At 40.0% G+C, this 143,781-nt stretch overlaps 10 protein-coding genes and 1 long non-coding RNA gene across 20 annotated transcripts in view; 5 read left to right on the top strand and 6 right to left on the bottom strand.

Annotated features, from left to right (window-relative positions):
* rasa3 (RAS p21 protein activator 3) overlaps window positions 1–1,045 on the bottom strand; it is a 43,783-nt gene extending 42,738 nt beyond the window's left edge. Inside the window, exon 1 of the mRNA XM_034219396.1 lies at window positions 778–1,045. Within this exon, the coding sequence (XP_034075287.1) occupies window positions 778–832 (55 nt within the window). The 5' untranslated portion in view covers window positions 833–1,045. The remainder of the gene's footprint in view (window positions 1–777) is intronic.
* Window positions 1,046–6,135: 5,090 nt separating this feature from the next.
* On the top strand, window positions 6,136–22,074 carry tpp2 (tripeptidyl peptidase 2). Of its 3 annotated transcripts, XR_004569306.1 has the most exons (30): window positions 6,136–6,393; window positions 7,764–7,892; window positions 8,034–8,129; window positions 8,363–8,467; window positions 8,600–8,724; window positions 8,849–9,012; window positions 9,193–9,347; window positions 9,434–9,510; window positions 9,595–9,722; window positions 9,964–10,212; window positions 10,323–10,438; window positions 10,551–10,722; window positions 10,837–10,994; window positions 11,079–11,155; window positions 12,111–12,217; window positions 12,386–12,540; window positions 12,718–12,834; window positions 12,945–13,045; window positions 13,136–13,232; window positions 13,324–13,461; window positions 13,561–13,805; window positions 14,079–14,157; window positions 16,059–16,097; window positions 16,499–16,650; window positions 16,745–16,841; window positions 16,969–17,099; window positions 17,816–18,122; window positions 18,424–18,543; window positions 18,677–19,554; window positions 19,611–22,074. XR_004569306.1 is itself a non-coding variant. In XM_034219376.1 (29 exons), exons 1-29 carry the CDS (start codon window positions 6,229–6,231, stop codon window positions 18,764–18,766), a joined length of 3,891 nt encoding a protein of 1,296 aa, XP_034075267.1. In that variant the 5' UTR covers window positions 6,136–6,228; the 3' UTR covers window positions 18,767–22,074. The 3 variants fall into 3 exon arrangements, 2 of the variants coding, with proteins under 2 accessions (XP_034075267.1, XP_034075280.1); XM_034219376.1 differs by having other exon boundaries at window positions 18,677–22,074; XM_034219389.1 differs by lacking the exons at window positions 16,059–16,097; window positions 19,611–22,074 and having other exon boundaries at window positions 18,677–18,958.
* Window positions 22,075–25,699: 3,625 nt separating this feature from the next.
* On the bottom strand, window positions 25,700–27,245 carry LOC117548030 (protein-lysine methyltransferase METTL21C). The gene is made up of 4 exons (XM_034218964.1): window positions 27,123–27,245; window positions 26,884–27,029; window positions 26,582–26,699; window positions 25,700–26,234 (listed from the first exon to the last, which is right to left on the bottom strand). Exons 1-4 carry the CDS (start codon window positions 27,235–27,237, stop codon window positions 25,849–25,851), a joined length of 765 nt encoding a protein of 254 aa, XP_034074855.1. The 5' UTR covers window positions 27,238–27,245; the 3' UTR covers window positions 25,700–25,848.
* Window positions 27,246–32,291: 5,046 nt separating this feature from the next.
* Window positions 32,292–35,503, bottom strand: mettl21e (methyltransferase like 21e). Its single transcript, XM_034219356.1, has 5 exons — window positions 35,257–35,503; window positions 33,816–33,973; window positions 33,604–33,721; window positions 33,400–33,497; window positions 32,292–33,093 (listed from the first exon to the last, which is right to left on the bottom strand). The coding sequence occupies exons 1-5, from the start codon at window positions 35,309–35,311 to the stop codon at window positions 32,782–32,784; spliced, it is 741 nt and encodes a 246-aa protein (XP_034075247.1). The 5' UTR covers window positions 35,312–35,503; the 3' UTR covers window positions 32,292–32,781.
* LOC117548221 lies at window positions 32,995–34,320 on the top strand. The gene is made up of 2 exons (XR_004569304.1): window positions 32,995–33,128; window positions 33,611–34,320. It is a non-coding gene; the product is annotated as an uncharacterized LOC117548221 (long non-coding RNA).
* Window positions 35,504–35,801: 298 nt separating the features above from the next.
* On the bottom strand, window positions 35,802–45,288 carry ercc5 (excision repair cross-complementation group 5). 2 transcript variants are annotated; one of them, XM_034219310.1, is made up of 15 exons: window positions 44,999–45,288; window positions 44,132–44,307; window positions 43,891–44,006; window positions 43,119–43,227; window positions 42,447–42,509; window positions 42,011–42,154; window positions 41,716–41,926; window positions 39,971–40,948; window positions 39,604–39,884; window positions 39,213–39,332; window positions 38,484–38,697; window positions 37,839–37,983; window positions 37,191–37,391; window positions 36,836–36,920; window positions 35,802–36,550 (listed from the first exon to the last, which is right to left on the bottom strand). In XM_034219310.1, exons 1-15 carry the CDS (start codon window positions 45,084–45,086, stop codon window positions 36,002–36,004), a joined length of 3,480 nt encoding a protein of 1,159 aa, XP_034075201.1. In that variant the 5' UTR covers window positions 45,087–45,288; the 3' UTR covers window positions 35,802–36,001. The 2 variants fall into 2 exon arrangements, with proteins under 2 accessions (XP_034075201.1, XP_034075192.1); XM_034219301.1 differs by having other exon boundaries at window positions 42,447–42,519; window positions 43,126–43,227.
* Window positions 45,289–45,652: 364 nt separating this feature from the next.
* blzf1 (basic leucine zipper nuclear factor 1) lies at window positions 45,653–49,900 on the top strand. Of its 2 annotated transcripts, XM_034219334.1 has the most exons (7): window positions 45,653–45,785; window positions 46,123–46,206; window positions 46,699–47,153; window positions 47,270–47,469; window positions 47,632–47,760; window positions 48,360–48,585; window positions 48,670–49,900. In XM_034219334.1, the coding sequence occupies exons 2-7, from the start codon at window positions 46,188–46,190 to the stop codon at window positions 48,850–48,852; spliced, it is 1,212 nt and encodes a 403-aa protein (XP_034075225.1). In that variant the 5' UTR covers window positions 45,653–45,785; window positions 46,123–46,187; the 3' UTR covers window positions 48,853–49,900. The 2 variants fall into 2 exon arrangements, with proteins under 2 accessions (XP_034075225.1, XP_034075233.1); XM_034219342.1 differs by lacking the exon at window positions 45,653–45,785 and having other exon boundaries at window positions 45,802–46,206.
* trmt10c (tRNA methyltransferase 10C, mitochondrial RNase P subunit) lies at window positions 49,894–51,918 on the bottom strand. Its single transcript, XM_034219326.1, has one exon. The coding sequence runs from the start codon at window positions 51,696–51,698 to the stop codon at window positions 50,193–50,195; it is 1,506 nt and encodes a 501-aa protein (XP_034075217.1). The 5' UTR covers window positions 51,699–51,918; the 3' UTR covers window positions 49,894–50,192.
* A 227-nt stretch (window positions 51,919–52,145) lies between these two features.
* Window positions 52,146–53,654, top strand: txnl4b (thioredoxin-like 4B). Its single transcript, XM_034219286.1, has 3 exons — window positions 52,146–52,331; window positions 52,420–52,571; window positions 53,236–53,654. The coding sequence occupies exons 1-3, from the start codon at window positions 52,200–52,202 to the stop codon at window positions 53,399–53,401; spliced, it is 450 nt and encodes a 149-aa protein (XP_034075177.1). The 5' UTR covers window positions 52,146–52,199; the 3' UTR covers window positions 53,402–53,654.
* Window positions 53,655–60,140: 6,486 nt separating this feature from the next.
* LOC117548179 (LIM and senescent cell antigen-like-containing domain protein 1) lies at window positions 60,141–66,307 on the top strand. 3 transcript variants are annotated; one of them, XM_034219262.1, is made up of 10 exons: window positions 60,141–60,332; window positions 61,453–61,609; window positions 61,723–61,789; window positions 62,424–62,544; window positions 62,748–62,897; window positions 63,010–63,160; window positions 63,985–64,077; window positions 64,165–64,213; window positions 64,315–64,390; window positions 65,459–66,307. In XM_034219262.1, exons 1-10 carry the CDS (start codon window positions 60,304–60,306, stop codon window positions 65,571–65,573), a joined length of 1,008 nt encoding a protein of 335 aa, XP_034075153.1. In that variant the 5' UTR covers window positions 60,141–60,303; the 3' UTR covers window positions 65,574–66,307. The 3 variants fall into 3 exon arrangements, with proteins under 3 accessions (XP_034075153.1, XP_034075162.1, XP_034075142.1); XM_034219271.1 differs by lacking the exon at window positions 65,459–66,307 and adding an exon at window positions 64,565–65,428; XM_034219251.1 differs by lacking the exon at window positions 60,141–60,332 and adding an exon at window positions 60,343–61,335.
* Window positions 66,308–66,764: 457 nt separating this feature from the next.
* Window positions 66,765–76,815, bottom strand: nkpd1 (NTPase, KAP family P-loop domain containing 1). 4 transcript variants are annotated; one of them, XM_034218413.1, is made up of 7 exons: window positions 76,530–76,815; window positions 76,330–76,453; window positions 74,715–74,784; window positions 74,018–74,134; window positions 72,091–72,419; window positions 70,283–71,749; window positions 66,765–70,002 (listed from the first exon to the last, which is right to left on the bottom strand). In XM_034218413.1, exons 3-7 carry the CDS (start codon window positions 74,731–74,733, stop codon window positions 69,715–69,717), a joined length of 2,220 nt encoding a protein of 739 aa, XP_034074304.1. In that variant the 5' UTR covers window positions 74,734–74,784; window positions 76,330–76,453; window positions 76,530–76,815; the 3' UTR covers window positions 66,765–69,714. The 4 variants fall into 4 exon arrangements, with proteins under 4 accessions (XP_034074304.1, XP_034074313.1, XP_034074296.1 ...); XM_034218422.1 differs by having other exon boundaries at window positions 76,330–76,422; XM_034218405.1 differs by having other exon boundaries at window positions 76,330–76,815.
* Between the last annotated feature and the right edge of the window lie 66,966 nt (window positions 76,816–143,781).

Raw genomic sequence — 143,781 nt, 5'->3', positions numbered from 1 at the left:
AAAGAAGCTGTGTAACCATAACCTCAAGTCAAGAGTGTATCTTAAAAGTAAGCTTAAGGGGGGCTTCTCTCTTCTGTTTGAAGAATAATATTGTTATTATAATAAAATAATAATAAGGTATTAGAATTGTTATAAATGTGTCTTGTAATCCATTTGATACATACATTACTTTTTTACTGACATGACCATTTTTTTGTCTTTCTGCACACCGCCTCATAGCTCCATTCACAAGATATGCAGGCACCACATGTCTCCCACAAACCAGCTCACTGGAGACCAGCTATATCTAAAAATAGAAATCTGGGCTAACAATCAATAGCTAGACAGTTAAGCATAAAGCTGCATGTTTGGAGGTTGAGGCCAGGAAGAAAAACGAGTTTGCAATAACATGAATGGGGGGCTGAAACTAAGGTATAATAAAGGTTTATTTGATTTGAAGTGTCCCCAAAACGCATCTGGGTATGTGCAGCTGTGGAGCCTTTATGTCGCACAGCATTATTATCAGCCAGCAGTCCAAGTCTCTATGTTTGCCAACACACGATTCTCCTGCCAGCTGCCAAATTTCCACAAGCTCTTATCACCCGTTTTGTTTTCCTTTTTTCATGTTTACAGTTTGCGGTTAACAGCGTGAGAGGAACGCGTGTGATTTGAATTACAATGGCAGCAGGAACAGGACAGATCTGTCCAGCCTCCAGCCCTCACTGTCTGCCCGGCCCGTTAGCATTGAGCCATCCATTGAGACGCTCAGACTGGGGGTAGGGATTTCTCTTTTCTTACCTATTTTTATTTTAACGCTCTGGAAAACCCGGAGACCTTCCTCTTCTACCGCCATGCTGTCCCCGAGGCTCTTTCCCTTTTGACGGTTAGATAAAGACAGTCCTCCACGGTGGTCGGTAATGGCTCCAGCGCGCAAATAATCCAGGGGTTTTGCACATCTATGCTCGCGGGGCAGCGATCACACGCCGGTCCCAATCGCTGCTTCTGCAGGCTGCTGCTGGTGAACAAGCGGGCAGACTCAGCTCAGATCCTCAGCAGCAGCAGCAGCAACGCTAGTGGGGGTGTGGCTCCACAACAACACCGCCCACACATGGGTATGGAGCTGGTATGGAGGGTAATCCGTGCTGAATCTGTGCCTCTGCAAGAAAGGAAGTGTCAATGGGGAAACTGGAGACAGTCCAAGTCCCGCCCACTCTGCAAACATGATTTGTAAAAGATACAAAAACACATATTGTGGAAATGAACAAAAAAGGTTGCAGATGCATCTTGCCATGGTGGAAATCGAACATTGCTCATTTGCACATTCCACCACTAAATAAGCGAAGTTTCTCTTTAAACAATATCCAGATATAAACCAGAATCCCATGTGTTTAGGTAAGAAAGAAAAATCACAAGCAACATTCTCAGTTGCAGTGCAAAGTAAACAAACAACAAATTACATATCAGTAAAAAATATAAACTGGTCCAGGTACAAATCCAAGGTTTGATATTGCACACCAGTTATCAGAAATATTCCCATAATACAAATATACTCTGACTGGATTACTCATGGTGGTAATATCCCAGGAATCGATTAAATACAATCCTGTCTCACAACCTATTGCAGCTAGTTTCTTGAAACAGGATGCCTTGTCTAGCTCCAAAGTGCCACAGTGTGGTTTACCCTTAAGTTAAAAGTGCATCTCCTCACTTAATAACCAGAGCAATGTGTTTGCAAGCAATCTTCACATTTTGCTACTTTGGCATCATCTACCATACACATCACATAGGTGACACAGACAACAACCAACAGACATGTCTTTATGTTGCTTACAACATCATGAGAATGGCTAGACTCTGAATTGACAAGAACTAGCTCATAATGTTGAATTATATCAAATACATAATTGTAGCTCCTGGCAGAGCTAGATGACCATACTCGTAGCATTTTATTTATACCTCTCTTCTCTGAGAACTGGCAAAGCACCATCAGTGGCTGTTCAGTGTCTCTCCCCCTCCATGGGCCCCACATACAGCAGCATTGGGCCTAACTTTACTGGATATCGCCAGATTGTTTCTACATCAAATAGACTGCAGATTCAAAAAGCAACAAAACAGCTTTAGACTGGTATTTCTGTGGAGTAAATATTCTATTACTGTTCCAATGATCTGAGCTTTAAATGACTAAAGATTGGCCTCACTTCCATTTCAAGAAGTGAGGCCATTTTAGGATATTGTGTGAAACCTTAAATGAATCAAACTAAATGTTTCATTCAGTAAAATGTTAATTTAGGTTGGGTCAGGGTAATTTTATTATATAGGCTAACATGGCCTTAAGTGACGTGTGAGATGCAAAAAGCAAAAAGAAAGTCCCTCACTGCTAAATGACAGCTTGCGTTTAAGATTTAAGTGAACGCGCAGATTATCTGAATTTCAGGGTCAATCCCTTCTTGAACAGTCAAATGTCACCAGGATAAGAAGATTGGGGCTGTCTCTTTTCACAGATATAATTAAAATATCTTAACCATGACTGCAAAACTGTTATCAAACTATACTTGTGTCAGACAAAAGTGAGCAAATGCAAACAAGATATGTATAGGGACAATGGAGAAATGTTCTTAATTAAAGGTACTGGCAGTCGCCAAACAAGACAGCGATAACCTGTAAATAATGAATGCGTCCTTGTTTTCCTGTTGACGCAGATCTTGAGCCAAATTGAACAGATGGATGAACAGACAAGGTGCTGGCTTGCTGTGTGGGAGGGATGTCTTGAAAGTTTAACATCCATTCAGGTGAAATACACATGGTCATCATCAGCCCACACTTGAGCCTATTGGGCCACGCCTCTGGGATCACCATGACCACATTCCTCAGAATAGCCTGACTCTGGTCGGGAGGACTCTGCAAACCCAGCTGGCCGAGCCCAACCCAGCAGAGATGGACAGTCTTACTAACAATATCGAAGGTTAGCTGCAGTGTTTTTGCTGCAAGCTGAAGTGTTGGGATTAGCTGTGACTCCCTTAGAACAGCTCTAAATCTAATTAGGCTATATGTCTCATTGCTATACCGTCAGCAAGGGGAGAACTGACATACATGAACAATCCTGGTATGCACTAAAGCAAACTGAATACAGTAGTAGGAAGTGCATCCAGTGGTGAGATGTAACTAACTGCTAAATGCAGTACTATGTAAAATGTTGAGGTACTCGTTCAGTGGTTCAATCGAGTTTTTCCTAATCTTTTTATGGCTTTTGACTACTTTTCCGCTTTTTTCACGTTTCAGATGTCCATGATATGTAGTTACACCAAAAATACATTTCCAGTCTAAACTTTTCACATGGTTTGATCCAATGTCTAAAGTTATGCAATACTTCACAAACAAAATAATAAATGGAGAAATGTTCAAAATTGAGTACAGATTTGTTAAGCAGAACTATGTTTTGTTCTCTTTATCTCATAGTGATGCTGGACCCTTAATTTAGGAGCCACTGGACTGAACTGAACTGTAAATACTTAAAATTAGTTCCACCTCGACCAGCTTTTAAGTTATTTTAATAAGCATGTTTTATTTGTCAGTGTATTTTGATTACATGTTACATGAAAGTAGCATCTGAGTCTTTACCACCACTGACTAAATGGGCATTTCTTGCCTGTGCGTTTTTTGTGCCTTTGACTATCTCCACTGAAACTGTGTGGCTAGATAATAACCATGGTATTAGCTAGCTGTATAACCTCTCATGACAGTGGAAAACTGCAATAATGTAGGTCCTTTATGTTGGCCACATCCTGTCAGCTGCATGTTTGTGCAGCTTTAGGGGAGATGGGAGGGCGATTTGGGATTTTACTTGACATAAAGTTGTTATCCCAGCAGGTTATATACATTTGCATGTACAGATGTAACACCAGTCAAATTGCTGTAATATAAGACTACAATGCAAGAGTCAAGGGTTGCCACTATCATAACATACCAACCAAAGTAGTATCCTATCAGCAAGTAAAAATAGGGGAAGGATAATAATACAGTTTTTGTAGCTGCATGCACAGCATCACATAGGGAAATAATGCTGTAAAGACGTTTATGACGTACAATTATTTCAGTTTAGCTAAAGTGGCTACGCCCTGTGGTAAACCACAAGCCTGTGTGTGTAACTGTATGTGTGTGCAAGTGTTAATGTTATAAGAAAAAGGCCCTCAAACCTTAGAGGTCTAACTAATCTTAAGCACAAAAATGTTACTGACATATAAAAATATGTGTCCAAGTATAAGCTTGGCATCAAACAGTGTATGTACAAGTGCCTGCATACAGTATGTGTGTGTGACAATGCAGATCCAATAACAGAAAGAGGAAGATGAGGCAGATGCTGACTCTAAGCAGATTAGTGAAAGGATGCTCACTGTTGTTTCATTATGCATAAGCTAGTCACAAAAGCAGCGTCTGAGGGCGTTGGCACACTTAAAATAACTGCACACTGACAACAACCATGGCACGCACGCACGCACACACACACACACTACCTACTTTGTGTTTGGATATATATGAGAGGGATAGAGGGTTTCAAGTTGAACAGATGGCAATTGACATGTTCAAAGTTAATCCTGGTTTTCTGGGAACAAAACAAAAGAAAATCTCCATGAATAGTATATGAATAACACCTTAAGAATGCCTGTGATTTGTGGAAAGGACATCAAACCACTTTAAACAACATAAGCAGAACCTCCATGTTGGTCAAACTTGTTATTTCTGAGTTGGTTATTCCTTCCTTCATTCTCAACACTACATCTGTAGAAAATAAACAGATGAAAAGCAGAAATCATGCTGTAGGCTTGTAGTGGGGTTACAGAAAAACTAATGAGCAACACATTCAAATATAAATCCTTTCAGCTAAAGCAGGGGTCTTAACATTTATCTAAACGCAACATTTTGTTTATCTACCATAGTTTCTGATTAAAAATTGAGAACAAAAAGATAAAAACATACAACATTTTATGATGGATTTAGTTCAAATGTATAGTCTGAAGTGACCTGTAGTTTAGACAATGTAAGAAAAGTAGGATGCAAACGCATGTGCTGAAGCCGACCTGAGAAAGAAGGTGAACTGGGAAATTGAGTCCAAGGTTGAGCCCCAGACAAGACATGTACACTGATGTTTATGTGATAATCTAAAAAATGTAAACGTTTCAGACACTATGAAAACATCCTTGTTTATGTTTTCTTCTTTATTACCTAGATAGCTTGGATTTTTTATGAGCAGAGGAGTTTAAGAACCGTCTCTTTTAAACCACTTAAATGCAGACAACATTTACTCAACAGAATAAAGAGTGAGACATATTTTATCCTAAATCACAATTTCTGCTTGTGATTAGTGCAAGCAGCTTCCCTTCAATTGATGGATGTTTGCATGAAGAGTTGTTTTGATAAATGTGTATGGACCTAAATCTTTAGACATGTATGTACAATAGGTTGTCTCAAAATATTGTAAACAAATCTATGTATTTGCAAGTAGTTAATGTAGCAGCAGTATTGTCAAACGCAGCAATGAATAACATCAGTTTGTCAGCCATTGAGAGCAAAGAGAACAAAGTGTGACTGATCAGTGTTATAGCACCACCTAGTGTTAGTGTTATAGCACCACCTAGTGTGTTCCTATGGTTAACAGGATGGAGGTGATTATCATAAAAAGACTGGCTTGTAGTTTTATTGAAGTGTTGATGTTGCCCATAAACTGGTGAAGCAAGGTATATATTTTCCCATAAATAAAGACAAACGTTGTTTAAGCCTTAAAACTTCCCAACTCCAAGGCTAATTCAGAACTAAGGACATGTTTCCATGGTAACTAGTGACACATTCTGACCAGGGGCATAAAATAACACAAAAAAGGAAGAAAAAGGAACGCATGACTCATGATATCAATCAGAAAATATTGTCCCTCGCTACATCAAAACAATGTTTTTGTAATCAAATTAAAACAAATGGACTTGCCTCGACCTCGGGGCCTCCTTGGACCCAGACAATCTCAGGGTCCAGGCTTTAACTTTGAGATAAGGCAGCCTTGACCAAACAGGAATGATCAGCATCATAATTATGATAATATTCAAGTGTAGTTCAATGTTTCAATGTATGGTGGCTTGGTGATTAAAGGTAGAAGATGTGGCTGGCACTGCCCCTTTAAACATCTCTCCTTCCAGTCTCGCTCTCCGGGCGGCTCTCTCTTCCCCATTTCGCTGCTTTGTTTTCATCGTCGCTCCTCTGATCATGGCTGCCCATTCTGCAGAAGAACCGTTCCCCTTCCACGGACTGCTTCCCAAAAAAGAAACTGGAGCCACGTCTTATCTCACCAGGTTCCCCGAGTACGATGGCCGAGGAGTGCTCATCGCTATCCTGGACACCGGCGTGGATCCCGGAGCCCCCGGCATGCAGGTACATCTAACCGGCAGCTGTCTCACGTTAGCTGTTAGCTAGCTGGTGGTAGCTAGCAAAGCTAAAGGCCCACATATTTCACATTATATACACACACAATAACTATGAAAACAAACTTCATGTGTGTTATGACAACCAAATCAACACAAAACTATTGATTGCGTATGGTTCCCCTAGCTGTTAAAGTGTGTTTCGGTGCTAAACAAACATACTAACGTTATAATATGCTACTTGACATACCTGCTAGCATATTAGCCTGGCAGCTAACAGCTGAATATGTCCGCCTCAGTTTTCATTCAACCTCCACACTGATTATTCATAATGTATCCTGTCACCTGGTTAACTACCGTTTGGCTGTTATGATTCGTATCTAAATTAATGTTTATATGTCATTATTAGTTGCAAAAATATAGTATGTTCGTTTAGTTGTCTGTTAGTGAGTCCTAACTACATGTTTACTGCCATGTCACACTGGAACCTAAAGTTAGCTTAGCAGCTAGCTACACCGTTTGGAACCAGTTAATGAGTCCTTGACAGTTTCCATACAGTTTGGTCTGTTAGAAACCAGCATGTTAGGCACATCATGACACTTAATAAAGGTTAACCGGAAGTTCGGCTGGAAAAATCTTACCGCTAATTTATTACACCTAAAATAATAAAACACTGGTGCACACCAATCCTGTTGGCAGCACAGAGGCAATTCACACACATTGTTTCGGAATGTCATAAATTACACTCATTTTGGGAGACTATGTTGAAATGAATGAATTCAGGGTAATGCAAAGTAATGTACATTGGAAATACACTTCATAATGTCACTGATAATTATATAACCGATATCCCAAGAAGGCAATGTCAATAAAGACAAAAAAAACCTACTGTGGAGCAATAGTTAGATATTATAAGATACATTTATAATATGGAAAACTGAATTGAAGAAATTAATGATTTATGGCCTTACTGAAATATACATTTCAAGATACTGGATATGAAAATGCCTGTATTTGAAGATGGGCACTATGGCTGTTTATTTTGTTTTCATTTTGTAGTGTTTATTTGTGTTTTATTTTCCATCTTAATAAAGTGTATACACTAACTTTGTATTACATTCTATACATTACATTTCATCTAGTTTGCCCTTTTATCCAAAACCACTTGCAATAAGTGCAATCTACCAATTACACCAATCTTTTTATTTTTAAACACGTCACCTTGCTTCACTGATACTTTAAATGCCAGAATCTGAACTTGACCCCTTCTTAAACACATACGTATAAAGGGGTATGGGCAAAGCATTTTAAGTTTCTTCACTATAAGAAATGGTTTGAGCATTACTCAGTCAAGTTAAAAATCATCACTGCTTCTTTTAGGTCACAACTGAAGGGAAGCCAAAGATTGTCGACATCATCGATACAACAGGCAGCGGTGACGTGAATATGACCACGTTGGCAGAACCTAAAGATGGGACAATCACTGGCCTCTCTGGTACAACACTTAAGGTTAGTACAAAGAGTAATAAAATGTTACATAGGAAATAGTCCCTTTTTTAAATGTAACTTTATTTGCCTATATCATAACAACTACATTTTTTGTATTATTCTTGTGTATAGTCTCACACTGTGTCTTTCTATGTCTTCTAGATCCCACCTTCCTGGGTCAATCCATCAGGGAAGTATCGCATTGGAGTTAAAAATGGCTATGAGTTCTTCCCTAAGGCTCTAAAAGAAAGAATACAGGTAGGAACACATGACAATAGTGTTCTACCATGTCTGTCATAGTATTTTGCAACATTGTGGCTGGGCACATATCATCTCTCCTTTGCAGTGGTACTACTATATATATTTTTACTTAGGGTAGTAAAACAAAGTGCATGTTTTCAGAATCCTGTAGATGAAATTAATGGAAATGTATTTGCTTGCCATCCTCTGTGGTTGTTTTATTGCACTTATGTTGTACTTCCGTCTACTAGAAAGAGCGAAAGGAGAAGTTGTGGGACCCACCACACCGAGCAGCACTAGCTGAGGTCTCACGCAAAACCGAAGAGTTTGACCTCGCTCACCCAACACCCTCACAGGTCAGACCTGCACCATTTTGAGTTATTTGTGAATTAGTCTGTGTCAATGCAGTTTCTAGTCACAGTAATTTGGTGTTTCCTAATCTTATTTCTATACTGTCTCTTTCCAATGTATCCTTGGTTCCTCACTAGATGGAGAAGTTGCAGAAAGAAGAGCTGCAGAGTCAGTCAGAGCTGCTGGCTTCACTAGAAAAGAAGTACAGTGACCCTGGTCCTGTATATGACTGTGTGCTTTGGCATGATGGATTCACATGGAGGTAAACCCTATCAACATTTTTCCTTTGCATACATTTATTTTGACCATTCCTCTTCACTTCATACTATTCCTTACCAATAGCATATTTTTCCTTCACATTGTCTGTTCCTATTTGTTCTCTTTAGGGCTGTGGTTGACACTTCAGAGAGTGGAGACCTGCCCCAGTGCACAGTGCTGAGCCCCTACAAAGAGTCGCAAGAGTATGCCACGTTGGGAAATGCTGAGATGCTTAACTACTCTGTTAATATTTATGATGAGGGAAACACACTCTGCATCGTCACCAGTGGAGGTGAGATATATCCCAAAGCACGTAGTCCATCTCTTAAAGGATGCCTTCATATCATTCAGTCACAAAAGGATTCTCAGTGTAACAGTCACTCATAGCAGTTTCACCACTTGAGGCTGCATAATCAATTTAATTTTACTCGGTGTATTCTCTAGTCTAACTTGCTTATTTTCTTTTTTAAAGGGGCTCATGGGACACATGTGGCAAGCATCGCAGCAGGTTACTTCCCAGAGGATCCTGAGCGCAACGGCGTGTCCCCCGGAGCCCAAATCCTGGCTATTAAGATTGGAGACACCCGCCTCAGCACAATGGAAACAGGCACTGGACTCATCCGTGCGGTATAATGCCCAGACAAATATAAACAAACTACCCTTTTTTCCTCTTCTTTCAGCCTTTAATTTTCTCTCTCTCTTCTCACTCAAAGATGATTGAAGTCATCAACTACAAGTGTGACCTGGTTAACTACAGCTACGGGGAAGCCACCCACTGGCCTAATACAGGGTATGTATTGCAGCAGGGGTTGTGATTGTGTGGGTTTGTTTTGTGTGGAACACTTTCACTGATTTGTGTCAATTTCTCTCCCAGGAGGATTTGTGAGGTGATCACAGAGGCTGTGCAGAAGCACAATGTGATATTTGTTTCAAGTGCAGGAAACAACGGTCCGTGCCTTTCCACGGTCGGCTGCCCAGGAGGAACCACCAGCAGTGTCATAGGTATGCAGTCAAACATAGTTTAGCCTGTTTAACTGTGTTCAAAATGGCTTTTTATTATTTACAGTAGAAAAGACACATAAACACACTGGCTACAGCTAAAAGAATTAGCAGTTTGTTTTATCATGGAATTTCCAAAATCCCTTATGGTAAAATAATAATAGAAAAAAGAACATTGCGTAGCCAAATTATTTATGTATTAATGTTATTTACATGTTAATTCCTGCCCCCTTCCTCTCTGTAGGAGTTGGAGCATATGTGACTCCAGACATGATGGTGGCCGAGTATTCCCTGAGAGAGAAGCTGCCTCCTAACCAGTACACCTGGTCATCAAGGGGCCCCAGCACAGACGGGGCCCTGGGGGTCAGCATCAGTGCGCCAGGCGGGGCCATTGCATCTGTACCCAACTGGACACTTCGTGGTACACAGCTGATGAACGGCACTTCCATGTCGTCCCCTAATGCCTGTGGCGGCATCGCACTCATCCTCTCAGGTGCCTCCAGGATCATGGACTCATAATAGACGTGGGACTATATTGCATGTATGGAAGATCCACCAAAATGTAAACCTGATGCTAATGTGTGTGGTTTTTTGTGATTAAAGGATTAAAGCAGAATGGTATCCCTCCCTCTGTTCCTGCGGTGAGGAGGGCGCTGGAGCACACAGCTTTGAAGATCGATGACATCGAGGTGTTTGCACAAGGCCATGGAATAATCCAGGTAACTCTTTTGTGGCTTGTAACAGTCTTAGCTTCATCATCATCATCATCATCATAAGTATTCTGCTGTTTCCTAACATGTTTCTGTGTGCCTTCCTGTAATCTGCTCTCAGGTGGATAAGGCTTTAGACTACCTCACTCAACACGCCTCTTTACCCTCAAGCCAACTAGGCTTCTCAGTAAGTGTGGGATCACAGAGAGGCATCTACCTCAGGGACCCAGCCCATGTTCTCGCACCTTCAGATCACGGAGTAGGAATTGAACCAATCTTCCCAGAAAACACAGGTTTCTGTATATTTGGTTTCACACGCATTACATTTAAAGCTTCTTTTGTTGTTCTTTTTAATTTAAGTGTTTTTATCTTCTAAACAATCTGTATTCTTCTAACGTCCACCACAGGGAACCCTGAGCGAATCTCCTTGCAGCTACACTTAGCGCTGACATGTGCCGCCCCGTGGGTCCAGTGCCCCACCCATCTAGAGCTGATGAACCAGTGTCGCCATGTGAACGTCCGCGTCGATCCTGTGGGGCTGAGAGAGGGAGTGCACTACACAGAGGTAGGGAGAAGAAAGAGGGAAGAATCTTTTATTTGTACTGTTTCTGTGTGTATTAATGTGAAACTGATCGCTTTCTGTGTTTAGGTGTGTGGGTATGATACATCAGCACCTAGCTGTGGACCTCTTTTCAGAGTCCCAATCACAGTTATAATCCCTGCCAAGTGAGTTCTTTCACCATATTTGTGACCCGCTCTATCGAAATCAGTCGGAAGTCGCAACGGCTCATTTCAAAATAAACGTGGATTTGCGTAAAAAACTATTTTTTCGGGATTTGGGTGTTTGGTTTGATTTTAAACAAACAAAGTCTTGGCTTTCAGAATATGAAACTTTTATTTCCAAACTCACACGATAAATACATGCTTTAAGCTTGTAAAGGGAAGATGACAGGCAATCTGCTCTTCCGCAGCGCCGCCCCCCCTCCCTCCGGCTGACATTATGAATGTAAGCGTAGAGTAATCATAAATAACACGGCAGGGTCCGTTACAGTTTGTTTTCATTTGATTTCAATTAAACAAAGTCTTGGCTTTCAGAATATTAAACTTGTTTCGGCAAATTCAGATGATAAATACAACTTTGAAGCTTCGGCATAATTACAAGTGGAGAACGGAGTAACTTAACGTCACTCACAGCAGGCATAACAACAGCCGGTGTTTCTCGTGAGGGTTTTCCCCGGGAAACAAACACAATACACACAAACGCAAAATTACACAAACACACACACACACACACACACACACACACACACACACACACTCGCGAGCTTCCCCCAGACCAATAATCCAAACGAAAATATCTTCCCTCCGTAGTATTTTGATCCTTTGCTCCGCTAATAATCAATCAGATCGATGGATTCCAGAGAAGAGGAAACTTTAAAGGCCTTTTTCTCAAAATGATGACTCTGTGACAGTCATTATATAATGTGACATATTTCGCTTAATATTTGGAGTACAAAAACAATCCTGATATCATTAGAAAGCTAGGCATATCCTCTTTCCAGCAGTGTATACAACTCAAAATGTGTCTTCGGGTCAATGCGACTGATTTCGATAGAGCAGGTCACATTTATTCTCTTAGAGGTGTATTTGTGTCTGACAACTTTCTCCCTTGACCTCACAGAGTGACAGATACTCGTAATCCAGAGGTGTGTTTCACAGACGTGCACTTCAGACCGGGTCAGATCAGACGCCACTTCATCACTGTTCCTCAGGGAGCCTCCTGGGCAGGTCGGTACACCTTGTGCCTTACATTTAATTCAATAACCTTTTATCTTTTAAAATATTAGTACAAGTGACTTGAAATCACTTTCCATTCATCCTTTTGTCATCCTCCACATTCTCTCTTGTCACTGTTCTGCTGTTTCTCACCTCTCAATCCCCATCTCCCTCCTGCAGAGATCACACTGACCTCTCATTCGGGAGACGTGTCCTCAAAGTTTGTCCTCCATGCGGTGCACCTGGTCAAACAGAAGGCGTACCGAGCTAATGAATTCTACAAGTTCTCCTCACTGTTGGAAAGGGGCTCACTAATTGAAGCTTTCCCTGTGCTGGTACGTATATTAAGTTACAAATGTACTTTCATATATCTGGGGTTTTACACAGTCATTTTGTGTGTGTGTGTATTGCAGCTAAAAGAAAAGTGCTTTGAATGTAGTGACTTATTATTTGGTAAATGCATACAAAAATCGCAAAACTACTTATTAATTATTTCTGCATCTCCTCTCCAGTCTGGCAGGATAGTAGAGTTTTGTATTGCACGCTGGTGGGCGAGCCTGGGAGACGTCACCGTGGACTACAGCATCTCGTTCCATGGACTCCACACTTCCCCTTCACCCCTGCACATAGTAAGTAGAGAGAGAGAGATAAACAGAACAGAAATACACATCAGCATTGCTCACAAATAACCCTCGCATTGTCAGTTCTCTGTTTGTAACTCTGATTTGTCTCTTCCCAGAATGCCTCAGAGGGAGTGACGAGTTTTGATGTGTCGTCACCTCTGAGGTACGAGGAGGTGTCCCCCACTATCACCCTTAAGTCCTGGGTTCAGCCTCTCAGGTAATGTCAGACTCACTCGTGTAGATGTTGTTGTTCCACATCAGTGCAGTTGTTTCATCCTTCTTCTTCTTCTTCTTGTTGTTGTTATAGGCCCTTAAATTCAAAGATAAAAGCCCTGGGATTGAGGGACGTTCTGCCAAACAACAGACAACTCTATGAGATTGTCCTCACCTATAGCTTTCACCAGGTACTGCCAACACCATCTGCACTTTCTATGAAAGGAAATGTTGATTTTGTTTTTTATGTGTGTGAATAATCTTCTTTTGCTCTGGTCTCAGCCGAAGAGTGGAGAGGTCACCCCCAGCTGTCCCATGCTGTGTGAGCTGCTGTATGAGTCTGAGTTTGACAGTCAGCTCTGGATGCTACACGACCAGAACAAGAGACTACTGGGCTCTGGGGATGCCTACCCACACCAGGTACCATAGACCCATTAAGAGCTAACATTACATGTGTTTTCGTATGTTGCACACAATGAGCTAACACATCTCCCCCCCCTGTCTCTTTAACTTCTCCAGTATTCTCTGAAGCTGGAAAAGGGGGACTACACCGTGCGTCTGCAGGTCCGCCACGAGCAGTCCAGTGAGCTGGAGCGCCTTAAGGACCTTCCGTTTGTGGTGTCCCACCGTCTGTCCACCACTCTCAGTCTGGATGTCTACGAGTCGCACCGCGCTGCCCTCATGGCCAAGAAGAAGGCAAACTCTCTCACCCTCTGCCCGGGCGCCACTCAGCCCTTCTACATCACAGCTCTGCCAGACGACAAGTGAGTCAATTTGACCAGGGACTTGTATTAACATATCCACAGTCATTCTGAGGAACAAGCAGCTTTGACCACAGTAGATCCTTTCAGACTGTACAGCAGATGGAGCAGAGATTAAGATGTTCCTCTGTTAACAGAATACAATTTAATCTATAATCTAAACACAATGAATACATATTTCAGTATTTTCTGTAATATTGTGATCAAATGTATTTAATGTTCCCGACTTTTTTTTTCTTTCTCCCCTTTGTTGCTTCTCTCCTTTTTCTTTTCCAGGGTCCCAAAGGGGACGAGTCCAGGATGCTATCTGTCAGGTTCTCTGGTTGTTCCCAAGAGCGAGTATGGCAAGAAAGCAGTGAGTTGTCTTTTTGTTGTTACACTCTGTCCTCCAGAGCAGTCATCATCCTCCCTCCAGGGATCTAAAGTCACGGTAGCTTTCAGTCTGCACTAGATACTTCACAAACTAACACAGTACATATCTGGGTCAATCCTTTAGCATGAAAATCTCAAATACACTAATTTAACGTGTAATGCCCCAAGTACTGGTCCTGAGGATCGAAAGGAAGATCATTGCTCCAATACGTGTTGCTTTACAATGTGTGTAGGTTTTGTATGGTTTCTGTCATCACCTTTAGACCTGGTCGGAGTCTGGTGCTGCTTGAATTAGTTGATAACCTCTTGGTTGATGCATACCATTTTATTTTTGCCTTTGTCTGCGCTTCTGCTGTGAGCACCTGTCAGATCGCCACTTGCTGGTTCTGGCTGTTCATTGGCTCATTTGGATTGCAGATGAATAATAACATTCAAAGCTGCTAACCTGATCAAATGACTCCGATGCTTATAGACCTTGTTTTTATCATTTGTAAATGATATAAATATTAGTGAGGAATGATACAAACAAACAGAAGGTCTGTCTAAAATGATCAGTAGTTTCTAATGGAAGTACACATATCATACCAGACATTTTTAGTGAAATATTTGTTTGAAGGGAAAAATGGAAAATGTTCTCTGATGTCTGCAGTACAATGGCAAATGTGTTTTCTTCTTGAGCGAATTCTCACTAACTGTACGGGCTGCAGGTGCTCCTCTTTACTGAGCTAAAGTGTTGATGTCGCACATCTCTGAACAGCTTTGATGGTCTTGACTCAGTGGCTCCTATACGCAAAGATCTTCTTGTCAAGCACCTGTTAACAAATTGTGATCAATGTTTCTATATATTGTTTTAATTTGCGTTTTTATTGTTTGAGTGTCTTGCACACATGAATTTTACTTGATGTAAAATATTCACCGTGAACCCACATCACATTTTACTTTAGTTTTCAGTCCTGAGTGAAGATGCAGTGCTTATTGAGCAGATGTGAGAAAAACAAGTTGATCAGATTTGTAGATAGAAATCAGAGTGTCAAGTACACCGCTGTTTACTTCTGTAGCATTTAGAAGAGTATGACAGGCATAGGCAGAGTTTGACATTTGCGCTTGGGGGGGCAAACCTTTCTTACTGACGTCAGTACAGTCCCAACTATTGCGTGGGGTCACGGATACAGTAGCAATAAAGCCAGCGTTCACCGCACTGAGTATGACTTTTCCATATACGAACACAACTCGTCCCGTCATGCACGCCTCATGCCCGCCGTACACACACACTCATATGGAAGGGGCGGTCTCTCCCCCCAACAACAGTGCATTACATCTGTAAAACGTATCATAACTGTGCACATCTTATACTTATTTGATAACTACTATATCCCTTGGTTACTTGAACACGCTACAATATTATTAACCAGTGTCCTACTTAGTGCAGAAGTAGACGCCTTAAACGTCCCAGAAATGGGACGTTTTAAAGATCGCCGCATAACCATTGCTGCTAATTATTGTAATACAATAGCTGAATCACTTGTATGCAAAAAAAAGCGAGGGAACTTGTGTCCTTAACCTCATACGTCACACACACACGTCACAACATGCGACTGCTCAAAAATGAAATTATTTCAAACAAAACATGATATTATTCAGATTTGTATTGTAACAATCATTATATTACATCTATTAAAATATTGGAACAGTTTTAGACGTAGTAATGCTGTAACATATTTCAGCCACTAGGAGGGGGCAATGCCCCCCCGCAAAATCCGCCTATGATGACAGGTGGGTGGATTAGACTCCTGAGGATGAAAGATAAAACATGAAGAAAGAGAGAATCCTTTTTGGTTTGTTTGTGTTGTTCTTGTCCTTACTGTGTGTTATTCTGACCACCAGGGGCAGGCCTCTGCAAAACGACAAGGGAAGTTTAAAAAGGTACTGGATGAGCTAGAAACACTGTACAACGTCCACTGTTCTCCTACAACAGATGGAGCTGATTGCTTAAAGGGGATTTCTTCCATCTTCATTAATTATACCAAATCATGTCATCATTGCTGTAGTGAAATATGCACAAGCTAGCCTTAGTGGGTAGTTAACGTTTTCTGGTGGTCGGTAGAGCTTAATATTATATATTTTTTAAATATGAACATCAATTGATCATGACACTTTTTAAGCTTGTATAACTGGGAATGAAACATACTTTGCTTAGCTGATTTAAAAAGGAGATGGAGTCTCAGAACATTGGCAGGAAGAGTTTACAGTAGTAGAGGAGGTCATTCATTATATTCAATCAGGTATTTTTTCTGACGGAACCATTTGTTTGTGTCTTCGTACAGGATGTCGTTCCGATCGTGTACCACTTAATTCCTGCTCCCAACAAAACAAAGAACGGAGGGAAGGAGAAGGACAAGGAAGCAGACAAAGAGAAGGACGTGAAGGAGGAGTTTGCAGAAGCAATGAGAGACTTGAAGATTCAGTGGATGACAAAGTGTGTAGTTACTCTTCTGCCTTGTTCACATATTGCTCGCTTTTCTTTTAAATTCTCAGTTAACCATCTGTCATCCTCCCGCTCCTCTGTTCAGGTTGGACACCAGCGCCATCTATGATGAATTGAGGGAAAACTACCTAGATTACCTCCCCCTGCACGTGCAAAGACTGCACCAGCTGGACTCTGAAAAGGTGAGGGCAGGAATATAAGATGAAATGGACGAAGCTTTAACCAGATTAAACCTCCGGAGCATTTCATTCTTTTCTCTTAACACAGCAACTTCCTCTGCTCACATGTTCTCCTTGTGTTCTGGTTCAGGAGCGCGCCAAACGTCTGAAGGAGGTTGTGTCTGCTGCCGACATCGTCATCTCCCACATCGACCAGACGGCCCTGGCTGTTTACCTCACCTTGAAGACTGACCCTCGGCCTGATGCCGCCACAATCAAGACGTATGTCACACAAAATAAAAATATATAATATAAACTAGGGATGGAAATGAATATTGGAAATGATTCAGGTATTCGATTATGAGTCATGAATAGTTTTTGCTCTGTAGTCTACGTTAGTTCGGTTAACCAGATTACCGTTTTTTTCTGGGGTCGAATATTCGAAAAATAAATGTGCCTTGAAATTCCCATCCCTAGTACAAACTTCTTTAGAGACTTTTACCAAGGCACACTCAATTGATATAATTGATGCAGCCGAGTAAGAGAATAAGAGAGTTAACCACACAAAAAGAAAATGACCATACCCCATTGAACATAACTCTGAATGCATTGAACATGACTCACTTGCATCTTACCTGGTATACAACAACAACAACAACAACAACAACAACTCAAAGACACAGTAGCAGGAAATGTAGCCAAAGTGGTAAGCAGTTTGTATTTGATTTACAATAACTGCACATTACAAAGTGGCACTGTGGAGCTTTTGAAAGGGCGGCAAAAGTTGAAATCACAAGCCCTTTACACATTTCTCAGTTGTTGTGTACAGCCAGCGTATGGATGTTTAAGTTGGCAAAACATAAGGAAGATCTTGCTAAGTTGTTTTTGGGGCAAGGTTGCCCACCTTTGCTATTACTCACTGTAGAAAGGTGATCATCCCAGCAAAGTTCGCTGAACTGCTGAACCTACTCCTGACCTTTCTCTACCCTCTGTTTCAGGGACATGGAGAAGCAGAAGTCCTCTTTGCTGGACGCTCTGTGCAGGAAGGGCTGCGCTCAGGCCGACCAGCTCCTGCTGCCCCCCCCGCCACAGGAGGGGGCGGCTGCGGTCTCCACGGGAACACCACCACCACCACCAGCAGCAGCACCAGCAGCAGCAGCAGCAGTAGAAGAAGAAGAAGAAGAAGAAGTGGGGATAGTGGAACAGGTGGCCAGCAGCTCTGATGACACCGAGTACTGCGTGGTGAAAGCGTTGACAGAAACGTTTTGGGAGGTGCAGAAGTGGGCGGAGCTAACTGACTCCAAGGTGAGCCAAATGTTCTTGGAAAATTAAGAAGAGGCCAAAGTCTTTCGAAAGAGGGTTCTTAAGTTGATTAACCGTTCGAAGTATAAACATTTGATGCAATTATGATAAAAAGAATATTAGCAGATCCATTATTTTTGTATCATTCCCTTACCTGTGATTTGTTTATTCTAATAGCGTTATGTAATTAGTTATAAGGTAAACACGTTCTACCTAAGTAATGTGCCTTCCCTCTGTTTCTCTCCTGTTGATGTGATTTCAATCTTATACCATTTTTTTGTCTTCCATCTTTGCCACTCTTCAGGTGTTGATGTTTTCATACAAACACGCTCTTGTGAACAAGATGTACGGCCGAGCTTTAAAATATGCCTCAAAGATGGTGGAGGAGAAGCCCAGCAAAGACAACATGAAGAACTGCATCCAGGTACGAGAGGGCCGCTAATGAGATACTCAATATGTTTGGCTGCACTGTCTCCAAAGATAATAAAAAAAACTGGTGATTTATTGTAATCGGTTAGCTTTGTTCCTCTGTACTGACTTCCCTCTTTGTTTTCCAGCTGATGCGACACCTCCGATGGAGCCACTGCGCCACCTTCAGTGAGAACTGGCTCCCTGTCATGTACCCCGCAGAATACACAGCTTTCTAGGCACAGACGCACATGCATGCACCAGCAGCACAGTCCATTACATGGTAACTTGAATATCATGCCCCTCAGGATCTATGCATCTGGGTTTTCAAATATAGATGTAGAGGGACACCAAAATGAAGGATAACAGAGTGTGAACGGTCAGAGGCGCTCGACACCTTATAAGGCGAGAGGGGATCACGCTCGTCCTGTCTTTAAATGTCTTGTCATCACAGACAAAACAAATCATTCAGTTTATATTTTTTAAATGTTTTAAACCATTGCCAAGGCTTGATGATACTGTAGCTCGGTGCTTTCTTAGTTGGCTGTTGTCCTTTTTTATTTTGGTGTCAGATACACATTTAGAGGCTTTCACATCCCGCTCGTCGTCAGCTCACCGCACTCCATATCACATAGGTAACCTCATTCACTGCATATCACATAGGTAACCTCATTCACTGCATATCACATAGGTAACCTCATTCACTGCATATCACATAGGTAACCTCATTCACTGCATATCACATAGGTAACCTCATTCACTCCATATCACATAGGTAACCTCATTCACTGCATATCACATAGGTAACCTCATTCACTGCATATCACATAGGTAACCTCATTCACTCCATATCACATAGGTAACCTCATTCACTGCATATCACATAGGTAACCTCATTCACTGCATATCACATAGGTAACCTCATTCACTCCATATCACATAGGTAACCTCATTCACTGCATATCACATAGGTAACCTCATTCACTGCATATCACATAGGTAACCTCATTCACTGCATATCACATAGGTCACCTCATTCACTCCATATCACATAGGTAACCTCATTCACTGCATATCACATAGGTCATCTCGTCCTCTCATCTAAATATTGAAAAAGGCCAGTGCGGACTCCAGGGACGCACTCAAAGTGTTTTACAGAAGAAAATAAAGAAATGACTATCTCCTCACTTTCAAAATGGACAGCAGAAAAACTGGCCGTTATGATACTTAGAAGACAGGAGGACTTGCTGCTGCACGATGTTCGGACATACGAGGTCACACAGTCTGACCTATCCCTGAAATAAAAGGGAGTCAGAACTTGAACACTTCTTCTTTTGTTTTTTGACTGTTTCAGCCAGGCCTGGTTGATGAAGTTGTCTCGTCTGTCTCTTTAGGCTCTCACTTGAGTACACAACACAATATTAAGGGTGCCTTTCTACATGTACCTTACAGTTTTTTTCAGTTGAGATAAAAACAGTGCAAGGCTGCAGAACCAGTAGCGTCTGCAAACAATAATTTTACCCATCATCCTTTGTTGTCAAATGTGTTTTTAAACTCATCTATCTGCAGTATGCCGTGCCCGTCAGTGACTTGTCAGCCAATAGGAAGCCACAAACACTTTCAGGGCATCATATGTGTGTGCCCCCTCACTCCATACTGCAGGTACCTGAGCAGCACATTTGAAAAACTTTATTTACAGACCTCACTCACATCACAAATGCAGTTTAGAGAGAGCGGAAGGATGTCCACATTCAATGTAAAATGTTTACGCAGTATTAGATGTTTTTCTGCAGCATTCACAATGTTGCACTTGTACACAGTGTCATAAAATAATGTACATACACACATAACGTAAGCAAATATAAAAATGCAATAGGTATATACAACAAATATTATTCTAATTGATGTATTTTGCATATATGCATGTCTTCTAGGGTGTAAGAAGGAACAATGGTTTGTTTGGATGCAGATTTTAGTTTGTTTCAATTAGAAAGGTTTTTAAACATGATTCTGACGATAATCCACTGTTTGTCTTCATGAGTGTGTGTTTGTGAATGACTTTGTGTTACTTGTGAGCATATCTTTGTGTACATGACATGTTCTCCCTACAGAACTGATGGTAGCCAATAGGAGGAGGTTAAGCATGGATTTATGTTTTCTTTGTTCTCTGATACCTTATTTACTTAAAAGGACTGTGCCAGTGGTTTTGTATGTTTTATTAGCTTTTTAAAAAATACTTGGCTAGCCATTTAACACAGGACTTTTTGTTATGTTTAATGGGTTTTCTCAACCAACTGTTTCTTTTATTTAGGAGACTTTTCAAACTCTCATAGTGAACACCAAGTCTGCATTAAAGGCCCTTAAACAGCATTTCTCCATCTATTTACCTTGAACAGTGGGGTTTTACATAAAGATAAAACATTTCTGGCAAATTCAGAAATAGTTTGACATAAGAGCTTTCTGTTAGTTCTACCTGGCTGGGTTTCGGTTCTACAGGCCATGTCACAGAGACGTATATAATGGCAGAAAAAAAAGTATCTGCCAAGTACAAAAGTGCTCCTCATACGCTTGGCTTAAATGAATCTTAGGTGAGGCGAAACTCATCGACGATCAGGTTACTAATGAGGACACACTGCTGTTAGTTTTCACAGTGTATTTGCTAAAGAGGACCATGCTAAAGATGCAATCAACTTGAAATCTTATACATTTGTGACCTTCTTTGCGTGTGGATCTGTACAAACAAAAAGTGATTTTCTGTCAGTCTGTAGTGTTACCAGTTTAACCAAAGAATGACTGCCCCGTGTTAAGTTGGTTTAAATACACACAAAGGCAAAACAATGATACAATAGGAGGAAATGGACTTGCCCCAAACCACCCAGTCTGAGAACCACTCGTCTTCTACATGTAACAACTCTAAATAACATCTGATGACCTCACGCGAAAGATGCATAGTGTAAACGCAGACATTTGAAAGCCAAGGCCTTTCATTAAACAATCTCTTCTGAGATGATGTTAACTGTACTAACTATAAACACACAGCAGGCGGCACAGCCCATGTTGCCCCGGGTTAAGGACACCTTGTGTTTCTGTTTTTAGCCGGGGCTCGCAGACACTTTCTGCAGCAGCGTCAGCACCTCTGAGTGCGCAGGGCTGACAGTCAGTTGGGGTTAACAGAATGTGTGCCGATGTTACCTTCAGGACTCTCCTGTCTACAGTACGTTGCCAATAACAGTCTCTCTCAAACATGGCCTTCACTTTCACCGCAGGACTGAACCGTCCATTACTCTTTATCTGTTGCTGTCACTCTGCTGGTGTCAGGAAAGACTTCTTCTGGATGTTGAGTGTTTGTAATTGTAGTTATAAAATGTAGTAAATGCCAATATTCTACAGAATGTTATGAAATAAGGTTGTATGATCTTAGTATAATTTTATACTCCTTCTTCCTTGACTACATGGGAAACACACGAGCTACTGTCACACTATTTTATTGTCACATGGAAAAAAGTCACAACACAACACTGAATAAAAAGGATTCGTGCTCTCGTCATCACTTGCATGTCAGTTGAGCATAAACGATTTTCAGCAGTGTTTCTGTTGTGTTTTTAGGTGAGCGATTTTACTTTTCATTGCATTCTAAATAAGAAACAGCCAGGTGGACCTTTTCTTCAAAGGAACAATTCAATTTTTTTTAATGTATTTATATGTTTAAAATATTAACAATTCACATGCAAACAATTACAGGACATTTCATAACTGATACATGAAGCAAACTCTTTTTTTTAGATTTAACTGATGAATTGTTTTGACTTTAAAATATCCCACAACCCAACCCGACACATTCAAATGTGTTTGTTTCAAAGCAATCTAAAATGTTAAATATTAAGGATACCGTCACATCAAAAATAGAGTAGTCAATATATTGGAACAACTCACAAACTGGAAAATTACAGAAATCAAGCATTTTTTCTTGGAAATACGTTTTTTTTTCTCCTCACAGACACATGATGGAATTGATTTGAATAAACTTTACTCAGACCTTATGTTTATCAGTTTTGACTTTATCAGGTTAAACATGGTGTTCTTAAGGTTGTATGGTATTAGACCGGGATGACGTGCAGTAAAAAGTGCAAGTGTCCAGGTGTTGCAACTAAACACAGATTATGAGCTAATTGGCCAAAGTGTAAACATGTAAAAACCTCATTTGATCATTAAAACGTATCCAGGTCAATTATAACTCAACAGAACTAATTTAGTTTAATATGAAATGAAGAGATTAAATGTGTAAACCCTGACCTCGCCTTCTGCTACTACTGATCAAAACCGACACTCTTATTTAATGATATTTAATATAAAATAGTAATCATCATTATTCAAAAGATTACAGGAAACACTAAAAGGAAACAAGTGATGCGGGTTGAACATTTAAAGCTGCGCTGTCCAAACAATTTAAGTTGTTTTACTTACTATATTAGCTCAACTATGCTGTGATTCTCGCCCTTCACTTCCCAAAGAATAATGCTAATAATGAAACATTCAAACAGAGGCCTGTAGGCAGTACTCAAGTTGTAAAAAAAAATCAGGGGGGATGGTGGATTTTATCATATGGGGACATCATTTGTGCTGATAACCCGCAGAGGGTGGGAGACCAACCAGCATAAAGATAATTATTATACTCCTAAAACAACATGCATGTTATGGATGTTCAGATACTCCTTTCATTGCTCTTGACCAAGGCACCTCAGAATTAGAGTCGGTCCCCGGGCTGCCATGGCACCACTAACATTTAGGGTCAAATGCAGAGGACAATTAGTGCAAAATCTTTTTTTCACTTTAATTTAAAGGGGGGGAGGGGATACACAAATGTGGTTATAATGGAAGTCTATGGTACAAATCTTGTAGGTTAACAGTCCCTCATTTATTATTCAGATGGACCAACTGATTATACTAATAATAAAGTCAAAATAGTTTTTAGAATATTGAATTATAGTGTATTTTTTCAAAAAAGCAGTTACTGGTATACGATCAAAACTGGTATCTAAAGGGTTACATTTGTATCGTTATTCATTAAATCATTATGTCAATTCTTCATGAAAAATTTGAGGAAAAAAATTAGAAAAATATTGATCCGTCATCATTTTATTGCAGTTCAAATACAAATATTTTATGTTAACATTCCCATTGTTACTTTTTTTAACAGGGCATTAAGTGCAAATTGAAATTGTTTACAAAATATGAAAATATATTAAAAGATTATACAGATAATACAAAATAGGACCAATGTTGTCAATGGCTGCCTACTCCACTCTCCCCCATTTCATATACGTTTCCAAAGATTTTCATAATCATGTTTTTTGGTCTCAATTTTTCTGGCTCTTGCTTTCGGATTGTTAGCTAAGCAATGGCTTTGAAGCCAAGTCTTGACAGACCTCTGGTCTGAACTTGTTCAGTGGAGGGCCAACACACTTGATGAAAAGCAAGGCTGACATGCTTTTTACCTCTAGGGAGCTTCTAGTTGTGGTTAAAATGTTCATCTGACTAAACCCACGTTCACACTCAGCTGTGGAGATGACCAGAGTGTTCACTGCTTGAAGGAGGGGTTTCAGCTCTTCTGGTGCTGGTGGTATCATTTCATCAACCGTTTTGAGTCTTACCTATGGAGGACGGAACATGACTTAAGTATAAATAAATAAATGTATGAAGAAATACAGGAATAAATAAATAAATACGTAAATAAATAAATAAATACAGGAATAAATAAATACAGGAATAAATAAATGACGAAATAAATACAGAAATAAATAAATGTTGAAATGAATACACAAATAAATAAATAAAAGAATAAATGCATAAATAAATGCATAAATAAATATGGAAATAAATACATCAATGTATAAATAAATAAATAAAAGTCGAAAATAAAACAGAACACACGTTATTATATATCTTTCATTTATTTCTACATTTACGCAACATACATTTATTTATTTATGTATTTATGTGTCCGTATGCTAATGAGGTGGGCGGTCCTAACCTCAGTCTGAAGCAGGATTGGTTACAGGAGTGTGTGATCATTTCTGGCAGAGGGCTCTACTACTAACGCCTGGATAACCGCGCTGATTCGAATGCAGGAGCTTTACTGTTTAGCCCTTATCTTTATACATCCATGGTTTATCCACAGTTGTAAGGTTTATTTATGGATATTGATTTAAGAGCCATTGGAGATCATTTACGATCATTAGCGGACCATTTAGAGAACGGAGAACCAAAAGACTATGTCCAGTTTCGTGTGGAACGATGTATAGAGGACTTGGCTCAGCTCGACATGATGTGACTTGCCACAAATCTATTGCTTCTGCCTGGCTCCAACAATTGGCGAATCCTGCTTCAGACTGAGGTTAGGACCGCCCACCTCATTAGCATACGGACACATAAATACATAAATAAATAAATGTATGTCGCGTAAATGTAGAAATAAATGAAAGATATATAATAATAACGTGTGTTCTGTTTATTTTCGACATTATTTATTTATACATTGATGTATTTATTTCCATATTTATTTATGCATTTATTCTTTTATTTATTTATTTGTGTATTCATTTCAACATTTATTTATTTCTGTATTTATTTCGTCATTTATTTATTCCTGTATTTATTTATTTATTTACGTATTTATTTATTTATTCCTGTATTTATGTACGTAATTTATTTATTCCTGTATTTCTTCATACATTTATTTATTTATACTTAAGTCATGTTCCGTCCTCCATACTTACCAGCTAGCTAACACGAGAGAAAAACGTATAGCTAAACTCCAAACTAAGTTGTTATTGCTGCTTATGTCCATAGATTCCACCTTTGGTGAGTAAAGTAATGAGTAAAGATTACTGACTCTTGACTTACCTGAAATGTTATTTTTAGTAGCCTACTTTTAAATATGAAGTCCTTCAGATCGCGTTGTCCTCCTGGTTGCTTGGCCATGGTGATGACCGTTACCTGCGCTTCTGGCATCGATCAAACAGGCGCATCACGGCGCTCTGGCGCCCTCTAGGGCACTCACATAGCATAGCGTCAGTGACTTGGTAAAAATGTCATTGCATGTGTGCGTGTTCCCTCGCCCACAGTATTTTACTCAAAATGCGCAAAATTAATGTTGAAATAGCAGTAATACCAGTGCCACGTTCATTGATAAAATTACATAAGGGATGGAAAGGGGGAATGGCAGTTTTAGAAGGGGGATGATTTTGACCGTTTTTATTTCAGGGGGGATGCCATCCCCCCTCAACTCGAGTACTGCCTGTAGGGGTCATTGTGAAATCTCTCAATCTCTGCACGTAGCCATGAAGATCTTCATCTCTCCGTCTTCAACCAGCATACTCGTGTTGAAAGCTTTCTTAAAGTTCTCAGTGAAAGCCAGATCAGTCACAAACCTCACCTTGTTGGCCCAGATCAAAGTAGTTCCTGGCCTGCAGAAATGCTTCATGGTAACCAGGAGCTCGTCCAGGAAGTCGTGATGGTAGACCACATCAGCTGCCAGCACGTAGTCGTAGTGATGGACAGACGGAGGGTAGGAGCGCTGCAGGTCGTGGCCCCAGGACAGAGCTGCTACCTGCGGCGTGTGGCTGCAGCGGCCCCTGGTGTTCCTCATCACGTTGGCCAGTAGGTAACCTAACACCTCAGGTAGGTCTGTAGCTGTGACTGCGGCTCCTGATGATCCAGAAACAATAATCTGTCATCAACATGGCTACAGAAACATATTACACACTGAGAATAACTGGATTTTCAACCTCTATTTGTATTTCCTTTTATCTCATTTTCTATATGTATTGTACACATTTTATCTAATTATTTTTATTTTAACAATTTTTCTTTGTCTTTGTTTTAGTAATTCCCTCTGAAGTAGCAATATGAATCAAGGATTTTTAACTTAGTTTCCACAAGAGTCACTTTAACCTTTACTTACTTTTAAAGCACTTGTATAATATGTATTAAAACTTCCAATGCCTCCAGACATTTTCTTTATTAAAGTTTAACCTTGAATTTGAACCTCTCACCAAGGAATGCAGCAACAATGGACAGGAGGCCAGTTCCTGCTCCGATCTCCAGGACTGTCTTGTCCACTAAATTAAACTGTTGGCGATGGGTGTCCAAGTAGTGACAGAGAGTCAGAGCCTGAGGGAAACATGACTTACAATTCAACATCTTTGAGTTTATTTTGTTGATGAACAACCTCCGAATAAAAGCAATAGCTTCTCAATAAATAGCATCCCCATAATCCAAAAGTGTATTAGGAACTGTAAGGGTGTAGTGTCTTTCAAATGCTGGTGAATGCAAGTTTTTAAAAAATGTTACTCACCCCCGGCCAAACGGTGCCTGCGTAGGAGTCCAAAGCCCCTTCGATGCTGATCTTCTGCCCAGCGAAATCGTACACTTCTTTATCTATTCTGACGCAGAAGCACGGAGCCCAGGCTGGTTTATATTGCTCCTTGATGTCTGATTCCTCTGGAGGATACAACAATCAGACACTTAGGACCTCTGTGGTCTCTCTGTACGAGTTTGGAAATTAATGCTTTTTATTGCTCATATTCATCTTACCTTTTTGCTCCTCTTTATCTTGGGCACCCCCATCTTCCTGCTGCACTTCTTCCTCCTCCTCTTCCTCCTCCTCCTCCTCTTCCTCCTCCTCCTCTCTTCTCTCTCCGATTATCATATGATAATTTGCCGAAGAAATTAATGATGGCAAAGTATTCATGATCCTGCTCTTGGAAAAGGACAGATTATCCTCAAATTATCCTCAAAATATTTATTTCTGATACTAAATCCTAATATTTAAATTGACAACAAAATATAACAGATTACAGGATAAACAAGATAAATACAGATTAATACATTATATTTGTAATTTTCACTTTTAGTTCAGCATGTCTCCCCTTCATTCTTGTATTGTAATTTAATTGATGTGTTTATACCATTATTTATTAACTAACACTAGTTGATGAAACAAATCATGTAAACACTAATTTTTTTTAAAGATAATCTTCTGTCAGACTACATGAGAGAAACGTTTCAAAACATACTTTGCAAAGTCTTGTTATAAAACTAGATAACAAAATATCATACAACAATACCATCAAATGCAGAGTATGTTGAAAATATACCGTACTCCTCTTCTTACAGGGATTTTGTAAACATAGTCAAAACCTCCCTCTCAAACCCACTACCTGTGACCTTTGACCTTACCTGCTGCTGCTGCTCTTTTTCCCAGTGAAGAATCTCAGGAGAAATCAGATTGCATCCGGAGACCTCTGACTTTGAGGTTATAGACTGAGCATCCTGTTGCCACACCCATCACCACCACAAGGGCATGGGGTATTTTTAGACCCTTGCAGGAGAACTCAACACAAGTAAGAGTGCATTTAGATACAAACACACACACACACACACACACACACACACACACACACACACACACACACACACACACACACACACACCACACACACACGCACGCACACACGCGCACACACACACAGACTCACAAACAACAAAGATGAGTCCGTGGGGGAGCCAAATAGAGAAGAGCTAGTGACGATGCAGAGTAGCCATTTATCTTCGCCTCCAGTGACACTTATGGACTTCTCTGCTTTTGCTTTCTGGAAATCACGATGGACTGTAACCTCATCCTGGATATCACTTATAATGATATAAAATGAAGGAGTGAATTATTGGCTCCTACTAAATGTTTTTTCAGCTGATAATTGTCTCATGTCATGGTAATCCCCCTGGTAGTCTACAAATAGTAACGTAGAGAGAACTAGACAGATACATGATTTGTGTTTGACTTGAGAGAATCATGGCAGAAAGCCCTTGAATTGTGAGTTGAAACACAAACATTTTGAACCCAAAAGCCTCATTTGAAAAGACCTCATGCAAAGTATTACTCAAAGATGACAACATAGTCTAGAATGTGTCCATGCTGCTCTTTTTTCCTGCAACGTCCTCAATTGCTCTACCAGAAATGGGAGGTAACAGGATCAGGCTGGTATTCAAACCACATGCATTACCCCCCCCTGCCCCTCTAAGCTAAGAAGGGGGCTCCTGTAATATAAACTAAATTAGCCATCTCTCGGTTACATATTCACAGCCTTTGGCCTTAAAGTATTCCTTCTCAGATATCGTTAAACTAATTCCACTCAGATCCCAAAACTTGAAGTGCATCCAGGAGCTCTGGGTGGTTGGATAGTGTTGATGGGGAGTGTACAGTGGTTAGGTCATTGCTCAAATGTGTGTTGATGTGTTGCAGCCTTATTTGGAATAAATATAAGAGTTTTTAAGCCTGATGAAGGGCAGCATCTTTGTTCTGTCCCTGAGTGAAGGGTTGTCCCTTATCTAAAGGGATCTTATCTTATACCTCTTTAAGGCCGCACACAGTCATCAGCTGTTGAGTATTTGTTTGTCTTCTCAGTGATATTGCATTGTGCATCACTGCGCAGCTTACATAGCCTCTCGTGTTCTTCACAAAGCTTTTGTTCATGCAAGCAGTCACACATCCATCACAGGGGGAAAAACACAAGAATGGCTGGACAGAAAATGTTTGAGGACTTGGAATGATGCATTCGATATCAGATTAAATAGGTCATGTTAATAACAGATTACTCTAACATTCACATTCAAAGTGTGTGTGTGACTCACCTTACTTAAGCAGTCAAATATGGATGTGATTCTCAATTTGACCTCTTTAAATCATTTGTATTGTGATATCAATCAACAACTTTATTAATCCCGCAAGGGGCAATTGGTTATGCAGCTTATGTCATGTACACAGGCAGGAACATACAAGAAGAAAACACACAGATACACCCAGGAGCACAGATGTGGATCATTCCAATTTACACTATAAATAGTTCATAGCGTCACAATAATAAATAAATAATCAAGTTAAAAGCCTTTCAATCATTTTAAAGTTTGAGTGCAGAAGGGATGAATGATTTAGAAAAGCGATTGGTCCTTTGAGCAGGTAGAGCATATCTACGCCCTGATGGCAACAGACAAAATTCATGTGAAAGAACATGACCTGGAGAGTTCAGAATGCTCTCTGCTTTCCGCAGAATCTGTTGGTTACAGAAGGAATTTAAGTCTCTCTGTTTCACGCCGATGATCTTGGAGCAGGTTTTAACAATGCTGTTCAGGCTGTTCCTGTCTTTCAGTGTAAAGCTATGGAACCAGCAGATAAAAGAAAAACAAATAAGGCTCTCAATGAATGCTTGGTAAAAACGACAAAGAATGAAAGGCCTGACAGAGAAAGAGTTCAGTTTGCGAAGAAGGTGCATTCTCTGTTGACCCCGCTTCACAATACACTCAGTATTCACATCAAATTTGAGGTGGTCATCGAAAATGGTGCTTGAGTATTTGTATGATGTAACAATTTCTACCTTGTTATTGTGTATGATGCACTCCTTAGGCACATCCTTGTGACGTCTAACATCAATGATCAATTCCTGGGTTTTAGAGACATTTAAATCCAGAAAACTGTCATCACACCAGGAAATAAAATCAGTAAGAGCACACTCGTGGCCTGATTCTGAGCCGCTAAGGAGGGACAAGAGGGTGGTATCGTCAGAGAATGTAACCAGGTGTTGTCTTGCATGCTCCTGCATTTATCAGTGTACATTATAAAAAGTAGGGGCGAAAGAACGCATCCTTGAGGCGAGCCCGTGGAAGTGATGACAGAGTCAGAGAGGCGTCCATTGACAGACACCTTCTGCTCTCTATTAGTTAGAAAGTTTAAAATCCATATACTACCCAAATAACTCCATATAGGTTTAAACATAAATGTTGCAAACAATTTTGAAATGGTAAGATTTGGTAAGGGCATTCGGTAAATGTTAAATGTTTTTTTGTTCAAGTGTTGGTTTTAACTATGTTACTGTCCCAACTATAAAATGGGATTACGCTTCCAGAAAGTGCCTTTAAAATATTTTGAGTTTAGATGGCATATCATATTTTTAAATTAATATGTCAATACTAGTTACAAACAGTTTCCTATTTAAACAGTAAATCATCACAGAGCAAAATAAGCACTTATAAATGTGAGGTTGAGTCCACCGTTTAGCTCTGTTTTCTTCCCCACCAAATCCTTTGGGAAATATTTGTCTCTTTAGCCATTAAATGCTCCACTATGTTCACCAACCAGTCGCCTACAGTGTTGACAGCTTTGTGCTGATAACTTTGAACCTAAGCTTTGCCCTTCAGTATTTAGGTTCCCAGAGTACAACATTATAGGCTACCCTTCAATACTTTGATTGAAATATATTTTTCACCTTCTCGTTGAAACGAGCTCTTCAAACAGTGATTAAAACATGCTGAACATGTTAAGTTAAACAGCAACACACCTCCTAACTAAAATGCATAGGGGCATCAGAAATCTACGGGAAAAACAAGAACCATGTTGACCCCTAGTGCTGTGAGGTGACTGAACCAAAACATCATCAACCAAGACCTGAAATGTGAGAGCGTAGCTGCTGATGGCTGACAACCAGCTTTAAAAACGGAATATGATCCTGCACAGGGGAGCTCAGCCATGTGACAAAAACAAAAAAGCATTTTGACCTGATTAGTGGGACCAACCCCAAACATTAAATGTATATCCAAACAAAGTTGCCAAATTATTAAGAAAATGTGAAACATTTTTAAATATCCCTTAGTGTTCAGAGGACACTTAATAATCAGATCAGCAACACATACAACTGTGGCAGATTTAATTTAATGGTAATGTTGGAGTATGAGGTGATATGTAATATTATGGCATTGTATTTACATGTTTTAGTAAATAAATACACCAGTAAATCAAATAGCAAAATCTGAAAAACATGGATCATAACTTAATGTTGCAATATTCTGGCATATCAAACTATCCTGAAGATGAGAAGTAGAAGATAATTCTAGACAATTGGACTAGATTCATGAAAACAGTTCACATAAAGAATAAAGAATTAAAACATTGTCATATCCACACACACACACACACACACACACACACACACACACACACACACACACACACACGCACACACACGCACACACACACACACACACACACACAAACAACAAAGATGAGTCTGTGGGGGAGCCAAATAGAGAAGAGCTAGTGACGATGCCGAGTAGCCATTTATCTTCGCCTCCAGTGACACTTATGGACTTCTCTGCTTTTGCTTTCTGGAAATCACGATGGACTGTAACCTCATCCTGGATATCACTTATAACGATATAAAATGAAGGAGTGAATTATTGGCTCCTACTAAATGTTTTTTCAGCTTCACACACACACACACACACACACACACACACACACACACACACACACACACACACACACACACACACACACACACACACACACACACACACACACACACACACACACACACACACACACACACACACACACCACACACACACACACACACACACACACACACACACACACACACACACACACACACACACACACACACACACCACTTCAGGGGACATTACATTGACTTACATGCATTTCCTGGAGACTTATCCTAACCTTAACCATAACCAACACATGCCTAACCCTAACCCTTAACCTTACCCTTACCCTAACCAAGTCTTCACCCTAAAATGAATGATTCCCCCTCATGGGGACCTCCATTTTGTCCCCATATGGGAGGCGAGTCCCCACACGTGATTGTGTAAACAGATGTAGGTCCCCACAAGTATAGTAATGCTAGGACACACACACACACACACACACACACACACACACACACACACACACACACACACACACACACACACACACACACACACACACACACACACACACACACACACAGACTCACAAACAACAAAGATGAGTCCGTGGGGGAGCCAAATAGAGAAGAGCTAGTGACGATGCCGAGTAGCCATTTATCTTCGCCTCCAGTGACACTTATGGACTTCTCTGCTTTTGCTTTCTGGAAATCACGATAGACTGTAACCTCATCCTGGATATCACTTATAACGATATAAAATGAAGGAGTGAATTATTGGCTCCTACTAAATGTTTTTTCAGCTTCACACACACACACACACACACACACACACACACACACACACACACACACACACACACACACACACACACACACACACACACACACACACACACACACACACACACACACACACACACACACACACACACACACACACACACACACACACACACACACACACACACAGTCCATCAGGAAGTGGTCGCTCTCTCGTCCCTCCTCCAGGCTCTGTACAGTTTGATGCTCAGGCTGGGGAGGTTGTACAGCTCCTCCAGATTGAAGCGTTGCCGAAAGCGGTCGACGAAGCGATTCTCTTTGTCCAGACGAAATCTCATGGCCCACAGGATCTGTGTGTTTTCCTGGCACAGGTAATCAAAGGTATCCATCAGCTCCTCCAGGTAAGGGTGGGAATACACCACGTCGGCTGCCAGGATGTAATCGAAACAATGTGTGGCACGTGGGAAACGCTGCTCCACCTCCTGACCCCAGAAGAGCTCTGTGACCTGGAAACAGAGCAGAAACAGGGTTGATTTATATGGTACTTAACAGGTTTATTAAATCCCTTTCTATACTGAAAAAGTGCACTCTTAGGCTGCTTTTCATATTATTCATTTCGGGTTAGCTACACAATTTCAAGGAATGATGAAGTAAATGTTATCGTTGGTCCATTAGCCAAACAGAAAAATCAACAAGTCACAAAAAAACACATATTTCTGATGGCTCTTTTGAGAACTAAACATTGGCTGGATATTCAAAATATATTGAATATGTCATAAACCGACAATATGATGTCTGAACAGGTAACCTACCAGAGGAATGTACTTGCATCGGCCCTTAGTGTTGCGCATGACATTGTACTGGAGGTTTCCCAAAACATCGGGCAGGTCCGTGGAAGTCACCTTAGCACCTGAACAGACAGAGCAGCTGAGCGTTGAAATAAATAAATACAAAAAGCAGAAGTGGTAAACATTTAAAAAAAAAAACTAAATCAATGGAGTGTTTTGTTTCCGTACCCAACAGGCTGGACACGATGGAGACGAGCCCGGTTCCTGCACCGAGTTCAATCACATTTTTATCCATCATGTTGTGTTCATCACGATTGGTCTCCAAGAAATGGCACAACACCATCGCCTGTTGTTGGGAACACATGTTCTTAGTTCACTGGCAGGGCTCAAAGTAAATGACAGCTACAGCAGCTGAATATTTGGGATACATTCGGGCGTACCGAGGGCCAGAGAACTGCTCCATAGAGGTCTGTGGACTCTTTGATACGGATCTCCAGATCAGAGAAGATGTATCCCTCCCAGGGTTCAGGGCCCAGGATGGAGGGGTGGAAACTCCGAGACATTATGGCTTTGGCTAGCTCTGCATCCACAGCAGCATCTGATCAGGCACCCACGGGAGAGAGGTAAGAAACATGTTTACACAGAGTTCACAACTTGTGACCCTGTGAGTGGAAGCAGAATCTAAAAACAGACATTTTGACGTCATAGAGATACACATGTGTAATAAATCACACTGGCATCATTTGTAATTAAATGGTGGTGAGTTATTAGTTCCACCTGTGCTTTTCCTGCTGCAAGAAGTCTACATGAAAGATTGAAGTGTTTGCAGTTTATTCCCATCTATTGAGCACCACTCTTCGTTGCCACCTCTGTTTCCCTGTCTGGTATGTAACATTTTTCAGATTTCTTGCCAGGTATTAAAGTGGTACTGATCCAACACCTCAACTTATTTGTTACTCAGTTTTTTGTTTGACTATTTCTCACCTGTGAAACTGCATTGGTACTTCTGATATAAGGAGTTCAATTGAATTCCTCGTGGATTAAAACCTTGTGACACCAAAGACCAACTGACCAAAAATCAGTCGATGATGGCTGAACTTTCTTTATGTGAATACAGTTAGGTACTGCAATAGTTTCGAGTAAAAGTGTTCAAAGTGAGGGCTGTGGATCACCCAGATGAACAGTGTCAGTGTATCAGGAAAGACATTTGAATTTTTTAATAGACATTTTTTAGGGGATAACACAAAGCCTCCTCCAGAGTGTGAGTGTAGTAGGTGTTTCACTTATCTTGTCCTCGACCTGCAACACTTAAAAGTGGCACTGAAATACTCCAGACTTAAATCGAGCAGATGAGTAATCGTGTTGTTTCACTCATATCACATTACAGATTTGATTCTCTGCTCTATAAATGAATCACATTAAGTCCTATAATGCTCTCTTATCCTGTTGTTTGATAATGCCAGTGTGTCAGACTCATGCTATGTGCGTCAGTGATAACAGTTACTCCGAGCGCACAACTTCAGTTATGTCATACTTTAGCCAAAAGGTCGGGGGAGCACAGAGGAACAATTCAAAGGTCGGAAATGCCCTGGAGCTGTTTATCGCCCACTATATAAATATAACTTTTGTGTTGTTACCAGCAGAGATGCAGATGGTTATATGTAATAGGCTACATATTTCAACACAATCACAGGTCTCACAAGCTCTAAAATTAGATTGATTTTCAGATGATTTAAATTTAACTTGGCATGCAAGTAAAAATAACTTGCCCTGAGATTATGAACTTGTTCCACAAAAAGTAAAACCTGTGCCAAACTGCCAGCAGTAACCAAATGCACTGACAAATGTTCAGATTTATGTTGTGTTACTCCAAAGTCTCACCTTCTTCTTTGGTCTTTGAGTCCTCCTTCCTGGCATTGGACTGTTGAGTGTCCATGCTTAAAGTAGTCCAAGCAGGAGGGAAGGAATGCCCCACACAGAAATTCTTTAACAGCAACTATTGTTTTTGTCTGTAGTCTTGGATTACGTCCTTAGGGTTTGGGTAAATATAGATCCAGATAAGTTACACAGAAATACAGTGTTTCCAAACTACTTGTCTCCACCCGGCATTTCTAGCCCTCTGTGGGCATGCTTAGACCTTCTCTGATGCAGCATGACTGACAGAGACAGCTGCTCTGTCCAGCTAATGGACTGGAGTAAGGGATAAAAGGGGTGGGGGTCATGTTTAAATAAAGACCACAAAAAAACCCAATTTAACAAAAAGTTCAAATATACTTGGTGCACTTATTGAAAAACTTAAGAGTGCCTGAAGGAAATGTAAGCGATGTCAAGACTTGCACCTGTCTCAATCATAAATTGGCACGACAAATGGCTGAATTCTGAGCCAAACTGACATCTACTGTGGAAATACTTCAACTACAGACACCTTTAACTCAAAGATTTAATGCCAGATATTCAAATTACAACAGTTAGCCTATTTTCAGTCACATCAACAGTTTACAAAATACATATTCTTAATACAGAGAAAGCTCAATTCATTACTGTTCATGATTCATTATTTACCTTTATAAATATCACATTTTTTAATGAATGACATATTCCCCATTGCCTTTTTGAAGTTTCCCCCTCACGATTTATTCCCCCTTCTCTTTCCTCTCGTGCTTCCTCTCCCCCTCGTGCTTTTTGCTCCACGGCCTCGTCGGCCGCCATCAAACACAGATCGGGCTGTAACCATAGCAACTTCACCGCCACCATCATCGCTGTCCTCCCCAGAGCTGCTGTTGCTGCTGGCTCTCTGAGGTAAAGTGTTAGTAGGCTGGGGGACGACCTTCACTGGCAGAGACTCCTGTCTGCTGCTCCTCACATCCTTCAGAGATGGAGGAGAAGGAGGAGATTCAACAACCTCCTCCGACCCCAGAAACCCTCCTCCGGACATGGACCTCCCCACTTCTCTCTCTCCTCCTCCTACTTTCTTCGGACTCTTGCTTGGTGCCTTCCCTTTCTTAGATTTTGATGGGGATGGGGATGGCAGGTCCTCCTCACTGTCCTCTCCCTCGTCTCCCCCCTCCCTCTCCTTCCTCTTCATGCAGGTGACAGCTCTGCGGAGCCGCTGGCTGCGGATCGCCTGCTTCTCCTGTTGCTCCAAGCGGAAGAACGAGTCGATCCGCAGCTGAGTCTAAACCAGAACAGTGATAAAGTGTTAATGATGTAGGAACGATTAAGATGTTTCTGCTTTGCATAAGTGTGCATTGTACTACTTCCTCATTTGCAACTGGATGTTGAAACAATTTTTCTATAACTTTTAGTTGAAGGCTATGAGTAGGATTTGTCGATGGTGGTTTTAAACACAACATTCAAAGCTGTCTCTCTCCTTCACGGCTCAACAAGGGTAACGGTGCTCCCCGAACTCGAACATGTTGATGTTTCTTAAATCTATTTTAGCAAAAGTACTCCTGGTTACCTGCTGGGTGTCCAGCTGCTTTATCACAGGCTGAAGAGTGTCCTCTGTCCTCCGACTGCTCCAGCCAAAACGATTCAGACAGAATGTAAAAGACTGGTTAGGGAAACTGCATAAATATAATAAATAAGGACACCCACACACACACACACACACACACACACACACACACACACACACACACACACACACACACACACACACACACACACACACACACACACACCACACACACACACACACACACACACACACACACACACACACACACACCACACACACGCGCACACACACACACACACACACACACACACACACCACACACACACACACAGACAGACACAGAGAGAAAGGATATTCTTTGATCATGTCGAGTTGTGGCCGCCCCCAGCTGAAGAAGCTGTCGGCCTGGTCCACAGCAGGCTGCAGGTAGGCCTGAGCCACCGCAGGGTTAGGAAACCCAGGATGGAGTTTCAAGGTTCTCAATTTCTTCTTCACCTTTGTGTCCCGAGGATCAGAAGACAGACGTTTGTTCTGCTGGGCCGCTGACCACCATTCCCTTCAGAAAACAAACAATAACCAGGTGATTCAATCTTTAAACCTACAACATTTTGTTCAAAAACTTGATATTGTTTTAATCATAACACATGTTTTCTGTCATACCATCAGTTAATGGAAATGTTTGAGCCACAGAGCTAATTAAGGAAATAATCAAGATAATATTGTATTTGAAAGATTTTGACCAGGATAGTTACTGTCTAACAAATTCCATATTTACACAGGTAAATATAAAACTACTGGAGCCTCAAACATGTCATAAAGAGATGAATAAATAAGCCTTGACAATACATGTATTTACAGTCACAGTAGATTGAGCTTGGAGGGATTAAGAGTAAAAGAAAAAGATGTCAGGATGATCAAGATGAAGAAATAAAAACAAAGATGAATAAGCAGACTGCACACGCATACCATAAAATACATCAAGATCAAAACCTCTTTAACTGACCTTAACTGTGTGAGTGGCTCCAAGCCCGGCCCTGTGAACTCGTTCAGTAGCTCCATGCCCGTCACATACCCGACCCCCGGCAGACCCTCTGTGTAGTCGCTGCCCAGCAGGTAGGCCAGGTTTATCAGTTTAGTCCTGTCCAGACCTGAGAGGGAGACAGAGAGGGAGACAGAAACCACATTATCATTTGCAACTTAAAATTAAAGAGTTCAAGTCATTGGAACAATGTAAACAGTGTCGAAATCTGTCCACAAATATATAAAAGGTTTTCTGAATGTATTTAGCATCAGTAATCAAATAAAAAAAGGGAATATTGCTCTCATATGATCTTATAGAATATACATTGAAACTAAGTCCGGCTTGTACTGTGAGCCGTAGGGTCGCCGGTTCAATTCCCCGAACAGACCTAAATAGGAGTGAGGACTAACCCGGGCGCTGTACACTGCTCCTACTACTAGGATGGGGTCAAATGTCACTGTGTGCGCTGTGTGAGAATTAAAGAAGGTTTCATCCTCCGATTCTATCCATCTATCTAAGACCAGTTTAACAGTTAACAAAAAAAAGAGGACAAAAGGAAATCTTTTCTTAAACTTGTTAAAACATTGAAGTGCAAACTATTAAAAACATGTGATTGAAAGCACTGACCCAGTTGATTCTGCAGGTCACTGTATTGGAAGTGTTCAACATATTTGTCCTGGTTGAAGAAGTTCCTGTAGACGTGTCTCCCTCCAAACAGCCACACGTCGGAGTCGTCTGTGATGGTCCCGTTAGTGTGGTCAGCGCGGTCCAGTGCCGCACACTGAGCCTCGGCCTCCATCGGAGCCACCAGGTACGGCACGCCAAACAGCCGCAGCAGCTCCTGGAACCAGAGAGGGAAGCATATTATTCACAAAAAGTATTTATCAAGACACAATGTCCAAAACTGTTGTTGGTCCATACTGAAACTTCTGACAACACTGAAACCTTTTGCCAGGATGTAAATGATCTTTTGCACTGCACTCTGACCTACAACCTTTTTATAATGTGTGAGTATCTGTAGTTATCTAAGAAGTACATTGGCTCTTAGCAGCATTATCCAAACAGCCAGTGAGTTTAATAAAGAACTGGCCATTTATGGTTTTAAATTACATGGGGATTTAAAAAAAGAGAATATGCTGACAGTGTGTGACATCTGAGAGTGTGAGTGAGTTGACAGACACACTAACACATACACTTGCATCAAAGATTGGGAAGTAATACTCTGCACAGATACATGTATCCCACTGTTGGCCTTACGACTTCTGTAGGCGTCTTCTCTCTATTGTCATATCTCAGGTGTGAGGGTGGAGTGCTTGTGTGGTTAAAATGTGTCTGTAAGTGCTGTCTTTGGTTCACCTGGCTCTCTAGCTGCATCTGCCCGGTGACTGTGTTGGCCATCCTCTCTTGTTGCTGTTTCAGCTCCCTCAGGCTGCTCTGCTCCACCTGCAGAGAGCTCTCCAGAGCCTGCAGATCTTCCTGCAGCACACACACACACACACACACACACACACACACACACACACACACACACACACACACACACACACACACACACACACACACACACACACACACACACACACACACACACACACACACACACACACACACACACACACACACACACACACGCACGCACGCACGCACGCACGCACGCACGCGTTATGTAGAGGGGGGATTAATTATGCATTAACTTTAAAATAGGTATTAACATTGAGGTCAAATTCTCGCAGGCAGGAATGCTTACCACATCAAAGTGTTCCCATTCATTGACCGCTAGAGTTGAGCTGGATTCTGTCTCTGTGCCCTCCTCTAACTCTTCCTCTTCACTCTGTCTTTTCTTCTCTTCTTCTTTCTCTATTTGTAAAGCAGCAGCTGGAACCTCTGTCAAACCTTTCTTGGACTCTTCTTCCTGCTTGGTCCCGGCCTTATTGACCTCATCCGGAGGTCCTTTGACTCCAGTAATCACAAGTGAATCATCTGTTTCCTCCTCTTCAAATTCTTCATCTGACACCTCGATGAAGCTTTCTGGGAAAACATGAAAAGAGCACTTTTTGTTAATATTTGCCCAATAACACAAAAATGTGGGATCTTAACCCTGACTGTTACTGCACCTTCTGAGTCGCTCTCCTCGCTGCGCTGCAACTTCACATCATCTCCATTCCTCTCCTCTAGAGCTTCAATCACCTTATTGCTCTCCTGCTTTAACAGCACAGCATGTCCCGCCTCCCTCTCTGCACTGAGAGCTTTCACACGCAGTGCAGCAGAGGGATTGTTCGATAATGTGATTTGACTGGAAGCAGCAGCACCCTCAGGCTTTGACATCAACCCGTGCTCTGATTCTCTTCCCTCCAGTTCTTCTTGTCCTCTACTGCCAATCTTCATATCCTCTGCTAACTTTCCTTTCTGCGTCTCCCCTTCCGAACTCAGCCCTGTTTTGTGACGTTGTTGCAGTGGTGCAAAGTGAACAGCCTTATTTCTTTCCCCATTTACAGCCTCGGTCTCATCTTCAGAACTACTATCAAGCCAAACGTCTTTCACATGTACACTTTGGCCTGTTGGGTTTCCCTTCAAATCTGATTCTCCTTTTGGCAAAGTGTCTGGTTCTTCCTCTGAGCTGCTGATGACCACGTGAGGCGCAGGAGGAGGAACGTTAAACTGCAGTTTGGTGGCCGTGCTGTTGATGAAAGTCCCGTGTCGAGCAAAGCCACCTTCCTCCTCAGCGAGAGCTTGTTGGATTGCGAGCAGGGTCCGAGGGGACACACCCCCTTCCTTCCTATCCTGGTCCACCTTGTCCTCGTCTGAGCTGTCATCCATTGCACCTTGGATCGCCTTGAGTGTACGAGGTGAGGGGGGGGATGTGTTTCCAAAAGAAGGTTTGGAGACAGAGGGTTTGGAGACAAAGGGTTTGGACACAGAGGGTTTGGAGTCTTCTGAGGTGTGACCCCACCCCTCTGGCCCCTCCTCTGCTGCAGGACGCCACAGGGGCTCCGGTCTGTCCACCGCTCGTCTCTTAGAGCCCGTCAGGACGCTGCCGGCCCAGGCTGCAGCTGCAGGGCGGCTCTCAGGGGCGGGTTCTATCTTTTTGGAGCCTGTGTGAGCAAAATGTAAGTGTTTTAAACAAGTCTGCATTTTATGGATCACAAGGACCGATCCAGGAAAACGTTCCTGCTCACTGCCATAACTCTATATAACAAATCACCTCTGGCTGGCAGATACCTCACTGCTCCATAGCTTCTCTTTGGATAACTGGACTCACTGTACATTTTACATGTATTTATAATGTAATATTTCATTCATGTAAATGTAAATAATATCCTGCTTTATATTGTGTCTAAAGCCCTTCAATAGTGTTTTATTGTCAGAGTTTATAGATTTTTTATCTTCACGGCCTACTGCATATTTTCTACTTTTTAATGCTGCTTTAATTCAATTTTGAGATGTTTAAATTCCAGTATTGTTCATTTCTACTCTTTAATTTCTACTTATGTCTTGTTGTTTTTTATGCTGCTGCAACGCAAACATTTCCTAAATTGGGATCAATAAAGTACCTCTTACCTCTTATGATAGTCTCTTTCAACAAAGAGAAAACCCACAATTGTTACAAAATGCACTTTACAACACCACTAAATTCGTTTTTTGCAGAGATTTAAATTATGTTTAAGATTAGTAATTAATAACCCTGAACAATTAGTCTGCTTAACTTTATCCTAAAGTGACAATAATACCAATGTGGGCAGTGACTGTTTGAGAAATGAACTGTTTTTGATGCGTTCAAGCAATCTGACAACTGATAGTTGATCAATTTTCTGTAAAATACTGAGAAACTGAGTAAACACACCCTCATAAATGTCCTCACCTTTAATAAGTATGTAGTGGGAATTGTCCTCTGAAACCAGGCGGCGTGACTCCACGCTGTGACTCTGCTGGTCCCCGTCCTGTTGGAAGAGCTGTGGAGCGCTGCCGGCGCTCAGCTGGCACATCTCGCTCTCCACGCCCCGCAGACGCTGGTTCAGATGGTTCCTCTGCAGCAGGCCGGCCAGCTGGTACTGTGAGAAGTCTAATGAGCGCTAAGAGAAAGTGAAGAGGAGTCAGCGTTATTGAACAGGCTATGGGAGAGTGTGTGTGTGTTAGTGAATACGAGTGAACAGTACCTCTGGGGGTTTCTGGTACATGGTCCGACGCCTTTTGGAAAACTCTTTCATTTCTTTGAGTATCTCATGTTTCATTTCAAGCGGCATGCTGGCAAACTCTTCTGAGTTGATGTCCACTGAGTTAGGGTTTTCATATAATTCTCCCTGAAACACAGTAAGCTGATGTCAATTATGATACTGGGCAATAATACAAAGAAAGGCTGAAGGATGAAGCCAACCAACACAAGAACATCTGAATAATGTGATGTTTTTATTTTCCTTGGCAAAACTACTTTTTTGCAACACAGCCACAACCACAAAGCATTGATAACATATCATTAAAACTAAAATACCATCCATATTCGCGAAACAGTAGTAGCATTTTTAAAGTATAAAAAGTGTTGTGGTGGTGGTGGTGATATGGACCGTGATACATTTATGCATGTCATACATTTACCTGATACATATGATATCCCTCATCTGTCTCATCTGTCTCCTCCAACTCTTTCTCCTCCTCCTCCTCCTCTGAACTGCAAGAACAAAAGACATTAACATTATTAAAGGTGGGGTAGGTAATTTTGGAGAAACCAGCTTGAGTGTGCTAGAATTTGAAAATACACAAAAAAAAATCTGCCACTTCCTTACAGAGCCCCTCCTCCAACACACACAAACACGCACATGACCAATGAGGGCACGAGATAAGTTTGTGCACAGATGGAAGGCTGACAGGCAGGTAGGCCATCCAGTTATTTTAACTGGGCCGGCTAAAATTATTGGTCGTGCTTTTTACAGTACCACGGCTTCCACAGATGACGTTTTTTTATGGATTTTTTGTCAAAGCACTTAAGATATTCATTGTTATCGGGATGTTAAGAGCATTCCATGGAATATAACAAAAAGTGTATCTCGAGCCGGTTTCTCAAACTTACCTACCCCACCTTTAAGAAATGTATCAGTTTTATATGGGAAATGACTGTACTATCCAAAGTGCGTCTCATGGCTCTCCTATCTAACACACATGAACAACTGCAAACAATGGATGAAAGACTGAGGAGTGTACTGTAGATATTCTGATTGGATTCTTCACAACTGTATCCAAAAGACCTAGTGAATAGTAACCTTCCGAGGCCTCTGACCTGCTTTTGTCTTTCTCCTCTGCAGCTGGCAGGGCTGGCAGAACGTACATGTCGTCCACTTCATCTCTCCTCACAGTGGAAAGGCTGGGTAGAGGATCCTTACTGTGAAAGAAAAAAAAGAAGGGTACTTTAAACAAAACCAGTTGAGGTTACAATGACTCTACAAAGAGACTGTGTTCCAACACATACTCCATACGTCTCACATTTCCAGACTTCCCTGCTGATATTTTTGACCACAATTTACCTGGTTACTATGGGAGGATGCAACGGATGCTGTGACAAGTCTACATTGCTTTGTGTCTTGCATATGGTTTACAAGTGTTGCCTGGGGGGGGGGGCTGTTTAGCTCTCTCTTCCTGTAAAGAGTCATTAGCCAACCAGGCTTTATATTGTGGAAAACATATTTGTGTTCCCACACCAGTCCAGACAAATACACAGACAGATTGACTGCCTGCTCCACATGCCATTAAAAACAGTCTGCTTGTATGATCAATGACATTTTAAAAACTCTGAAGTGTATATTTCTGAAAATAGAATAGGGGCAACAGTCTGGAAACATATATTTTATCTGTACCTTTTTCAATAATTATCCAGATGTGAAAACGACAGTAAAACTAGTTCAATACATTTCCATACTGGGTAGCAACCTTGAAGAGTAGACAATTTATCTTGTCGTTTTTTTTAATGAAGGATTTATTAAGACAGCAGCTAAGTAGAGAACGAGAGAAAACCATCCCTCCACTTGTACAACCACCTCTCCCTTACCTGGCGTCTCCAAGTGCAGCTTTGATAGCTTGTCTCTTCAGGAACGTCTTGAGGAGTTTATCATTCGTCTGTTTGGACTCTCGGGTCAGCTCCTCTTTCCTCTGCCTCCTCAAAGCCTGCAGGAAAGCCACAGCTATGTTAAATGACAAAATATGTTCGGGAATCTCATCCATTTGGGAGAATAATTTTAAATAATGAACAAAGCCTGCTTATGTGGTTCTTCAGAGAGCACTGTACGTACCAGAGTCTGTTTCTTCAGCAGCGGTGCGTCCCCATCAAACACAAAGACGGGCCTGATGCGGAAGAAGAGCAGCTTACAGACGCGGTGGAAGAGAGTGAGGAGGTGGGCGTTCTGCACACTGTTACCTTCACGGTCCCTCACCCCTTTCACTGCCTGGTTCAGCCATATACTGATGTCTATGAGGAAGTCTGATTAAGGTAAATGCTACATGATGCACTCGACCACAATCGTAGACAGCAATTCAAATAAGTAAGAACTCGGTTGGTCCAACTCGCTCTGAACTGTACCAGCAGAGCTTATATGCAAAACCTTGAATGCTGGACATTTGATAAAGTCAGGACGGTTACTCTCCATCTCTCGCTAATTGTCTAAAATGTTATGGTTTGTAACATCAATTTTCATAGTATAGTAATAGACATAATTTTAAATGCAACAAGAGGTCGTTTTTCAGCTGCTGTTAAATAAATGCAGGGCTAAGTACTGTTATGGTAAGAGGAAATAAATATGGAATGGTTTACCATCACACCTTACAAATGTTGTATAACACAAGTATACATTTTTACAAATGAGTAAAACATTTGTATCAATCCTTCGATAGGCTTTTTCAGTTGTGCAATTATTTTTAAGCTGTATCAAATGTTTTATTGATTATTTAAATATTGTTTTGTTTTTTTATTTGGATTTTTAATTACTTAAAAGTATAATGTGTGTATCTAATGTGGACCCTAGGAAGGGTAGTTCCAAACGGATCCACATGAACAAGATCATAATATACCAACAGCCTTCGTCAGACAGGAATATAAGGGAAAGTTATCAAAACAATGAGAGACAAATATAAATATATTTATGTCAGCCAGGACAGGATACCAACAGCAAGGATCTTTCCCTCCAGAGTCTCAGGGTTGACGGGCTTCCCTGTGCTCTCCAGCAGCTTCCACAGTCCATGCACTCCCATGATAACTGGAGTTCAAATACTGTGAATATCAAGAAACACACGGCATCAGTTTAACTGTGTCTGACTAATTTAAGCATATTCGTATCGACTCCAAAACCAATAAAAAAAGAGACGTGCACTACAGGGGCACTTTTCAACATTGTGTTGTAACACTATTTTTTGTCCGTGGAGCAATCATGGACTCCACATTAAGGTTCCGCGTTATACGTGTCGGTTTACAATCCGCTTTTACATTCAGGGCAGCATACATTTTCTGATCTGATATCAGTTTCACACAAAGTTGGTTCAATAAGACTTCCGATACAACAACATACAAACTGACTGCAGATCAGTCTTGCGTGATGGGTACGGGACGAACTACATGGGTATTCATTTCCTGAGTGTAACTTGTCAGGGTTTTTTGTCAAATTCTGCTGTTTCAATAACTTGTCCATGTTGAACATATTGTGAAAATGCAGGTTACAATAATAACTTGGGGTACTCATCTGTGAACAGTTTTGAACAGGTAACCCGTTGAGGCTTTAGTTTGCAAAAAAGGAGGGGTGTCTTGGCAGGAAGTGTGGCCTGGAATACATATTCTAGGGCAAATTTACCCTTCTCACTATTCAGCGGCCAACTGTGTCCGGTGACGGCAAAAATAAACAGCTTTCGGGGTGCCTACGGTAAATTAATCGAGGACGGTGGACCCATTGTAACTCGGTATGCTATCTATAAATGCTCCCTTATCATCAAATCTTATACCAAATGGAGCTAGTGGAAAGTGTCTGTCTGGGTAGCAAACCGGCAGCTTATCAAAAAGCGGCTACGTTACTGTTTGTTTAACTTCCCGTTAACTGCTTCGTTAGCAAGCACGTTAGCTTACCAGCCAGACAAGCTGCTGTTATCTAACGTTATCTAACGTTATCAGTGTCTCAGCTTTAAATGATACATCCATGTGTTGACTCTGACCTTTTAGATAGCGAACTTCTTTGATAGCTTTCACAAACACGGAAGGCTACAAAAACCAAATTACATACTCCTTTGTCTATTGTCACAGGACGAGGAGTCACCTGGTTTCATCTGAACTACCTACTTTTGTTCCTGATTAAAACCGCCACCACCATGACTGCTGCTGTGAGAGGTATGTTTGTTTTTTTGTTCAAGTTTTGCATATCATACCTGTGTTGTCGGTTTCAACATACGGAGATTTCGGTTCAGAATTGTATTACACTGAACAACTGGGACACACCTCTTGTTTGTATGAGTCTTGTCGTTTTTCTTCTAATGTATATGAATATTGCTATGAAAATGGGGCAGTTTCTTGTCATGTGACCCAATATATGCAGCATTGTTTAACTAAACTGCACAAGAGGGATACACATTTTTGAATAGGACTTTAGTGCTTTTTCACATTTTAGTGGGTAAAAAAAAAAAGTTTCAGCACTCCAACATGCTGCTGGTGAGGGTAGTGGAGGCTATTCCTTAGCGTCTTTTGACACCTAAATGTTACATTGTGCAATACAAATTGTGTTTTATTAGATTCTTCACACCTGCTTTTAAAGTGGTTTGCTTCTGATGTTATCTTAGTACACAGTAAAGGTTAAGGTGTAAACTCTTTTCTCCTTTATTGCAGGCTCTGCCAGAGGGCCTATTCGAAGCGCTGGCGATGGCATGGAAACGGAAAAAGCGCTAACCACTATCCTCGAGGTTATCACAGATACACTACCACCTGGTCCATCTGCTGTTCCCCTCCTGAAGGCATCTAACCCTAAGCACAGCCCAAAAGCTACCCGTCCTGCTCCCCCTGAGCCTCTCGGAGTGCTCCACCTGGGCAAAGTGAGTCGAGAGGCCTGCACAGAGGTGGAGGCTGTGAGGATCATCGTCCCGCGTGCAGCTATTAGCCGGTGCATCCGAACAAAACCTGCCGAGGGCAAAGGGGAGGCGTGGCAACAGGCTGAAGAGCAGGGCTCTCCCCTGCGGCCTCTTGTGGATGACTGGAGAAAACAGATGGAGAAGCTGCAGAACTCTGAACGACGGCTACTGCAGGACAAGGAAGGCCTCTCCAATCAGCTCCGAGTGCAGACAGAAGTGAGACCCCTCAGGAAGCAGATACTGTTTGGTTTTTCCTTCAGGTGAAAATAAAGGCCTTTTTTCCATTTAGTTGTAAGATGAATTTGGTTAACCTCTTTCATTCCGTGTGCTAGGTGAACCGTGAGCTGAAGAAACTGCTGGTTGCATCGGTCGGTGATGACCTACAGTACCACTTTGAGCGTCTGTCGCGGGAGAAGAACCAGCTGATCCTGGAGAACGAGGCTCTGGGGCGATGTCATGCACACACCGCAGAGCAGCTGGAGCGAATGAGCATCCAGTGTGACGTTTGGAGGAGCAAGTTCCTGGCTAGCAGGTATGAATAACAGACCAAATAATTGTGACACATTTAAATGGTTGGAAAAAACAACATTTCATCCTTTGTCATCATTTTTTTTTAACAAATACGATTAAAAAAAAGATTGTTCTTCACAGCACTACCGTTATCATGGTGAATAAACACTTGTTGTCACTTCAGAGTCATGGCCGATGAGCTGACGAATGCCAGAGCCACTCTGCAGAGACAGAACAGAGAAGCACAAGGAGCCATTCAGGACCTGCTGATGGAGAGAGAAGACTTCTCCAGAAACATGGTGCTCACTCACAGGTAACATACAGTATACCTTTAACCACAAAATGAAGTACATATTTGATAATAATAGTTTGCAATACAGATGGAGATTAGATAAAGACTAATGCTTGAACTCTTTTCAATTCGACGTTGCTCTATTGTGACCTTTAATCCACCCAACAGATAAAGATTAAATAAAGTTCTAGCTCCACTTAAGGATTTTACTTAAAGATTGTAAGCACTTTTAGTTTTAGGTGTCCACTCTTTGGTGCATTTGTGCAAGAGTTGGCTCTACTAGCTGTATATAGACACGCATCGTTTTTGCTTTTTGGACATGGGTATAGTTCTTTTTGATTAGCCATGTACTCCAAAGTAACTTTTAACAAAGCAAGGATCCTGCATGTACAATTGATCTCACTGCATAAGAATGGATGAGCCATAGCATAAAACATTTATAGATAGCCGTTAAACATTACAATAATCTTTTACAGATAAGGTTCAAAGTGCACAGCTTAGCCACTGATGGTTTGTACATCAACCTAGGCTGCCGATCAGGCACAACTGAAAACAGATTGAAAGACCCTTTAAGTCTTTGTGCACCTCCTGAAATATTTGTGTTGCTTTCCTGTGGTCAGATCTCTGGAGCAGCTCCTCGTGTCTCTGCAGTGGGGACGTCAGCAGACATACTACCCCAGTGCACAGCCCCTCAGCACAGGAGAGCTGTCAGCAGCCAATCACAAGCTAGCAGACGCCATCAACTCCCACCTGCTAGGCAACACCACCACCACAACAACCACCAGCAGCAGCAGTGCAGCCGCTGAGCAGCTCTGCAGCACTCCGGCTGAGAAGATGGCCGAGAAGGTACAAATTCCACATCCTTCTACAAAAATTACAATGATCTAACATTTGTCCAGTGCTCAAAACATTTTCTGTTTTGTATTTTAGGTGCTGAAGAGTTTAGATCCAATTTCCTGTACAGAAAACAATGCTGACCCCCCGCTTTGTGACACTTCCTCTGGCTTTCTGAGCAATAAGAAGAGCATCGGCAGGTTTCACCCCTACACTCGCTATGAGAATATTACCTTTAACTGCTGCGAGCGTTGCACTGGAGACATTCTGGTGCTGTAGAGGACAACGAGACATTCTGGTGCTGTAGAGGACAACGAGACATTCTGGTGCTGTAGAGGACAACGAGACATTCTGGTGCTGTAGAGGACAACGAGACATTCTGGTGCTGTAGAGGACAACGAGACATTCTGGTGCTGTAGAGGACATCGGGATACGGCAACACATCCCAATGGGACAACGTTAATTTCAAATGACAGATCTTAACAGGACTGTAATCTGGAGGACATGTATTGAGTGACTTTATTCAGCACCAGAGGTTACCTTTCTCTCTATCAGTATCAGTCCTTCTACCCATATCAGCTTTGTTTGTAAACAACCTGCTGTTTTGTTGCTCTCCTCAACTTGAATGTTTTTCCAGGGATCATGATGTGAAAGTGAGGATGAATGCATTTCAGAGCCAAGCATCCTGGTTTAAACTATTGAGTTGTATTTATTGCTGGGATGTGAGGTCAAGAGGAGTCAGTGTTACATGGTGAACAGACGCTGTTAGGGTGTCTGCTTATCCACACTTGAACATTATACTACTATGTTTTAAATTGTATTTATCCATTATTGTATATAGTCAATGTGCAATAGAGCAAACAAGACATCCTGTTGTGGAAACACCCTTGGGCAAGCTAACAAACCGTAAATGAGCTAATTGAAGTCAAACATTTGTACCTTTTTCAAATGAAAAAAGAATAGGTGCTGATGCCTCTTACACTGCAGGGGGCGGCCCTAATTTTGCATTATGACACGCTATTATATGTTTTGTATAATGCATGTTGCAAAGGCCTTTGAATATATATAAAATCCTTTGGAAATTGATTGACGGTACTACAATAGACGTATTGCACATACACGCGAGTCCACTTATTTGCAGAGTTTAAAAGAGAAAAATAAAATCTTAAGAAATTCCAACAACTTTTTAAATGATTGTTAGTGTTTTCATGAATCATGGCATTAAGTGATTCATTTTGTAATGCATCATTTAAAAACTGACGTTTGCTGTTGCTTTGGAATACACTATGAAATGAATGATAGTAATAAACTGCACATGCCTTTTTGACATACTATGGTTTATTTCATTTGTATTGAACAGTTTGCATTGATAGTGTATACTTTACAGTGAAAACAATACCAGAAAACATTTATACATCTTTTTCATTTTCCATCAGATCAAAATAAAGACCAAAGATGTTTGCACCTCTTTAAATGTCTTGTTTACATCAGAAATCAGTAAAACATGCATTCTGTAAGAACAAATGACTACATATTACAACTCTTTAATCACCAATTGTCTATGCTTTACATTTCCTCAGACAGCGCATGTATCTATCATTATTATCCCAAGTTTGAATTCACTCATCATTCCACCACACCTTTCCTTTGCCATCATTTCTTCTTCCCTCAATGTTGCTTTCAAATGATGTTCGTACACTTGTTGCAGATGGTTGGGAGATCTTCTCTCTGTCACTACCACTGAATCCAGACTCTTTATGGGTCTTGTAAAGACTTTGGCCCTCATTGTGAAATGTCCTCTCACCAGACCTAAACGGCTTTTCACCATCCTCTCTTGGTCTATAATTTCCCTTTACTCTGTTTTGGGGAATCTCTTGCTGTGTCCGTTCATGATGGAAGCCATCAAACTTCCTCTTAGGTACGAACTTCAACGCCTCCTCCCATTTCCCCGTCTCCTTAATTGAGAGCATGATGCGCATCATCTGGTCCAGAGTTAGATTTTTGGCTCCTATCTGCCAGTGAAGGTACTGATCCAGTGGTAGACGAGCTGTGGCCAGATTCAGACGCTTGGCATTGGCCAAAGACAAGCCTGGCTGGCTGGACCGGTCCACCAGAGCTCCAATGATGTAGACCTTTGAGTGGTCAAATGTGCGGAGAATATTGGGGGAGTCTGCAGTAAGGTATACGAGTTGTTCACGGGGAAACAGATCAATGTAATGTTTGTCAGAACTGTTGATGAGCATGCGATCCCAGACATCTGCACCATATTGTTTGAGCAGCTCCTTTTGATAGGTCCCGTCTGCCTGTAGGTTGCACAAGTGGAGGTTGTAGGGTTCAGTGTCACGCCGGTTCCAAGATTCAACCTCCATCAGCTGATGCACTGTGTTCTCCAACTCCCGCCTGGCCATCGCGGACGCATAGCTCATGTCAAACACCAGTGGCTGACCGAACCTCATGGCCTGGACGCTCCTCCAGGCCGTGTGCTTGTCTATGGTGCGGTCCCATAACTTGAGGAACAATTGGTTTCCAAGCTCAACATCTTCTTTTGGCAATAGTTCCTCCCTTGTGACTTCCCTCTCTGCCTTCTTCTTCTCTTGCTTCTCCTTACGAAACTTTTTGTGGCCCTCTTTGATGGACAGGTGCCTGAGGTACTTCCTCCTGGAGGACTTGGTGGTAAGTTCTGCAAGGGCCCGGACCTCTTCATCCGTCATCTCTTCAGGTACAAGCTTGCCTGCCTGGCGCCACATAGCAACGAGATCCCGAGATTCCTCCAGTGAATTATCCTTTGAATCTACACCTGGTTCTGTCAGATCGTCATTATCATCACATGCTTCCTCTTTATCACTGACTTGTTTTTCTTCTGATGCTTGGGCTCTCATTACAGATTTCCATTTATCCAGATCTAGTGTCTTTGTGTCCTCGGGAATATCTTCTTTTGTCTGGAGGGCGTCTTTCCTCCCCGGGATCCCAGTATTGAAGGGGCGAGCAGGGATGTGTAGCCGGGGATGAGAGGTGCTGCTGACTGGGAGGAAACGTGTGACTTGCCTCTTTGTCACACACGCTGCCGCAAAATGACTTGCTTTACAGAGTTCATAAAAACCCCGGTTAGCAAAGAGCCGCAACATCGCGCTCTGTCAAAAGTACCGAAACCAAGAAATACAGACGCTGTGTCTTCACGGAACAAAAACGTGTTTGAAAAGCGGAACCCTGTGATTTCCACTTTCATACAAATGAAAGCCAAATCTGCATCTTGACTCTTTAATATTCCCAAACGTATGTCGCAGCGTTAGTGGTTCTCAAACATCAAGAGAAGGTCACGTTGTATAGACGGTGTCACACTCTACTGTGTCGTAGTGAAACGCCACCACATGACATGAACGCACGACTTAGCTCGTCTTATCTTTAACGTTGACATAGCTGGGCCAAAACAAGATCTTCCAATTAATACGATTTTTACTTTATTTTAATTATTTAGGAAAGGTTGATATAAATGATAATACAATAACAAATATCTAACGTAATTTCTATGCTATTTCTAGTCGGATTTATTTCCGAGTCGTACAGTAACAATGACGTAATTTCCTCTTTTCGGCAGAGCAGGGATAGCTAGCCTTTAAGCCTTGAAAATGAGTTTGTTTTTGCCTAAATTAACTTGCAAAAAAGACATTGATGAAGTTATTAAAGGGGTAGCAGAAAAAGTCGTAGTACTGAGGTTCGGCAGAGATGAGGACTCGATTTGCCTCCATATTGACGAGATTGTAAACAAGATAACTTTATTTTTAAACGGGTGCTATGTGTTGGTGTCATGATTGTTTTTTCTAATTTGTCAATTTCTTACCATCCTAGCTGTCAAAAACTGCCCATGACCTGAGTAACATGGCGTCCGTCTACATCGTGGATGTGGATAAAGTGCCTATCTACACAAGATACTTTGACATCAGTTACATCCCCTCCACTGTTTTCTTTTTCAACGGACAGCACATGAAAGTGGATTATGGGTAAGTGAAAGAAGGGAACTATTAGGTTATAATTATCTGAAGACGTACGATTCTTCTTCTCAGAAAGATTCAAGATGGGGCTATAATTCAGGATTTTCATCAACTAATATGCTTAATGTTTCATAATGAGGGATTGTGTAAAAGTTATACTTTGAGTTTAGCATTCGTGCTCTCAGTTAAACACTGAAACATTAGATGCAGAATAAATACAAAAAATATATAAATATATCTATAGCCTGCATGATTGATTGCCAACAAATTGTATTTACCTTTTACACATGCTCAAATGCATGTATAGTCATTGACACATTTACAAATACAACCATAGAAAAAACATACTGCATACATTTAGGAAAATTCCATAACATCAACAAATATAATCGCCCAACAAATGCACAGAGCCTTATCTTAACTTAATATGTACCGTCATGTTTTAGTTTTGTAAATAAAAGTGCTTTACAGGTCCCGGGAGGCAAAAGTCCATAGCTCAAACTATGAAACTAAATACAAGTAGCGAATATTTACTTTGAGAAGCCAGATTTTGCATATATATATATATATATATATATATATATATATATATATATATATATATACCTTAGCTACAACAGATGCCATTCATTGTAAATGAAAAGAGTACGTTTGACTTTATGTTCTCTTTCAGCTCCCCAGATCACACCAAGTTTATTGGCAGCTTCAAGACCAAACACGATTTCATGGATCTGATAGAGGTCATTTACAGAGGAGCCATGCGTGGGAAGATGATTGTCCAGAGTCCCATAGATCCTCAAAATATTCCCAAATTTGATCTCCTTTACCATGGGATTTAAAATCAACACCTCCACCTCGTGGCCTTATCCTCAAACAGATTTCACTGAGTGGCTTTGACCACGTCTGACTGATGTACTGAATGGCTTTTCTGAATGGAAGTTCGATGATAAAGCGTCTGATGTTCATTTTCATATAGAATTGGATTTCCAAAATACACTGCTGTTTACTCCTTGTCCTTTTGCTGTGTTTAAATGTTCCTTGTTGAGTTTTTGACTACTGTTTACAATATAAAACTAAATATATATTTTCTTATCGGTCCCAGTTTCCTTGTCTCTCATGCACGCATCGGGGCACACATTCTAGCCAATGGTTTCACAATATTATCCTGATCTACAGGTAACATTGACACTCAAGTGAAGGCACATTGGGAAAATAAATAAAGAGACAGCAGGCTTAATACGGATCTAAAATGAATGTTTTACACAATTTTCTAAATGTTTTCTGAGGAAGGAAATGCATTATAGATGTCTGTTAGCCCTCATGAATCATATTATCTTGATGTTTCCCATGTAAAACAGCAGAAATTATGCAATTATTTTTTCCAATGAATGTGCTCAGTTTTTAGAATAAACGTCTTCATTATTTAATCTTGCACCCTTAATTTAGAAAATATCTACTTTTTCTTTCAAGAGGATATTGCACTATATATTTGATTGAGTTTAAAGGGATCTTTCTAAGTCTAAATACTGGAAACATTTGAGTGATAAAGGTGAAAGTGATCAGCTGCTTATATTTATCAAGCAGTTTAAAACAAAAATCATTCCTATTCAGGTGCTACACAGTACAAGGATAGTATACAATCCTTAAGTAATATACAGTATTTGGTGTTCAAATCAACTATATATATATATATATATATATAAATATAATTATCTTTAAATTATGTGTGACTTAATATCATGTTAGATTTTGAATATCGTAACTGGTTTTCTCCTGGTTAAAATCACTGTCTTTTTTAAATGTACTATATTGTTCTAGCTGTTCTATTACTTGCCTTTCCACCTTGGTTATTATATTTACATTACTGATGACTCCTCATTGTGTACATATTTTGTGAATGCGTTAATGACCAACCCTACATATTGATATTCAAGCATTTGGGCAAAAGGTGCCCAGCCCTAGTTGCAACAAAAGCAAATGTCAAAAAAGGGAGAGTATCAAACAGAAACATCAGTACTATACAAGAATGCTGCGATCCTTGTGAAAACAGCCACATATACGTTTGTACTCCCTGTTGTTTCAAGTTGAACAATTCCCATTTCACCATATACTACTTTCAGTAACACTTCCCTTCAATGTAGGCATTAACTCCAGAAGATGGCAGTAGTACAACTTTAAGGATATAACATAAGCGGTCAATAAAAAAATAAAATACAAATGGACAGGCAATTTACTGAAGCAGAGTTGTGGAGCGGTTTGGCTTTCAGCCATCATTGGTGAGGAATCCGAAATCTGAATTATTTTGGGGAATGTTCATGTTGATGAATTGTGTGTCACACAAGAATATTATATGATTAATAAGTGCTTAATATGAATAGGTACTGCAACGTAGTCCCCTTTAAAAAGGGGGTTTTTCATCCTACAACCCTTTGGGGCAAACAAGTGAATACTTAGTCTTGATAATATAAAGAATCTGTAAAATCTGTTAATTTGTAATAAAGAAATCCTTCAAAAACAATAATTATTGATAGCAGCTTCACAAATGTGATTGACTCTTTTTCACATCATTGTGCATTTAATTAATTTCATTATTTTGAATATGTTATGTGTTAAGAAATTGATTCATACATAATTCATATGAATTATTAACGGGTAATGATAGTAATTGAAGTGCTACAACCATGAATAATTTCAAATATATATATTCAATATAAGTCACAATTCATCAGCCTACAAGACATGGACTGCAAGCTTGTGAATAATAGGATCAATTGGAGAACATTTATAACATTTAAATAGCACTGCCTTTCAAGAGTTTCTTGAGTGAAATGCCCATTCATCTGGATTTTGTTAATACATAATAATAATGATACATTTATTTAGTATAGCACCTTTCACAGAAATCAAATTCACAAAGTGCTTCACAAGAAAGAACAAAAGTTCAAATGAAGACCACAGAAACATGAATACAATAACAACATGAGGCAGAAATTAAGCTTCACATCAAAACAAAACACAGACCACGAAGAGTCCCGAAAGGAACAAACAAAACACACGTTAACATCTCCTCTGTTTACTCAGGATGAAGGCAGACACTGGGGGTCTCTGCCTCAGGAGGTCCTGCTCCACATCTCCCCCACTGCCTCTGCTGGACGGTGCTTACGCTTCTAAAGTAATTATAACTTTGGGTTTTGTATAGTTTTAATCATTGCCAAAACAGCTACAGGTAATGTTTTTTTTATGACAACAATCAAATGAAAACGCTGCAATGTGAACCCGGTGACGAACATACAGAAAATGTTACATGATTTTGCAGCTTCCCTCAATAGCAATATGCAAATCATTGTTTTGCCTTTTAGCCCACAATTGTAATGTTTGCATTCAATCTTACAAGTCCCACTGCTTTCATAAAGTTGTTTTCGACACAAAAGCTGTAATTCCCTGTTGAACACTTTATGCTCAGCACAAGCAGCAGACAGACACAGCTTGTTTCCACAGCTTGACTCTAAAAAGGAATCAGGCATAAACGCACAAACAACAACTACTTTATTCCTCACACTTATGCTGTGGTGAAGGCCACTTCCCTCAGGCTACATTAATGTAAAAGTCCTATTGTGGTAAATATTGCTTAATATGAATAAAGTATGGCTATGTTAATCATGGTAAATACTTACATTATTCAGTTGAGGTTAGAATTGCTGCTGATGTTAGCTGTTTGAAAATTGAGAAACATTTATATTGGTATAAAGATATTCTGATAATATGAACAGTGCTTGTCCTTTGTTAAGTCAGTTTTGAATTTGTCAGTTGGATCCCTTAAATTAGATTTATTTTCATATTTTTATTATTTATTCTTGGTGTTAGTAATGGTGTGCTGGGGCTTGACATCTTTTATTCTTCTGGCGCTGTGGTGCTGCTTTGAGTTAAAGTTGAACAGCCAGCTCCTATACCTGAAGGCCACAGACGCAGACTTCATCCAACAGAGAATAAAAAAGCATGGCAACCACCTGCAGTATGTCAGCTTCAAGGTATGAACTAATGATGAGGAGGAGATGGGGGGTAAAGTGATACCCCCCAGTGATGCACATTTCCCCTCTGTGGGACTAATAAAGGTATTCTGATTCTGGTAAAAAAGAAAGTGCAGTTAAGTGAATTCTTCTGAATGTTCAGTTTGAGTTAAAGACATCTCCACAGCCAGGCCCAGCATCATGTGTCTGCCCAAGGTAAGCCTCAGCCAAATTATTATTTAATTTACCATCTTTATTTGCAGGCAAGCTTAGCCACTTTCTTATCTTAACAGTGACCTGCTGACACAATTTATACATTACATTTTGTAAGTTATAATTTTAGTTTGACCAACATTTGCCTTATTATTGTGGCCAAGTGCTCACATGAGCTTCTCTGACCTTACACATCATGTACGAGGACATCGTGTAGCAAAGCACTGATCACACACACACACACCACACACACACACACACACACACACATACACACACACACACACACACACACACACACACACACACACACACACACACACACACACACACACACACACACACACACACACACACACACACACACACACACACACACACACACACACACACACACACACACACACACACCACACACCACACACACACACACACACCAGGCCTGGCGCGCCGCATTGTGTGATCAGCAACCGACCTGATCAAAATGTGACAATAAACTTCAGAAAAGCTAACATAAAATAAAAATAAAAGTCAAGACATTTACAACACTAAACATTAACATTTCAGGCCTTCTTAATGGATAGTACTTTAAAAAGTGGGGCCTCATAAAGCCTTTCTTTTTAATGAACCAATAAGTTACCAATGAATGGGTGTTGGGCTATTAGAAACTAAATGAAACCAAACTGACATCTGTTATAGGGATATCTACCCTAATTTCTTGGGACGGTCAATCTTGGAAGACAAATAATAAACAAAGTGGTATGGCTTCACATTTGAAGTATGTTTTTAATTCATGTGTCTAAATCTGGAGGTGCTTTGCGGACTTTTGATCACTAGAGCTGATGTGAAATAAGTGTTTCTGTTTCATTTATATCCCTTAACATGTTTCACATGCAAGTACTGACAAATGGAAGAAGTGATAGCTATTAAGGAGACTATGATTAATAATGATTCATCATGAATGACTAATTATTGTTGGGAATATGATTTATCAAGGACAATTATAGCAGACATTGCATTGGTGCAAAACGTTTTACATCCCTGGAACGGCAAGCACTTTCCCTTGGGATCTTGTTAGTAACAGGAGGCCACATTTGAGAGGGAATGTTGGAATAAAACACATTTATTAGCAGTCAATGAGTTAATTGGGCAGAAGTGACTGGATGACATAAATGTAGATAGGAGGTGACATGACATTGATATAGAATTATAGACATTTTAGGGCAAAACACCAATTAATAAATCCCTCCTAATTGTTATAATAAGACAATAAAGGTATCTAGGCCAAAAGCTACAGGGAGTTAGAACAACATTGTCCGAATACATTTTTTCTCAGCCAGGCTGTGTAGATTTGTAGTCTCTTAATTAATGTTTTCTCTATCTCTAAATAAATCTACGCATCTGTACTTTGGCTGATGCATCAGTAAAGATGCTGGGTCATGTTGTGGTCACCTGGCTGTGCTTCAACAGGACAGGACCCCTGGACAAGGAGATCATCTGCTTTTCCCAACGCTGCACGCATTGGCTTGGGAGAGAGCAAGGTGTCCTGCAGTCCAATTATGGAGTTTTGTAGATGAATGGTGAAAGACCAGCACAGCTATCCATCATGGAGGAGGTACTGCTTCCTGATCATCGCTACGGGCTGGGTGATATCCACTGGGAGGTGTTGAAGAATTTGGGTTGCAGACATAATGGATGCAAGAACCCCGATGACATAAACAGGTTTGTTGGCCTCCACGTGTCTTTCTGCCTCCTTTCATCATCACCATGCCTCTATTTGATGTCTTATGTTTCTGAGTCACTGCATCTTATTTAGAAAAATAAAGCAGATTTGATATGGACACAACTCAAGACAGTAACTGTTTTGAAAATATTTGTGTGTGTAATGTGCACTAGCCATGTTTCTCCTTGCCTGGCCCATATTCCTATTTACATTATAAATATCAACATCTTATGGAGCCAAAAAAAAGGGATGGAGATTTTTGAGTTGTGCATGTCACATAAAAAGATAGAATCGGAGGATGAAACCCTCGTTAATTGTCACGCATACATGCACACAGTACACACAGTGAATGATAACGATGAGGAGTTTTGTCACTCAGATGAAAAATAACCTACGGGACCAAGAAGTGGATGACAACATCCAACTGAGCTGGAACGAAGTCTTCCCAGGAAGGAGGAGTTGAGGAGGAGAGAGAAGACGAAGAAGAAGAAGAAGAACGAATTAAGAAGTAAAGACAAGAAGGCACAGAAGAAGACCAAGAAGAAAGAAGAAGAAGAAGAAGAAGAAGAAGAAGAAGAAGAAGAAGAAAGAAGAAGAAGACAGAGAAGAAGAAGAAAGAAGAAAGAAGAAGAAGAAGAAAGAAGAGAGAAGAAGAAGAAGAAGAAGAAGAAGAAGAAGAAGAAGAAGAAGAAGAAAGAAGAAGAAGAGAAAGAAGAAGAAGAAGAAGAAGAAAAAAGAAGAAGAAAGAAGAAGAAGAAGAAGAAGAAGAAGAAGAAGAAGAAGAAGAAGAAGAAGAAGAAGAAGAAGAAGAAGAAGAAGAAGAAGGAGCTTTAATGTTGAATTTCTGTGTCATCTTTTATCAGAGAAAATAAAAAGAAAATAGTGATAATAACAAACGGTACAATTTCAAGTAAAAATATTGATCCAATACACATTTGGTCCTCTCTCTCTCTCTCTCTCTCTCTCTCTCTCTCTCTCTCTCTCTCTCTCTCTATCTCTCTCTCTCTCTCTCTCTCTCTCTCTCTCTCTCTCTCTCTCTCTCTCTCTCTCTCTCTCTCTCTCTCTCTCTCTCTCTCTCTCTAATTGGGGCCCATAGTTCAACATTCCATCTGTGTGTATATTTTGTCTTCAGCTATGCTCAAATTCATTTTGAATTTTACATTACCTAAGTCAAATCATCATTATTGTAAGCCATCCGAAAGCCGAACCGCTACCGCAGAATTGTATTACTGGCTATTTACTATTTACTGGCTTAAAAGAGAGAAACAAAGGTTGGTCTCAGAAAAGCATATTTCTTCAAAATAAATGTTGCTGTCATTATTATGTTTGTATTTGAACATGTTCAAAGGGTGAAGTGAATTTGGAAGCACTGCAACAGAGGAAGTGATTTTGGTGGGTGATGGTGTAGCTAGTTATCATTTGTATAAAGTACATATTATGCAAATTGTTCCATTTCAGAAATATATGATTCAGAAATGGGTCAATTTGCATAAGAAGTACTTTTACTTTTGGTAGCCTACTTCAAGTATATTTTGATGCAAATACGTTTGTTCTTTTACTTGAGTAACCTTTTGAATGCAGGACTTTTAGTATTCATACACTCTGTACTTCTCCCACCTCTGGACACTCCCCCAGTGTGTGTCCAGAAGCTACAGTTCTCTGCTAGGAGGGGAAGACACGGCTCTACACCATCCTGCTTTCACTTGAAAACTTTTAACAACTCAGTGAAAGGAATAGGCACACACAAACACATGTCAGTTTTTGAGCTACCTTCCTAAGACTGTCGTGCTGAGAGGTGATGCTTGGTGTTGCTGGGATGACGGGCAGGTAAGATCTTTCATTAGCTTGGCTAACGTTAGCTTGTAGCAGACCTACACAACCGCTAGCTTTACCTAGCAAACTAGCTGCCAACATAACCATTGGGGTAAAGTTAGCTCACCTCTTTTTAAGCGACAACACATATGTTATTATTAATTTATCATTTCGATTCAGGGTTACAGCTTGAAAGTTGTTTCATTTCTGACATAATGATGCGTTATAGTTTATTAAATAATATTAGGCAAAAATAACTGTGTGGTAGGGTTCCTCCCCTGATTGGAGCTAACTTTAAGATTAGCATGCTAGCTAGCGTTTTAATGTTTTTCAACATGATGGGAATTATTAGCACTCACCGTCCCTGATCAGAAAGGTCTGACTTTTCAGGTCTGAATAATAAGACAATTCGGTCTGACAATTGTTGATTTAAAGTTACTAAAATATAGCAAATTATTCCATTGCTATCATCTTATCTTGTTCGTGTTTTTGCCTCTGTTTTTACATTACTATTGTTTTTGTTTTGTTTACTTTAAAGTGTTGTTGTATTCTCGTTTTAACCATGTTAATCCCTATGTGTTCAAAGGTTATGTACAACTACAGTTTATAATTATTATTATTACGTTTTTAATGACTATATTTAGAAATTACAGAAACTAACATTCAATACCTTGGCTCGGGAGCTACTGTACTTTAATTTTACAACTTGACTTAAATAGTTTCGGTAATTACCAAACTACTCTGAGAAAGTTGTAAGATGTGGCATAGCATTCAACTGTGAATTGAAAACACAAAATCAGAGTGTTGTTGTTGGTCTATTTATTAGTAATTGTGTGTGTGTGTGGAGGAAAGGCTGCCCATCGTCTGTCAGCTCTGTTTCAGTACCTCTACTCCTTTACCAAATTAGGCTCTGGCCTGGCGGGACTGTGAGTAGTGAGTTCCCCAACTGATTCACAAATTATTTTCCACTCTCCATGGTGACAGCTGCTGAAACAAGCTCAACAGTTGTAGGAGATATGTGAGAAATGATAAACATTGGTCCGCCTTGCATCCCAGTTATTTGTCAGCCCAACAGTTCACGGGGGACTCTGGGGACGTAATGTATTAATATGTATTTTCTTGTCTCATGCAACAGCATTGCTAATGCCCTGGCCAGTGCGGCCTGTGAGCGCTGTAAGAGCGGCTTTGCTGCCACTGAGAAGATTGTGAATAGTAATGGAGAGCTGTACCACGAGCAGTGCTTTGTGTGTGCCCAGTGTTTTCAGCAGTTCCCTGAAGGACTTTTCTATGAGGTAGTGCACTCAAATAAACATTGTAAATCATTTCACAAATCAACACAATGATAAAACATACTCCTCCTGTGTTTCTCTTGAGTTAAGGGATTTCAATATTTTTCTTTTCACAGTTTGAAGGAAGAAAATATTGTGAACATGACTTCCAGATGCTCTTTGCGCCTTGCTGTCACCAATGTGGTGAGTGTTATAGGCCCTCATTCATTTAAGGCATGCCCATATTTAGTGTTTGTGGGGGTGTGCGAATCCCACATTTTGTGTAAATAATAAAGTCTATTGTATTCAGATGTAATAGGGCTTTACATGGTACTAGAATACATCTCTTGTGCCTGAAGTGAAGATGTTGTGTATTGTACAGAGTTCCTTGCACCTCTTTCTTTTTTGGTGCACTGCAGTACGGTACATATTTCCATGTTAGCATCCCTGACCTTGTTAGAGAGTTCAGATCCCATCATTCCTCACTGATCTTTAAGTCTAATCATACTTTTATTTAGAACTTCCCACTTGTGTTTAGATTACCCATGATGCATTTTAGTGCTCTGTAAGCTTAATTTAAATACTAGTGGACTGTGTCCAGGGAGAGACAAACATGCTGTAATTAATGTAAATGGACAATTAAAATGCATTTAAAATCAAAGTGTCACTCTGAGAACCCGATAAAAACACTGCAGAGCATTGTAGAAACTGCAGGACTCCAAAATGGAGCTCATTATGAACTACTGTACACTACCTAGAAAATGTCATTCATTTTCAATAAATGTTGAAAAAGTCAAACTTGGACTCAAATTGCTCTCTCACTTATGGTTTCCCTCAGGCGAGTTCATCATTGGTCGTGTCATTAAGGCCATGAACAATAGTTGGCACCCAGACTGCTTCTGCTGTGACATTTGCCAGGCTGTGCTTGCAGACGTGGGGTTTGTCAAAAATGCTGGCAGGTACGTGTCTTATCTTATTCCATTCTTTATATAACAGTGCCTGTGAATCAGGCAGGTTACACACACCTCAACCTGCTGACTCGCAATTTGTATTGAAGTATTGAACTTTTAAGGAGCTGTGGCAGAGTATGTTGAACCGTTATGTTATACTGATTATACTTTCTTGACACACCTAACATTTTGTCCTCCTTCATTTACCTCAGGCACCTTTGTCGCCCGTGCCATAACCGCGAGAAAGCTCGGGGCCTGGGCAAGTACATCTGCCAGAAGTGCCACGCCATCATTGAAGAGCAGCCGCTGATCTTTAAGAACGACCCCTATCACCCAGACCACTTCAACTGCAGCAATTGTGGGTCAGTCTTCCCAAGCTAAACTATTATTAAGCGCATAACACGGTACACTCTCCAGAATATATAACCACATAACAATGACCTTTAATGTGTTTTAATATTTGTGTGCACACAGGAAGGAATTGACAGTCGAAGCCAGGGAGCTGAAGGGAGAGCTCTACTGTTTGCCCTGCCACGACAAGATGGGTGTCCCAATCTGTGGTGCCTGTAGGAGACCCATCGAGGGCCGTGTTGTCAACGCTATGGGGAAGCAGTGGCATGTGGAGGTTTGTATAACACACTCAATACGACATAACAATTGTGTGTGTTTCAAAGTAATCAATACGATGTTGTTGTTTGTTGTTTCGATGGGATTACATTAGGAGTTTGCTCATCCTGCTAAAGTAAATTGAATTGCCACCTTAATGTGTCGAACCCAGACAGAGGTACACAATAGGGGCCATTACATCTAATTAAGATTATAACAAAATGAATGCCATTTGGTAATGGAAGTGTTTCTGTTAAATTCTTCTGCACATTAAAAGTTTGACTAAATGGAGTATGGTCAGTAAGACTTCTGACTTTGGTTGATAATAGTGACAACATGTAATGCTTGCCCCTTTCTGTGGTTGATACACAGATGTGTATGTAGATGATGTGGTTGATGTTTAGACTTCACTCAGATGAACTTTACATTCAGTAAAATTACCTATGCATAATCAATTAAAAAAAATTACTTTTGTACCAAAACATTGTTAATGAGATAATTATAGGCAGTAGGAGAAATGTGAGCACTTTTTAAAGAGATACATTCTCCTGAGGCAGAATATGTTGAGTGTTAATGTGTCGAGGTTGCTGAATGTTATACTGTTCCACAGACTATCATCAGCGAATGGCACTCAATTTAATAATGAATTCGTTTTTGGCAACACTTCAGGATACAACAGAAATATTTCCCAATAGGTCAAGTCTATAACTTACAGAAAAACATATTCATATGAGGCTCATGTATTATTCATGTTGTTTTGGCAACTGCTCCTCTAGTCAGTTTCTCCTGCCTTCATTAGACGTTTTCCCCCTCTCCCTCAGCAACATTTGTTTTTGTTTACAGCATTTCGTGTGTGCCAAGTGTGAGAAGCCTTTCCTCGGTCATCGGCATTATGAGAGGAAGGGGTTGGCGTACTGTGAGACTCATTATAACCAGGTAAGGAACACGAGTGCACTTTGGAGGACATGACGGACATCATAATGTTGTACAGAAACCCACTCTCCTTGTTTCTCTGTAATCCAGCTCTTTGGCGATGTGTGCTATCACTGCAACCGTGTGATTGAAGGCGATGGTGAGTATCAATATAAGCAAGCTCACATTTAGAATAAGCGTATTTCGTAATTTACATAAAATGTTGAGTTGAATGTTCATATGTTCCTTTTTTCTTCTCAGTGGTGTCTGCTCTCAACAAGGCCTGGTGTGTCAGCTGTTTCTCATGCTCCACCTGCAACACAAAACTCACTCTCAAGTAAGTGATGTGGCTCATCAATAGCCTCTTTGTTTACTAACTTATTGTGTATAATACTACCAGATTTTCTCTAACATTTAACCCCTACTCTCGTTTTAACACTACTACAAATCTTCCCCCCTTTTCTTCCAATTTCTCCTCTAACATGCTTCACTTCACTTCTTGGTTACTCAGAGATAAGTTTGTTGAAATTGACCTGAAGCCGGTGTGTAAGCACTGCTATGAGCGCATGCCCGAGGAGCTGAAGCGCCGCCTGGCTCGCCGTGAGCGTGATGCCAAAGAGCACAAGAAAAGACCGGCTGTCTGTGTGTAGAGTTATGATTCTTTACAACTCACAACTCCGTCCGTTGGTTGGTGCTTCCTCCATCTCTTCCTCTGTTATTCTGTGCTGTTTCTTGCCTGGCTGCATGGCTAGATGTCATGTATGATATGTGGCATGTGTTTTATAAAACACAATTGAGGCTTAAGAATATATATATATGATTTATCTGGTTCATCTTGATTTATCTGGTTAAGATTCTCTTTAAATAGTTTAATACATATAAAACGAAAAAGAAAAAAAAATCTAATTATTATACATTTTCAGAGTCCAAAATTCCGTCTTTAAAGATCTTGTTTTTTTCAATTAATGTCCTAAATCCCAACAAATATTCCAAATATCTTCTGCATTTGCTTGCATTTTGGCTATTTGCATGTGTTTTTTAAGTTTCTGTGTGCTGAGCTCTCAGTCGCCGTATTTCTGTCTTATTTACTCGACCTAAGTGTTTGTAAATCTGATCTGTAGATAGACTAATCGCTTAACCGACTAGTTGTTTCAGCCATACTTCCATCAAGTTTCATGTTTTTATTTGAGTGAGATAATGAATTGCTGCACGAAAGTGTTGTTTAGTGTTGCTCCCTAAAAGTGTGGAGTTTATTTGTGCAATAAATGTAAAGCTGCAGTGATGATAATATTAAGAGAAAGATAACGCAGCTGCGAGGGAAATCAAAAAGGTAAATAAGGGCCAGAGACGAGTCATTGGTTTACATATTTAGTGTTCACGGTGTCTTTCTTTTCTTTCTTCGCAGGAACAAATTTGTTGAGTTTGACATGAAGCCTGTGTGTAAAAAGTGTTATGAGAAGTTTCCTCTGGAGCTGAAGAAAAGGCTGAAGAAGCTCGCCGAGTCGTTGGGACACAAGTAATCTGCTTCGCTCAACAGCCTGCAACGCTACGACTACGCCTGAGATGGTAGAATATCCAGGAGAACTGCTGCATGACAGCGCAAGGACCCGGTCTTATAAAGGTACACCAGTATTAACAATCTGGGATCCATTTAAAAAGGAAATATATATCACTGTGGTGTTGTTATGAAGGTGCCTGTTAGCAATCTTTTTGTTAGCTTTTGTTTCTTCTATATGCAAATGTTTTTATGTAACATTCCTAAATTGTCCAAATTACTTGTTCTCTTCTAGAACAGACATGTGGTGCTCTAGCTCATTTGACTTAACCATGAGCATGATTACCAACTGCTATGTCTCAAATGATCTTGAATTTGAAAACAAAGTTTTGATTGACATTATAATGATTTACACGTGTGCCTTGAATATATGAACTGTGTCTTAAAATGCGAATTACGGTTACATGTGAGTTACCTGCAGTTATTGTGATGCCTTATTATATCAATTTTAATTAGACAAAGTATCATTTGAAAGCCAAATTGTACTAGCCTTTTAACCTTTGATCTTTTTTACCTCAGTATGAATGATTACAACACAACCACTGTATTCATTAGGATGTTATAACGATGTATCCTCTTATAAAGATGAACAAAGTGTTTCAAGAAAGAGCCTTTCCCCGGAGCTAGGCTCATATACTAAACTTTAAGTGTTAATGAATCCACTGGAAATAAATAAAATAAATATGAATTGGTGATGAACTGGTGCCTTTTGTCCCTTTTCTATCCACCTGTCTTCTCAGCTTTGACTGGAATAATTGCTCTGTGTTGTTTCACAGCTCCTTAATCCCAATGTTTTGAAACATCAACAGTGAGTGGGAAGAAAATATTAGTTCAGACATTAGTAATAATTCAAATCTTTTTTAAAGTAGTGTACTATATGTTTTGAAGATGTGTGGTAGTGAAATGTTATTGCTTGTACTATAAAGGCCTCAGTTTGTGAGCCTCATATTTTTTAGCTAAATTATCGTTTGCAACTTTCCAAGGGAAATAGTTCAAAGGAATCCAAATGAAATGAACCCGTCAGCTGATTATTTACCATGAGAACACTTTGATATAAAAATATCATTACTGAGTCAGCACATTGCTTGGGCTGTTTGTGAACGGGCAACAATATGTAGAAAGGCTACTGACAAAATAGTTGCTTGGATGAGCATTTTTATTTTTGGGACACTTTTTCAAATGCATTTTATTATAAGGACTAAGATTTTATTGAGTTTCATGAAAGGTAAAATCACAGTTCAGTGCCATTTACAGTAATTATATTTATTTTTTCTTAAGGATCATCAAGTATTCGAAACGTATAGCACATTTAAATCGGTCAAATACCAAATATATTTTGGTAAAATCTGTTCTGCCTCTGGAATGCAATCTTTCTGTCTATACATCACAAGGACTTCCACAACATAAACATACAGTTAATTGTCTATGGCATGGGCAGATCATCCTCCTTATAATACACATTAATTGTTTCGAAAAGTACAAACAAAATAAAAAATAGCTCAACACAAATTGGAATGTGTAAAAGCTGAAATCAGGTTGCAATTTTGTGCATGAAGGAGCCTCCTGTTAACCCTCCCAGTTGAATCGCCCCTAACTCTATGCTTATCTCCATGTGCATGTCATATGTTTGTGTGATAGAGGAGCAGAAAGAGAAAAATAGCACTTGTGGGGCATTATATTTTATAATTAAATGGTATTCTTATTTGTACTTATATATTTTTAGTTACAGAAAATGATTTCCAAGTACAGTAGAAAAGCAGTAGGTCTCTGTGTGTGTGTTTTCCTCATGTAACATGCTTCACAGCTGATCCTTTGGGCCATCTATTATAGCACCATGACAGAAAAGAAACCTGACTCATAAATCTTTTACAGCAAACTTTCTCCCTTTTTATAAAAAGAAAAGCACAGGTGTTATTTGTGACACAAACACTGGCTCCATGTTACTAAAGTGTCACAGTGTAGCCGTGAGAGTGTGAATGAACTAGCATGTACAATACCAGGACCAAGAAACAAAAGCAGCTTAATGTGAATCAGCCATCATATGATGTGCTTTTCATAATGTGAGATGTAGCAAAATGAAAAATGTGTCCATTATAAACACAATTGTACAATCACGTCAACTAAGGCAGATTTCTACATGATTGGACATCTTGGTAACACTACCACTATGATTGTTGGGCTTTCTCTTCCTTAAGTTAACTGACTTTTATGTGATACTTATTTCTCATAGTTGCATGAGATTTAGAAAAAATTCCAAGGCAAGGCAAGTTGATTTATATAGCACCTTTCAGCACACGGCAACCCAAAGTGCTTACATTTTTTAAATAAAAGACATTTAAGAATAAATACAGTGGAAGCACATTATAAAAAAGCATTTAAAATCAGGCATTAAAAAAAGCAAAGATAATAAAATGAACCCAACAGGTATAAAATACATGGATAAAAGCCATACTGCAGTTTGAATTTGAACAACTCATCCAAATGCAGCGTCAAAAAGATACGTTTTTAGTCTGGATTTAAAAGTATAAAGAGTTGCAGCTGACCTGCAGGATTCAGGGAGTTTGTTCCAGATGGTCGGGGCATAAAAGCTAAATGCTGCTTCTCCATGTTTAGCTCTGACTCTTCTAACAGAGAGCAGACCCGTCCCAGAAGACCGGAGACTCCTGCTGGATGGTTCATAGTTTTGCAGGAGATCGTTAATATAATTTGGTCCTAAACCATTTAGTGCTTTAAAAACCAGCAGCAGTACTTTATAATCAATTATTTGACAGACAGATATAGATATGTTCTTCAGGTGATAGTATGCAGAATTAGTTACTGTTGTAATGTGACTGTTAACATTCTGAGTCCATCACTACACCTAGATTTCTAGATTTATTCGTTGTTTTGAAGTCTGCCGACTAAAACTCTGCGATGACTTTTAATCGTTCCTCCTTTGCTCCAAAAACAATCATCTCAGTTTTCTGTTTGTTCAATTGGAGAAAGTTCCTACTCATCCAGTCATTGATGTGCTCAATGCACTTACTCAGTGTTGTAATCGGAGAATAGTCTCCTGGTGACATTTTAAAATAAATCTGGGTGTCATCTGTATAGATATGATAACTTAGGTCGTTGTTTTTCATAATTTGAGCCAGTGGTAGCATATAGATATTAAAAAGCAGAGGTCCTAAGATGGAGCCTTGAGGAACCCTGCATGTCATATTTGTCAACGCTGATGTGTAGTTGCCTATAGAGACAACGTTTTTTCTGTCCTTTAAGTAGGAATCAAACCAATTTAGAACTGTTGCCGAAAGTCCCATCCAGTTTCCTAGTCGGTCTAGCAATATGTTGTGGTGGTCAACAGTATAAAATGCAGCGCTGAGATCTAATAATACTAACACTGATATTCTGCCACTGTCTGTGTTTAAATGGATGTCATTGAAGACCTTTAACAAGAACAGTCTCAGTGCTGTGGTTTAGTCGAAAGCCTGACTGGAACACATCAACACCGTCATTTAAAATTGTTTTATTTAATATTGTAAGCGCTTTGAGCACCAGGAAAAGCACTTTATAAATGTAATGTATTATTATTATTATTATTAATATTATTATTATTATTAAAAGCATGAAATGACTCTTTTTCAATCATTTTGCCTAAAAATGGGAGGTTTGATATTGGCCTATAATTATTCATTACGGATGTGTCTAGATTATGCTTTTTTAAGAGCGGTTTCATTACTGCAGTTTTCAGGGCATGTGGAAATACACCCGAGTGGAGAGACTTGTTTACTATGTGAAGTAGATCTGAGGCCATGCAATGAAAAAACATCTTTGAAAAATCCGGTTGGAATAATATCGAGGCTGCAGGAGGAGGATTTCAGATGTTGAATAATGTCCTTCAGGTCTTTATCGTTTATCAGATGGAATTGTGTCATGATGTCTGAATTGATTTTAGGTGGACACAGGGACATAATCAAGTAACACAAGCCCTTGTAGCTGAACAAAGTGAATGTAATGACTTTAAATAAACTCCTGAACTCTGCACACGTGTTGTTACTGTACAAATTGTTAATAAGTGTTACACATGCACATCATCATTTTATGGACACTGGATATGGATTGGAGTCTTACATGCTGCCGTTAACCAGATTTGGATTAGACGAGTACTGATTAGGCATGTGGAAGTGAAATCGATTGGCCTGAGGATGAGAAGCTGGCGGGGCCATGTTCTTGTACGGTTGTCGGAGACGTGATGGTACACCCAGGAAGTGCAGTCTGAATCTTGTCCATTCTCCAAAGGTCATTTGTAGGAGCTCTTTGAGGTCGTCTGTATCACCAAAGAGCAGGGCTGAACCATTGAGGTTATTTCTTCTCACAATATCATTATACTTACTTTGGTAGTCCAGCCTCTCCAACTACAAAAAAGTAGAAAATGTAAGCATTATAAACACAAGAGTAAAATGATTTACTTTCAAATCCTCCCTATGACTACTAAATGTATATAAACTTCCTTTTCTGTTGGATTTGCAATAGTCCAAAAAACGTTATGTTTTTGCTTCAGATATACATACTTTTCTTCAGCTGTATTTCTGATAGAGTAGCTCCACAACACGTTACACTGCACTTTCTGACTGACCACATGTGTTTCCAAATCAATCCAGACTGAAAGCTTAAACATTACAACTTTGTTCTTACTTCTTTACAAACATCTTCTGTATCCATGTTGATGATGGTTGTGATTGGCAGAGGGGCTAGGTTCCTCATCCAGCCAGAATCTTTCAGCCTGGATGTCCCTCTGATGTGAGCCAGCTCCTTCCTGATTGAATGATCCAGGTTTACTGTCGAACCTTCAAAGGTCTTCAAGTCCTTTACGGTGAATTTGAAATCTACTGTGAGAAATCTTTCAAACATTTCAGGATCTCCATCCTGCTCCAGGAGGTCCTCAATCTGTGCACTCATCACATACAGCTCTGCCCTGGATTTTTGGAAGACTTTCCACAAGGTTTTTGAATCGTCAGCCTTGGGAACATTGTCAAGTTCAATATCTGCTCTCTGCTGAGCGTCTTCCACACACTGGAGGATCCAGCTGAGGCGGCAGGGCCACTGATTAGCTAAGACCACCCATGCAGCGATGTATTCTGGTCTAGGAAGCTCTTTCTGCAAGGCCTTCATGACTATCACAGTCACTCGAATGGAGTTGATCACCCTCCTCATAGACGTGGCATCCTCTAACATGTACTTGTTAAGATTCCTCTCGTTGCTGTTCAGGATGCTCCTAACCAACTTCTCTACTTCCTCGTCCTTTACATCCAGTGCTGCTGTAGTTTTATCCATCAGTGGATATGACTCTTGCGTTTCAATGGCAAACTCCACTGAGAATACATCTGAGGAAGACTTTTTTTTTAGAGCCCCAGTTCCTTGCTTATATTTGCTCATGCTTAAGTCATCAGGGGATTTTGAATTGCTAGTGAGGCTGTCAAATAAACTGCGCTTTGAGTCATCGCCCAGTGGTGGGATTGTAAAGGCCAGAGTCACAATTCCGTTCAACAATGCATAAGCTCTGTCTTGTTTGCTGAAGCAACCATCTGCAAAGTTCACTTTCTGTACAAGAACATCTGGATCTACAGACAGAATGGAAATATACGGACTTTCCTCATCTGAAAGCAGAATGTTAATGGCATCCAAAACTGCAACAATCTTCTTTGGGGAGCAGCGGTCGAGATTGGTGATCTTCAGTACCACTCGGATCCTCCTTCTCTCAAACACCTCCATAAACTGGATGAATTGAGACAGTAACCACATTTCTTTCCTGACGTCGTTCATGAAGCCAAGTTGGCTGCTGACTCGCTCATTGTCCATTCCCTTCCTAATGTTCAGATCCTGGCTGAAGATGAGGTTCTTAACCATCTGAAAGACAAACCTCAAAGCTCCTGCTGCAGGGAGTCCAATGGAAGCGATGAACAGGCCCTCAAACACTCCCACATGGCTTGTGTTTGTTCCATTCACTGCTCCACCTGGTTTCATCTCAGGATTGGGAAGACCAAAAGTCAATGTGAAAACCAGGATTACAAGTGGTACCATGAGGATGGACAGGAGGAGAAACCACAGAGGGCAGCAGCAAACCTTTTTGGACCTCCAATGGTTGAGACCTTCCTCCACTCTCTAATTGTTTTTAATAAAAAACAAACAAGATAGAAAAATCAGACACAGTTAGACGTTACTGTAGTTTGTTTAGTCAGGCTAGTGGCATGGCTAGGTGGCTAGTTCTTTCAAGTGAATAGCCTCACACTTTTAGACAAGTTTGCTATAAATTGTTATGCATTCATTTACATTGCCTATATTAGCACTACCATTAACCTTTAGCTGCATGTCTTAAGCGCTGATTAGCACATGTTAACATGTTAGTTAAAATCCTAAACCGAGAAGGTTAGCATTAAGAACCACTAGTGCAACTGTACCCTCTTTGTGTAATAACCTAGAGAAGTGAAAATAAATTCCCAAACCTTATTCTGGACTTCCATTTCTTCATCATGTTGAGCCACACGATAGAGTACAATCTGTAATTTCCCAAAGCTCATCTGCATGGCCTGAAACAGCCGTATGGCTAGCCCGGCCCACAGCAGGTCACTGCCTGCAAAATGCCACGCACTAAAATGTACATAAATGAATCTGACGTTATGGTGCTGCTGATTGTCCTCTGTCCAAATGGGTCTGTAGAAGAGCATTCTTCCAATGAGAGCTAGAAAACCGCAGATTGATGGTCTAGCTGAGCGAGGCCGGAACCTTCCTTTGTATTCCTGCTCAATCCTCGACGCTTCCTGCTTCATGTACACTGAAGAGTCACAAAACATAGATAATATTATTATATAAGATACATTGTTTATGCTTTTTGGATACATATATATGGATAAACCTATAATTCAAAGCAGAGTGAAACACTGAGATGTAGGTAAAACACCATGCTGGGTAATGGCTTGGACTTAAACAGGATATAAATAGAACTTATGTGGAATATTATAGCCCTAACTTTGGTACTTAGACTTATTTAGCTTGCACCAACCCTGGCCATGGTGCTAGACCTGAAACCAAAATAATCAGTCTGCAGGAAAACTAATGGTATGCAAAAGATTGTGCTTTTCAATCTGTAATTCCAATGTAGAGCCATTGAAAACCATATTTATTAATCTGTTTAAAATCCTTTCAAAGCGTTATATTTGTATCAACAAGTCCTCCAACTCATACGACCAAATAGGTCGATTGTTCAACAGCTTATTACGACCTATAGTCACGTTTTAAAGTTTAGCACCTCTAGTGGTTGTGTAAGAAACAACAATTTGCAGCATATGGGCCAACCCAGTCTCACGGTATTTCGTGTAATAGTCACAAAATAAATGTAATATATTAATTCGTGTTCACCTTTTTTTCGTGTCACACAGAACGATTTTAAAAGCAATGTATTTCTATTGGTAGTATGTTTCGTGCCTGCACCACGTCTTTTTGTCCGGTCGGGTCTTGGAAGACCGGAAGCTGTGTGGTTCATAGAAACATTTTCTTACTCAATATCAAGCCACGATTATTGTTTTTATTTTAAATTGTATAATGTCAGACTTTCTTTTGCCGTCCGCGAGGAAAATAAATGGGGCTCAGAGCCTCAGAATACTGAAATCTGTATTCTTTAAATCTTTTAAATCTTCTTAAAGCTGAAACACAATCTTTTTTGAAAAAGTTAAGGGGTGCTAACACTTTCTGAATGCACTGTTGTTTTAGATTTGTTTTGCTGTCTACAGTGTTTCGGAGAATAATGGTATGTGTACTGAACACAAAGATCCCCCAGAGGCCTACGGAGCAGAATTACAATGTCTACTTTCCACTCAGTTAGTTGTGAAGAAATCATTTAACTATGAGCCGGCGCTGAGGTGGTGCACAGCCCATTCATATGCCAAGACGTACCTCAGTGAGTTTTATCACTGCAGGGGCTATGTCAGTGCAAAAGAATACACATTAGGTTTATGCTGCCATAGCATTTAATTAGCGTGTGCAGTTTTTACAGTCAACATATACCGTTGTTTCAAAAACTTCAGTCATCATTACAGTGTACTTTGTGGTGTCAGTAAAAAACTAAAAACGGTCTGTTTGCATGCAAACAGATGAAGTTGTAGACTTGATGCCAACCTATTCGTCCTATAAGATCCTAACATTTATATTTGTTCTGTTATGTACATTTGTTGAAAACTAATGCACTTCACTACTCTTTGCACTTGGATGCAAACTGCATTTTGTTGTACTCTGTGCAATGACATTAAAGTTGAATCTAATCTAATATGAGGTTCCTATAGACTTTAGACACTGCCTGAGTGCTTAAAGTTTTCATTTAAAGATGTAAGCAGTCAAAAGAAACGACATGCTGGTGCACCGAGAGTGTTAACATACCTTCCATTTGTCCGAGGATCATGTTAAGTCGATTCTGACATGAAGAGTAGAGTCCTACAGTGGCAGGTGATGACACTTTTGTCAAGGTCTTCGACAATGCATATGCATATATATCATCTGAAAAGAAATTCGGGAAACAACATGGATAACTCATTTAATATTTAATTTTAAATTCTGAAAAACATTAGTTAATATCTTTAACCACAGTCTTCTAATAGCAAAAACATAACATACAATCAATAGCTCAATAGATGTTTCACAGATTTAATCTGAGAAAATGCTCAAAGGACTAATCTTTACTGACATCGTTCTTGGTTAAGAACATTTCTGCTCAATAATGTTGAACTGAACTGAAATTACAGGTATGTCTCTGTAGTACATAACACGTGTTCATTTAGGAATTTATATGGTGAGCTTATTATAATGAATAATAATGAAGGAGTGTCTAACCATAAATACATGCTCTGTGCTGTGCATTCTTTGCTAATTGATTAATGACAACAATTAAGAAAAACAAGTCATAAAGAAGGTGTTTCAAGATGAAATACTGCTGGATAAATGATGAAAAAAACACATGAGGGAAAACAGGACCCTGCATTAATGAGCTGCTCATCCCTGGTTTAGATAGTTTTGGCGTTCAAACTCATTCATACATTCATTCTTATATTCATTCATTCATAAACTGCAAACAACTCACCTTTTGTTGGATTATACATGATTACTGTGTGGTGCTTGGAACGTTCAGCTTTCAGATAAATCCCCTCAACCTGCGAAGAATGAAACACATAAGGAACTCAATGCATACTGTGGAGTTGTGTGTGTGTTTCTGTGTGTCTGTTGGCGTGTTCTCCGTTTGGTAACAGGTCCCTCCGCTATGGCAAGCCGATTTAGCTTTTATTCATTTCTGGAGGATATTGCAAAAATGCAATTCTTACTAGTAATAATGTTTATTTCTGATATCAAAATTAGAATTTTAACTAGTTAGAATGCAAATTATCGATATCAGAAATTCAATTGTAACTAGTTGTAATGTATATTTCTGATATCAGAAATGCGATTTGAACTAGTGAGATTTGCATCGTTTTTCTCATTCATTTCAATGGGAGTTGGAATTTGAAGTAGTTCAAATGCCAATTTCTGATATCAGTAATTAATTTGTTACTAGTTACTATTACATTTGAACTAGTAAAAATACCAATTTCTGATATCAAGAATTCAATTTCAACTAGTCGAAATGCCAATTGTTGATATCAGAAATACAATTTGAACTAGTTCAAAATCCTTTTTTGATATCAGGAATTCAATTGTTACTAGTTATAATTCAACTTTTATTTATATCTAGTTCAAATTGTATTTCTGATGTCAACAATTGGATTACTGATATCAGAAATTGGCATTTGAACTAGTTCAAATTCCAACTCCCATTGAAATGAATGAGAAAAACGATGCAAATCTCACTAGTTAAAATCACATTTCTGATATCAAGAATACACATTCTAGTTAAAATTCAATTTTTGATATCAGAAATAAACATTATTACTAGTAAGAATTGATTTTTTGATATCCTCCTGAAATGAATAAAAGCTAAATCGGCTTGCCATACTTCTCGCTGTATATAATGCCTGATAAAACAATGGTGCTCTCAGTCATCAGTGAGAGGAGCTCCCATGCAAAAACCCAGTCATTTTGACAACCCTTGTGTTGTTTAAGCACTCAGTTTAACTTCGGGATTGAGTGAGAAAGATCTGTTTGTTCATGTACTTAACACCTCTACAACTACATTGAAAACACCACAAGTGGAGTAAATGTCCTTGAGAGTGCTTAAGCGGCAGAAACAGCCATTTTCAACCCACATGTTATTTTTTCCTTTTGTTCTGAGTGTTGATTGACAGGCATTAAAGTGAGTTGTTTTATGGGTATGATCTCTCCGTGAATGCAGGCTGTTCTTTTTTATGTGCGAAAATGTCAATAGTCTGGCTGAGTCAATGATTACCTTGCATTGCCTAGTCCTTTTCCCTGCTGGCAACATATTTTCTCTCCTTGTTTCTTGTCTGCGCATGCCTAATGTGTACAGTGGCCTCCAACCCCCGGTACGCGGCCGGTATGTTGGTCTATTAGACTCTTAACAGACCAAAATAAATCTTAAAGATATGTTTAGAGAAAATATAGGCTTTGCTTTGATTTTACGTGTGATATAAATGTTAACAAACAATACAATATTATTGTAAACCATAACACTTTAATTATGTTCTAAGCACCCATTAGATAATAACTGATGTGGCAGAAATGTGTTAATAGTGAAACAAGCTTACCTGTTTATGTTCCAAATGTCAGTCCTGATCTTTACTTGGACTCTTAACATATCCAGAAAGAGGAAAGGACCATGCAGCTAAGGTGTGTTGAACCTTAAACCCCCATGACGTGAGAGCTGTAAAACTTTACAACACTGATAACAGAAGGAAATAAAAGGCAACTGGTAACCACAGGCAACGTCTTTTGGACTGATATTTACCAGGAAGTGAGGTCACGATCTTTTTGTCCATTCTCCTTTTCCAATCCGTAACACCATACTACTCCTGCTGCTCCCAATTTTCTCCCTATTCATATCATCTGAGTGAAGTGGGTAGTTCCTGAAAGCATTACAAGGTACAAAAATCCCCATTTTCTTGATAGCTTCTGGCATTCACTATCCAAGTTTTTAACTTCTTGCAAAAATGTAACAAATTGCCATGCCGGAGCCTGTCTGCATGTTTCCTGAACTGAATTCCTAGTTTGAAGCCCCTCAGGTTGGGAATGGCTGGATTCCTCTTCCTGGTCTGAACTGACATGCAAAGTGTTTAAGATGCCCAGAGCAGTATTTGTTATGACACAACTGGTTAGTCAAGCTTTGACGAACAAGCTCGAAGCCTAATTTCCCTTGGCTTGATTTGTTTAGTTTCTTGCATTAGCTTTCTTTTACCATCTGGTGTCGCAGTATACACAAGAGAGGTCCTTCAAAACCAACTACGAATAAACTGTGTATGTAAATAATGTCAAGTTGACTAATTTAATACATAATGTTCCAATGTTATACTTAAAACATTATTTTGTTGAAGGTTGAAATTAAAACAAAAAACATTTCTATTAAAATTGTCATTTATTAAAAGATGGCTCCAAATGTATTTAAACATATAACTATATAATAAGTATTGATTTATACTAACAGAGAGCTTTGTGTGCACAGTTAGAGACGGATACACCATAGAGACAATCATGCATGGGATATTTTAAAGTTGTTAACATACATGCATCAAATGCACATTGGTGTCAATATGTAAACAACCTCACACATAAGCACCAGAGAGCAAAATACTCCGTTTTTAGGTGATATTGATGAAATGAAGTTTAATTAGTGTATGTCTGATTAAGATTTAAAGTGCTCAGTTTGAGGGTGACTAATTCTGCCTTTACTCAGAGACTGAGTACCTGATTGTTCAACTACTTTAATTAACTTGATTGTCATAGAGAGAGTGGGTGTGTGTGAGTGTGTGTGAGTGTGTGGTTGTGAGGTTGTGTGTGAGAGAAAGAGGATCTCAGTTATTACTTGGCCAGGAGTCTTTTGCAAACCAATACTGATTTAATTGGATTGTATTTCCCCTTCTGTGAACCCTCACCACATCTCGATCTTTCACCACATAAACCTTGCAGTTAAGTTAATGAATGCACCTTCATGATTAATCCAAGATAGGTATCAGACAGAGATAAATTGTATTCAGAATTGGATGAACTTGGAGGGATTTTTTGCTCGAGGCAAGAGGAAATTAAACTAATATTTTAGGTTCAGGAAAACGCAATTTTTTTTTCTATCAGAAGCTAGTTGAAATAGTTTGCACTTAGGGTCACGTGCATCGACTGTGATTCAGGAACAAGTAAAAAAAAGTGCAATATTTAGAAAAGAAAGTGGGAATTTAACACACCAACAGAGGGCGCTAAAGTATTGTTCATGAAAGCTGCACAATGACATTTGATCAGCACCCTTCATCACACCTCTCTGCTCTGTTTGGTATGTAGGAGCAGACCCGACAGTGAAGGAGGCATTTACTGAAAATGGGGAGCGGTCAAGAGCTTAAGATGTGCTAGAACTTCTATTGGATGGGCTGATGATCTTTAATCTAAATCAGAAGCTGCAGAGCACAAACAGAAACACACAAGCACACACACATGCACACGTGCACGTATATATCCAATTGTATTCCTTATCCATTGTTCCTGAAGGCAGACAAGCCTCAGTATTGACACGCCTGACACCGGCTTGCCAGGCCTAATTGGCTTCAAGACCTCTTGTTGGTGTGATCTATTGATCAGTCTCTCTGCAGATTGTGCTAAGTCACAGGGAGAGGACAGAGAAATAGCCAGAGATACAGAGAGTAACGCTGCTAAATCTGGGCATGATGTCTTAAGCTTTGCTGCTCCCTCGGCAGACCTGCACAGCAAGCAAGGATGATGATAGGGTCTTCACCCTGAGGCACAGGGGTCCAGATCCCTGCCACAAGCTGATTCACACACACCAATTGTCTTTTATTGTCACCAAGGGATGATGGCACCAACAAATGGAGGTTTCTAAATGCTGTGACCTCCAAAGATCTATAGACACTGTCTGCTTTAACAATCCCACCAGAGACAACGAGATGAAAATTCCTGCACACGCGCAAAATCTACTTTTGCTTGATACCTCCGTGGCAGATATTAAGAGAAAAAAAGGCATGAGATTGCCACCGAAGAGCCCTGCTGGGGCAGGGGTGAGTGGAACGGTATGCATGCTGATCTTGTATCTATCAGCACAAACATCCCATACATGATTATTTTTGCCTGCACCTTCAACCTCCTTTCCATTCACATTCAGATCCCAGATCACATCATCTTATTTTCATCTATTTCCATTTCGTCCTCTTCTCCTCATCCTCATCCCTTCTCAAGCAGTACAGCCATTTCAATGGAATGCTTATCCGGTTCTTAATCCTACTTTTGTATTCTATACAGCCTTCCCTCAAATCCCAGAAAAACTCATAAGAGAAACATGTATGTTTATGAGGCCTGCCACACAATATGTCCTTCGCTACCTCGTAAAAGGCAATACATTCTCCTTTATGAGGCGCACAAATGTCCTATTCTCTTCTGCGTGTGAGGGCTACATTCCCATATGGTATTACATTTATGATGCACGACAAGGCTCACAATTCTCCATCTCCTCTGCAGCATGCTGCGAGTGGAGCTGTCCAAAAGTCATGGCTGTGACAACGGGGATCATTATACATTTTTCTTTCTGTGCGGCTGCCTCTTTGTATTCCTCTCCACGCTCCCATGAAATCTGTCCCACCGTGTGAGAGTATAGCTGCTACCAGGTTCACAACGAGCTCCTCTCCAGGTGGTGGTGTTGGAACGAGTGCCCACTCTTGGACCTTTCACCCAACCTTACACGCATGTGTGCACATATTCACTCCAACCCGCTGATCCTGCCTCGTGTTTTATTGTCAATATCAGTCGGTTGACGGGTTGATGGCTGTTGACAGGGGCTGGATTGTTGAGGTGAAGATGATGGAAGCACTTGCAGAGATAGAAAAGCTGAGGTTGAGACCCCTTGGAGGGTGTTATTAGGCTGTTATGAAATCTGATCCCTATCAGACCTTTACTGAAGCACGGGGAGTGTATCAGTATAGCCAGATGCAAGTGTTGAGTCTCTGCCTTCCTCCATAGGTCCTTAACTCCCACTCTCCTTCCTTCCTTACTCAAACACAAACACACACATTTCTCTAAACCACCTGTATCTGTGTTTTACAGTCAACACAGCCTGCAGTCTTGCTCTGCATGCGAACGATGGAATTGCTTTATCATATGAGAAAGGACACTAATCTTATTTGTATTTCATGAGCATAATACACCTCAAGGCACGCAGCATACTCTGCATCATGACACCAACACCTGCTGTTAGCTCGCTTCAAAGCTCTAACAAGATACCTGAGCGCTCACTGATCATTTCTGCATCAGAGAGAACACTGCTGTAAAAAGCATTATGTTTCCGGGTTTGAAACAAACAAATGTAAAAAAAGGTGAACCTGCAACCACGTACTGTACACGATGCTGAGGAACATGTGCATGACAATTCAGTTTGTCGGACATATTGTCAAGTGGGGCTGCAACAATTATTTCCTTGTGAATAATCTGCTCAATTTGCTCATTCAAAAATGAGTCCATATTTATGTTTTTTGTAACTCTATTTGTTCATACCCAATTTTGGATTTTATCGGCCTGTTGTCAGTTCTGTAGGACTACTTACTTTGTCCAGACTAAAATATCAATGCATTGCGATTACGTTTTTAATACATTTATTTAGCGCCACCATTGGTTTGACATTGTTTGGAGTTAAATGTCTAAATAACAATAGAATAGATTGCATTGAAATATGGTGCTGAATGCTGATATTCATGACCTCTCAGAATAAGCTATAATCTTCAAACTTTGATTATCACTTTTCCTGTAGCGCCATCATCCGATAAAAAATCTGAATTTTTACAATAATAAGGTTTTTTTTATCAAATACCTGCCTACTAATGAGATGTTTTCCTTTTGTTTAGTACACACACGAGAAGCCACACACTAAACTAAGAGAGTGAACATTGAACGTGCTGAGCATGTAAGCATTGCCTTTGTGCTCATGTTAGCAAGCTGACATTAGCTCAAACCACCTCTGTGACAAAGTACAGCCTTAGAAATGCAGGGGCAGATTGGCCTTTAGGAGCACTTAGACATTTCCATGTGCCTGAAGATCGGTTTGGTTTGGCATGACGTCAACTTATTATCATACAACATGACCAACGATAACACAGCAAATATAAATGAGTCTTAGAATCCACTCTTCAGACGCAGTGTCAACAAAGGGACCAAAGCTAACACCACACACACACACACACACACACACACAACACACACACACACACACACACACACACACACACCACACACACACACACACACACACACACACACACACACACACCACACACACACACACACACACCCACACACACACATACACACACACACACACACACACACACACACACACACACACACACACACACACACACACACACACACACACACACACACACACACACACACACACACACACACACACACCTTTGTAGAGGAACATTTGCCAAGATATGGAATTGCTGTTATTACATTTTCTGTGATGTAAAGCTTTTATAGAGTCCTGATTTTTTTGAGTTTTGTATTACACCTGCAGTTAATTAGCCTGTATCTATAATTTAATGTTGAGAATTTTTTTTTAATGATTGACATTGTTGTAGCTGATGTTACATTTCAGAGTTTGTTAAGTTTACAAGATCATCATTTCAAGGTTTGGAACGTGTTATTCATTTGCTTTTTCTTAAAAAGTGTTCCTTTAGATTAACATAGTGGCGACTTTATAACTAATCCAAATTAAAAGTGGTACCGGTCACATTAACACATACGTTCAGCCTATACAAAACAAGTGGTTTGGTGGTTCGCGCTGCACAAACAGGTTCGCCTGTGTTAAACTACCGGATGAAATCTTTGTCTCAGTCCGATACGCATTGCAGCTTTCATATAAATCGTTACAGAAATAAAGATTATTTAAATGAAACCATTCTGGTATCATACACATAATAAGGTGTACATGAGATTTGAAACGGTAGCAACATGTAGGAGTGGCTCAGGTATGTGTGAAAAACAGGCTTCATCCACTACATTTGTCACACTTCACACATATAAACATGCATATGAATATTTCTCTGTTGCAGAGGTGTCAAGATATAATTATGAGTGCTTTTAAACTGTTGCCTATGTTTCCATTTATTGATATGTCAGGTCTGGGTTCATGGTGACCAGAAATAGCAGCTATTTAAACAACCAGGCTGGAGAAAGACAAACGGTGGACACACAAACGTTAGCGTGAATGTGAATCTGATTGAAGAGACAAGAATCATTTAAAGTGACTCTCAGAGATTATTCTAAACCCCTTCTGTCAGCTGTGGGAGAGCAAACTCTAATCCATTGCCACTGGGTGGATTAATGTGCTTTATTCCACTATTGTGCAATCACAGATCTTTTTCAGTGTCCTGCTTCACAGCTAAAAAAAGGATGGGAAAAACACGTCTCCAACATTTGCCACTTGTTGCTTTGGAAACAGGGCAGGGGGACACAAAGAGAAGTACAAGGATCTGCAAACTGGCAGAGGAAAAAGGCCTTCACTGTTGCAGGGGGGTAGAGTTGAAGAGGGAGAGAGGATGAAGACTAGGGAGTAGAGAAATGGAGGATGAATGAGTGGAGGACAAGGGAAAGAAAGATGGAAGACCGATAAAGAGACGAGAGGAAACCACTGTTTAGTGAATGGAATACAGAGCAATTTTCTGTTACTAAAAAGTAATTTATCTATGTCGATAGTCTATTAGTCATGTATTCAAGTGTGACCCCCCCCCCCCCCCCCACCTGCACACACAACCACCCACATACACACGCACTTCTCCTTTAACATCCACAGTGTGTGCGTATGAACATGTGTGTATCTGCGTGTTGTTGTGTGTCTGTGTGTTTATGATGAGGCTGTATTGCTTTTTCCTCCAGGGTTGGGATCTGCAGGGAGAGAGGCAGTGCTAAATTGCACAGATAAGATCAATATGTAGTTAAAGGGTGGGGCTGTGCCTCACAGAGTGAACGCTGTATAATATTGCATTAGCTCCACATATTGTAAAATGGATTGTTCTTAAAATATGATGTGGATTACCTGTCAAGTGATATTATCTTAGGACGATGACTCAGTGCTCAGTGATTACTTTTCCCTTCAGGGTGTATGAAAGGTCAGTTACAAGTTGACTGTCCACACAAGAAAACAACATCATCGTGTCAGGGAATGTCCCAAAAAGTTCAATTTGTGAGAGTGAGGAATCTAGCGGCCACAGTAATTATTAATTATGAGTCTTGTTAGAAGAGTCAGGGATCATTATTTTATGTGTGAGGCAACATCATGTTTGACTCAAACATGGTCATTTATTTGCTAATTATTTATTGGTTAAAATTAAATCGTACACAAGCAGCTTGGTTAAAATCATCTTAAACATACTATTAATTACAATTTAAGTAAACCTCTTTGATGCAGTCTTATATATGTCAACATCAGGAAAATACAAATTACAATATGGTGCATGTTTAGTTTAAATTAGACAACATAAACCAAAACTATTGCTAAAATAAAATATGTTATTTTTTATGTCGGAGAAGTGAATGGATTCAGGTTCAGACTTACCATGAAGAAGTATCTATTGCCCTCTGCTGAGAGACTGCACACTGTTAACCCTGCTGGCACGGGACGAACACCCTGCAGAGACGTGTCCTCTGGCTCCCCGGCTGCCCCTCTCTCTCTTCAGCTCTCCCACTGCCTCCATAAGAAAAACAGCATGTCCTGCTATAACCACCATTACATATTAAACATAATCATGTGTGATAATGAGGTCATAATTAAGACAATTCATGCAACAATGCACACATATTTCTCTGTCAACACACACCTCTAAAGACTCCAACCAATTTGATGTATTCATTTGGACACAATATAATGAATATTTGTCTGATCTAAAAATAAGTACTGCTTTGATAGATAGGGCTTCTCCAGAGTTGACAACACAGAGCATCAAATGTATGACTTTGAATATGTTGTCAATCCCGAAAATCATGTTTAATCACATCAGAGACACTATTATACTGACAATCAGCTTAATAATTTCGTATTTGATCGTTCATTTCCTTTGGAACAGTTAAACTGCGGAATTCTTTACTCAAACTTTACATTGATGAATATCAGAAAACATTTGAAAGTAAATTACAATCATAGCCTTATCCAAGACAGAAAACATAGGAGAACATATAATCCTAGATTAATTGAACCAACAAGACTGTTGAATGAATGAAAGACAACAATAGGTGCAGTTTTTTAGGAAATTGGACAAGGAAAACACTCTGTGCTGGTAGTTACATTACATTTTTTACATTACATGTCACTTGTTAAAAGCTTTTATCCTAAGTGACTTATATGCAATCACCACAGGAAAAATGTGGGGGTAAAGTATCTTGTTTAGGGAGACAACGACATGCTGATCCGAAGATTGGGACACTTTAATCTGGATGTCAAAAATCAGAGTCACTCACGCTGTTGGGATTTATTGTCTTTATTTAGCCAACGACCCAGACATTCAAATATGCCTCAGCTTTGACACACATTTTTAGTTCTGGTTTGAGACATTATAATCTAATAATCAATATTTTAATATCAACTATGAATTGCATGACTTTTGGTATAAAATGTTGTCCCTTGTGGTGAAGAAGCCACTGATAATTTCCCTGAGCTCCACAGAGCATTTCAGAATCTTTCATCTCATTTGGTTGACTTGTGAAGCCCTCTGAGACAAATAGGATTTGTGATTTTGGGCTATATAAATAAACTTGAATTTAATTTAATTTAATTTAATTGATTGCTGTTATGCATGGTCGGCAGCTTTTTTGTTTTTGTTCAATCTCATTAATGTTGTTTCAAAGAGAGGCATGCAACTGTTGAAAGTGAAAAGCCACTGCTCAGCACCAGACAGCTGGTGAACATAGTGGAACATTTTGATCCTAGTTGGATGTGTTAGGATCTGTCTGTGTTGTAGTTTTGTATGTCTGGTTATGGGTATTTTCATCCTTGTATATTGTCTGGTCCTTCTTCCTGTGTGTTTCCTCCCGTCGTTAGTTTCCCTGGTGTGTCTAGTTGTCTGATTGTTTTCACCTGTGGCCCTTGTGTTTCTCCTCCCCTGCCCGGCTGTGTCTCGTCTTGTGATTACCCCTTCCTGTATTTAGTCTTGTCTCTTCCTGTGTTCAGTGTCGGTTCGGCTTGTGTTGTGAGTAAACTGCGGTGAGTGTTCTGTTCTGTCTCTGAATATTGTAGCCTTGAAATAAAGGAATTATTTTGTCACTTAAATCTGCATTTGGGTCCTGCTTCCTGCACACCGTAACATTACGAACCGACCAACAATGGACCCAGCGGATTTTAATTTTCATTTGGACTTGTTATCCCTAGAGTACACTCTTCAGTGTCATTATGCTGTATGGAGTATAACCTTGGCTAAAAAGGACAAAGAGGCTGTCCTCAAAAAGGCACAAATGGAGGTGGACAACATGCCATGGTTGAGAGGCTCATTGCCTGAGTTTCTCAGAGTTTTCTCACGCAGCCCTGAGTGCCAGTCTTCATTCTCTGACCCTTTCTTGGGATCCCGCCTGGCGTTTGGAGGTCCACGGAGCCTCCAAAAGACTTCTAAAAGACGCAAGGTCAGGAAGCTAGCTCGTACTCAGGTACCGGTCCTAGCAGCCATGGTTCCGGCTCCAGAGCCGGCCCATACAGCCATGTTTCCGGCTCCAGAACCGGACCTTACAGCCATGTTTCCGGCTTCAGAACCGGACCTTACAGCCATGTTTCCGGCTTCAGAACCAGACCTTACAGCCATGTTTCCGGCTTCAGAACCGGACCTTACAGCCATGTTTCCGGCTTCAAAACCGGACCTTACAGCCTGCCGGGGGTCCTGCCAACCCTTTGTCCTGTCTCGTTGGAGGCCCCGTCGATTACTCACCTGCCGGGGGTCCTACCAACCCCATGTCCTGTGCCGTTGGAGGTCCCGCAGACTACTCTTCTGCCGGGGGTCCTGCAAACCCCATGTCCTGTGCCGCTGGAGGTCCTGCAGACTGCTCTTCTGCCGGGAGTCCTGCCAACTCCATGCCTTGTTCCGTTGGAGGTCCCGCAGACTGCTCTTCTGCCGGGGGTCCTGCCAACCCCATGTCCTGTCCCGTTGGGGGTCCCGCCAACTGCCCTCCTGCCGGGGGTCCTGCCAACCCTATGTCCTGTCCCGTTGGAGGTCCCGCCGACTGCGCTCCTGCCGGGGGTCCTGCCAACCCTATGTCCTGTCCCGTTGGAGGTCCCGCCGACTGCGCTCCTGCCGGGGGTCCTGCCAATCCTGTGTCCTGTCCCGTTGGAGGTCCCGCCGTCTACTCTCCTGCCGGGGGTCCTGCCAACCCTTTGTCCTGTCTCGTTGGAGGCCCCGTCGATTACTCACCTGCCGGGGGTCCTACCAACCCCATGTCCTGTGCCGTTGGAGGTCCCGCAGACTGCTCTTCTGCCGGGGGTCCTGCCAACCCCATGTCCTGTGCCGTTGGAGGTCCCGCCGACTGCCCTCCTGGCGGGGGTCCTGCCAACTCCTGGTCCTCTTCCGTGGGGGATCCTGCCGAGGCCTGTCCCACCAGCGCCGGTTCCTGTCTGGCCGACACCGGGTTCTGCCCGGCCTCCTGAGAGCCGCGGTCTTCGCCCTCGAGCCCGGCCCCCTGAGAGCCGCGGTCTTCGCCCTCGAGCCCGGCCCCCTGAGAGCCGCGGTCTTCGCCCTCGAGCCCGGCCCCCTGAGAGCCGCGGTCTTCGCCCTCGAGCCCTGCCCCCTGAGTGCCGCGGTCCTCGCCCTCGGGCCCGACCCCCTGACTCTTCCTGCCACTGCCTTCGCCCCTCCATAACCCCCTTTTCAAGCTCTGCCTTGCCCCTGGGCTGTCAGCCCAAGCCCGTCCTCCAGACCCCCTCCACCCACCCTGTTGGCCCTAGTTTTGTGTCCCTCCTCCGGTCCCCCCTCCGCCCGCCCTGGTGGCCTGGTGGTGCGTCCCTCCTCCGGACCCCCTCCGCCCACCCTGCTTGTGGTTTTGGACTTTTTGTGGTTTTGTTTTGGGACGTCTGGGATCCGTCCCTTGAGGGGAGGGTACTGTTAGGATCTGTCTGTGTTGTAGTTTTGTATGTCTGGTTATGGGTATTTTCATCCTTGTATATTGTCTGGTCCTTCTTCCTGTGTTTTTCCTCTCGTCGTTAGTTTCCCTGGTGTGTCTAGTTGTCTGATTGTTTTCACCTGTGGCCCTTGTGTTTCTCCTCCCCTGCCCGGCTGTGTCTCGTCTTGTGATTACCCCTTCCTGTATTTAGTCTTGTCTCTTCCTGTGTTCAGTGTCGGTTCGTCTTGTGTTGTGAGTGTTCTGTTCTGTCTCTGAATATTGTAGCCTTGAAATAAAGGAATTATTTTGTCACTTAAATCTGCATTTGCTTCCTGCACACCGTAACAGGATGCATAATTCTCTGGAGTTATTGAAGAGCAAAACAGATTTAAAAGATGAGTATATTCCACTGAAAATACATGATACTACAGGTTCAAATACAATACATCTGATAAAATAAATGCAAAAGGTTTGTAAACTTAATTTGGGAAACAGAACAACACGTAGGCTCATGTCTGATACTGTGTCTCAGAAGGTTCCACTGATGTTTATTCATCTAAATATAAGACTGACCATGCATACTTGCTAATTTTTCAGCAATGCTTCACATTCGAACACTAATCCTGGCAAGCTTTTCGGCACAACGGCAGCCTTGAACTGTCGGCCAATACTGGAACAAGATTGGGCCTCAGTGTGGGCCTTGCCTTGGGGAGACGGAGAGAAACTAAAGCAGAAAATCTATTTCTCATAATTATGAATGAAAATACATTTCCATAATTCACTGAGCAGAGCTGTAAGACGCTGGAAAAAAGTTGGAGAAGGTTCTGCAGAGATGTCGACTGAAACTATTGAATATGTGATCAAATATACCTCACACCTACTCTGATTTACATAAGGTGAAAAACATAGGGTTGACAATAATATATAAGCTTTAGGAAGGGTGAAGTCACTTCAATTTGTTTTCAGTGAAAAATCAAAACCGTACACTTCACAACATCATATTAACAATTCAGCCATAACTGAATCTACCTTCTAGCCGTAGCCATAATCAGATTCCATTTTTTAAATGTATTTAATTACTTACTGTTCAAAGGTTTGCATGTGGAGTTTCTGCAGCAAACACCAGCCCTGTATGTTTATTCATTGTGAGCTCTGAGCCAAACTGAGTGGACCATCCATCAACGCACTCAGTTTAGGAGTGACTTTCTTTCTTTCTTTCTTTTCTCGTGCTGTTTTACCTCTCTTCCCTCCACCAGAGAGCGGCGCCTGTTTGCTGGTGCGTGAACTCAGTAGCCACAACAGAGCTCTGCAGAAAAACTAACTTTGTGCCTGGGCCCTGGTTTTCTCTGTCATGGATCATCAAAAGCAGTTCATTGTTATTACTTCCCCTGTTACACTCAACTATGGAACAACAGACATGGGGCTAGTTGTGATTGGTAGTTAAGACACATCATGCTAAGAACACCTGCTGGTTGGTAATTGTCACCAGGCGTCAAAGGGATAAAGTCACACTGTGCATATCCTGACACACATGCAATCAGTCGCTATTTTGCAGGCACAAAGTCACAGACACAGGTGCGAACACACACACACACACACACACACACACACACACACACACACACACACACACACACACACACACACACTGCTATAAGCATACTGTAATGGGCCAGTGTGTGTTTTAAATTCTCTTTGATGCTGTGGATACCCCCCACTGTTCACCATATTACTCTGTTCACATCAAACAGGTTGATCTGGGAAGAAACCGGGACATGATGACAAGACTGCAGCTCACTTTTCTGCTCATTCTGATGCTGGGCTTTTTGTTCAAATGAAAAACAGCTTCCTCTACCTCTTTTTCTTCTCAGTCCCGTCTTCTCTCTCTGTTGCGCTGCCATAGTTTCTCTTTTTGGTGCTTTTTTCTCTTAGAAAATCAAATCCTTCCTCCCCCTTCTTGTTCTTCCTGCCTTTCTTCCTTTTGTAACTCTTGTGTGGGTTTTCCTCACCCTTCTTTGCGAAAAAATGGCTTTGTACAACTCTTTACACCATTTTGTTTCTGTTCTGTCCGTGTATGTCTTTTTCTCCTCTCTATTTTTCTTGCAAATTGCAGTCCTTTACCATTCTCTTCTCGAGTCACCTGGAGCTTGCCACAGCATGCCAGCCCATCATAGCTGACGGTCAAGATAATCTCAGCGTGAGACACAGTTCACAGACAACGGTGACTCTTCCCAGTTGCTGTGTAACCTGGAACACACTGGGCTCCTCTAACCTACGGACCGGTGTGCATGTGCCGATGCTAAGGATTGACCCATTATAGACCTGATATTATTATACTGCACTCAAATTCATTCTAGGATTCAATGACATGAAACCATCACAGTTCCGTCGTGAACAAAATAAAGGCATAAAGCCCACGTGCATACATTTTGGGGTAAAATACATACATACAATACAAAAATAAAAATAAATGTCTTACACAAAAGGTGTGTTTGAATTACAGCGTCATAGGCACAGTTCTTTTGGTGAATAAGAACTGGAAACGATTGCATGGGATGCAGAATTATTGGTGATTTCGTTAATTTGACCTGCTTTGTTTGCAGAGATGTGCCATTACCATAATATCATAGTTTATTAAAATACGGTGCAGTAAAATACCTTAAGATACATCAGAAGTATTTAACCAGACCAGACCAACTGCTTTCAACCTATTCTTAAGAATCAATCTTAGTAGATAAACCAGTCTGAAGGGCTGTTTAGAACTTCACTGATGAACCAAACAATTAACAAACAGCTTCATGATTAAAGAAAGTGTTCATATCATGTTTACACTTCAATCCATGATCTTAAACATCAACCTCGTTGAAAACTAATAATAAGTATTGGTATCGGCCCTGAAAAAGAAAAATAGGCCCTGTCAGTTAATCCCTGGCCCATGAATGTCTGTTTTAATGTATGGCTAAATGAGATTGTAAAAAATCTTTATGTGTAGGAAGCAAGCGAAGAAACGCAACACATTACCCGCTTGTGTTTATTTTAGTCATGTGTGCAAATGCATCCATGTGTGAACCGAATCACTGGGCTGAAGATTTGTTCGCTAGTGTCTGTGCATGAGCCCATTGGTATGGATCGCGTGCCGTGATCTCGACCGTGATCTGCACTCAACACCCCCTCCCATCGCATAATTCTACCGCTACCTCCAAAGCCCCTCTAACCTTTCTCCTGCACACCCATCTGTCAATCATGGTCATTGCAGCATAGCAATATAGGGACGCTTGGTTCAGTGTTAATTGAACCCATACAGTTTACATTGGAATAAGCCAACATCCCTTATCTGTTACTCCTGGGGTAACACTACGTGGTTCCATTACTATACTCTGGGAATATCTACGGGCTGATAAAACCCTGGGAGTGATGAGGTTGGAGGCAGTTGTAGTTACAGAAGATGAGAAAATAAATGTATTAGTTAAAAGTTAAATGCAAGCCTGTTTAAATGCAAGCCCATATTGAAATGTGCCCTTGTTCTGAGATGATTCAGTGAAACGGCTTTCTCTTTAGGGGTTGTAAAATCGTTGAAAACACATTTCCACATTCCACAAGGTCATAGTATTTAGGCATAATTGTAGGTGTATACATATGGTGTCATAATATAAATTAAATAACAGAAATGTTTCTTAAGACTGTTATAAATAATATGGTCGCTGAGGAACTCAATGTGTGAGCATTTTTAGTACAAAAAGCTTCTTCATCTTTCAGGCTAGATACCCCCGGATGTTTGGGCTGATGTCTATCGTGTCATTCATCACTTGGTGAGGGTCAGTATGCTCCAAAGGAAGTCCTTGTCAGAGAATTTAACTGTAATATGTTATTAGAAAATAAAACCCTTTTAAATGTATTGAGTATATATATTGTGCTGTATTTCCTGACAAGGTAAACCCATCAAAAACTGACTGTGTTGTCATATTTCATGGTTTGTCGATTGGTTGCACTCCAGATACCCAAATGTATATCTGCTCCGAAAAAGTGTGTTTTTCACAACATGTCTCCTTTAAGGGTTCAGTAAGCTTGGTACTAACCAGGTTGTTCCCTGTGTCCGATATACAGTATACTACAGTCTATGTTTCCAAACACCTTTACATCACTGGGAGACATTGGATAACTGGGGATACTCTGTTTATTTGTTGTTACTTTCCAAAACCAACAATCTGACAAGCACACACTTAACCGACCTTCAAGAGTGGCCATGCAGAACAGAACACTTTACATTCAGGTGTGTTTGGACCATAGACTGTATATATAGTATACTGTATATCGGACACAGGGAACAACCTGGTTTGTACTGAACCCTTAAAGGAGACATGTTATGAACAACACACTTTGTCGGAGCAGATATACATTTGGGTATCTGGAGTGCAACCAATCGACAAACCATGAAATATGACAACACAGTCAGTTTTTTATGGGTTTACCTTAGTCAGGAAATATAGCACAATATATATACTCAATACATTTAAAAGGGTTTTATTTTCTAATAGCAGGGACAAAGTCTGTCTGGAAGCTTTTGATCCACGGTATTATTTTCTTCACTAGTTTATAAATGTGTTAAATGTCATTTAAATCAATTCTGCTTGTGGATTGACTGCATATGGATCCATACAGTCTGATGTTCTTGGTTTAGTTTGTGCTTATCAAATTGATCCTGACATTTGATTTCTGCCCCTCATAAAATATTCAATAACTTACATTAACATGAAGAGTGCTATTGCAAATGTAGTCTTTTCTTGGTAGATGATGTTCACTTCACCCGATCTGTTCAGCTGGAGAACTTATCTTGAGTAATCCACATTTACAAAGGAATCAGTTCACGGCGCCAATACAAAGTTTGGTTTTAAAGATGAGAAATAAGATGTATTGCTTTCAAGCAGAGCATTGCATGTTCTTGCATCATGTGCAGAGCAACATGGACATGCAAATGAATATAAAACACAGAATACATAAAGGATCTGTCTGATTGTTCAGGGAGTGTATTCCTTGGAAAATCTGTGCCTCGCTCCGTGTTCTCTAAACGAAATGACGGCAGAATAGTGCAACGTCCCTGACAAAATGTCATGTCAGTAATTGTTCTCAGCTGCTTATCCGCTCCACACCGAGGATGGGCTTACAGTGTTTCCTGCTCTGTCCCTCTCTCAAGCAATTTACACAAGCCACCAGTTCCACATTTAGGGGGGAGCCTTGGATATAGATCAGGCTGCAATCAATTGAGCGTCTGTGTCATTACAGGATTAGCTCTACCTACAGTATGGTCACACATATGTGTGGGCAAGTAATAGAGCAAGAGACTGCATGTTCCCTGGGGGAGATTAGTGCTTCATGTCCCATATTAAGTACAAGGGAGAGGCAAACATTAAAGAGTTTACTTCATTACAATTTTACATAATTTTCAATACAAATGAGTGATGTTTACTAATGTACTTATATGAACACAAATGACCATACTAGAACAAATTATTGATGATAAAGAATACAAAGTCTGTATTTATAATATATATAATTAATACACATTTAACACTATGAGAAAATAAACATCACAGTATGGTGTCAGACTAACATCCTGTCCAATTAATTTTGGAGGTATGCACTTTATGGTTTACATTAATTGTTACCTTTTTGTTTATAAAAAAAAGTGTAAGTGTGAAATGTTGTTCTATAGGTTGGTCCAACACATTGGTCCAGACTGAGAAATCTTTACACTTACATTTTGTACAGACATTCATGGTCCCAGAGGGAGGAGGCCTAATGACTTGTGTTTCCATAGACTTTTCTATTAGTGCCACAATTAAGTTGTCAGTTTTGTTTCTCAGCATAATGTCTTGAAAAGATTGGCTGGATTGCCATCTAGATTTAGTTTTCTGGCACTCAGATGGTGTATTTTTGAGATTCCCTCAAGCCCCAAAGTAGGTGAAAAGTTTCACCTATGTAATGAAATATCACCTCTATGAAGTTGCTATTTGTGTTGTTGAGTTAAAAGTGTTTCATACCTTTATGTAGTGTACCACAATGATCCCGCTAGCCTGTGCAATACAATGTGTGTAATGGAGGTAATGCAATGTTAGAAAACTAATCAGAGCATTAAGCTAGTTCTGCCTCTCTGCTGAGTCTAAATCTTGTAACCCTTGACACATCTTTGATGGATTGAATTGTGATGGCCCACAGGATGAAGAAAAAGCAGTCTTGAATGTAACAGTGGACAGATGTCACAAAAACAACACATCTTTTCATGAAATGGACTAATGCAAAAGCACTCTCTATCAAAGAGAGAAACACACACACACACACACACACACACACACACACACACACACACACACACACACACACACACACACACACACACACACACACACACACACACACACACACCACACACACACCACACACACACACACACACACACACACACACACACACACACAGAATCTCTAAGCCATGTTCAAGGTAGCTCGTAGGCAGATTTAGTTGTCCTACTCCATTTCTGAGCTTAAATAGGCCTCAATCCTCTCAATAGTTCCTCATTATCCAGCTTACTGGTGTTTGAGTATGATTGATTGTTCATAAAACATGAATGACCCTCATGAATTGTTGTGAGAGAACATCCACTAAATTGTTTTAGATGGCTAATTACAACAATGTTACTGGTCTGGCATATTAAATTATTTGCAATCCTGTAAATCACAGAGGCAATTTGAAAATATGCCATTAAAGACATTATAGTGACATTTCTGCAGCCAACAACAAAACCATCTCCTTCAAAGCTCTTTTTAATTACAAGATATTTTAATAAGATACAGTCAGAATCTGAGGATATGAATCCGGACAAATCTGCGGGGTTGGGAAGGGAGTTTGATGAGCATAATCTGGTTACCTGTGATTAATGTTACTAGTTTATAAAAACACTATCGTAAACTCCTTCCCTATTTTTCCAAAATACGATTATACATTTAGTACGGCATGTAAGGGTAGTGAAAATAAACACAGTCAATACAAATTTCATAAAAAAGCAATTAAGGTTAGCTATACAATCATATTGTACACAATATTGCATTTTGAAAGACGCAAGTGCACATCTGTTGTGAGGAGTTAATACATTCTCCAAAAGTCAACATTTTAAACTCTTCTTGGCCAATTTCAACAGAATTATTGCTTTCATTCATCATTCGGATACCTGTCTGCAGCAAAAAAAGTTGAGTTTAGAATAAGAATATATTTTGATATGGCTGCACTGGTCACTGACAATGGACATAGAGCTGGTCATGCGTTTGAGCTGTGTGACCCCCTTTCACCTTCCCCGTGTCCCATGGGGGAAGAGAGGAGACAGGAGTGGGAGGAGAGGAGGAGGAGGTGGGGACAGAAGTGAAGGAAAGCAGAGGGGACACTCACCCCGCCGCCTCCGACCTTCAGGTCCCAAAGGAACATGAGTCAAACTTCAAGAATAAACTTGAAAGACTGTGTGACATGGGCAGAAGAACAGCCACAGGGATTTCTATCAACAGTCTTAAGTGGAAGTTTATAAGTGGCCACTTCATGCAGGATCATAGTCTTCTTAGTCATTTATCTGAAATTGATGGTTGAGGAACAGATGTTGCATACTTTTCCTGCTTAACAAGAGCATGTTCTGTATACAAAACGAGGAACCAGTATTGTATAGGTGCATCATGGGTAACAAATCCTGCTCAATCCATGTTAGCGGATAGGACATGGGCAAAACTTAAAGGTTGAATACATTTTTCCAGATGTGCATACGTCCAAAGTTAATTGGATGTGATGATAGTCTGACACCATACCATGATATTTATTTTCTCATAGTGTTAAATGTGTATTAATTATATATATATATATTATAAATACAGGATTTGTATTCTTTATCACCTCAAGCATTTTTTCTAGTATGCTCATTTGTGCACATTTAAGTACATGAGTAAACATTATTTTCTGTCATTTTAGGTATTCTTATCCCTGTAATTACATTCTATAATAAGGGGGCGAGGTATCCAGGGTATTTTGTCTTCACTTTTGTACAGTGGGAGAGGTAGAGATGCTTTGACCACAGTCTTAAAATAAGAGCTTTGATTAACTTACTACTAATACTCACTGATAAGGATGGGTCTTTTGATGTGAAGAAACTGTCTTGCGGTTGTATAAGAGACTGTTCTGAAAGGCATGCTTTGAAGGTCCATAAAGTTTCTAACACACTTTCTTGGCTAAGTCCTTGAATTCAAATTACTTTTATGACCAAAAGGCATAGGGTCAAGTATCACTTTACACACAGGTTCAAACATCTAATTTATTTGAGCCACAGTTTTATTTGATTCAGTCTCATTTATGCACATTAAGATTCAAGTGTTGTAGTGAATGTGGCTCCTGCAAGCATAGACATAAAAAGACTCATAGATGAAGGGAGCAGAGCCATGGCGAGAATTGTGTACATTCACCACCTACCTACACCAACGGCGTTTGATCCAAACCCCACGCCTTTGAAGTGTGTACGCCTTTGTGCTGGGCCAAATAGGGCTGTGTGTGGAAAAACCTTGCATGCAGGTGATGTCATCATTTTCACACAAGCATACTCAAATGTGTCTAAAACTAAATCTGAAATGTTTTTCTATCCCCCACAGATACTGTATGGCTTCCAAATTGTACCTCAGACCTTTTTCTTCTCTGACTATCTCTAAATGTCAATTCAAATGCTCATTTTTATCAGATTACACATTTCAAGCCGGGAAAAGTTAAGAAAAGAACCAATAAAATAACTGTCGTAGAATATATCACATGAGTACTTGTATGAGAAAGTTGTCAATGTTAGTGATGAACCCAAATAATTATCAGTAAAATAGAGCTACAAGAGAGCGAAAATTACACATTTAACAAGGCGGCCAAAGACATAATAACAAATAAATGGTAATGGTTTATTTCAGGATGGAGTAAATAAGCAACAGTTTGCTAACAAGTTGCCATCTGTAGCCACAACTGGCCAAAATGTATGGTATCTTTTAGTTAGTAGCTTAAGTATAGTCATTTTCAATTGAATTTGAGTCTTATGTGAGAGAACTGCTGTTGCTTTGCAGATTCCACTAAGATTCAACACCAGCTCTGTCACACTTTTGTCTCTTTTAACCAATTGTGTAACACCACTTTGCATAAGCTGATACAAAAAGAAGGTTGAACCTAATATCACATTTTAGAAAGTCATTCAGCAGTATATTGCATATACTCTGATAGCAAGTATAAATCAAAAATACATATACTATATACAGTAATCAACCACAGAACATTCATCCACACATGACAACAACATTGCTATCAATATTCCAAAAAGTTCAAAATATAAATAATTATTTATCAAACGCCCCATAAGGGATTGATTTTTAATAGTATTATTTATTCCAAACACAATGGTCCCATGCAATTTTGTGTAGACAACATGCAATGAAAAATGAGTCCAGTGGGCCTGCCTTTAATTTAGAAAGGGTACCAAGTGTGCTCACATCCAGGAATACTCTGGAGGGCACAAAGAAGGCTCCAAATACATACTTTATTTCTTTTATTCTCCTTTGAAGGCACCGTTCCAATCTACTAGGCCTAAGGAAGACCTTGTGGATCAAAACATTGCTTTAAAAAAAACAATAAGAGTCATCAACTATTTATTTAGAGCCTAACAGTGTACAGGGCTCCTTTGTGTCCCATCTATAATCTTAACAACTACTTCCTGGCACACAAGTCACATTATTTTTTACAGTTAGCCTTATAAAGTTACCATATAAACAACCATATCAATAGTATGTTCATACACATAACCGCAGAGAGAGAGAGAGGGGCACGTGACCCTATTTAAGTGGAAGACCTTTTGTCCTTCATAGCAGAAATAACGGTCAATAACCAAGTCACATGATTTCCCAATGGACTACCCCGTACAAAGGACTGATATTTTTTCTAAGAGGCCATGACTCTCCTACACACACGTTCTGACTTTTCGTATTTTCTTATACTTCAATGTAGGTCCAGTTTAAAAGTAGCTCTACCTTATTTGAGGGACAAAAGCATGATGGCTGATATCATGTCCCATCCTGGTTCTGAAGTCGTGTCATTTGTTATAGGGAGCCAAATCAAAACAATGTAGTGTATGTTCAGTTTTTACCATTCAGTTTGACAGTGGAATGAACAAGTTACTATAACCTGCTTGGTTTTTGACATCCATACAGTGCAGTAGTATTTTGTCTCAAGAAAACTTTACAAATATATATTTTTAAATAAAATGACAACAACAGTTTGAACAGATAAAGCCAGGCTTTCTTTATTCTGTAAAACAACACAGCTGGCTTGTGGATTGGTAATTAAGATTCCCAGCAGCTTTAGGTTCCCGTAATGGAAAGAAGTGTTTTGTAAAGTGTTTGCTTATTAATTGACACTTTCATACTGCTTGTTCTTTGCTATAAATTAAGAAAACACAAATACATTTGGGTTATAAAGAAATTAAAAAGATTTAAGGGCTTTTATTCCCCACTACATTACTGTCTGTGACCAGCTGTGACTGAATAAATCAATATGACGCCTGCTGAATTCCAATTAGCATTTTCAAAATAAGATGCTATTTGTTCTGCAGGCTAAGTTCCACGCAGAATAAGCAAGAACATAAAAAGACACCAACACAATTTGATTCTCCTTCTCATAAAATGTTGACATATAAAAAACAAGCTGGCAGATCATTTCCGAAACCCCCCCGGTGTTGACCTCTTTTGATCCACAGCCCCAATCGGTCTGAATTGTGTGAATATCTTTTGCATGCTTGATTGCTTCTATACACATGTAAGTATGTTTTATGTCAGTGGTTCCCAAACTTGTTGTGCCCAAGGCACACCAAAGGACAAGTAAAAATCTCAAGGCACACCTATTATGCAAAAATAGCCCTTATAACACGTGTTATCACTCATATCATGTAAAATATCTGTAAATGTGCATAATTATTTACTAATGCCAAATAAAATATGACAAAGACAACTATATTACTGGTCACAACATTAAAAATGAGGCAAAGGAAACTCAGCAGAAATTCAGCACAGAGAACTGTCAATGCAAGGAAGCTGCATTGTCCATGGTCCTGAACTACACATTATAAATGTAACATTTCAGCAATCAGCATTGAAACATGTGCTATTGTAAATATTTTTGCCGACTTACAAATTAGTGAGATACATGTGCCTGTCGGGGCGCGCAGAATTTTGTAATCTTTGGTGGCACTGAGGAGAGGGCCACTCGCAAGTCCTGTTCAACAGAGAGCCGTGGCCTCCTGTTGTTCTTCATGTAAATCAGAGTAGAGAACGCCAACTCCAGAGATGGGGTCGTTACTAAAGAAATGTAATATATTACATATTACTTAAAACAAATAAGTAATATATTACACTACTTCGTTACTATCTACATAAATAACTCGTTACTTTACTCGTTACTTTACTCGCCGAGCACGTACGAACTGTGCATGCGTGAGTGGCAATAACGTTCCTTACCAGCAGGCGGCGGTAGTGTGTATTTGTCATTCCAAACAGGCAACAACCGGAAGACAGAGAAGAAGAACAGACTACGTGATATAAACAAACAACAAATAGCGTGTGCGATAGCTTCACCTTAGCATGTGTTTTTTGCAGGTGCTTGTTGAGGTTTGACGTGGTGTTTCCAGCAGTGGATAACAGCTTCTGGCCTGGACACAGTTTGCACCTCACCGTCACATTCCTGTCTATTCTTCGGACGAACTCAAAATAATGGGCATACATCCACCCCTCGAAAGTTATCGCTGACTCAGCCATGTTTATGCAGCACTGCACGTGGAGATGTGGACGCGCAAGTCGCGCAGATTACGTACATATTCTTTCACACACACATACGGGTATTGGGCCGAGGGCGACACCGTACTTCCGGTATCTGCCGTTTTACGCGAGGTGCAAGCAGGCCAAGGGTTTAGCCGTACACCGTCTAGGTGTTGCGAAGCTTCCTGTACTGAATATCATAGTCTATTGCCTTAATCAATATCTAGTCAACTCTAAAATACCACATATATGCAATGGCATGATAATATTATTGTGACAAGTGGGGTATTCACCTGGTGTTTCCAGAAATTAGACGTAGATGCAGCCAAAATCGACGAAGGCCACTTTTGAGAGTCGTTTTTCCATACATCTGCAGGCAGTCTGTAAGGCAATCCGACAACCCACACAGCTCTAGTTTACGCTGGTAACGACCTAGAGCACATCCCTCAAGTCCAGAGATGTAATCCGAAGACATGCAGCGATTTCTTCGGTCGTTAATTCAGAAAAAAAACCTAGTGCGCTCTGCCTGGCTATGTTAGCTAGCTGTTTATATTTGCACTTCCAGGATATTTGCACCTCCATGAAAATGGCGTATTTATATATATATATATATATATGGCGCGTGTTGCATTGTGGGTAGCTCGTGACATCACTGTGTAAAAGAATAAACCTACAAAGTACTGATAGTAAATTCAAAAATAATTATTTTTGTGTAGTTGTATATTGCAATAATAATGTATGGTTGTCACAAAATCCCACGGCACACCCGGACTTGTCTCACGGCACACCAGTGTGCCGCGGCACACCGTTTGGGAACCACTGTTTTATGTAACTGTGCGCAAGAGCATTTGAGTGTAGAAAAAGCAATTTAATGGTAACCCCCTCGTTGAGGGCTCCCAGTTCTTCAGCGAGCTGTCAGATGACAGAGTGAGAACGGGAAACAACAAGGGGGAGATGAGAGCAGGAAACAAGAGGAGTGGAGGAACTGTCAGTCGCACTCACACTGGGTTGTAATGCTTTAATATCTCTTTCTCATGCACACATCTAAACCTCCTCCTCATCTGCTGTCAGTGAATGCCAGCTAGATGTCACTTTAACTGTGGATTTCCAGCTCATGACAGAAGAACTGAAGGTCAAATCACTAACAGTGAGCTCAGTTTAATAGGCTGAACATAAACCCCAGATAGTCTTAAAATACACTCAACAGCTGAGTCGTTTCAGAGGATTGATCACGTTTATCAGTGTCTGCTGCACATTCTGCACACCTCTTTTTAGTTATTATATGGAAGATAAGCTTTATTAAAATGTACTGTTGGTTCACATCGTAGTATAAATAGGCAATGCAGGTGAAATATGACAGAAGGGCTGCACTATACTTTATAAAGTAATGAATAATACATGGGAGCGGAAATACAAATTATAACTAGAAACGAGAATACGTTTTTCTTTATTTTTCTGCAACTGTTAGGCCTCTTCATTTGGTAATAGAAAGATAACTAAAGGCACCAAATCCTGATAGGATGACCTTAAACATTATCTTTTAAATGTATTACAACTTGGTCGTGATTTTCTAACCCTGTCTGACACAAACATGTTTGAAAGAAACATAATTGCTGCCTGGATAAATGTACATCGATTTTTCAAAAAAGGGACTTGCTACGTTTTTGTACTGCTCAAAAGAAAGAAAGAAAGGCAGTCGGAGTGAATGTATGCTGTACAAAGAGCAGTGCTTTGACATTTGAGACCAGGGTTTCCATCCTGAACAGCTGAAGTGAGAGAATAAGGGAGGGGAAACAAATTAAATGTGTTTTTAGTAAATGTTTTGCAAATAAATTCTGTTTGAACATTTTGGAACTATGAAATGAGTTAATTAAAACATTTTCTAATTTGTTGATAACATTAATCTGTATTCTGTCAAATGTTTTGATGTTTCAAATACGTTTATATTAACATAATTCCTGGGAGACTGGGCTGTATTTATATATTTTTTGTCCATCGTTTTTATTTGTACATATGATTTACACATAGGTTAGCCAGATTTAGATTTACCTTCAGAAATGCTGGCTTAACTGTTGGCTTATTTAAAAAGATTATTTTGCTTTATGTTCGTCTGACTTTCTCACATCTCGGTTAAAGCCACGGTGAGCGCAATTTTATTAGTGACACACCAAAATGAGACTCAAGTTGTAATAAACTAGAATGATCCCTTAAAGATGGTTGTAAGATCTGCCTTGTTACTTAAGAGGATCCATCTCCTTGCTTCTCAACTTTTCCCATTATCGGATTTGTTTTATTACCACCTAATAGAGCGACAGCAATAAAGCCGTCATGATATTATCAACTTTCAGCAGTTGCAGTTTCATTCCAGCCTCGTCTTTAAGTTGGATCATAGAATGGCAAGTGAGTCAGTGTCACAAGAAACGATTCTTGTTGAATGAGAATATTACATAATCATGATTTTACCCATCAGCCCATTTTTATTGCTGCAGTCATTTATAAACCCACCAGGATGCATTGATCTTTGATTTGGGCATATTATGACCGATGGCAAAAGGAAACTAATACTGGATTTTTGATTTAGGCTTGAAGCTCACTGAGGCCAAGCAGTATATCTGACATGACAGGTAGATATCTGTATTCATCTGTGGGAGTGTGTGCGTCCCATTTCTGGTTTGGAGTGGTTGAGTGAGTGTTTTTGTGAGTAAGGTCACACTTTGTGAGATATCAGAAAAGCAATTTTCGCTCAAGTTCAGCTGCATGTGTTGGAGAGAGGAAGACCACAGCAGGAAGAAAAGGATTGTGGGAAGTGGCACTGATAGTCATCTGTTGTTTACTTGGACTGCAAGTATTGCTGCTGGCTTTTGTGTGTGTGTGTGTGTGTGTGTGTGTGTGTGTGTGTGTGTGTGTGTGTGTGTGTGTGTGTGTGTGTGTGTGTGTGTGTGTGTGTGTGTGTGTGTGTGTGAGTGTGAGTGTGTGAGTGAATGTTTGCAGTCCAGTGACGACAGTGTGTGTGCTTATCATGTCAATACATTTGATTACGTCACAGTCTCTATGACAATATACGTTGTTTGAATATGAAAGCATTGGAAGATAGCTATAAAAGTTAACTATTCCAACTACTTATAATTAACAACTAGATTTAATTTAATATGAACCATTTTACAAACGATGTGTGTAATGTATGAAAACTGCTCATTTTCTTTTGACACATTTTACAGTCTGACAGTATACAATATAATTACAGCATCTGTCCTATCAAACCCTTTTACTAGAAAATAACATTGATAATAGACGATTCAGAAAAATCTCATAATACTTTCAATGACATCATGTTTTAATGTTTCCACATAAAGGTTTTTAGAATTGTGATCAGTGTGGCTTTGATTAATATACAGTATTTAAAAACCCCGTCGATTTTCTCTTCTTGTTAAAAAGACTAACATGTTTTTTATGACTCCTAAAAACGGTTTACATTTATCTAGTTAACATTTATTTTTGAGTGATGAGCTAACATCATCCTGCATATATAGATGTAGCCATCAATCTTGGTTAGCTTTACTGTCTGTGAGCCCTGAATATTTAGTGAAGCTCTGAATACATCACAGCTTTTGTTCATTGGTCAACTTTTGCTGCAACACGGCATCTTCTAGCATGAAGTTTTGTTGACTAATGAAACGCTTGCATCCGGGTGGATTCCTTTTCATGTGAATGGTGTGATTGGACTCCAAAACTAAAGATAAAATAGTTGAGGACTCTCCAGATCTGTAAAATGAAGTAGTCTACAAGAACATAACAATTGGCATAATACAGAATGTTCTCTTTAAATTAACAGAGATCAGAGAAGTTGATCTCTAAAAAATAATTGTAGTCAGATTTCATCACTATTATGTTGTAATTCCCATACATCACTGGGACTTCTTTGAAATAGTATATGCTAATCAGCAGTAAGGATGAACTCATACAATTTGTGTATAATTGAATTTATCTTGGATAGAATACCCCCGAGCAACCACTACAGTTTGCTGGAGATTCAACAACAATCCAATGCTTCAATGCAACACGGGTCATGATGGCCAAAAAGAGCGCAGCTTATTTAATGTTACATACGCTCAAATTGTTTTTCCTAACCTTTAATTAGATTTTTGCTTATTAGTCATCATGACTATGTGTTGTTTAAGAAAAAAATATAATACTTGATAAGTTATTCAGTAGCTTTAAGCTTTAATTAATAAAAAGACAATTTAAAGCAGTTATTGTTACTTTTGAAATCAATTTAGGTCTGAGGACAAAATCACCTTGTTAAGATACATTTTCCTTTTTACAGAGTGTGAATAGCTTTATAGTGCTTTGATAGCACATAAATCATGTTAAAAATGGTAAAATATTAATACTTTCATGTCGCTAATCTAGCCGCCCTACCACCGGCGCTGCCTTCACACTGTGTTCACTGCTTGGCATTGGTTTCCTACTTTTACATCAATGCCCCCCTTTGAAATGTTACAAAAAACTGATCATTCTCCTAGTGTAATTTTAAAATGTTATTTGGACCTTGTTTTTAGCTTTGCATTTGCAATTTCCTGGTGCTGCTTAGCAACAGGCACACACCTGCTGCTTCCTTCAGCTTTCAAAATGATGAGCCCTTGCTTTTACAGCCTAAATAATGCAGGCCTTCCCACACATGCTACATTAGGCGCATTCACACCGCAGTACTTTTCCCACAAAGGTTCATGAGAACTTAGTTCATGAGAACTCTTTAGTTCTCATGAACTAAGTACAGATCGCGTTCACACCGGAATAAGTCCCTGGGGGAGGATTAGGAAAATGAAGCCGCTGACGTCACTTGAGCTGTGGTGTTCCACAAGGAAGCATATTAGGTCTGTTACTGTTCCTAATTTATGTAAATGACATGTCATCAGCATGTGACTGCAACTTGTTCCTGTTTGCGGACGACTCAGCCCTGCTGGTCTCTGACAGGAGCAGATTGCAGGTTGAAAAAACCCTCAGCTCCGGGCTCGGCAGAATCTGCACCTGGCTCGCCGATAATAAATTATCATTACACCTGGGTAAAACAGAGTCCATTCTCTTCGGTTCGAAATATAATCTCAGCAAATCCGACGACTTCTCAGTTGCAGTGGGTGACATTATTGTCACAAGTAAGAAGGAAATTGCATACCTAGGATCTATTCTTGAGGCAAACCTCTCCTGTGACAAAATGGCATCCAATGTAATAAAAAAAGTCAATCAAAGAACTAGATTCCTATACCGGATCTCCTCTCTGGTAAACAAAAACACCCTGAAAACTCTGGCAGGAGCACTCATTCAAGGGTACTATGACTATGCTTGCACGTCATGGTACCATAGCACCTCCAAGGCGCTAAAAATAAAACTTCAAACATCGCAAAATAAACTGGTCAGACTACTGCTTGACCTTTCATCTAGAACCCACCTCACCTCTGCCCACTTTGACAACCTAGGATGGCTTAGAGTAGACGACAGAGTACAGCTACTTGCAATGGGCCTGGTCTACAAGATCCACTACACCTCTATGGTACCCATGTACATGTCAAAATTATTCCCAAAGGTCAAGGAATACCATGATCATAACACCAGAGGGAGCTCCACAAATCATGTGAAACCCAGATTTGGCACAAAAAAGGGGGAATACACGTTTCACAATTATGCCACATCAAGGTGGAACGCTCTTCCCACAACTGTAAGGAAAGTAAAACTATACTTACCTTCAAAACCTCTCTTAAAGAGCACCTTCGGGGGAGAGCATTGCAAAACTGGCCCCGGTAATGGTACAAATCTCAACCTGTCGTACAATGGACAGCTTCCCCCCCCATCTATGTATATACTCGCATTTTAGACTCTGTTACTAACTGTATATCTGTAGACTTGGTATGTCTTAAATGTCCGGTTAGGATGTATTAGAACGAAATCTAAAATGAAAATTGTAAATAAGCAATCTGTATGTAAAAAACCACCTGTATGTAAATTGTAAATAAGCCATCTGTATGTCAAATATGTCTTATATGTCTTAAATGATATGATGAATTGGAAATGGGGGAACCCTGATGTAAACAAGACGAAAGTCTTTCTCTGGTCTGCATCCCCTTAACAATTGTATGTTTTGAGCTGTACTGTACTGTACCCAATATACAAGCTGTTAATAAACTTTTCAATCAATCAATCAATCAATCAATCAATCACTTCTTCTGCTTTGGGTTTACTGGCAGGCCGCAAACCACTTCACGGCGTATACTGCCGCCCAAAGTCCCCGGCCGGAAGTCCCCGGAGTTGGGGACTGGCTTCAGTAGAAGCTGCTGGGAGTCCCAGCAGCTTCTACTGAAGCCTTCCGAGTAAATCGCCAGAACGCCGACACCTCCTCATCTCCACCGCTCCCATGTTTTATTTTGTGTTGCCATAAGTTAGTCTCTCTGCGTTTCTGCGCTGGGCTAATGCTAATAATGCTAATTCGAGGATAATAAAATGGCGGCTTCACAAAACTTTTTGGGAGTTTTACGGGGCGTGGTTTGCAATCCGCCCAGCCAATCAGAAATATAGCTCTTTTCTCACAAGAGAGCCGCACGAAAGTCCCTGCTCTCTAGCAGGGACTTTCGTGGGGGTAAAAAGGTTCTCATGAACTAATTTTAGTACCGGCTCTTTATGGTGTGAACGCGACAAAAGAGTTCTCATGAACCTTTGTGGGAAAAGTACTGCGGTGTGAATGCGCCTATTGGACACATCTAAACGTAATAGTTTTGGTTGTTCTTTCAGTCTGATAAAAAGCATTTACTCATATTAAACAGAAAATATATACTTGCTTCCATTTTGCTTGAAAAACTAGCTTAAATATTCGACCCTTGACAGTCTATTTGCTTAACACAGCTCCATATAACTCCATAAATAATTTTTACTTTTAGATTTTTGGAAATTGCTACAATCTGGCTTTAAATTAAATACTGAGAGAAACTTAAAACAAAAAAGTAAAAGCATGAAACGTTTATCTTTTAGTGACAGAAACTTGTATAACTGCAAATATTCTCTCTTTAATGCGATACCAATAATTTTTGCAGAACTATAAAGGACCATAAAGCAATTCTGGCTGGCCATTTGAACTGGAATGAACCTTTCTCTTCCAGTCTAAGGCCCCGGCCACACGAGGACGATAACAGTCGTATCTGCTACAGTTCACTATCAGAGAGACGGTTCGGCCACACGAGGCTGACATGGAAACGCAGAAAACAATAACGATAACGGATCCCAAGGTGGGTAGATCTGCAAACTAAACGCTCTGGGGGGGGGGGGGGGGAAACGGCTCCGTGTTTACGCCTATACGATCATTTCCTGATAACGATGAAGCCTCTCCCCACCTCTCCTGCTCAGAGATCAGCTGCTGGGCTGTCAGAAGAGGGGGAGGAAAAGAGAGGCTCCGTTTTTTATTATTATATAGAGTCGTTATCAATTTGTTTTAAAGCTCAATAAATAACAAAGAAGACCTTTGACCGGTACTTTTCTAATTTTGTCCGGAAGATTTAAACTTTAACGGACATGTTGACCGGCGAAAAAAAATCTAACTAAAACTCTGCCGCACGGTTCACTCGTCCCTTGGAAGAGGCGGAGAGGTGGGTGTTTTTCATCTGCTGGTGGACTACCAGAGAATAGGAGCAAATGCTTGCCTCGGGGAGGGAGTAAAAGAGCTAGAGCGTCCACAGCGGAGAATAAACAGAAGGGCAACCATGGCAACCATGCGCGGGAAGTCTTCTTCACTGCTTTTGTGGCAGGAGTAAAGTGCCACTTACAGGCCTGGAATATGTACTACAGCGTCTCCAGCGCTTTCGAGCGGTCTCGTGTGAACGGACACGTTTCTGGTGCCTGTTGCGTGTGGACGGAAGACTTTTTTGATAACGATTGCTGTCCGTTTGCGTTATCGTCCTCGTGTGGCTCCAGCCTAACTGTGCTGGCCCCATGGCCAACTTACCATCGTGGACCAAACATTGGCAGAGCGATTGGGCTTCAAAGAGTGGGACATCTCTACAAAGCAATGGTCTGAGCTTCAGAAGCTGTAACAAAAGGGCTCACTTATTGACACAAGCTACAGTGTGGCTTTTGACGGGATGTGAATGTGTGATAAGATGGGGTCACCCACTCTGAGCAAAATAAAAGTCTGAATGTTGGATAAAGGTGCGCTCTTAGTTAAAAAAGGTTTCAGCAATGACAAACCAGTTATTAGTCAGTAAGTCTTTGGACAGCCTCAGTAGGAAACTGACAGCATCTCTGATTTGACATATATGGCCATGACACGCCTAACAGACGTCAAAGAACTGGATGCAATGGGGTTGACTATTGTGTGCCTCATGTTGCCTGTGTCTGGGCTGAAAAGTCACATTTGAACACCTCAATTGCTGACCATCAACAATGATCTGCTCATTTAATTTGTGAAAGGAAATAACTCTTCATAACAGCGTTTACCATTCACAAAGAGAAGCCGGAAACTGAAGGACTGAAGATATACAAGCCGTTGTTCTGATTCACACATTGAAACAAAGCAGTGTTTGCCAACCATTTTCACAGCACTGACTTAGCTTCATTACAGAAGACCATGTTGATGTTCAAATATCTGAGTATTAGAACAAACAGAATGAAAAAGGAATAGAGCATCTGTGTGTGCCTTCTTGACATCAGTTTGTATGTTTTCCTTGTGATACTCTTCCCGTTCACTGATTTGCTTTAGCTGACCCTATTAGGGATTCCATTGTCTGGGATCTATGAAAACAATGCATATGCCAAAAATGATCCCAAAGACACACAGACAATAATTACATACATCTTCTTTCATAATGGTGTTCCAACAGATGTTTTGTGAGCTTAGGATTCCACTCTTAGTATATCTACTATAAGTGCCTTATTGTACCCACCGTACAGGTTTTACAGAGTCTATAGTAAATGAGGGAGTATAATGTGTGAACTTTTACTATATATAGATCAAAAGTAAGGCATCATGATGAAGCAGCATTCGAAAAACTTTACTTTTCCATCAAGTTTGTGTTTTATGTCTCTAAAGCAGTGAGTGACATGCTAAAGGTTTGATTGTATACTAATCTTTTACAAAGCAATGGATGCACAGGCTCAATCTTCTTAATAAATGTATTGGTGGCATGTTTTTATTCAAATAAAATTCAAATTTTCTTGGTTCCATTCAAATACATTTTTGGGTATGGATGCAATTCTCTTCAGCAAAAATATAACACATAGAACTATATATTTATTAAGATGATCTTTGTACCGTTTACCTAATGCTGTTCATACATAGAAGGAGATGTCTAAGAAATCTTAATTGATGTGGATCTTGGTATGGAGGCACATTTTTTTCTCTTTGTTCACTGTGCAATCCGAGCAGGAGACAGTATGTGGTCTGCAGCTGTGAATAGAGTTATTTTTTATTTTGTGCTTTGATTGATTGCTGGTTAATTAGACGTACACAAGCTTGTCTTTGTGAAGTCCTTAGAGACACACTTTATGATAATATTCTTAGGCTATCATCATTATCTCACTGTCAGGCTTTGTTGGACATTATCTAATTGTCAGATGCTTCCTATTGCACTATATAAGTACATTTACTTTAGGAAAGGCAAACTCATAACAAATTCTGATGGAATAATCCGGTCACAACTAGGACAAGGATAAAACTATTTTACACAATATTTGTCCAACCAACATAACATGGGATCTTAAGGTAATTATAAATCTTCTTCTTCTGTTATATTGTCAACAGCAGACCACAGGCAAACAGACATAATGTACGTTGATTAGGCCAATTTCTTAACAAATTGGTTTCTGATAAAGGTGATAGTGTTTATCATATTAAAGGACTTCAACTATGTATCTTAGGCCAAATGTTATTTTTTCTTTTACCATCTTGCAAATCATATTCCCCAAAAAGACCAACCCCTCGATCATCCTACTATGAGCAATTATAGACCAATTTCTTATAGTCCTTCATGTCTAAACTGCTGTAAAAAGTGATTGTTGGTCAACTCACAGCCCATCTGTCCACTTACTTAGTGTCAGTCTGATTTCAGATATACAATAAACAGTCGGATTCTGAAAGTTAAATTCACCATTTATTGAAAGGGGTGCGTGTGTGACATACTGTATGTCTTGTATTTGTTACTTTCTATCATGAAATGTATATTACTTCTGTTGTGGAGTATCCCAATACTCTGGTTTTGCTAACTTGCCAAATTTCCAGCAAAGTTAAGTGACTTGTATGACTCTTTGAGGAACTTTATTTCTATATGGTGTCTTGTGTCACATTTGGTGAGTGATTTTTAGACTGATATTGACAAGCCAATGAAGCAAAAGCTGGCTACGACTGCAGTAAGAAAGTTTCTTTGTAAAAGTTATACTCAGTTAGGGATTTGGGGAGAAATGGTGACAAGAAAGAAGTTTATCTTTAGGCATTATAGTCAATCAAATTTATATTGACCCTTAGAGAAGTTTAATAAAGAACTGCTGGTTATGATCTAAGTTGAACCGAAGGCCTTGGGGAGACTAAAGAGTTGCACATAAAAAAGATTTATCACAGTATCTCTCTGGATCTAAAAGGTTTTCACTTACCTCTGATAATCTTTTTTCTAAAAATAGAACCTTAATTAAGTCTTTGGTTAAGGCTTTAATTTAACCATACAAACTATTCGAATTGATCACACAGATGCCATAGTTTAAAGCGATTTGCAATGAGGGCATTCAAGCTATGGGCAATAGAGTCTCTAATACATTAGAATAAGTTAAGAAATACATTTTCTTGAGCACAAATTGGTAGGGGGATCTTGAAATGCATAAGTTCTGGTTTAAGCTAATTCGTTTGCGGTCTTTTTAGCATGAGCCTCACTCTCTGGTGCACAACTGCCTCCAAAACATTATTGCAGGGTCATCATAACTGATGGAGGTAATACAGATTTTATCAGTGATTTCTGAAGTGCATAATTAGCATATTAACCACTTCACATCACCTTTAGGTGTTGATTATTAAACAGCATGTCACATTTGTGTTTTTCACTTAATTTGATCACAAAAAAACCTTGTAAAGTAAGGAACAATAAAAAACATTATAACTGCCAACTACTATCATATTTTTGTAGGTTATCATCAGTCAAAGTCTGTATAAGTCAGCAACCACTTTGCTTCCATGACTAAACTCATGACGGCAGCATAATTTCTTAATTTCTTTTTTGTCATCTGGAGATGCACTGTTCTAAAAATCTGATTGATTGAATCAGATGTGTATTGCTTTTAAAGTTTTTAAAGCTTTGAAGATGTGTAGGTGAGATCACAATAAAGGGCGCGTTGAGGTGGGCATGGTCCCAAAGTGAGCAAATGATGTGCTAAGTATGTATGTACTATGTATGTTTGTGTGGTGTATGTATACATTAACACTTTGTTTTACATTTCCTTTCTTCACATTTCTTTCCCTGTTTATTTTTGCTTTTAAAGCTCTGTGGTATTCAGTTCTGATAAATTCTAAGAATAAACTTTGCCGTGAATGCTGTGGTTCTCAAGAAAGAATGAAATGCTCTTGTCAAATCTGTGACAAAAAAATATACCCAATATATTATATTTTATTTGGAAATTCGTCATGAGGCGCCCTACGGAGCCCCTAAAGGGACATGTAAAAAAAAAAACAGAGAGAGAAAAAAAAAAGTCAGGATAACGAGTTAGTATCTCGTGCGCAAGGAGGAAGTGAAGCGCACAGGAGACAACCATTTCATTGCAGACTGTTATGTTTACGTGGGGAAATGACAGTGCATACATTATTTGAGATATATAGGCTATCGTACTTAGACGGCTAGTGACGGGCGGCCCACTTTGGTACCGGCCCAATGGGATTCGTCCCGATGGCCAGTGTGTGTGTGTGTGTGTGTGTGTGTGTGTGTGTGTGTGTGTGTGTGTGTGTGTATAAAACAGCTACGGGCAGCAGGTACTCTGAGAGTCACGGACATTAATTCATAGATCAAAGCAGACTGGTTTACAGACTCGCCAGTGTTTTGCCAATCCGGTGCTTAAACCAATAGCTCTACACCCCTGGCCGAAATGTCCATAAAATTAAGTCTGACTTCAAAATATATCTCAAATAATGTATGCACTGTCATTTCCCCACGTAAACATAACAGTCTGCAATGAAATGGGTTGTCTCGTGTTCCACTTCCTCCTTGGTGCATCGGTAACTTTAAAAAAAATAATAAAGTCAGGAAAACGGATTTGTTTCTCGTGCGCACGAGAAACAAATCCGTTTTCCTGACTTTATTTTTTTTCTCTCTCTGTTTTTTTTTTTTTTTTCCATGTCCCTTTAGGGGCTCCGTAGCGCCCTAACTGATTTCACAGTTTTTTTTCAGGTTAGACTGACATTTGGGATACAGTCAAAACTGTTGTAACGAATAAACAAAAATCGTGGAGGACAAAACAATATAATGGAACATCAACAATCAGCGCCTCAAGGACCTTTTTCCCCAATACAGGTATTATTGTCTCTGGCCTATCCTATTTAGTCCCTTTGCACTCATTTTCTTATCCTTTAGAAAATAAAATTCACATATCAAACTGAAAGAATTCAGTTGAAAGATGACCTATTCCTTGGTTTTGTATTGTGAGGCGGAGAACCGTTGTGTTTACAGAACGCATTCTCTTTTACTTCCTTCATTTTAATGCAAAAGGTGTTTGTGAATTATGACAGGGATGGGCATGTGTGAGGGTGTTTGTGTATGAACGTGTTTCTGTGTGTGTTATAACTGAGAGACGGCAAAGGGAGAGGCAGAAGATGAACATGCTTTATGGCAGTACTAAAATTCTCCATGGTCCGTCTGCTAGGAAAGAGCCAAGGGCAGAATGTTTATGACTCCCAAACATTATAAACTACCTCTGTGCATTTACCTCAAGCTGCTATGTTTGGCCAGCCATGTCCCTCCGCAGCAGAGCGGGCGCAGGAGTGGCGTGTCTCTTCATGAATACTAACTATACCTCTGTTTCACTATCATTAAATGTATCTTTACTATTCCAGCCTCACCTCGGCTGCTGGTAAAGTCAGGAGCACTGAGGTGTGATTTCATGCGGAGAATATCAACTGGTAAACCGTCTACACGTGATGAATGTATACATCTTTCCTCTGCTACTACAATACAAATTAATACAATATGTTTCCAATACAAACAGAAACAACAGCCAATGACTCAGTAATATTCATCCTTCTGGAGTGAAAATTAAAAAATAAACAGGTAGGCCTCAAACACATCACATGAAGTCTGGGCAATGACCAATTTGGGGAGACTTGGCAAACCATTTCGACCTGCAAGCTGCGGGTCACATGACCAAAAGGGATATGCTAGCATTCCCACTAGACAGCTATTCTGCAAGCATGTTTACAGCCAGCTGACTACTTTGTGTGAGCTGTTAAAGTAACTGTTAGAGTGATGATGTTGTTTTATGTTGTATTAACTGCAATTATCCAGGTGAAAACTGAAAAGTTAAAAGAAGATTATTACCCAGCAGTCATAACCTAACAAATATGCCATACCATGCGATTAACTATGGTTGGTCCAGAAATATTTAGCTACCATGGCCTGGAGAATCAGCAGCAGCTCTTGGTATCAATCGTAGGACCTTTCTTTATAGTGTGGAGTACATCATGCACGCCCAAGTCCTGGTGCACATTGCGCAGAGGCACTTCATCTGAATCTTAACATCATTTTACACTCAGACTCTGAAAGCTGCTGTCAAGGGATACAAGATTTATTTTCCTGTAATTGCCTAATCTTGCCTTTCCTGCAAGCTCAGGGGGAGCCACAGCCCACCGATAGACAGCCTAACCTTGCCTACTGAGGAACAATTCAAGGATGTAATACTGTCAGCTTCACATATTCTTCGCTGGTGATTTATCATCACTGCCACCTTTTCTCCCTCAATCCCTCCCTCCCGCGCTACTCCTCACCTTCTGCTTGAACAAACACTTAGTGAGTTGTTATGGCTCCGCTCATTGAAGGTAAACTCCGTGGACTGTTTGCGTTGAAACGCAAAAAGGAGGGGATCTGTTGATAGAGGTAACTTGGAGCTGAGACAAGAGGAGTGATGTGTTGACTGCATCACATCCTGAATGGGTTGTTTGTCAGGATCAAAAGTCCAGTCTGAACAAGCAAGCAAAGGAAGTGTCTTTGTTATGCTGGGCTGGATTCAGGTCAATGATGACGGTTCACTGATTATGAGTGTTCACTCTGGCGAGGTGCTGACAATGGCAGCTCAGGTATAGGAAAGCAATATGACACTTCTGAAAACATGACAGCCTTATTCTTTCTTTATCACTTGCTTTTCATTTGGAGAATTTAAAATAGTACTGATATGGATCGGATTTTCAGCAACACAGACAAACACTATAAGACAAAGCTGTTATCCTGCTTAATTTGATGAAGAACGCAACCTTTCGGTAAGCCTCTGTAGATGAAATGTATACCTCGGATATTTGCAAATAACATATTGACCAGACAGTAGACTGCCACATGATCACTTAGAGATGATGTATAAGCTGAGGTACATGATGCGTGAAGCCTATAGGCTATTTTCCACAGTGCATGTGGCAGTATGCTCAATTTTTACTGCTTATCTACAGTCACTCACTGGCTTTCGCCGGTATAAGACTGGGCTTAGTCGGTACACCGTTCCAGTCTTAAAACGTTCTGAGGCTTATGGCTCAAGTGCACTGACATTTTTATAGCCAGTCTGTACATTTAATTTTCTCCAAAGCTGTGGAGAAAAGTTTTTTTGATGGTGAAGATCGTACAGAATGTCTTCAAAGTCTCAAAGTGTGTTTACCAGCAAGTTCACATTTTGGACACTGTTCCATGTGTCCCAGCATGCACATCACCATTAGACACACCATAAATAGGATGAAGTCATCATTTGTATGATCAATTAATTACACCTAAATTTGACCAGTGGAGTTTTGCGCTGTGAGAAAAAATCCTGTTAATCCCCAGACTTGGTGATTTTGATATTGATTTTGGTTCGTCTACACACCCACAGACACAATTTTTCTTATCTTGCCTAATTAGATGTTTTCTTGAGAACTGTGTAGGTGTGTATAGACTGTGCTTGATTGAGAACTCCCTCTCAGTCTGTTTATGTTGTGGAACCTGTGATGGCAGGGCAATTTGAAGCTTTATAATTCTCAACACACCAACATTTATGACTCAGGCATTTTGGATCAATATCAATTAATTTAAATGCAGTTGCCTCCACCAGACGATTTGCTTGTGGACGAGTGGACCAAAGTTTTCTTTGATGCCGATTAACGTTTTGGGGATGATTTTAATGTCATGGACAAAACAGGTACATCCTGGTCAAATATAATCTGTGTTTATTATTATTATTGAATATGAAATAATTTATAGGATGTCTCTTTAAAGACTGACTTGATCAAGGCATGTCGATTTTATTTTTATTAAAAGGTATTCTATGTCAAATAGAACAAGTTCTGCTAATAGACTCTTGTAAAACGCAAATAACTTTAACAAAATGTTCCTCCACTTTGGGTTGACATATACTTTTTTTCACAAAGTCTTTAGTCTATTTAAGTTCCTTTGAAACCTTGTAGTTTACAGTGCATCTCTGAGGTGTGATTTAATATCGTTGTCTAATACAAGCCTCACTCTATAATGTGGAATTAGCTATAATGCCTTTACACTGCACACTGCATGTACTCAATTACCCACCTCCGCCTGGAATATTAATCCCATCCAACAGAGGCTTTGGATAACACTTTGCTCTGTAAAATAATGCTCTACACGACCTTTATTAATACATTTAACTATTATTTATTACTGCTGATGGAGGTGAAGGATACTTTTCCAAGTGTTGACACTTTTCCTTTAGGGGGGATCTGGCTCCCCAAGCTGCCACCTTTCTTTGACCTCTCAATTTACCATTATGTTGATAATGGGTTCATTCGTCAGTATGAATTGGCTAGATTGATTTTTCCACACAGAACTAAATGGGAAGATTATCTTAACAAATGACTACTGATGAATGACCCATTCGAAAAATCAAGCATCCAGGGCACTGAACACAGGCAACTCATGTGTGGACGGAGGGGACCTTAAAAGAGAAGCATTGTAACTGCTTTCATACACTTTTGTCATCTTTTGACAACATCTTTAATCTCATTTGGTAAGATTTAAAAAAAAAAGAAGATGGCCACGTTATTCGTTAGAAGTGAAATCTTCTGATAAATGTCTACATTTTGAATTTGGACCGTGGCTCAGACAGAGCAGATGAAACGACTACAATACTTTTGTATCGTAACTGTGGGGATGAGACTCATGAAACCATTTCCGAAAACCTGCTGGACCCCTTATGTCACAGCCCTGTAAGGAGCTCTGTCCTTGAGGACAGCTGCATACTTCATTAATTAAAAATACATTATTTTGTGGAAATAAGTTAAGCCTTATGCTTTAAATTTAGCAGTGAGAGATGTTGGAGTCTGCACTTGTTACACCGCTGTCTTCGCTGTATTTATACACAGTGTCACTTAATTACAAATCAGCATCCATACCTTCTGTTTGCCTGCATGATGCAAATAAACATGCCTATACTTTATGTTAAATACTTGATGAATCCTTTGCACAAACGTCAGAGTAAAGTCTTGTACTTCAGAGAACAAAGCCAGAAAGGACATGGCTTTGCGTGGACGCTCTGTAACGACTCCTGCTGTGTTCACAGCATCACTGCCAGTGGCACTTTTGTTGAGAGACATTTTGGCTTGTTTTTCAAACTAAGTGTTGCTTGGTAATATTGGCAGCCACATGGTTGGTTTTTCTGGGCTTGTTTTCAAAATATGCTTGGTCTTTAGAGCCTTGTTTTAGTTCACCTGCTTAATACACAGAAACAAAACGGCCAGACAATCTCGGATACAACACAAGCTGTCAATCATTACCACCCGCTGCTCGGCTCTGATACCTGCACACACTTCAGACCTGTCTGCACAGAGCGTGTGGCTCTTTGTGTTTGTACATCAACCTCTGTAGCGAGGTGGGCCTATGTTCCCCGTTAAATAAACAGTCTCACCAAGAAGGAAATAACATATCAAAGAATAAGGTTTAAAAGCCGAGCTTCTTTTTTATATAACATACGCTGAAATCACAGAACCTCGGCTTGTGGGGATGCTATATAAAATATTTAAAAAGACAGAAAACATTCTGTAGTCCCTGCCCTGCATAAGAATTCATGCTTTGTATGTTTCTAGTTTCTAGAATATCCTGCTTACTGGAAGTGTGTCTTTTTATGTACTTCATGTATTTCAGATGCATGTAACTCCACCCCCTCTGAATCTTCTGAACCCCCCCAGGTCTACAGGTGTACTCTGTGAAGCTCTCCCCCCTCAAAGCTACGGTGGTAAAGAAGACTGAGTGTATTGATCTGGGAAACACTGTAGACGTTAACATTTATTAAACAGAAACTGTAGGCATCAGTGTAATAACAATAGTAAAATGAACATTCAATCAAAATTGCATTCAACTAAAATACAATTGCTTCATTAAATGGTAATAAAATGGTGATCAAACTAATCCTTAAAGACAGTGACAATCAGACCAGGGTGCTGCCGTTGCGTTTTTTAACAAAAGCCCCAACATTGATTTCAACTATTTAACAATTCTTTAACAACTTTACTCCAAATTGGTATAAATCTGTGTTTTCAAAACAGAGGGAATGCTTCTAGGAAACCCTGTCAAATAATGGTATACTATTTGATAATAATTGTTGTCCATGTATTTTTAATGTAGGAGACAAATAAGAGGTAGGTCCATACAGATATGTTTTGGTAACCTCTCTTGGTGCTCCTGCAAAATGTCAGGGTACCATAATAAATGTTCAATTAACATTTTGCCTCATCAAACTACATTTGTCATCCTAACTTCTAAAAATAACTTTATTCACATCTAATATACGTGGAAACAATACTTATAGGAAACATAATTCCAGCTGAATTGAATTGACGTCCTTTTGAATCATGTTGAAAAAGTTACTGAGCTGTTACTTATTTTTAAATGAGATCACTCTTTTAGTACTTCAGGGCTTAAAAGGTTATTGGTCGAAGATGGAGGGTTATTTATTTAGAAAAAATAATCCTTGGCATGTCATCTTCTTTTTTACTGCACTATCAAAATGTCCATAATTCATCTCCGGGCTGTCCATATTTTTCCTCATTGTGTTCCTCAATGAACAGTTAAATACCTTTCCTCTTTTTATCTCTTGTTCTCAAGCACATGCTCACGAGAGCCATAAAGGGAAGCATCATTTTACATCTTTGAGCTTGGGGCAGGGCATTGATATCCAGTCAAGGTCAAGATGCAAATGATTTTATCCAGACTAAAGTCAACAGATTTGTTATTTTACATCTTAGCTAAAGGCTGTTGGAATGGCACGGTAAGTAGGGCTCCTTAGGGGAGGTGCAACATTATGTCCATTGTCACATCTGTAACCTGGGATATAAGTTGGCTATTGTAAGACTAACCTAAACTAGACTTGGTTTCGAACAAAGATTATGTCTCAGCTCATGCATGCTTTGTTGTCTATCATCTTTGAATTCCTCCTCACTTTCACAGTAGAAACAATTCACAGTTATAACCGCCCATACAGTAGTTTGACTGTTTGTGCCTTCTGTGCTATACAACACCCTCCCCCCAGTCTCTGTGATAGTTGCTTTCTCACTTTAGAAAACATAATCAAACTAACTCAGGCCCCGTCCACACGGAGACAATTTCAGTTGTATCTGCTAAAGTTCTTTATCGTATAGACGGTTCGTCTACACGAAGCCGAAACGGAGCCGCTTTGAAACTGGCTCCCAAAGTGGGTAAGTTTGGAGACAACACGCTTGCGGCTCCGTGTGTACGGCCTATGTAGACATACACAAGGTAATCACAAGTTTTAGAAGCAGAACACATTTAATAAAGCACTACATTACAATAATTGGTACCACTTTACATGTGAAAAATGTGTATTAGGTAAGCGTGAATGTTATAACTCATTCATAAATGGACATGTGTATTAAACTTAAAAACAACGCACCCTTTCAGTAGTTATAAATGTTAGTGACTCATCAATAGATGGGAATGTGTTTTACACTTTACAATAAGGCTCCCTTTTGGCAGTTATAAATGTCAGTAACTCTTTCATAAATGGTCATAAGAGATGCCAAGAAACATCAAGATGGAAGGGGGGGAATCAACTCAGTGAACAACAGATACCAAGGATGATGGCTGATGAAGAAGAAGAAGTAAGCTAAGTAGCCGATATAAGGCTTAGCAGTACAGATAAATGTGGGCTCACTATTTAGCAAGCAACCAGTTGCCCTGTTTATCTCATGTCTTATAAAAGTGTATTAATTATTTATAAAGTGTTCCCAACCTAATTAATAAATGAATTACAAACTATTCGTAAACCCTTTATAAGGGTAGTCTTATTGTAAAGTGGTACCCAATAATTTGTGTCACTAAAGATCTCTCTAGATCCACCTTTAGATGTTTACTCTTCTCCCTTTTACAGTCAGTGTCGAATCAAAATGATAAGAAGCTCTTTTCTGAAGGTAAAATGTTAACACAGTATTGCTTTTACTAAACCAAAATGGTTAGATGTTCAAGCACTCTTACACGCTGTTTTGCATCGTTCATGGGTTTCCTCACCAAGTTTCTTTAAACACACACCATCAGGAGTGAACTTCATTTGAACCTAATTAGCTTTAATCAGACAAGGTGCTGTCACCACTGAATAAACTAATTTACAGTCAAGTACACATCTGAACAAGCACCGCTGTAATTTGTATTCATACATGGGTTTGGACAAGTATTGACCCACCTAGGGTCCTGACTGAGTGAGTGCATCACCATGGGGGGAAAATCAGTTCCAGGAGTCGAGCTTCAAGTGTTAACCTTGATTTTTCTTGTTTAAATTAACTGTCTTTTGTCACCTACATTTGCTCCTCACGTTCGCACGTTTTATCACCATATGTCTGGTGTGAGTCCCGACCCCCGCTCAAAGGTGGGATCTAATTTACACTTGGGTGTAAATCGTTATTTGTTAACATGAGTGAACAGGACTTGGAGTAGTGATACATGATGTCAAATTATTCTTGATGATTGTACTGTATAGAAATTGTAAAATACTTTCAGACTTGACTTATGTTTTTCTGATACTATATTCATATAATAAGTGTTTTGTTTTATTTTATTGGCTGATTTAATTGTGTTGAGCAACACTTTATTTACAAGGATGCAAATGTAATTGTAGGTAAAGAAAAACACAGGTGCATACATAACTACGTACCACAACAGATCTGGCAATACTTATTGGTAAATGTAATTCAAACACTGTAAAGGCACTTACTTAATTATTTCATTAAATGACCTTGGATTTCCTACACCTGTCTTCTCTGTTTGCTAATTTATGGAGTTAAATTCCATATTCATTGAAAGTTATCATATATTTATGTTTGTTTATATGATTTGAAGGTTAGTTTTCCCACATTATTTACATGTGTCTCTGTAATATAAACATCTCTTGTTTTGCATACCTTCATTCATTGCCTTCAATCGTTAATTGCCTCGTGGTTCTGCTCTTTAGCAATAAATATGGATAGATATTTTCAAGTATTCTGTAGCACGCGGTCCATGATTCATCAAACACCTTGTCATGTACATGACTGTTCAATATCCTGTTACAATCAAGAGTTTCTGAAGTACTGAACTAAGATACAGCCCTGATTGCACTCTTAGCAGCAAAAGAAAGTGAGCCTTTCGTGAGGAGGAATGCTTCTTGCTTAAAGGCCTCCAACAAGTTTAATGACAGTCCTGTCTGGGAGCATTTGTCATAAAAAACCTTCTCTGAGCTATGTTCAGTCAATCCAGGATTTTAATAATAATAATAATAATAATAATAATAATAATAATAATAATAATAATAATAATAATAATAATAATACATGGGACTTTTATAGCGCTTTTCAAGAAACTCAAAGACGCTTTGACAGAGTTAAGAAAAATAAAGACAAGAGGAAAAAAAAAAAAAAAAAAAAATAGATAACAAAGAAATACAAAAAGAGATAAGTGGTGTGATTGGGCACAGCATGTCTCTCCTCTTCGCCATGAGGCTAGGCTATTCAAATTGGTTATAATGACAGCTCAAACAGGGAGCCTTCTCTGGGAATAAAGATAAGGCCCAGTAAGTGTGTGTGTGTGTGTGTGTGTGTGTGTGTGTGTGTGTGTGTGTGTGTGTGTGTGTGTGTGTGTGTGTGTGTGTGTGTGTGTATGTTGGGGTACATGGAGGGGTTACAGGAGAACAGGCAGGAAGGCGAGGAGGAAAGACAGATGGACAGAGAGGAGCGAAAGACACAGATGGAGATAGAGAGGAGGAGAGAGATATTGCATAATAGCATAGAAATGGCCATGATTGCTCACTGAAGCATAATTTAAAGCATGGCACCCATCAACATTTTTCTATTGCCATTTCTCTCTTTCATTAAACTTTTCTGTCATTCTCTGTCACCTCTACTTGTTCCGTTACCAACACATTTATTACAAGTACAAGTGTCACAATGAATTTCTGAAGTTCATAATGCCAAGTTGCCAAACAAAAAGGTCAAATCATTACAAACAAAGGTTTAAACACAGAGTTAAGTATGAAACAAAACAAATAAAAAACTATTTGGTTTTAACAAAATTAAATCAATAATTGTTAGGTCATTCAACTTACAGAATACATTAAAAAGATCCATTGACTTTTGATTTCTCTCGTCATGAAAACAAGTCTGACGATTCTGTGTTTATTTGACCCATTGCTCAACCCAAACAGCACTTCCGATGATGTAATCAGGGACAATGTATGTACCGAAATGCAATTGACAATGCAGAATATCTGTATGGGAACCACATTTTTAGGTGACCAGTCTAACAAGAACTTTAGCTGAAGACCTTTGTTTCACCAGATTCTCAGACCAGATCTCAAACCTTAATGGGGACCTATCATGCTAAATGCACTTTTTGATGTCTTTTATACATACATATGTGTCCCCGGTGTGTCAGGGAACTCACAAAGTGTCAGAAAACAAAACCCTCTCTCTTTTCCTCCGTACCCAAATCTCTAAAAACGGGGGTACAACGGAGCTGATCCCGATTTGCGAACGATTTGACGTAATATCGGACGCAATGCCGACCCACAGCACTATCAGAAACGTTGCTATCAGAAACAATGTCTGACTTGTTTTGGACGTAATATGGTCTTTGTTTACATTAGCAAGCATCGCTAACACTCAGAGCTAACGCAGTACTTTTATGTGTCAAAAAAGCAGGAAATAAAAAAAGTAACTCACCTTGTGTTAAACCCATAAGAGAAAAAGCATTTGAGCTCCATACTGTTTCAGAAATAATCCTTGATGCGGGTTGGAACATGATATGGCATTTAGTCACAGCAGCATTGAGCTGAATCTGCCGGGTAATTCTGAGCAGGCATTAGCTCCACCTCCTCTTTTTTTTTTTTAAGCTAAGGACACCGAATCAGCAGTTCTCGAACAGGGCTGAAACAGAGGGATATGAGGGATGTCTAAAATGCATGATCTGTTTGGTATTTTGAGCAAAACGCATGTTTTTTTATATATTTGTATATATCTGAGACCCATAATATATGCCTAAAAATAGCATGATAGAAGAACCTTAAAAGAAGGATGGAGCCGTTCAAAGGCAGAGATGGGCAGGTAAGCAAATATCGAACATATAGTTCATGATAAGCATTTATCCCATTTAACAATTAATTTTTTAGTAAATTAAAGGAATTGTTTTATATTTTCGGATATGTAAGAGAAGATAGGAAAAAAATCGAACTGACTGTATAATATATGCATATTAGAGATTATGCAAATCCTGTATGCATGCAGTTGGATTATTTGTAATCTTTACGCAAAGCTAAACTGGCTGCTCGCAGTATCATATTTAGACATATATATGAAAGTGGTATCAATACTCTTATCTAACTCTCCACAGAAAGCGAATAAGTGCCGGCAATTGAAAACACTTAAGTGATAATACATCCTTACAATGCATTTGGCTAACACGAAAACATTGATTCAGAATAATGTTGTAAAATAGAATAAGACATTTGTTTTATACCTTATTTATAGACCTTAGCCCATATGCCAAATAAACCAATGTAACTGTTTCATTACCATTACAATCTGATAACCAGCATGGGATTATTTTCAATGATTGACTTCGTAGCACAATATTAGCATACAAATGTCATGGTTCATCTTGAACAGTACAAGTAAAAATATTCCCATTGAAGTAAGTAAGTAACATGAAACTTCTTATTGTTTATCTTGATGCGAGGAATAAATCAGTGAATTTTCATTTTCACTGCATAGTACGTCATGCATCACCTCGTCAACCAAGTGTTAGAGATCCCTTAACATTTGAGAAGAAACACAGCAGCCATCTGTACAAATAAACAATCTAAATGAAATCTAAAATTGAAATTGAAATTCTTCCTGACAGTGGATTTACTCAATATGAAAACATATAAAACTTCCCACCAGGTCTCCTGTGGTCCTCAGACTTACTTTGTATTCTTGAACCAAGTCTTAACTGGCCAGGACTTCATCATTCTGTGAGGGGAGTTATTTTGTGGTGAAAAGCTCCAGCTGGTGTAAGGCGAAGGGACGCTGTGCGAGGCCCGGCCCTGTTTGGTTGGGGGAGAGGCAGGGGCTGGACCTGTACGTGGATATTATAATTCATGCAGCTCTCCACACCATCCAGGGATGAGCTCACCTCAAGGTCAGGGAGCTGTGAGTGGAATACTCATCGGGAAGTCTGGGCTTATTTTCACATCTTTGCACATCCTTCTCCATCTCCTCGCAAATGAGGAAAGATTCTGCAATGAGTGGCAAAGGCCATGTTGAAGCATTTGCCAATAATAAAAGCTCTGGTAATTTCAACGGTGTTGCTCTTTTAGGGCTGCTGCCTTTTATTTATTTGGATTTTAATTCATGCACATTAAATACGTTATTATAAAGGTATGCTTTCTACACTTTTTCACAATTCTAAACACAAAAGTGTATATGTGGGAGTGTCAAATTCTACGTGCATATTCAAAATATCAATACACAATGTACTGTAAACCCACCACAGCCCGTGATATCTATATGCATACAAATTAAAAAGAAAATAAATCCTACACCAATGCGCACACACACACAAATGAAAGGGGATCCCAGGGAACACTGACAAGTGTGCTCACTGTAGCCTGAGGTAAAACAGAAACTAAACAGAAACAGTCTGCGCTCTAGCAGATCCATGACAATAGCAAATTGAGGGAGTTTACTTCTCATATATTATTTATATTATTTGATAGGGTTGTAGGCGATCTACATGGGAAAGAAATTCTGGAGAGAATACAGACGTTTGGATGAAAGGAGATGTCACATTTAAATGTGAATATCCTCTACAGCGCTGCAGCGCTAAGCCAGACAAACATTATAACACACGAAATCATAGTTCAATCAGGAGAGACATTGACGTATGAAATACATATTTATTACTGGGACACGTCATATGAATGAAATAATGATTGCCAGAATTAATCAATCAATCAATGTTTATCTATATAGCCCAACATCACAAATGTTACACTTGTCCCAGTGGACTTCACAATCTGTACAAAAATATCAGCATGACAATACGACACCCTCTGTCCTTAGACCCTCACATCGTACAAGGAAAAACTTCCGAAGAAAACCCACAGTTTTAAAGGGGAAAATGGGAGAAACCTCAGGGAGAGCAACAGAGGAGGGATCCCTCTCCCAGGACGGACAGACGTGCAATAGATGCCGTGTGTAATTAAGACAGGAGAATGGAATGGTGTTTGGCGATTAGGCCCCGGTTTGCAGGATTATCATTCAGGAGGGGAAGAACCGCTCCGAAGAAACCCCCCGGGGTCTAGACACTGGTGGTGGTGATAAGTAGGTGGGACCGGTCTGAAGGGAGAAGGATTAGCTTGGTCCTGTAGGAGACGGGAGGCGAGAGGGGTGGAGGAGGGTTGCGTATTGTCACCTGGAATGACAGCTGACAAGAGGGAAGAGCAGATATAAAGGGATTAGCGGGTGCAACGATAGGCTTGTGAGAATGGAGAGAGGAGTGATTGGTTAGCTGGGGAGTGACGCCCCCGATCACTTAATGAGGGAGGAAAGGGTAGAGAAGTGACGTGTAATATGAATGAAGAGCTTGGTCTTCCTGCTTGAACTTGCGCTAAGCTTCATTTCAATCAGGAGAGACATTGATGTATGAAATACATATTTATTACTGGGACACGTCATATGAATGAAATAATGATTGCCAGAATTAATCAATCAATCAATGTTTATCTATATAGCCCAACATCACAAATGTTACACCTGTCCCAGTGGACTTCACAATCTGTACAAAAATATCAGCATGACAATACGACACCCTCTGTCCTTAGACCCTCACATCGTACAAGGAAACATTTCCGAAGAAAACCCACAGTTTTAAAGGGGAAAATGGGAGAAACCTCAGGGAGAGCAACAGAGGAGGGATCCCTCTCCCAGGACGGACAGACGTGCAATAGATGCCGTGTGTAATTAAGACAGGAGAATGGAATGGTGTTTGGCGATTAGGCCCCGGTTTGCAGGATTATCATTCAGGAGGGGAAGAACCGCTCCGAAGAAACCCCCAAAGAAGTGAAGTATGACATACTGAGCTGTAATGAGTTTCTTACCTTGTGGGCTGACTGCGGTGATCTATGGATGAAATGAGAGATTAACATGTGGATTAAACAATCGGCCGGAATCACTGCCGGGCTTACTGTACTTCATAAGATGCTGACCCAAAGGTCGACGGCTGGAATCAGCGCCGGACTTACGAGAATACTACCACTAAACAACGGCCGGAATCACTGCCGGGTTTACTGTACATCATAAGATGCTTGACCCGAGAGCCGACGGCCGGAATCAGTGCCGGGCTTACGTACTACCACTAAACAACGGCCGGAATCAGCGCCGGACTTACGAGAACACTACCACTAAACGACGGCCGGAATCACTGCCGGGCTTACTGTACATCATAAGATGCTTGAACCGAGAGCCGACGGCCGGAATCAGTGCCGGGCTTACGTACTACCACTAAACAACGGCCGGAATCGCTGCCGGGCTTACTGTACATCATAAGATGCTGACCCGGAGGTCGACGGCCGGAATCAGCGCCGGGCTTACGTGAACACTACCACTAAACATTGCCGACACGATGGTCGATGACCTGCGATGCAGGGTTAAACATACACAGATGAACACTACCACTAAAATGCATAAATACCAGGTAAGAGATCTTGGATGGCCGTCTGGTTGTTGTAGGGATGAGGAATAATTACCTTGATTGCGGCAGGGTTGCTGCACCTATCCTGGACGAAGCCCTGAAATGCTATTAAGACACCACCACCAGTTATATGCATGTTTACCATAGGTAAACTGAAGAGATCTTGGATTGCCGGCACAAGCCGATGTCCGGGCGAAGAGGGAGATGTAGACAATGTAATGCAGCTGTTAGCTTAAGTACAGTAAGCATGAATATCATAACCTGGCTTATCGCGAGCCATGTGAGCATGAAGCCAAAAATATAAATGAGGTGCAATATGCGCAGCATAAAATGATGAACGTTTAGGTAAATACTGAAACATGACCCGTGATATAGGACTAGCTTAATTAGCAGATTAATTACGCCACGGTGAGACATAGATGCTGATATGCTTATTGGGTGATTAGACTGTCTTCTCTTTCTCCCTGAAAGAAACCCCCCAAAACCAACGGATGGGGCAGCGTCCATGACTGTGTTGAAGCTTGAAACTGCGGTACTTACTGAGCATTGTGACGGGTAGTAGTTACCCGAACTGCATAACTCCATGCTGTAACACAGTGGTCCCCAAACTAAGGCCCGCGGGCTGGGTACGGCCCGCCTCCACATTTGGCCCGGCCCCCTGAACAATACCAGAGATGCATTATGATTTAAAAAAAAAAATTTAAATTTTTTTTTTCAGTCTGGCCACGCGAATCCTAGACTAGCCCCTGTCACAATGTTGTGACCTGCTCTATCTAAATCAGTCGCATTGACCCGAAGACACCTTTTGAGTTGAATACACTGTTGGAAAGAGGATATTCCTAGCTTTCTAATGATATCAGGATTGTTTTTGTACTTCAAATATTAAGCGAAATATGTCACATGATATAATGACTGTCACAGAGTCATCATTTTGAGAAAAAGGCCTTCAAAGTTGTCTCTTCTCTGGAATCCCTCGATCTGATTGATTATTAGCGGAGCAAATGATCAAAATACTACCGAGGGAAGATATTTTTGTTTGGAGGGGAAGCTCGCGAGTGTGTGTGTATACGTGTGTGTGTGAGTGTGTGTGCTTGTGTAATTTTGCGTTTGTGTGTATTGTGTTTGTTTCCCGGGGAAAACAATCACGAGAAACACCGGCTGTTGTTATGCCTGCTGTGCTGTGACGTCAAGTTACTCTGTTCTCCGCTTGTAATTATGCCGAAGCTTCAAAATTGTATTTATCATCTGAATTTGCCGAAACAAGTTTAATATTCTGAAAGCCAAGACTTTGTTTAATTGAAATCAGATGAAAACAAACTGTAACGGACCCTGCAGTGTTATCTATGATTACTATACTCTTACATTCATAATTGAGGGGGGGGGGCGGCGCTGCGGAAGAGCAGATTGCGAGTGAGAAATAAATAAATTGGAAATAAAAGTTTCATATTCTGAAAGCCAAGACTTTGTTTGTTTAAAATCAAACAAAACACCCGAACTCCGAAAAAATAGTTTTTTTTACGTAAATCCACGTTTATTTTTGAGAGATTCTGCTCTGACAACTAAGCTAAACTTTTACCTGTTAAGATTGTGCACGGCACAACAGAAAGTTACAGTAATTTTCAATGGACTTTTTTTCTGTGAAGAACCCAGAGAGGGTTATTTGGTTATTATTTATTTCATAAATAGTGTTATTTATTTCATTAATAGTGTTATTATTTATTTCCTGACTTTTTTTCTGTGAAGATCCCGGAAAGGGTTATTAATATTTGGTTATGTGTGGCTTTCTAGAAAACAATAAATGTTTACGTTTAGACACCCATGCGATCGTCACACTTTTTCTGTTACAAACTGACCCGGCCCCCATCAGAGAAGGGAAAAGTTATGTGGCCCTCACAGGAAAAAGTTTGGGGACCCCTGCTGTAACACGTTACACCCGACGCTGCCTGGACTCACTTTAACCCTGAACTAAAGGCAGCGATGCATATACGAACATCTCGTGAATGTCTTGCCAGCGCTACCCTGACGCCTATTTTAGAGGTGAGGCGCGGGGAAAAGAGGCGAGAGCCTGGGCTGTGCAATGAACCTGCTAGCCGCCTATGACTGGCTATTGAGCCGGGAGGAGAAGTAGCTTCAATGGGATGTAGCTTAAGCCCTGCCTGCCTGAAAGAGGGGTTGTGGTTGAAGCCAGAAGTGGGTGAAGCTTTGCATGCATGAGGGCCCGTTCCGCGTGAAGGCCGGTGTCAGTACCAGATATGTTCGGGCTACCAGATATGTTCGGGCTACCAGATATGTTCGGGTGTATTTCCGTCGCATCCGTCATATCCGTCATATACTCACCTCCCTCTGCTCCCAGCGCTCTGCTGCCACACACCGGCCGTCTGCGGAACTGCAGCCGGAGGAACTCGGGACAGCTTGTTATGTGTGGGGTGCTATGGTGGGGTCCCATGTGCTTGTGCACATAAATAATGTTTCTAATTATTTACAATTAAAAAAAATATATATTCTGCGTTACTTTAGCCAACACTTTTATAAGGCCACTAGATTAGATAATTACGAAATGTGTAGATAGAATACATATATTTCAGGTTGTTATTTTGTCATTATGTTTAATGTTTTATTTACCTTTTAGTATTTTTATATAGTATCTGAACTTTGGAAAGGAGTTGGGAGACACACGACACATCAAATCACATCTACAGATCAAGGCGAAGCGAATGGATGTACTCCCATACTCCTAGCGTGAAAATGTTTGTGAAAACGTGTGCAAAGTCTCCGAAAATCCTAAAAATAAGCTCATATTTGAATTCCCCATAAAAAAAAACACATCATTCAGTAAAAACAAGGCCCCACTGATAATCTACTCTCTGAGACGATTCCATTGATGTCTGGCTTGAGTTTCGGCCACCAGGGAAAGTGGACAAAAGTGCCCGAGATCAGCCTCTTAATTTACCCAGGGCCTAGTGCTTGGCTTTGGGCATGAAAATTCAGGAAACTCCCCTGAGTATTTTATTAAATATCTGAACTTTGGAGAGGAGTTGGGGGACACACGACACATCAAATCACATCTACAGATCAAGACGAAGCTATTGGAAGTACTCCTAGCGTGTGAAAATGTTTGTGAAAAACGTGTGCAAAGTCTCCGAAAACGGAGCAGTGGCTGTGATGCTAGCTTTGCGGCTAGCGGTTAGTTGTTATTGTTTGAAGTTGTTGCTATGGAAACAACATGACGGAGAACAAATTAATATCTTCTACATATAATAACGGACAAAGTAAAGAATGAAGTGTAGGCTATGCCTGTTTGAAGTTGTTGCTAAGGAAACAACATGACGGAGAAAAAGTATAATCTTCTACATATAATAACGGACAAAGTAAAGAATGAAGTGTCGGCTATGTTTAAATGTTCGGAATTTGACCGTGATGGCCCTCTTGAGTTGCCGTAAAATATGACGTGTAATATGAATGAAGAGCTTGGTCTTCCTGCTTGAACTTGCGCTAAGCTTCATATGTCAGTCAGTGGTAGGAAACGTTTTATCCAACTAATATGTATAGTAACCAAATGTATATGTGTCGTCCACATGGTTAAATGCAGAAAGAGAGTGCAATACTGTATTGGTTTATGACCCTTTGATACACAACATGGGTCAAAAGTGACCCGAGTGAGTTTTAATTGTAAATATCTTTGCAACAAATTACTTTAATAATTCAGAATTCCAGGTATTCCTCAATTAACTTGTTTTTGATCATCACAAATTCTTACTTTCATTTTTCCTATCTTACTTTTTGAATACAAATCTTTTTTGTATCACTACCCTTCTAAGGGACAACATGAGTAAAAAATGACCCGTATTGACCAACAATGTTATTTGATGCATGGGTGAGGGTTTCTTAGCTATATTTTTGGAAATTAATTAATTAAATTATTTAATATTCCAAGTATTCACTAAATATCTTGTTTTTGATCACAACACATCATTATTTTCATTCTACCTTTCTTAATGTATGAACTAAAATAGTTCCATGTATGTACGTGTGATAAAAAGGAAAATAAGACATACTATAATAATTATTTCGTTATAAATAATTATTTTACAGTGATTTGGACCAAGCATGTATTCACTAAGGAATTTGATGGGAAGCTTTTATTTGTAAACGATTGCCTTTAGGAACATGTTTACCGTTGACCACGTTTCACATGCCAAACTTGTCACAACTCAACAGGCTGCTTTTGCACTTCTTATTCATGTAAGTCTTATTTGACACTTCTTCTACCTAAGAAGATATTTGATAAGATAACAGTACATAATATTTGAACATTACCTGACCTTGTCATCCATTACTAGTGAGGAAGAGACTTCATGTCTATGTCAAATTACAAGGAACTGGCCAAATGCTGCTAGTGTACAATATTATTATATATCGCAACATCACAATGGACAACTTCTTCACCAGTATCCCTCTGGCTGAAAAGCTCCTTGAGAAGAACCTGACCATTGTGGGGACTCTTCGCCAGAAGAAGCCGGACATACCGCCTGTCATGAAGCTATCCAAATTCAGGGAAAGGCCCATGGTGCTCTGGCACAATGTGCTCGATGTTGCCACCCCATGAATGAATGGGCAAACATTCCCACAGACAGACTCCAAAATCTTGTAGAAAGCCTTCCCAGAAGAGTGGAAGCCGTTATAGCTGCAAGGCAAAGGGGGGACCAACTTCATATTAATGCCTAAGAATTTGGAATGGGATGTCATAAAAGCTCCTGTAAGTGTAATGTGTAGGTGGCCCAATACTTTTGTCAATATAGTGAATGAAGAGGCGCATGGAGGGCACACCCCACCTCAAAAAGCACATTACAGGGGCAATGGAAAGATGTGGGCTAAACATACCAAACACACACACCACCCAGCCTAATGTATTGTTTGGTCCAAATTACTGATACAATTATTATTTTTAACAAAATTATTATTATAGTATGTTTTTTTTTTATCATTGTTATCACACTTGGGTCATTTTTCACCCATGCGTGCAAACCTGATGTATTACTACAAAAACTGTTTTAGTTCCTACATTTTGAAAGGTTGATTGAAAATAATTATGTGTGGTGATCAAAAACAAGATATTTAATGAATACTTGGAATATTAAATGATTAAATAAATGGATTTCCAAAAATATATAGAAACACTCAGCCATGCATGAAATAACATTGTAAGTCAATACGGGTCATTGTTGACCCATATTGTCCCTTAGAAGGGGTATAGCTTGTCTATCAAAGGGTTAAAAGTGTAATAGATTGTTTTTCAAAGCCTTATGTTCCTCTACTGTACCTGTGGGTTTAAGAATAACCACTTTATAAATGTTTTTTTGATTCCAGGATGAGAAGTAAAGTCCAGTCTGTCCTCTGTAGACCATGAACTTCTGTGCTACATTTCCTGGCATTCAATCAAAAAGTATTTCAGTCTGAGTGGAAGACAATGTCTTCAGTGGTGCACAAGGTTGTTGTAGAATTACAAGCTGCTGTCGGGCAACATATTGTATTACATTTATAGTACATTATATATATATATATATATATATATATATATATATATACTGTAAATGTAATACAATACATTACATATATATATAATTAATGTTATTGTTTATAATCTGCAGTGATGAACAAGAACTTGCTCAGGCTGCAATGCTTCATCCTATTTTTGGTTTATGAAGTGTTACTTTTCCCAAAAGCAGGCAGGCATGTGTACATCTGTGAGAAGATAGCGTTGCGAGCCTCTTACACTCAAGTAAGAGAAACGTGTTTATGTTTAGGGTTACGAAAATGCAGATGATGTTATCTTCACTGTTTTATTTAAAATATTCCTTTTACATGAATATATGAATGTGATACACAACTCCCTCACATGCTATGTACTCATAATATAAAGATGTTCTGTGCTCTACTTGAGTGTGATATGTTAAATGTGTTGGTGCACTGCACAGTGTGTCTAACAGTTATCTGTGTAATTATTAACAGCGGGAAAGAGTTTTAGGGATTTCTATTTTGGGGAATCAAATCTTAAATACTTGGAGGGATATCGTGTAAATGTATGACTCTCCGTTAGCGTTTTGGAATGCACAAGAGACCTCCTGCAGTTGTTATGACAACCAATTTTGTTTGAGAAAGTCATTTGTCCTTAATACACTACTTTAGTATCTTGCCCCGCGGATTGGTTATTATTCCCCTCCCTAGAAGGGACTGATGTGTATGAAGTCTGAGCTGGGAGACTTTGTGTATTACGTTATTTCAGTAGGAAATTTGTTTGGAAAATGAGAAAATAATATGGCTCATGGTTTTCACTTTTCAATTATTTTTAAGCAAGTATTCATTTAGAAAATTACATTTCTGGTCACAATTAGGTTTTTATTAATGTTTTGTTTGTCTGGGTTTTGTTCAAATAATTAGACAACTTTTATTAGCTCATACTCTGTACAAATGGCAACATCAAATAACTATTGATTATGGAAAATGACAAAATACACAGCATTCACTCTACACAGAATTACTGGTGAATTACTTTTGTGTGAATTTTGAAGCTGAGAGAACTTGTTAAGCCCCGAGCCTGTTTTTCAGGTCTCAGGCTCGAAAATGACATTCCCAGAACAAATGACCATATCTTCCCTTCTAAAAGGGTTAAATTAATAATCTTTTTTCTCAAAGCAAGGTTACATCTGTGAGTTAGATGTAGAAGTGTCAGAATAAATATAGATGTTTTTATTTTAAAGTAAATTCAGATTGAACACAGTAAAAAAAGTAAATTATTGTGTCCGTCCAAAAAAAAAAAACATTACTTATAGTGAAAACCACCCTTGAATGATGGGATGGTAGACTAAAAGCTTTAGGAATCCAAACTAATACATATAATAAGTATTCTGTATCAAGATTAATGCAAAACAAGTGAAATGTGACCTCTTTATAGAGATTTAGCACAAAAAAAACACTTCTGGGGTCATTTGACCTATCTCTGGCCCCCCTTGCTCGATTTTGCTGATAGACATCTCTTTCTAACCGACAGAGCCAATGGAATCGAGGGGAACTCCCACATACTCCTTATTTGGTAATGTGTGTGTGTGAGACTGACGCATAGCCAAAACCGGAAGCTGCGATAGCCAAAAAATCCAGAGTTTCTTCCATGACCCCATGGACAGCAGGCGCATGTGGCAGGGCATTCAGTCCATCACTGGATACAAGGCTGCTCCACCACCCTGTGACAATGATACTATATTTCTCAACAACCTCAATAATCACTTTGGTCGCTTTGAGGCACTTAATAACACCACTGCAATGAAAGCTGTCCCCAAGCAGGGGGAACAAAGACTTCGCCTTGACACAGCTGAAGTTCGGAGGACCCTGAGGAAAGTCAACCCCCGGAAGGCAGCAGGCCCCGACAGTATACCAGGACGGGTGCTCAGGGACTGTGCGGACCAGCTGACCCATGTCCTCACAGACATCTTCAACACCTCGATGGACCAGGCCATTGTTCCATCATGTTTTAAGATGGCAGCCATTGTACCTGTGCCAAATAAATCCTCAGTGACCTGCCTGAATGATTACCGGCCTGTGGCACTCACCCCCATCATGATGAAGTGTTTTGAGAGGCTGGTAAATAACCATATTGTCTCCATACTTCCCCCCACACTTGACCCGTTCCAGTTTGCTTACCGCCCTAACCGCTCTACAGAGGACGCTATCTCCTCTGCGCTCCATGTGAGCCTGGCCCACCTGGAGGAGAAGAAGACCCAAGTGCGAATGCTGTTCCTGGATTTCAGCTCAGCGTTCAACACAATCATCCCCCAGCATCTGGTAAACAAACTGGGACCCCTGGGACTCAACACACCCCTGTGTAACTGGCTGCTGGATTTCCTAATAGAGACCCCAGTATGTTCAGGTCGGTAACAACACCTCCAGCACCATCACCTTAAACACCGGCTCCCCGCAGGGCTGCGTTCTGAGTCCACTGCTTTTCACCCTGATGACCCATGACTGCTGCTCCAGGTTCAGTACCAACCACATCATAAAGTACGCGGACGATACAACAGTGGTGGGACTCATCAGGGACAACAACGAACAGGCCTACAGGAGGTGAAACATCTGACTGACTGGTGTAACACCAACAACCTGATCCTGAATGTCGATAAAACAAAAGAGATCATTGTCGACTTCAGGAACAAAAAGCACTGTCACCCACCACTCCACATCAACGGCACAGCAGTGAAGACTACAGACAGCACCAAGTTCCTGGGGGTGCATATCACATCAGTCTGACCTGGTCCACTCACACTACATCACTATTTAAGAAGGCACAGCAGCGCCTACACTTCCTGCGCAGGTTGAGAAGAGTACAGCTCCCCCCTCCCATCCTCACCACGTTCTACAGAGGAACCATAGAGAGCGTGCTGACCAGCGGCATCTCCATCTGGTCGAGAGACTGCAACGCCAAAGACTGGAAGTCTCTGCAGAGAGTGGTCAGGACAGCAGAGAAGATCATCTGAGTTTCTCTCCCTCCCATCAGAGACACCGCTCAGAAACGCTCCCTGACAAAAGCCCAGGACATTTTTAAAGACCCCACTCATCCTCACCATGCTCTGTTCTCCCTGCTGCACTCCGGCAAGAGGTTCCGCAGCATTAAGAGCAAAACAGCCAGATTCTGCAATAGCTTTTTCCCCCATGCCATCAGACTGCTGAACAGCAAGTAGACCAGTAACATAAAGATTACATTACGCTGTGTAAAGAGCACATATTTTTTATATAGTATGTCTATTTTATTTATATGTATAGTAAGTCTTTATATTTTAAACGCACACTTTATCTTTAATTTTATCTGCACCATGTCACTAATTATTTATTTATATGTACAATTTTAGCAAGTTTTTATATTGTCCTGTTCCTGTAAGCCAGTACAACGTTTTAATAGTACACTCTGTGTCTTGTTGAAATGACAATAAAGTATGTCTATCTATCTATCTATCTATCTCTGGTGGCTACCATTAGCAGCTAACTTTTACTCTCCGATTTTTACATAAAAATTGAATTATGGATTATAAATAAAATGTTTCAAATCCACAGAAACATTATCAACCTATGGATTAACCGATTCAGCCGCGTTTTTTTCTCGTTTTAATGCCATTGAACCAGTCATTTTATCAAATTGACAGCTACGGTGAGACGATCTTGTTACGGTGAGTGAAGCAAGCAGGACCCAAATGCAGAGAACGCTGAAAATGCCTTTATTTCAAGGATAATCTAGACAATTTGGACAAAACAGAAAACTCACCGGTGAACTCAGTCACAAACAAAAGACGAACCAACACTGAACACAGGAAGAGACAAGACTAAATACAGGGAGGGGTAATCACAAGACGAGAAACAGCCGGGCAGGGGAGGAGAAACACAAGGGCCACAGGTGAACACAATCAGACAATTAGACACACCAGGGAAATTAACGACAGGGAGGAAAAACACAAGAAGGACCAGACAATACACAAGGGAGACAGGGAGAACAGAACAGCAAAATAAACCCAAACCTAGACATACAAAACTAAAAACGTGACATAACATGAGAATCGTGACAGATCTCCCGTAAAAGCTACGCAAAGGTACGTGTTGTGATGTCTGAGTTTGCTTCCCCTGTCGCGAGTTCGGATCACATAATCTGTGGAACCTCAGCTTTAATCGGAAATCTTGTATGTGCAGCTACGATAAGTAATAAGGGTATCTTTTATCTTGAGTTCTGTGCCAAAGTGCGTTAGCATTTTGCGCTCAGGGGTCATTTACATGCTTCTTATGAGACTTGTGTTTTGTTTTGGTAAAAATGGTTTGTATCGTCAGTTAGCTGAGATTATTCCCGTTAATCTGGTATAACACATTAATAGGTTCTTAAATATTAAGATGCCCTGAGACACAGTGTCGTGAAAAAAAAAGCCCCCGCCGAGGGGGGCTTTGGGGTTTAACAGGTTAATGCTGGGATTAATAGCAAGTATTAAGAAGGCAGTAGAAAGGGAAATCAAATTAGTAAAGTTTGATTAAAAGAAAAAAGAAGCAGCAAGTTTTCATCAAGCATTTCATTTGCATGTTTGCATGTGGCTTTTACAGCTAAATATTTTCTTAACATCTGTTTTCTCTTTCTTTAACTATAATGTTAACACGTATTTTAAACATAGAGAAACGTTAAAAATCTACATGAAAAAAACATTTGAGCCTTCAATAACTATGCTGTTGAATGGAAATGCAAGATATCTTTTCTTTACCAATCGATTAAGGGTTAGGGCTGCAAAAGCGCAACTCAGGTGGCTTACAGTCAATATTCACAATTTCTGAGAAAGTGCATAAATATAAACTATATATTATAATCGGAGAACTATGAAGACTAGGGCCAAAGAGGATTATTTATTTTTGTATTGCCTTAAAATCATGGCTCCTCATTCTGTTGATTACATTTTTCTCAAACGGACCGTAAACAAAACCAACACGAAGTCTGAAAACATCTGAAAAAGTAGTTTACGTTAATTGTAATGTCTGTAAACTGTATGAAAAATCTAAATTGGAGTCATAAAGCACAATAGGCTGTAATCTGTTTGGAGTTAGAGTGATGTTTCTGGCTGAATATATGATGTGGTGCACATACACACATATCATGTACAACAGGGGGAGTCACTAATCAAGGAATGATTTAATGAAGTATTTCATTTCTGAAGTAATCATCTGACTACTGCTCAAATGTGGCTTTTAGTTTAGTCTGATTCATCTTCATGAGTGACAATATGGCCATCTGAAAGGTTTTTGAATCATTTATATTTCCTCTGACTCAATATGCCATGAGTGATTTTACTATTTCCACATGAATGACTATCCAGATGGCCAACACACAGCAGTATTATGACTTAGCCTCTTAAGCCCGAGGGTCCCCCCAGTGGACCCCTCCCACCATGTCTCAGGGCTTCTTAACATGTGTGAAACTATTAATGTTCCATACCCTTTTAACGGTAAGAAACTCAGCTAACTGACAATATGAACTATTTTTAGCTAAAAGAAACACAAGAGTAATACCAAGCCTTTGAATTAGCATGGAGCGAAAAAATGCTAACTAATGCTAACGGACTTTTGCACAGCAATGCACAAACAAGATATCCGATTAAAGCTGAGACTCCACAGATTCCACACATGTAATGTCATCACTGTACGACCCCGAATTCCTGGAGCTATCAGCCAGAAAAGAGAAAGTAAACAACATCCGGTTTCAAAAATATTACAATAATTACGTCTTACCTTTTGTTGATTTGTGATCAAAAGTTGTGTTCAACGGAATAAAAACGCCGCTCAAGGTTAATCCAATGTCTTTGTGTCACGTAGAAATGTTTACTGATAATCCATCATCATATTTATGGCAATATACTGGGTATAAAGTTTTGCCATCCAGGCTTGTACTTTCAGATATGCTTCGTTTGCTTCTCTATTACGTCTGCAATGGTAATGTTTACGTGGATTTGGGAATCGCCCATCGATTCTATTGGATGTAATGGTTAAGAAAAAGGTGTAAATCACCCAAATCGACCAATAGGTTCAAGAGATATGGTCCTGCGTAAAGTATAAATAATGCCAGCCAGCTAAGCACATTACGCAGCAGACTTTACTTATTGTTTACTACGTAAGGAAGCAGGAATTGCAGGACCCAGAGCGCACGAAGCACAGAGCGGACAGCAGATAACGGAATTGCAGTTGTATTGCTTAAAGATTATCAGAACATTTCAAAGGGGACACAATCACATTGGATATTAACCTATGGATTAACTACATCATCGTTTTTATCGTTTTAATGCCATTGTAGACCAGTTTAGACCAGACAAAGACCAAGGTAAGCCATGTTAGCCTAGCGCATGTTAGTACCTAGCGCCACTCGCAAGTTTGTATCTTTCAGTGTTGAGGTGGGCACCGTTAGATTCTGTGTCTTTACGATCATAAACGATGTGTTGGATGTGCCGCTAGGATAAGTAATAAGGGAGCTAGGAGTGATTTTCAGTGCAGTAATAGGTTAGCATTTTTCGCTAGGGGCTAATTCAGAGGCTCACTGTTAGCATTGTGTGTATTTTTTTGAAAAAAAATGAAAAAGATCAGTTAAATTCGTTTTTTCCCGTTATATGGATATACATTATTCATAGTTTATAAAATATTAAGGTTCCTTAGACGTTGTTTCCTGCAAATGACGCGATTTCGGCCCCGGAACCGGGTCTGTGGGGCCTAAGAGGATAACAGAGTATGTTTGTTTTTTTGTTTTGTTTTTTCACAACAGTTGTATTTGGATGGAATGAATACCTATAGTGATAATTCTAAGTAATACAATTATTTTTACAGTGAAAAAGGTCAAATGGAACTGATGGTTCCCAAATTACCCAGAGGTGAGTCCGCCTGGACTTTATTTTTCTAAACCTCTCTAAAAAGGTCAACTTTCACTTGTTTTGCATCAATATTGATACAGGGTACTTATTATATGTTATAGTTTGGATTCCTAAAGCTTTTAGTCTACTAACCCATCATTCAAGGGTGGTTTTCACTATAAGTAACATTAGAATTTACATGTTTTTACTATGTTCCATCTGAATTTACTTTAAAATAAAAACATCTGTATTGATTCTGACACTTCTACATCCAACTCACAGATGTAACCTTGCTTTGAGAGAAAAGATTATTAATTTACCCCTTTTAGAAGTGAAGATATAGTCTTTGTTGTGTTAGTGGCATTTTCGAGCCTGAAACCTGACAAACAGGCTCAGGGCTTAAGAGGTTAGTGAAGTCTTCAATACACTTAGAGAACCAATTTATTATGCAATCAAAATCTTTTTAGGACAATATCTGTAATTGTTGTATAGATGTCCAATTAGCTCTGATTAGACAAATATTTAGTGGAAACAACTTGACCTCTGTAGCTTAATGACATTATCATGAGACAAGCGAGAGTCAGATTAAACAGAATTTGTGCATCAGGTCTCACACAAAGAATAAAACATACAGCGTTCAGAAGATCTGGATAAACATATTCAGCATAGTCATCATAACAAACACGTAATCTGACTCTGTTATCACTTATCTACATTACACTTCCTAAATGTCTGTTGATATTAAAACAGTATTAATATTTTACAATATTAAAAAAACTACAAATAAGCACAAACACTGTAACAACACATACATATATTTGAATTTCTTTCAGTCTGACATATGCAGTATTAAGGCATAGTGAGGAAAAACAAACCCTGAAGACCTTAGGACCATCTTCAGATAAACGGTGACTAGAGCATTCTTTAACCAGCACATTGACTAATTTAAACAAATGGACTGTTGTAATTTCACCTTAAATCAATAAATACATACACCTTGACATCGTGCGCCACGGTCACGGAGTGTGTTATTTAGCAACTGGTGTAAAGACAATTAATATTGCTGGGATAGCCACAGACAGGTGAAGCGGTAATAAAGTAATGACTATAAGCAATATCGTAACTCATTTACAGTTTTGGCTTCAGAGTTTCCCAATGGGTTTAGTTCATTAACCTATGATTTGACCCTATAGATGGTATTTGATAGCTTACCAATGGTGGTTTCTTTGGAAGCATCTGGTGCAACCTCAAAACCTCTGGAGCCACTGATAAATAGGAAAGTAATGAGGGGATTCAATCATAATTATAATACATTTTGCTTGCTGATCTTATATTCAATAACCAAACTGTCTTGCAAGCCTTAATGATCTCAAGAAATATGTGACGATATAGTTTACGATGTGTTATGTTTATTTGTCTAGTGTCTTTGTGCCAACTACGTATGAATGTTTGCATGTTATGTTTACTGTTGAAGCGAGATGGGTCTGGCTGCAGACCGCAGCAAGGAGGCGGATCGTATAGGGGCGGATCGTATAGGGGCGTTTCCTAACTTTTTTTATCCAATAGAATAATGACACTCAGCAGAAATACATACTGTAGGTGGCAGTAATGCAATTAAAGGGATTCCAGCTGCTTTTATAAATCCTCGCAGAATAAGTCATTCGTTCTTTCACGATGGCCAAACAACAAGTTGAAACAGCGGTAATAGTATTTTCGAGAGATGCATGTTTATATTTATTGTAATGTCATTTTTCTTAACACACAATTGTCTCGTTATCAAAGTACAACATCGACTGTCCAACCTCGTTAAGCGTTAATAAAGTAAATAATAGTTGTATGTGGTAAAAATGTTTGTGGTATTAAATGCTAACTTAGCATGATGGTATAAACACGTTGGCCTATAGTCCCGTTTGCAACCAGGCCTACTCTACTGTTGTAATAACGTTAAATTTAGATAGGTCAATAGATTATCAGGCTCGGTAACAATACTGATTTGTGTTACCAAAGCTGATCATCTAATTGACCTAAGGTTAGCGTATATGCTGTGATGCTAACCAGCACTTAGCATGATGCTAGTGTACTGTTGTATTATCTTGGAAATATAAGTAGGCCTGCCCTACATACTGTAACTTAATCAAATAATATGGTATGGATTCGGATAGACAACATGGCTAGCTTGGTTGGTTGAATTGAGTAATAAGATGTGCGGTACTGATTAAGGTTGTAACTGTAACAGTTTGTAACTACTAGTTGTAATGAACCAGACGAGAGACGGACGCATCCTTTCAGTAAATGTCGGCTGCCAATCAATATGTAAAAATAACACTTCGGATGTGTCTTCTATAATTAGTTATGGCATCATCAGAAATGTGGTAAAGTAATATGATTAGAGAAGAGTCACTGGTCATCTAACACATGCTTAATAGCTCACCTAACACTATTAAAGACAGGTTAAAGAATGTAACATAATAAAAACTTCCTAATATCGATAAGCAAAAACACTAGTTATATTATACAAATTATGTGACCCCTTGAGCTGCATAAACTAATAAGCAATCCAATTAAAATATAAATATCAAAGCTCATTCAAAAACTCGGAAGGCTACAGGGGACATGGGCGCAGAGAACAACTCTCTGGGATGTACTCGGAAGATGAGCTGGCAGGATTCTGCAGCATTGACTGTTTCTATGATGCTGGAGGCACCTTCCAAGAATAAAATGTTTGTTTAATAAAGACTTTCCTCTTTGTATGTACTATATATATTTTTTATTTTTTTATTAATCTTACCACCAGACACAACATGAACAAATGAATGATATACATCAGGACAGTAACTTAAACTTCAGTATTTTAGGTGTACAGAAACCTCTACTCATGTTGATATGATATACAGCAATATCTTACATAAAACGTAGTTGATTGATTTGAATAATAATTACTACCACTGCACAAACAGTGAAAAATGATATGCCTACAATTTATGAATTTGTCTTCTCTGTGGGTTGTATACTCTTCATTCTTTATGCAAATTAATTATAATTATTATTTTTCAAAGTTCGTTTATGATTCATTCAAAGCATTAAAATAAATGAGAAACAGAGAGCGTCATATACCTTTAAGAAATACGTGGGGGCGGGGTTCATAACCCTTTAGGAAACGCCCCTATACGATCCGCCCCTATACGATCCGCCTCCTTGTTGCGGTCTGCAGCCAGACTCTATTGGTTGAAGCAGGGTTAGTTGGTGCATGTAGTTGCCTGTTTTCGCCACAAGGCTCCGCATGAGGGCGTGAAGGTGAGGAAGAGCGTTTCTTCTGGTGGTTGAGGGAACTGTGACGGAGTTTTTGGATCTTAATAAAGTTGCCACGAGTGAGAAAAGACAAGTGATGTCCGCTTGAGTCCTTGAGTGCAACATATTTTGGCGAGCTAGCCAGGATATTAGCTCTAAACGGATTAAAAGAGGGCTTTTATCCTGAGACAAACCTGGAAAAGAAAGACAACACTTTACCGTGAGGAAAATATGGATTTGGAGATTCTCCTAGATCGTGCCACCATTGCTCTGAGTCAGCACAACCGGGACCGGATGGTGGAGGTCTGTAAATATCTGCATGGTAGGGAAGATGATGAAGACGAGACTTTTGCTGATAAAAACAGACGAACATTATTTAAAATGGCAGAAAACAAAATTGACGAAATTGAAGAAAAAGCAGATGCAGAGGAAGCATGTAAAGTAATTCAAGAGCTGCTAGTTTTCATGGAGGGCGTGGTGGAAGACAGAGACAGAAAAGCGCGCGAGCACTGCCATGACAAGGAGATGAGAGATGAATATATGGAACTGCAGCAGTCCTGAAAGAGTTTGGAAGACGAAATAAAGATGCTGGGTGAAAAACTAAACATATCAGATGGCGTCAGCAGCAGCACTAGCGGGCCACTATTCACAGCTAAGGTGCCAGAGGTAACCATCAGGCGAGAGTTCCGCATCTGCGGCCAAATCGGTGAAGAAGGGCAGCGTGACAAACTGTCATATACCAACCTAATACACCAGATGGAGAGCGGGCTTCGCAAGGGTCATGGTGAGTCGGAAGTAATCGAGGCTGTGATAAGGGCCATTAGCCCTGGTTTAAAGCTGCGTGACATGCTAGAAATAAAGACTGAATTGACTCTGCCTTAGCTAAAGATAATATTAAAGGGGCATTACAACGAAGATGACACGTCAGATCTGTACCAAAAATTGATCCGCATGTCCCAGGAGCCGAAATAATCAGCACAAGAGTTTTTGTTCAGAGCTATTGAACTAAAAGATAGACTGCTGTTTACATCCAAGGACAGAGACTCAGAGGAGCACTACAGTGCATACCTGGTCAATAAGAAATTTCTACAGTCAGTTGGTACAGGGCTGCTCAGTGACAACATCAAATACCAGATTAAGCCATACCTTGATGACATGGAGGTGACCGATGAAACTTTGATTGAAAGAGTAAATGAAGCAGGAAGCCTTGAGGCAGAAAGAATAAATAAGCTCAAACGTAACACCACCAAAACAAAACACCCAGAATGGCTGAACTACAGATAACTAACAATAAGTCACCTTAACCCTCCATGCAGAAAACACTGCAGGAGGATGCTAAAGACACCTACAAGGAGAAGACAAAGACAGCCCAACCTCCACAAGAGCTTGTGATGCGGACTCTGGTAAGAGAGCTTTAAACTGAGGTTGCAGAAATGAAATGTATGGTGTTAGCTAGGGGTCGATATTCCGCATTTGACCGATTATCGGTATCGGCCTTTTTTTTAATCAAATTGCCGATAAAACTTTGGCTCTGATGCGGCCGTTTCTCTGGCTGCAGTCACCACTCTGTGTACACGAGCAATGTCCCGCCCACAGCACTATCTGATAGGCTATTACTGAAGATTTTCCGGGCGGGAGCCAGCCAGAGAGGCGGGACCTTCTCAGATTACAGGCAGGTGCGAAAGAACGCAGACACAGACTGAAGCAAGCAGCAGCGCTGAGCGGCAGAGCCATACATGTGTTAAATTTCAATAAACATAAACATCCCTATCCCCTATGCTGAAGTTGCAAAAACACCACGATCTTATGATCCAATTCTATCAATTTCCCAGTGTTAGTGTATTCTCGAACCCCGAAGGCAGGAGAGACTGAAAAGAGTCAAGGGAAGCTTATAAAAGTTAACAGCATTTAATTACACAAAAGATGCGGTGGTGTACAAAATGAAATGTGCGAGTGGAGGCGCTCTCCTCATCCACCCGGTCAGTCCAGGTCAGCCGGTAGAAAGAGGTAAATCCTTGGCTTGCTCTTCCTGTTGTCATCGGAGGTCTTCTCCTATTGGCCGGCGTCGTCGGGGGCGGGTCCAATGCAATTTCTGCCTTTTTCTGTTGTTAAATTATATCATTCTGGTGTCTGTGGTTATTTAAACATTCCCTAATAAACGTTATTCAGCGGTAATAAATGAGTGCTAAACCCAGTGTGCTCAGTGTACAACATCACATGTAATTTCACCTTTGATTCACGGTTTGAAAATGCAGCATTTCGCCACATGCTAATGCTAACCGGAAATGAATAATTGTCAGAATAAAAGTATTAAGTTAATAGTTAGTGAACTTCCGGTTTTTCAGAATAAAACTGATTTAAATTAAATAGTGTATTTAATTCAAATTACGCCATACAAACATTGATTTTTAATTTCTAACACCAGTTACACAGGGATGCGGGAAGTCAGTCAGAGTTGGGGGTGCGTGCAGCGTCTCGCAGCGGAGTAACTGTGGTGGGGGGGGAGGGGCTGCGAGTGGAGCCTCGCAGTTGTTCAGGCTGATATGTGAAGCTCATTAGCTAGCCAACATGTATCTAGCAAATGTTTAGCAAAATATTAGAAGTGAGGCTACTAGACTAACGTTAGGTCTACTGTAATAGCCTCACTTTTAATAGTTTGCAAAACATTAGCTAGCACTAGTGTTTTGCAGTTGCTAGCAGCTTATTGGGATTGTATGCTAGATAGACAGATATAATAAATTAAGCACTATTGTTAGTTAAGCATGTTAGCCTACAGCCCCACTTCTTGTCTCTCTCTCTAACTCATTGCAGATGACTGCACTAAAGAAAAGGGCACAGAGAGGAAACCAGTTGTAAGATGTTTAAAAGTTAATTAAACATAATATAGGCTATGCTTAAATGCATTTCAAAGAAGTTGTGTTGAGTTGTGTTGGAGTTTGTGTTATTCTACATTTTGA

This window comes from Gymnodraco acuticeps, unplaced genomic scaffold (genome assembly GCF_902827175.1).
Source record: "Gymnodraco acuticeps unplaced genomic scaffold, fGymAcu1.1, whole genome shotgun sequence".
Lineage (NCBI taxonomy): Eukaryota > Metazoa > Chordata > Actinopteri > Perciformes > Bathydraconidae > Gymnodraco > Gymnodraco acuticeps.
This window is presented reverse-complemented; position numbering and strand designations above follow the sequence as displayed.

Excerpts from the sequence above, each read along its gene's own strand:
- tpp2 (XM_034219376.1), top strand. The coding sequence starts at position 6,229 with ATGGCTGCCCATTCTGCAGAAGAACCGTTCCCCTTCCACGGACTGCTT. Across the intron at positions 13,233-13,323 it reads TCACCTATAGCTTTCACCAG|CCGAAGAGTGGAGAGGTCAC; the intron begins GTACTGCCAACA and ends CTCTGGTCTCAG. Across the intron at positions 16,651-16,744 it reads AAGATTCAGTGGATGACAAA|GTTGGACACCAGCGCCATCT; the intron begins GTGTGTAGTTAC and ends TCCTCTGTTCAG.
- LOC117548030 (XM_034218964.1), bottom strand. The coding sequence starts at position 27,237 with ATGATAATCGGAGAGAGAAGAGAGGAGGAGGAGGAAGAGGAGGAGGAG. Across the intron at positions 27,030-27,122 it reads AGATAAAGAGGAGCAAAAAG|AGGAATCAGACATCAAGGAG; the intron begins GTAAGATGAATA and ends TGTATCCTCCAG. Across the intron at positions 26,235-26,581 it reads CATTGTTGCTGCATTCCTTG|GAGCCGCAGTCACAGCTACA; the intron begins GTGAGAGGTTCA and ends CTGGATCATCAG.
- mettl21e (XM_034219356.1), bottom strand. The coding sequence starts at position 35,311 with ATGGACACTCAACAGTCCAATGCCAGGAAGGAGGACTCAAAGACCAAA. Across the intron at positions 33,974-35,256 it reads CTCAAAGACCAAAGAAGAAG|ATGCTGCTGTGGATGCAGAG; the intron begins GTGAGACTTTGG and ends GTGCCTGATCAG. Across the intron at positions 33,722-33,815 it reads GAGCAGTTCTCTGGCCCTCG|GCGATGGTGTTGTGCCATTT; the intron begins GTACGCCCGAAT and ends TCCCAACAACAG.
- ercc5 (XM_034219301.1), bottom strand. The coding sequence starts at position 45,086 with ATGGGAGTGCATGGACTGTGGAAGCTGCTGGAGAGCACAGGGAAGCCC. Across the intron at positions 44,308-44,998 it reads GGGAAAGATCCTTGCTGTTG|ACATCAGTATATGGCTGAAC; the intron begins GTATCCTGTCCT and ends ACTTCCTCATAG. Across the intron at positions 42,155-42,446 it reads AGGGATATCATATGTATCAG|GGAGAATTATATGAAAACCC; the intron begins GTAAATGTATGA and ends ACTGTGTTTCAG.
- blzf1 (XM_034219334.1), top strand. Across the intron at positions 47,154-47,269 it reads AGCTCCGAGTGCAGACAGAA|GTGAACCGTGAGCTGAAGAA; the intron begins GTGAGACCCCTC and ends TCCGTGTGCTAG. Across the intron at positions 47,470-47,631 it reads AGCAAGTTCCTGGCTAGCAG|AGTCATGGCCGATGAGCTGA; the intron begins GTATGAATAACA and ends TTGTCACTTCAG.
- trmt10c (XM_034219326.1), bottom strand. The coding sequence starts at position 51,698 with ATGTTGCGGCTCTTTGCTAACCGGGGTTTTTATGAACTCTGTAAAGCA.
- txnl4b (XM_034219286.1), top strand. The coding sequence starts at position 52,200 with ATGAGTTTGTTTTTGCCTAAATTAACTTGCAAAAAAGACATTGATGAA. Across the intron at positions 52,332-52,419 it reads GCCTCCATATTGACGAGATT|CTGTCAAAAACTGCCCATGA; the intron begins GTAAACAAGATA and ends TTACCATCCTAG. Across the intron at positions 52,572-53,235 it reads CACATGAAAGTGGATTATGG|CTCCCCAGATCACACCAAGT; the intron begins GTAAGTGAAAGA and ends GTTCTCTTTCAG.
- LOC117548179 (XM_034219271.1), top strand. The coding sequence starts at position 60,304 with ATGCTTGGTGTTGCTGGGATGACGGGCAG. Across the intron at positions 61,610-61,722 it reads CTGAAGGACTTTTCTATGAG|TTTGAAGGAAGAAAATATTG; the intron begins GTAGTGCACTCA and ends TTCTTTTCACAG. Across the intron at positions 62,545-62,747 it reads TTTGTCAAAAATGCTGGCAG|GCACCTTTGTCGCCCGTGCC; the intron begins GTACGTGTCTTA and ends CATTTACCTCAG.
- nkpd1 (XM_034218399.1), bottom strand. The coding sequence starts at position 76,076 with ATGCGCAGACAAGAAACAAGGAGAGAAAATATGTTGCCAGCAGGGAAA. Across the intron at positions 71,750-72,090 it reads AAATGGAAGTCCAGAATAAG|AGAGTGGAGGAAGGTCTCAA; the intron begins GTTTGGGAATTT and ends AAAAACAATTAG. Across the intron at positions 70,003-70,282 it reads CAGAAGATGTTTGTAAAGAA|TTGGAGAGGCTGGACTACCA; the intron begins GTAAGAACAAAG and ends ACTTTTTTGTAG.